The sequence below is a fragment of the Sminthopsis crassicaudata genome, chromosome 4, assembly GCF_048593235.1.
Source record: "Sminthopsis crassicaudata isolate SCR6 chromosome 4, ASM4859323v1, whole genome shotgun sequence".
Lineage (NCBI taxonomy): Eukaryota > Metazoa > Chordata > Mammalia > Dasyuromorphia > Dasyuridae > Sminthopsis > Sminthopsis crassicaudata.
Window position 1 is genome coordinate 104,023,741 of NC_133620.1, and position 137,020 is coordinate 104,160,760.

Here is a 137,020-nt window from a genome sequence, read left to right on the forward strand (position 1 = left end):
ATCAGGCAAGTTCCACCTCCTTCCTTTACTAGCATGGTTCCTTGAACAACAACAGATATGAACTTTCAACTGTGAGATAGAAAGGGAAAAAATGTCATTATTCTCATTTTAGAGATGAGAAAAACTGAACCTGAGGGAAATGAATTGATCTGCCCATGGCCAATGTTGAGTAACCCAGGTCTCCTGGTGTCAAGTCCAGTGTTCTTTCTATTATACTGCACTTCTTGTCAGTCTATCTAAACCTTGGTTTCTTCATCTGTAAAGCAAAAATGCTACTATCAGTACTATCTTACATAGTTACTATAAGGATCAAATGACACAATTTATATTAAATGTTTTATAATTTTAAAACTCTATGGAAATGTGGCATTCTAATTTCATTAATGTATAAAGGACATTGGAATGGGAGTTTAGAGACCTAGACTACCGATTCCATCACCAATTATTTTGAGCAATTCACTTTCTCTTTCTGCTTCTTCTGTCAAATAAAAAAGACTGGATGAAATCTCTAAGGTTCTTTCGATACTCACAAATAGTTCTCTTTTTGTATCCATAGCTCAAGGCCTTACATATGGTAGGTACTTTTTAAATTAAGTCTATCTCTCCAGTCCATCCTCCAAATCAACTACCAAAATGACTTTCCTAAAGCATGATATTACCTATCCAATAAACTCTAGGGGCTCCCTATTACCACTAGGATCAACTATAAAATCCAGTGTTGGCTATTAAAATCTCAGTCTAAGTTCTTTTCTTACATCCTAGTCTTATTATCCTCTGGCTTCCTTGATCTTCCTCAACCAAGATGTTCCATCTCCTAACTGCATTTTAATGGCTGCTCCCCACATCTGAAATTCTCCTTCTTCATCATCTCTGTCTCCTGGCTTTCATCAAGTCTCAGCTTAGGTTCCACATTCTGAAAAAGTCTTTCCCAGTCCACCTTAATGCCAGTGCTTTTCTTCTCTGTTCGTCTCCAATTTGTTCTGTATGTAACTTGTCTATACATCATCATCTTCATGTTCTCTCCCCCATTAGACTGTGGGATTTTTAAAGGCAGAAATCATTTTTACCTTTCTATGTATCCCCATTGCTTTAGCACAGTGCTCAACACTTAATAGATGCTCGTTGACTTCACTTATTGGATTGGATCAGATGTTATTTCAAACCTCACCTCCTTCAGCAAGGTTTCTCAGCATTATCCAACTCCACTTCCATCATTTGTTCACTCTTCACCCCCCTCCAACAACAGCCCATTCTTTAGAGAGTGGTGGACAGAGTGCTGGGCCTAGAATCAATAAACCCCTTATTTAAATTCCATCTCTGACATTTGCTGTGTGACCATGGCATAGTTTCACTCTCTGATGCATCCTTCTGCCCAAGTCTAGTAAAGAGTTCTTTACTCAACAAACAATGCTTGCTAACTAACAGGTATGCATTCTAAGAATAGCTGACTCCAAAACTGGCTCAACCCAGCCCAGATGCCAACCCCACCCTCACATTTACTCATTCCCTTGTTTCTGAGCAAAGCTGAGTCTTCTCAGACAGTGGAAACAGGAAAGCCTCTTCCAGGAGTGGAAGGGAGGGAAGAGCTATGAACACTGCTTCTGATTCCTGTCCTTGACTCCTCCACACAGATGCTTAGAGAGACTGTAGTCTAGCCCCCACCCCTACCTCATTCCTTTTCATCTCTGCTTAGTAAAGCACCTCACAAGACACATTCAGTCAGGTTGCTTTTGATCATTGAAACAGAGATTTTGAATTAGAAAGGACTTTAAAGATTAAATTCAACCTTTTCATGTCATATATAAGGAACTGAGGCTCACAAAGATTGTACAGATAGTAAGCAAAGCCCATATTTGAATTCAGATCTTCTGATACCAAATCCATCTTTTTTTTGGGGGGGAATGAAGCAATGGGGGTTAAGTGACTTGCCCAAGGGCATACAGCTAGAAAGTTTCAAGTAATACAAGAGTAGATTTGAACTTATATCTTCCTGACTCTAGAGTCAGTACTCTATCCACTGTCACCTACCTGTCCCCCCACCATCTTTTTCACTGGAGCTTGTTTCCTACATTGTTCAACTCCTGGATCTACCATTCATTACCTGTATACATAGCTAAATGCATCTTAGTTGAATCAGTTAACATTTCTGGGTCTTAGTTTTCTTATCTGTGAAATGTGAGGTTTAAACCTTACTTTTAAGGTTTCTTCTAATCCTAAATCAGTTATTCTCTCTGTGATCAAGATGTTCAGCCTGATGTGAGATGCTTCACTAAGCAGAGCTGAAGAGGAATGAAGATTGCAGTAGTAGTGCTTTGGTTCTAACTTTGAAACCACCAATAGTTCAGAAGTATTCGAGACCTGAAGTGGAATATAATAGCAATAGCAACTCACAGTTCTATAGTTCTTTAAGGTTTGCAAAGACCTTTTTTCAAAACTCTATGAGGTGGGGAACAAAAGTATAGTATCCCCACTGAGCTGCTCTTCTAAATTTCACTTGTAGATTGGGTCCACCACTGATACCTCAGGTACAATGATGGATCCTTCCTGTGGGAAGGCACCTTTAACATTATAATTCATGAGCCCCCATCAGTGTGTTTCCCATTAACAATCAGCCAATAAATGCAAATAGATACTAGCTAAGAAATTTATGGTAATTTTTTTTTTTTTTTACTATAAGCTGAGTACATTCTCCCACAATTCAGAACAGTGTGTTCAGACTTAAAACATTATAGTAGTAAGACATATATAGAGCATACACTTGTGATAAGATAAATCAGAATTCCTAGTACTACAAGGAGTTTCCTGTGTCCTCAAGAGTCCCCTTGTAGGTTCCTACAGTCTCTTCACAGCCTTATTCTAAATTTCCCACAACATGAAACTGCTTGCAACTCTCGATGTCCCCATGTATGTCTGGATTGTGAGTCTTTGCTCTCAACTGTATGCAGTGACTCCCAATGGTCTAATAGCGCTGAGAGCTGATATATGAGAGTAGGAAATAGCTCTTCATTCTTACTTGGTAAATGTTCAAGGGTCTCTTTCACCATTTCTTTCAACTCTCAAACACTGAATCTTGTCTAGGTCCAATCATTTAAAGCCCCCAAGGTGTGGCTAAATGCTTAGTCAATCATGTTATTCTTGACCTAATCAGAGAAGGTTGTTTTGTTTTGTTTTGTTTTTTAACTTCATGAAGGGATCTGGGGAGAAATGTATCTTCTTTACATTTTAAAATATATCATATGTGACTACATCCTGTGTACATCAATTGAGAGAAACTCCCCACTTTACACAAATATTATTATTGTTCCCATTTTGCCATTAAAGAAAAAGATGCTAGGGTGAAGTGACTTTTTCAGATAAGAAGTTTCAGAGTTGAATATTAGTTCAAATGAGTCCAGTGGAGAATTCAAGTATAATATACTTTCTACCGTACAATTTTGTTACCAATTTAAGCAATTCAAATCTTTTGAAAAAAATTCAACAAATGTTTCCTAATCACTTACTATATATTGCTTTGTGGATTGAGAGTAAATTAGAATAGTTTCTTATAGTTCCTTCACTGAGGCAGAGTATTTAATAAAAGGCCTTCAAATTCAGGGCCTTCAACTGGTTCCTCAAAAAATTCTCTTTCCTTGGATCTGAGCTCCTTTTCTAGTTCCCCAGATGTTTAAAAACCTCCTTCTCTTTATTCTGGTAGAATATCTTCTTTTCCTAACCTCATCATTCATTTAGTTTAATTTAATTATGCACTAGAGTAGCCCAGAACTAAAATGAAAGATATACTTCCCATCCTCCAGGAGTCTCTCCTCTAGTTGGGGAGCAAATTATATATTTGCATGGAAAATTTAAATAATAAATCTAGACAGGCTGAGAGAAGTGATAGGATAAAGGAACAGACTTTAAGTGCTTAAGAAATTCAGAAAAGAAATTTTATTCCACTTAGTTCAAAAGACATTTATTAAATAGGCCAGGTATTCATTTTACATAAGTGGAGGAAAGTACATTTTTGCTCTCAAAAAGTTTCTAATATACTGGACAGAACAGGACTCATATAAATAAGGATGATCTAAGACATTTTGGCAAGAGTAAAAGATATGCATAAAAGATATTATTAGCAATCTGACATAGTCCAATTATGACTATTGCGTGTACCTCCATTAAGCTTTGGACCATTAGCATTTTAGATGTTTTAATAATTATGATATTCCATGAGCTGCAATCAATGAACTTTGTTGGAACAACACTGATATTTTTTAATGGAATTTTGTAATAGGGAGCAATTCTAAATTTCTGATACTGCCAAACATTTCTTCAAGATGCAATTTAGTCCACTCCCTTCTTCCTATTCAGTTGTAGGTACATCTTATTGTCTATTTTTGAGACTTGTCCAGGGTAAAGATACTAAAGGACTAACTCAATGAATTTCCCATTGTTGAAGGAGAAAAACTCTTCTTCTTACTAATCCTCCCATTTTTAGAAATAGTAAGAAGGCATTTCAGAAGTTTTCTTGAATGAAGCCACTGGTCTAATATGAAAGAGAACTTTTATCAGTCTTTCTCTATAAATTCCAAAACAATGTCCTCTCTCTCTCTCTCTCTCTCTACTTACTCCAACAAGGACTCCTCCTTGATAACCAAGCAATGGCAAGGAGACCTTAGTTGAATCCTGCTAAGGAAAGCAATCTATTTTCCAAATCCATAAAGGGAATAAGAATAGGGGTTTTTAACCTGGACAGGGTTTCTTAAGGATAAAAGTTCATGCATTTTAAATATATATAGATATAGACAAATAGATCAATAAAATTCATTTCTTTTGCAATCCCATGCATTAAAAAAGTTATTCTGGAAAAGGGTCCATCAGACTGCCAAAGGATACATAACATAAAAAGATTAAGGACCCTTGGAGTTCCAAGGAGGATTTTGATTACAGTATAGCAGTATTACCTGGCAACAAAGGAACTGAATGGCAGTAGGAAACTTACTTTCCAAGGGTATGCCTGAAATTTAAGTGACTATTGTCTGGATTGATGAAGTAAAATGGCAACTTCTCTCTTACCCTGAGTGATATAACTATGTTTTATTATGTTGTCACATTTTCTTTATTCAAGATTCCTATAAATCTTGTGTTAGAGAAATGTTTCAGGATAAGATGTGATACTGTAAACTTGGGCATTTCTCTTTCTAAGTTAGAAATGCTTGGATTTAAAACAATGATAAATGAATAAAAATTATTTCTGGAAAGCTTGTGCTTTCATTGTTGACTACAGTTTTACCATTTTTTCCTTTGGCATTGTCTAACTTCATATCCCAGTCTGACCAATGGGTATTCTTAATTCAATTGATATTTCCCACATAGATTTTTAGGCCAATCTCGTTTGAAAGAGTCTGGATCTCATCATAGAGGGACTGATAATTTTTAGGACTTAATAAAATCATATGTTCATATATTTAGAATTGGAAGGGATATCAGAGGTCATTTCATCCATCCCCTCATTTTACAGATCAGAAAATCAAAACTGAGGGGTTAAATTATTTGTCCAAGTCCACACAGCTGAGGAGTGACACACCCAAAATTCAAACCCTAGTTCCACTACTCCACTACTCCAAATTCAGCAGCCTTTCCACGTATAGGACTCTGTCTTCAGAGGATCATTCTGTCTATAGGAAATGCCTACTTTTTTCTTTAGTAAGCAGAGCATATAGTCTAAAAGGATTAATATTAGCAAGATATAAACCAAAGAGTTCTTTAATATAGACATAATTAATATTGATATATCAGTGATTAGAGTGAAACACTCCCCAAGGAACTGGGTGTTTCTCTTGGCAGGGTCCAGTGAAATATGTACTCTCTTCCTTTTTAAGAAATATGTATGAAGCATGAGTCCTGAAGTCAGGAGGACCTGAGTTCAAATCTGATCTCAGACAGTTAATACTTCCTAGCTGTGTGACCCTGGGAAAGTCACTTAATCCCAATTGCAAGAAAGGAAGGATGAAAGGAATAAAGAAAAAGTTCAATCTTCCTCTCTTTTGAACATATCATATAGGATTCAAAGAGCCTTTTCTTTGGACTTCCAATAAGCAGAGAGGAGAAAAGAAGGGAATTTCTCTTCCCTGCCCCCTCTTCCCAGCCGCAACAGCAAGAAGAACAGGTGCTTGTCTAGCTAGGTGATACTGAGACTGGAACCTGGCTAATTCTTCTGGAATGTTTCCTTCATTGAATCCAGCTCACTGAACAGTGAACTCGAGAAATGGAAATTTCCAACAATGGCAATAAACTCACAAGTATGAGAAGGTCAGGAGTTCTTGGATCAGTACTCATTGCCAAAATGGAAGTGTTATCTGTGAATATACCACCTCTCAAAGGAGAAAATTCTTGCTAGGTGACTGCTACAGATGAAAGCCATTTCCTGACTAACTAGGAGACCTGAAACTTAATAGTTTCTTAAGCAGGTCAAAGAAAGTTCTGGGAGCTCAAAGTTATTTTTACTTCCTTGTAAAAGCATAATAATTATCATGGGTTATTGTTTTATGTTTTAATTATTTGTTACACACTTATGAGTCTTTTCTAGTGTAAGCATTTCTTTTGTCATGGAGGATATGGTTGTTCTTTACCTAATATCTACTTTTTACATTGAGTAGCATTTCCTAAGCTTTGTTCAAAAAATTTTCCCAGGATCCACCTGTAGCCAAAGGAATACCTTCTCCCATAAGGGACTCTTGCAGGTGTTATGAATAACAAAGCACCAAGAGATTCATTATTTGGTCAAAATCAGAGATCTGCCTAGACCACAAAGAGTTATGTGTGTGTGTATGCATATTTGTATATACATGTATATGTATATGTGTATATATGTATATGTTGTTTTTAAATGTATAAACAATAATGCAAGGATCCTTGTTTGAGGTGTTCACAAAAATAACAATGAACCAACTACTTGATTATCTGCCAAAAAAGAAGAAAAGATTAGGAATTAACAGTAAAGCATCAATTGGTTCATTATTTGATCAAGATCAAAGGAATTTTGCCTAGATCTCTAAATGTTTTATAAAAAAAAAAAAAAATGGAGCCAGCAAACTTTTTAAATATTTGGAGACAAAGCATTCAGAATTAGAAAATAATCTAAAGCATTTTAAAATAAGAATACATTGAAATAAAAACCAAAAAAGTTTTTAAAGTATTTATTAGTTGAAAAATGTAAGGCTTAAAGGGACCCACATGCAAAAATGTTTATGGTAGTTCTTTTTGTAGTGACAAGTAAGTAGAAACTGAGTGGATGCCCATCAATTGGAGAATGGCTGAATAAATTGTGGTATATGAATGTTATGGAATATTATTGTTCTGTAAGAAATGATCAGCAGGATGATTTCATAGAGGCCTGAAGAGACTTACATGAACTGATGCTGATGTGGTTAGTGGTAGTGAAGAGAGTTGAGGTGTAAGAATCCCCTTCTGGTCGGCTCAGGTTCAACATGAAAGAATTCAAAACTCAAAATATTAGTGGCAAAAAAGGAAGTTTTATTGTTGGCATTGCAGAGGTCAGCTTAGCTTCCAAGTGACAAGATCCTGGCAGAGAAATAAAGGTCCTATCACAGAAATCCTGGCAGAGATATAAAAAGGTGTTATCACTAAGAAGAGAATGTTTTCACAGAGGGCAAGAGTCCTGGCAGGCTATGCCAAGGAGAAAGAAGTTCCTTGACAAGGCATAATCCTGCTTCAGGCCTCTGCAAATTATGAGTTTAAAACTTAGTTTTTTATAAGAGATCAATTGAATGAAATTCCTTCAAAGTTGTCACTGCCCCCAGGCCTAGATTTCCAGTTGAATGAGACAACTTAAGTTCCAGGTACTTACTAGGGGTGGTCCTGGACTAATTTCCAGCTCAATAGAAGGTGCAGTTAGTCACCACCAAGATAACAGAATGAAGCTACTTTATCTTGATTCCCTGAGGCCGGCCTCTCCCAGAGGAGAGTTTCTCAAGAGTTCACTTCATGGCTTCCCTCCAGAGTCAGAAAACAGTTTCAGGGTTCCCCCCATCAATGCTAAGTGAAATGAAAAGAATCAGGAGATCATTGTACACAACAACAACAATATTATACGATGATCAATTTCCAACAATGAGATGATTGATACCAGTTCCAATGGACTTGTGATGAAGAAAGCCATCTACACCCAGAGAGAGGACTGTGGGAACTGAGTGTGATTCACAACAAAACACTCTCAATCTTTTTATTGTTGTTTGCTTGCATTTTGTTTTCTTACTCATTTTCTTTCCTTTTTGATCTGATTTTTCTTGTGCAGCAATTGTATAAATATGTTAACATATATTGGTTTTAACATATATATTTTTAACATGTATAACATATATTAGATTGCCTGCTATCTAGGGGAGGGAGTGGGGGAAAAGAGGGGAAAATTTGGAGCACAAGGCTATGCAAGAGTCAATGTTGAAAAATTATTATATGCATATATTTTGAAAATAAAAAACTTTAATAAAAAAAGAAAAAATATAAGGCTTAGAATTTAATCTCTTTTCAAAGTTTACAAAAATACAATCAAGACAAAAAAATTGATTGGCATATGACCTTTTTCTGCTTGCATTCTAAGTATGTAATATTCAGGTTGTGAGAATTGATTATCTTTACTTTCTACAATTTTATGTAATTTTGTTTTCATAATGCTTATGTTTCTTTAAACATAAGTTCTCCTGGAAGAATAAAAGGTCAAGAGCCTCAGGGAGAAAAGTAGCAAGGAAAAAGGTTGATCAGTACCAATCTCAAACTGTACTACAAAGTAATAATTATCAAAATGAAATGATTTTGATCTGGGTTGTGCTCTCTTTAAGAAACTAATCCTTTCGGATGGATTTATTCCTTTCTGATTCCCAGCCCCTCCTAGCTGATGCATTATCAATTCAAGAAGCTAGGACCTTTGATTCACAAATTTTGTTCAAAAGCACCCTTCTGAATTCCAATAGGAGATCTGGGCTCCCACAACCCCCACCCAGATCTGAGTCAACTTGGGACACCACCCACAGACCCCTTTGGCTAAATCTCTCATTATAAAACAGCCAAGCTGGAGTTCTCTCTTTGCAGAGGTTCCTAACATGGCAGCCTGAAGCCTAGCATGCCAAGGATCTCTGTCCATTGGAATCCTATTTCCGGTGCCCTTTTATCTCTACCTTCACCTTTTACTAACTAGACTTTAGCTTTATTTCCAAAACCCAAAATAAACCTCCTTTATTAATCTAGGTTTTTGGGCCTGTAAATTCCTTTCCAGGGGGACTCTGTGCTGTCACTGGACTGCATTTAACTATGTATCCTTGCACCGAACCAAAAGGGGTTCCCCCCTATCTAACTCTCATCAATTTGAAGCACTAGGGACCCAAAGTGTCTGTTCTACAAAAGACAAACATGAAAGTCATTGCTCTCAAAAAACTTACATCGAATTTGGGGAAGACAATGTGTACACATACAAGTACATATAGTATAGTAGTTCCAGCTAGGTGGTACTGGTCTCTGGTCCTATAATCAGGAAGACCTGAATTCAAATCCAACTTCAGTCACTTCCTAGTTATATGACCTTGCACAAGTGGCTTAATCTCTGCCTCCACAAAATGAGGGGCTTGAACTCAATGTCTTCTGAAGTCCATTTCAACTCTAAATCAAGGATCTGGTGATTAGAGACATGCACTGGAGAGAATCAGCTACACTTCTCTTGTTCAATAGATAGTCTCTTTGGGTTACTTTAAAGATTGCCTTCTATGATTCCTTAGGCCTCTGTTAAGTAGATTCATCATATTTCTCTCTAGTGTTCAGCAGACTTAGCTTATATTCTGCAGCTCTCTCAGCCTATTATGTTCCTTGTTCTTCAATAATTCTCAACAGGTGGTGTCTCAACAGGGGGAACTTTCCCAGAGCTCCTTTGTCTTCATTGGGATCCCAGAATCCAGATCCAATGTTGTACTAACCAAAAGATTCCTATCCAGATTCCAGTTTCCTCTACACATGATTCTGTCACCTTCTAACCACATTAAAATGTTCCCAACTATCAAAAAGATCTCACTTTATCTTCAGTTTCCCTAGGGCTCCTAAATTCCCTTCTCTCCTCAAAACTCCCATTTTCCTGTGATCTCTCCAAATATAATTCTGAACAGCTTCCCATTATACGTGTGTGTTTATATGCATACATTTCGCCTAAATGTGATTTATATCAGTATTAGGAATTCCTAGTATAGAAATTCTGTCTACCAGTGCCTATTAGTAACAATTCCTCTCTTGTTTCTAGTCCTAGAGAGGTGTCTGGGTCACTGCAAACTATCAATAACCAGGAAATCCTGGTGTAGAGGTGGTACTTGACCTGAATCTCAAAGGGAATGAAGATGTTTATTAGTTATGAGGAGTGAGTATATTCCAGGCATGATACATAGCCTATTCAAAGGGACAGTGATAGGAAATGAAATGCTATGTGTGAAGAACAGCAAGAAGACCAATTTGGAAAAATAATAGCAGGCATAAAGGATAGACATCTGTAATAAGGCTTGAAAGGGTAGTTGGAGAGAGATTTCAGAGAGCTTTAAAATCCAAACAGAGGAGTTTGTATTTGATCCAGAAGAGGCTATCAGGTTTGGCAATTAAAAGATTATGTGTGAGTATGTGTGTGTATAATTATAAATTACATTTAATGTAATTTAACAACTTAAATATTTTACTTATCAGTCTCAGCTTATATCATACCATTGCATGTGAAGCATTTTGCAAAACTTAAATTACTAGAAAATATTAGTTATTATAATCATCATCATCAATTATTTGAGAAGGCTCTGTTAATGCCTGAAATTTCTAACTAATCCTGAGAAGCTCCAAACCTTATGAGGCATGAGTAGCACAGAAAGCTAAAGAGAAAGCAAATGGTGAAAAGGAAAGGATTGGGAGGGGGGGATTTGGGGGCATAGAAAAGGCAATTAAAATACCTTGACCCAGGCTTCAAAGCACTCAGTTGGCACATCCAGCCTCAGTTATTTCATAACTGTGTGACTTTAGGAAAATCACTTGACTTCAATTTATCTTAATTTCCTCATCTGTAAAATGAGAATAATAAAAGCAGGTACTTAGAAGGATTGTTGTGAGGATAAAATGAAATATTTATAAAGTACTTAGTATAATACCTAGCACAGAGTTTCTAGCCTTGTCTAGAAAAAAAAAATTTCATCATAATTCAGTGGACAAAGAGAAGGTTTGGGACTCCAGCCCAAAGGGTCCTGACTTTTCCTAAATTTTTCTTCTCCTCAGCCTCTAAACTAAGGTAAAGTTGGGAGAGTAGGCAAAAGAGGGTCCAAGAGTCTATGAAAGCTCCAAGTAGACTCTGTCTGCCTCCATATAGTGTCCTATACTGAGCAGTGATTTCTTTCTGATTGTCTGAAAACCTTGGTCCATCTTACAGGTTAATTAACACTCAAACAAATACTCAAAAAAAACCACCCTCAAACAAAAATTGTACCATGGGACTGCTAACCCCAATCCCACTCCTTTACCCTCAAATCACTGATACTCCAAGGTGCTTAAAGTGCTTAGCATATAACTCCCACATTCCTTTCTCTTCTATGTCATACACCTGTTAAACCTGTCATTCTTTTGACAGGGCTTTATTTATAAAGATCAGAATTAAGGCATCATAAAATTATAGCATCTTAGAATTGGAAGAGATTGAAGGCCAAGTAGGTAATGCTATTTCTGAACAGGATTCCCCCTATACATAAAATCCTATACATAAAGCTAGAAGCGATTTTTGAAATCATAAAATTCAATCTTCTCATTTTACAGATGAGAAAACTGAGGTGAAGAGAGGTGACATGTTTAAGTTCATACAGCTAGTAGACACTTTGAACAGGAAGCAAACAGGTCTTCCTGTTAGAATTTTAACCACTCTGCCATGCTGCCGCTAACAAGAGATCAAGTAGCTCTTAGTGGTAGAGGATCTACTGCCAGTAGAAGTAGCCCATTTTACTTTTAATTGTTTGGAAATTTGTCCTTGAACTGAATTTAAATCTTCCTCTTTGCAGCTTCATTTGCCTTGTGACAGCAAGCAAAATAAGGGTATTTCCTTCTTCCACATGACAACCCTTCAAATATTGGGGAGCTATCATAGCTTCCCCAGGCTAAACATTTCCAGTTCATTTGATTGATCCTCATTCTCTTTGGTATCTGACTGGTTGTAGGACACAAACCTAGAACTTCTATGCTGATCATTCCCTGATGGCTAACTCTTTCCCTTCCTCCAATCCTAAAACTTCTCATTCATGGTTTTTGACTTCTGCTCCTGCTATACTATCTCCAAATCCTGGCAAGAGCCAGAAAACAGAAAAGGGTAATAACAAATTGTCACATATCCCAGGACATTAAGTAGCTAACAGCCTAAGATGCAGGGGTGGGGGAAGGGCTTCCCTCTCCATCCTCCTTTTTTCCTTCCCTCCCAAAAACAATGCTCAGAGTGACTGTCAGCCCAGGAATGTGGGCCGGGCTGGCTCTCTCAGAGCTGGGTCAAGTTAGAAATATTGCTAGGCTCTGAGCTAACAAGTTCAAACCAGTTTGGGGTTTAAACAACCACACAAGAAGGGTGGCGATTAAGGTTTTCCTTTTTCTCAACTCCACCCAAACCCAGATATACCAATTTCGTGAGAATGGAATGTGGTGGGCCCCTAATGTGACTCCAGGAAATAATAATCCCATCTTCAGGCTCCTAGGATAACCTTTCTAGTAATCATACTCTGGGCCTAATCTGTAGAATGTTCAGGTCATAGTATAGTAGGGAAAGCATGGAATTTAGAATAAAAAAATCTAGATTCAAATCTGACACAATATCTGTGACTTTCAGCATTTAAATTATTTAATTACTCTGAGCCTCAACTTCCTTATCTGTAAAATGAGGGAGTTTTATTAGATGATCCCCTTAAATACAGCTCCACAGTACTGATAGAGTACTCAACTTGGAATCAGGAAGATTTGAATTCCAATCTAAGCTGGGTGACCCTGGGCAAGTCACTTAAGCTCTAATGACCTTAGTTCCTCTTCTGTAAAATGGGGACACATTGGCGAAGGACATGGTAAACCACTTCATTCTAGAATCTTTGCCAAGAAAACCTGAGGACATAATCCACAGGTTCATGAACTAAACAACAAAAAGCTTATGTTTCTGAGAATCTTAATCACTTCCGATTCTGTGCTATACATAATGATATCTCTAATTCAGCTTCATTCAGAATTGATTATATTTAATAGTATAGTAGAAAGCAGTCAATTTGAAGTCAGAAGACTGGAACTAGAAATCCAGCTGTGTCAAATATTGCTTGTGTGACTGTTAGCAAATTACTGTCCCTTACTGTGCTTTCTACTCTTTTGTCTGCCCGAAAGAAGGGATTGAATTAGAAGACCCTATGACACTGCATTCAGTTCCACCTATATTTCCTGAATACTCAATGTGTTCCCAATATTGTGCTTGATGTTGGATACTACAGAAGCCACAAAGAGTAAGACATTGTTCCTATCCTCTAGTTAAAGATACAAACATATGAAATAACTATCTGACATGAAAAGTTTATAAGTATAAGCAAATGTTGAGGTGAACAAGATAATAAAGTGAAATGGGAATTCAAAGAAATGAGAGGCAAGAATAGCACTCAAGGACTTGCTCTGAGCTTTAAAGGAGGAGTAAGATTTGAATTAGAAGAAGAGGAAAGAGGAAGGCATCTCTCTAGGGAGGAACAGCATAAACAAAGATAGGAGGCAAAAATGAGCAATGGGGTGGAGAGTAAAAAGGCTGAAGAGCCCCAACTGGAGGAGGATACAGTGATGTCTGATGGTGAAGTGATGTAATTATAGTGTTGAACTTGGGGTCAAGAAAATGAGTTCAAATCCTGTCTCAGACTAGCTTGTTGATATTATAACAGTTGCTCATTAAAGGTCAATGGCAGCATGGGATAATGTCTTAACTTGCTCATGAATTAGATTACAGAGCTATTAAAAGTTATCAGCCTCACTCTATTTTCCAGAGCCATCAAAGTCCAATGACAATTCTTGAATGCTGTGTGGATGACCTTGGTAAGCTCTACCCACTGAGTAGCTATGTGACTGAGCAATTCTGTCTCAGTGCCCTTATCTATAAAATGTGGATGATAATTATAGCATCTCCCTTATGAAGTTGTTGAGAAGATCGAATGAGAAGAGAGAGAGAGGGAGAGATACATACATACATACTTAGATACATAGATCTATAGTACTCTGCAAATCTTAAAACACTATATAAATATTAACTATCATTGTTGATGTAGTTCAAGTTATGGGGCACCTTGATCTTGATATATGTGATAGAGAACTATAGGAAGTTTTTAAAAGGGGAAGAATGGTGAAAGTGATCTTTCTATGGCAGTGATGTGATTGATAGATCAATTGGAAAAAAAAAAAGATACTAGAAACTTTGATGCCATTTACCAGATTATTGTAGTCTGGGCATAAGGGGGTAAATGCTTGGATTATAGTGATAAAAATAATAGTATTTACAAAATGTTTAAAACTTGAAAAGCATTTTACAAATATTATCTGACTTGGTTTCACAACTTCACAGAAGTAGATGCTATTATTATCATCTCATTTTACAAACAAGAACACAGGCAAGCTGAGGTTAAGTTGCTCAGGGTCACACAATAGGATTTAGATTCAAGCCTTCTTGACTAGAAGCAGCACTTTATCCACTGGACCACCTAACTATCTTGAAAGAAGTGAGAGGGGAGAGGAAAGGACAATTAAAAAGAAAATTCCACAGTGCCTTACGCCCAATGTAGACTATAAGAAGACCAAAAAAAAAAAAAAAAAAAAAAGGCAAGCAAATAATTGGAACCAGCAAAGACTTGGGTTCACACTAATGATTATTCATAGGTGAAGTGAGAAGGAAAACCTAGCTACCAGGTGAAGAATACTGGGCTAAGAGATTTGAAAATATGTGAAAAGCAGCATGGGGACAAACAGAAATCTAAATTGGGCAAAGAGATCAGGCTTCCTCCCTAATAAAAGGTAGGAGAGAGATAGATAATTTTTCGGCCCCTCCCAACTCTAGATCCTATATAAACCTAAGAAGCCTATATAAACCTAAGAGCCAAAGAATTATATCATCTATTCAATTTACCAACATCTACTACTACCTTGATCTAAAGTCCACTCTACCCAAGAGGTCCACATTATCTTTAGTTGTAAGTTGCAGAAGCTTAGGGGTGTGTTCCTGTATTCATAGAAAGCAAGCAAAAGTGTCAGGGATGAGGCAGAATTAAATTTAATTATCAACAGAAAGTCGCTAGCTTTAAGGAAGGGGCTTTTTAGTAAGGCAGTCATTTGCTATAAATTTTATATCGGATTACTTGCTTCTAGGAAAGGGGGTGGGGGAAAGGGAAGGAAAAAAAATTTGGAACACAAGGTTTTGCAAAGAAATATTAAAAATTATCTATGCATATGTCTTAAAATAAACAGCTTTAATTAAAATGAAATAAAAACAAAATAAGAAAAAAATGTTAAAAGATGCTACTTAGAATCCAGAGAAGCCAAGAAAATGGGCTGAAGAAAAGGATAAAATATAAGTGGCAAAAACTAATACAAAAGAACTAGAGAGAATAGATAGGAAATAGTAGCAGAGAGAGGAATACAGAAACAGGAGAAGAGAGAGACAATTACAGAGACATAGAGAAGAACATGTATGAAGAATAGAAGTCTCGGGAGCATAGAGAAAAGGATACATATTTCCTTTTATAAATAATAAAAACAAAGCATAGGGACCACTGGTTCAAACTTTATTGAAATGCAGCATAGGATAATCATACAGAAAATCTCCCTCATATTTAATAGCTCTGTAACTCTGGGATAAGTCATTTAGTCTCTTTTAGCCTCAGTTTTCCCATCTGCAAAAGAGAAATAATAGCTCCTACTTAGTAGAATTGTTGAGGACCAAAGAGATAATGTACATATGAGATTAATGATATATGCAATAGAAAAAAAAATATTTAAAGTAAGAGAGTCTGGGAATCAATAAGACCTGAATTTAAGTCCTGCTGGCTAAATGACTCTGGGCATGTCCCATGACCTTCAATTGTCCATTTTTTCATCTGTGAAATGAGATGATAATAATAGCATCTACTTTTATCAGATTAAATCTTGGCTCTGCCAATTGTGTGTGACTTTGGGCAAGATGTTCTACCTTTCTAGGTCTCTTATCAAATTTTTTTTTCTTTTTCTTTTTCTGAGGCTGGGGTTAAGTGACTTGCCCAGGGTCACTCAGCTAGGAAGTGTCAAGTGTTTGAGACCAGATTTGAACTTCTGAATTCAGGGCTGGTACTCTATCCACTGCGCCACCTAGCTGCCCCTCCTATCAAATATTAAATGAGAGTGTTGGACTAGATGACCTCAAAAGTCCCTTCCATCTCTAGATCCACAATCCTATGTCAGCTACTATCATTATTATTCCAAGTCTGTCCTGATGCTCCTGGGGAAAATCCTGTGATATCATCCACATTCATTCTAATAATACTTCTAACATGATACTATTCAATATCTACGATCTCTGCCTCTGTTCCATATTAGTTGTCCACTGTCATGCCCCCATCTTTGACTTCATCATTCCTTGAAGCTGCTCTACTTCCAATGTTTAAAAACATGAAATTCCCTTCCCCTGACAACTTTCATGTCATACTCCTCTCCTACTCTCTCATTTCTATTGACTGGTCAAGACTTCCCATTCCATTATTGTTCTTTAAGAAACAATCAGCAGGATGATTTCAGAGAAGCCTGGAGAGACTTACAGGAACTGATGCAAAGTGAAATGAACAGAACTAGGAGATCACTGTACACAGCAACAGCAAGATTATATGATGATCAATTCTCAAGTTGACCATTTGATATTTCTTTCTTCTTGACACATTCTCTTCCCTGCAGGAGCTATGTGATGTAGTTATAAGAACACTAGACATAGTATCAGGAAGAATGGGATTCAAATCTCACTTCTAATACTAACTAACTATGTGATCCTGGGTAAGTCACTTTAACTCTCCAAGCATTATCTCCATCACCTGCAAAATAATCATTATGCTTGCCTCTCAGGATTATTGTGAGAATCAAATGAGGTGATGTTTATAAAGTGCTTTGCCAGACTTTAAGCATTATATACATATCTTCTATGACATGACTGGAATGAGGCTCAATATTTGTTTTTTACTTATCTCTCCTACTTAAAAACCTCAAAAGAAGGAAATATATACTGAATTACAGTAATCAGAGTTGAATTTATGAGATAAGAAGAAAGACTGTACATGGAAGGAAAAAAAAAAAAAGTTCACCTTATGATCCTTACCTCAACATATCTAAACAGGATATAGACTATGTAAGTGACTTTAAGGCTTGTGTCTCAAGGTTCAATTGTGAAATTATACAAACAAGATAACTATAATTTAATACTAAATATTAAAATGTCCATATCCTTTGACCAAAGATTTCCCTACTAGACAGATATTCCCAAAGATATTACTGACTTTTTAATGTCCCATAGACCCCAAAATATTTAAAATATCACTTTTAGTGATGTCAAAAAAAAAAGTAGAAACAAAATCAATATGCATCAAGTAGAGAGTGGCTAAGCAAACTATGCTACATGAAGGTAATGGAACAATCCTAAGTTGTAAGAAAGGATGAATATGATGAATGCAGAGAAACATGGAAAAACTTAGTGAACTGGTACAAAGTGAAGTAATCACAGCCAATAAAACAATATACAATGACAAAATACAATGTAAAATAATATACAATATACAATGTAAGTGGAAAGAATAACAAGCACAAAACACAAAAAATTAATGCTGCAAAATTATGAAGACTTGGTTTGCTTGCAAAGATGAGATATGAAAAGATATCTTCTCTCCCATTCCCACTGGAATGGAAGGTCTACAGATGTGAAATATTGATTTTTTTCTATGTATTAATTATATTTGTTGATTTTTTTCTCTCTTCCCCTTTTTTCATTAAAAAAAATTACTTGCTGTAGAAAATGGCTACTTGAGAGAGGGAGAAATATAGAGGGAAATTCAAATGACAAAAAACACAAGATATCCACAAAAGTTATTGCAAAAAGTTTTGCTATGAATATAAACATGGAAGTTTAAGAGTTTTGGTCCATGTCCTTTTTTGAGTAAATGTCCAGCTATAGAATCTTGAATCAAAGAGTATGGACATTTTAACATTGTATTGGCATAATTCCAAATTTAAGAGAATATCAAAGAATCAGGAAAAAGGAAAGAGGAAGAGCTAAGGTTAATATTCTGAAGACTAAGTCCCATTTTTTTTCCTATATATGAGTGGTCATCTTTTTTTTTTTTTTTTTTCAAAGATAGATAATACAGTAGGAAGTCATTCGGGTAGGAAGGGGGGAGCAAAAAAATAAAAAATTCACTAGTGATGGCTTCCTACCCAATCCAGAGGTAAGCAGAGAAGGAATAGTTTCCCTATAAGAATAGAAGGCTATGGAAAATATGTAAAAATAATAGAAAGACTATATTAGGACTGGCAGCTCTTACCCTAAAAGGAAGGAGTGAAAGGGTGTAATTAAAGAACATCCCCTTTGGGGGAAAGTTGTATATTTGTTTTCATCCCCACTTGATATTTTGATCCCAAATCTTGTGAAACTAGGAAAACTCATCCTTTGGGGATTTGGAGTACCTTAAATAATTCAGGATCATTGTCAGAATTACAGATAAAACCTTAAAGATCAGTTTATTCAATCCCCCTTACAATTTCAGATATAATTGAGGCACAGGGATAGAGCTTGCCTTCTTCTCTTCTTCTCTGGGTGGCTGAGCCACATTAAAGTGACCTGGCACTGTCACTGTTCTAAAATAAGGCCTCCCAGGGCCCTTTCCTCCATTTGTGAGGAGAAAACAAATTCTTCTTCCCCACCTCTCCACACATGAAGGGGAGTGAGGTAATAAAAAAAGACTGATGATGATTAAAATCCTCTTTTAAAGTTGGATTTCTAACCCATAGTCTTGGCTATCTATAATATTCTAATTCTAGAAAAATTTCTAGAAAATACTTGCTTCCTGTTTCCCTACTCCCTACAATTCAGAGTCTCTGTTTGTCAAGATCAAAATCCCTTATCTCTACCATCTCTTCTTGAACTTTCATCCTCATTCAAATTAACCTTAATCCTCCCTTGTCTTATTCTTTTATGCCTTCCCCTTCCACTCTGTCTCTGCATCTCTGCTCAATTAGTAATACATTCCCTTTCCTCTCAAGTCTCTTCCTACAACATTTTTTCTCTCTCAGTCAGCAAGCAAAATTGACTTCCTGTAATGCTCCCCATTCCTTGCAGGGCTAGCCAGCTATTCTTTCCCTTAAGGCCAAAGCGAGGGACTAGCCTGTTCCTTGCTCCTCAGCATCACTCCTGGACCATCCCTCCACCACCATCACTCAACAGTCTCTCCTTTCAAGTTCACTTCATTTATATCACTGCCAAGATCTTTGTGGTTGTATCTACCAACCTCCATCATCTATGTTCTTTCTTTCTCAAGGAGTGCAATATTCTTTCTATACCCAACCTATCTATCCTCACACTTGAGGACTTCTCCTTGATGCCCCTTTGAAGATTCTGGCCTCCATCACAATTTCTTCAGTGACCATGGCTTCCATCTTCACACCACCTCAGCTACCCATAAGGGTGGTCACAACTGATGATGCACCATTACTCTAACTCCATTCCCATGATCTTGTATTCTCAGTTCTCCTTTCTGACCAGTCTTCTTTGTCCTTCTACCACTCCCCACTTATAAACCTGTTCTTTATCCTGACAAGAATTACTCATCACTAGTTCTTCCATTACTTCCTATTCTCCATATCCCTCATTCATCCCCATTCTCATCTTTCTTCTGGACCCAACAATTAATCAGTTCAACAAGGTCTTATTCTTCACCCTTGAATCCCTTGTTTCCTATCCTTCTGTCATTCATGCCTTGTCAATATTCAACGGAGGGTTATTTCTCCAACCCCAACATCACCCCTCTCTTCACCTATCCTCAATTACTAAATGCCATTAGAATGAAATCATAAAACCATGGCAACTAGGCCCACTACAAATACAGACTATGTAATCTCAACTTCATCTTCATTTATTGATAACAATCTATTTCTTCTTCCCTGATTGGTTATCACTCCCACAAAGCTATTCAAAACAATCTCTCTTATCAAGCCTGCAAAGACACCTTTAACATTCTCTCAGTAGATAAATACAATTATTTTACTGAGAAAATAAAGACCATTCTTTATAGAAAAAATACAAATCGAAAATATTTCTCTTGAACCTCAGGTTATTATTTTACATCTTTCCTCCTTTTTAATAATAAACTGTCCGAAGATGTCACCGTTTCAACTTCCTCATTTCTCATTCATTCTTTAATCCCTTGAAATTTGGTTTCTCAAGTCACCATTCCACCATTCCATTCTCAAGTCAAAAAATTATTAGTGATCTCTTAAATACAAATTCTGTGGTTTTTTTCAGTCCTTACTCTGCTTAATCTTTTTGAATTTTACAAAACAGAAAGAAGAAAGAGTAGAAAAAGAAAAGAAAAAGAAAAAAATTGTATGTACATAGCAGAACATGAGAGGATTCAAAATATGAAACTATTTCCATTTCAAGAAAGTGTATGCAATAAGTACTATATATTGTATTAAGAACTGTCCATCTATAATCATACACATATAAACACACATGCACATATGTTCATATTTATTTTAGGTTGCTCCTACAAGGATTTGTGTTGGGTATTCTTCTCTATTTTTTCCTTTGCTTATTAACTGCCCCCTATGGATTATCATATACAATTTATTATCAACTTCATATAATTATAACTAGTCTTAATTTCTCTCTTGATTTCTATCCATTTCCATATCTCCATCTAGATGATTCCATCACCATCATCTCAAATCCAACCAAGCTAAAACTAAATTCATTAATTTCCTATATCCTTTCTTCCATTCTTCCCTATCTCTGTTTAGGGAATCATAATCTATCTATTCAGTTACTCAGTTTCACAATATTAGAATCCTCTTTGACTCTTCCCTATCTCCATATTTTATCAGTTCCCAAAGCCTATCAATTATTAAAGCTCCTACAACTATCCCCTTTTCTTCATTATGGTTTAAGTTCTAATGTTCATTTGCTGGATCATTGTAATAATGAATGAATAAAACACTTATTAAACCAATAGATCTCTCAATGAGTTCACATTTTAATAGGGCCAACAATGTATATGGAACATTTCTGGTACAAATCAGATGGAAAAGCACACAATTCTTAGAGTACAACAGCAGCGGAGCAAATGTTAATGCCTCTTCTTTAATATTATTATTTAATATCATTGTCCTCAAGTTTCAGGGTCATAGGCTGGTCCTATCAGGGTTTGAAGATGATGGCCAAGATGATGGCAATTGGTGGAAATGTCTAGCCCTTTCTCTGTAGGAGTTACTTCCCAAGGTGCCGGCTGTAAAGGCTAGATTGAAAGCAAAAGTAAAAGTCTCAGAATGGAGAGGGAGAAGTATAGCTACTCCCAGAATTCCTGTGCCTAAGTATCTGTTGGTGGCAATTGATCAGCAATTGCTGCTAGTCGTGATGAGAAAGGGGTGCTCCCTCTCCCACAATGATTTTTTTTCATTTATTGATGTTTGTAAGAGCTAAGTTAGAAGCAGATCTGGTGGTCTGGAGGGCAACTGCTCTTGGATTCAGGGTCCTGGACTGTCCTTATCAGTGTCCAAAGGAAAGTCTTGGTTGATGTGGGGGTAGTGACTTTCCTGGCACATGCTGCTTCCTGTTTCTCCCTTCAACTAGCCTTCTAAAGCCAAACTCTCTCTACTCCAATGTATTCTTCTCACAGCTGAGTAAGCTTCCTAAAATATAGGAATCTTACTAAGAAGCGATTTTGACTATGTGATTCTCATGCTTAAAAGTCAACAGTGGTTTTCCTTTGTAGCCTCAAGACTTGTACAAATCAGGTACTTATAAATACCCATTTTCGGTAACATCCACCTACAGCTAGTCAATGGCAGAGTACAATCAAACTCTGACTAAATTCATTCTTTTTCTACTATACAAGATCAGCTTCTGGTGTTTGCCAAGAGCCAAGAGACACATGGAAAGAAAGAAACAGAGGGAAATGCTATCTGATGAGCTTTGAGGTGAATTTGTAATCCTTCTTTGCCCATTAATGCACGGAGAGTCTGAAGTCTGCACTAATTCTTCTGTTGGCTGAAAGTCCAGCAACTTTCCCTCCATCTTATCACTTTGTCTCAGGGGCACCTCCTGCCTCAAGGTCAGTCTACTGAGTCAGATATACAGCTAATGAAAATAAAACTGCAGCAATCAGAGTGTGAAACAAGTATTTATCAGAGGCAGATTAAAAGGCTCAATAATCAGGCCAGGACTTTTTCCTCTACTTAGCAGCCACATGATCCTGAAAGAATAAATGAGAAAGAAGGATCTAGTCTCCTAGGCCCTCCCAGGTTTTCCTGTTTTCTTTTTTGCCGAAAGGAATCTGGGGATGAAGAGCCTGCCAAAATTTAATCCTATCAAAGAAGTTTTTGTTTCCCACACTAAACATTAGTCCATTGTTATTGTTCTTCTGGGAATATCAAGCTTGAGAAAGCTAGGATAAAGTATTAGACTGGGAATCAAGAAGATCTGAGTTCAAATCCTATCTCAGATGCTTACTAGCTAAGTGATCCTAGCTAAGTGAATCACTTAACTGTTGTTTGCTTCAGACTCCTCATCTGTCAAATGTGGATAATAATAAAACCTACCTTTGTTGCAAGAGTTAAATGTGACAAAATGTGAAGTGTTTTGCAAACCTTACAGCACTATATAAATGCTATTATTCTTATTGAGTACTATATTAGTCTCCAAAATTTTACTTTCCTGAACAAGAACTCAGTTGTTGACCACCTGGGAATCATTGAGCTATAAATCTGGTTACTTTTTTATTACTTAATTAAATTTTTGGCTTACATTTTAAGTTCTAAAGTGACTCTCTCCCTCCCTTCCCACCTCTACTAGAGAAAGCCATAATTTTATATATGTATGTGTGTGTATATATATATATATATATATGCACATGTGCATATGCACATATATGTACATATATGTATACAGAGACATATATTTGCATGTATATTATGCATGCTTCTGTTTATTAGTTGTTTCTCTGGAGATACATAGCATCTTCCTTCAGAGGTCCTTTATAGTTGATTTGAATATTTATAATATTAAGAATAGCTTAATCATTCACAATTATTCTTCAAACAATATTGTTCTTATTCATTTCACTCATTATTTCATGTAAGTCTTTCCTTGTTTGTTTTTAAATCAGCCTAGATAGCTTTTTTTTTCATTTTTAAATTGTTTCTTGTAAACAACATGTTGTTGTATCCTGTTTTTAATTTATTCTGCTATCCATTTCTGTTTTCTGGGTGAGTTCATTCCATTTACATTCAAAGTCATAGTTAGTATTTGTGTATTCTCCTCCTTCCTATTCTTCCTCACTGTTTATCCTTCTCTCCTCTTTTTACTCTTCTCTCTCCTCAGAGGTCTAATTTACTTCTGAGCACCATCTTCTTAATCCATAATACCTCTGAGTCTCCTTTATCCTATCTCCTCAGCCTTATATTTCTCTGTAAGTCAAAAAGACTTTTATGCCTTTCCACATGTACATATCATTCTTTCTTTAACCCAGTTCAGTTCTGATGAGAATAAGGTTCTAGCACTACCAACTCTTCTCTGTAAAAAGTTCTTCCATTCATACCTTATTTGTATGAGATAGCTGCTCCATTTCACTTTCCCCTACCCAATTTTATTCGTTAGGATCATCCCATCATATTCAACTCAATCCCAAGTTTTCTATTTTTGTATGCTATTTCAAGATATTTTAGTAATGATAATATTCCTAAGAGTTATAGATAACGTTTTCCCATATAACAAGTAAATAGTTTGACTTTGCTAAATCCTCTATAATTGATCTTTCATGTTTACCTTTTTATCTTTCTCTTGATTCTTATAGGCCAAATTTTCCTTTCTTTTTGAAAAATACATAATCATGCTGCACCAGAAAAAAAATCAGATTAAAAAGAAAACAAAAAGGGAACAAACAACAACAAAAAAGGTGAAAAAACTATGTAGTGATCCACATTCAGTCCTGACAGTCCTCTCTCTGGATGCACATGGCTTTCTCCATCACAAGTCTATTGGAACTGGCCTGAATCACCTCATTGTTGAAAAGAGCTCCACCATCAGAATTAATTGTCATATAATATTCTTGTTGCTTTGTGTTCCATTTTTCTTAACATCAGTTAACTTTTTCTTAACAACATCATGAATTTTTCATTCAGTCTGGAGTTGTTTTCAAGAATATCTTTAAGTCCTTTAATTCCTTAAATATTTTTTTTAGAGTTACTGTCAGTTTTGCTAGGTAAGTTCTTCTTGGTTACAAAACTAGCTCCTTTGTTCTTCATGATATCGTGTTCCATATCCTTGTGTTAGTCTGACTGAAGATCCACAATATTTAAATTATTTCTAGTTGCTTATAATATTTTCTCTTTGACTTTGGATCTTTGAAATTTGTTCCTTTAAGTTTATCTTGGGATCACTTTCAGGTTGTGACTAGTAGATTTTTTTTTCAATTTCTATTTTACCGTCTAGTTCTAAAATTTCAAGGCAATTTTCCTTAATAACTTCTTAAGTTATAGTTGCCAGATTTTTAAAAAAATCATAACTTTCAGATAGTCCAACAAGTCTTACATTATTTCTATTTAATCTGTTTTCTAGGTCAGTTATTTTTGTATTATTTTACATTTTCTTCTATGTTTTCCTTTTTTGAGTTTGTTTTAGTATTTCTTAATGTCTTATGAAGTCATTAGTTTCCCCTTGTCCAATCTAATTTTGTAAAACAGTTTTCTTTCATAAGTTTTTTCATTTCTTTTTTTAATTGAGTGGCTTTTTTTCATAATTTTCTTGCATTCATTTCCCCCGAATTTTTCCTCAATCTCGTTTTGATTTCTCAAGTTCTTCTAAAGCGCTTCCAAAAATCTCTGGGGAGTTATGACCATTTTACTTTTTTCAAAATTTTAAAAGTAGCTAGTTTTGGCTCTTGAGTTTGGACCCTGATTATTAACACTACAGTAGCTGTCTATGCTTGGGTTCTTTCTCTTTTTCTTACTCATTTTTAAATGCCTTATTTCTTGGCTGGTAGCTTTATATGAGTTGAGTTCTAATTTCAAGCTGTAGGGATCTCAGATTTTAGAAGAGTTTTTGTGCTATTGTTTTTTAAGATCTGAGAGCTGAGCTCTTGGTTCTTCTAATATTCTACAATCCTAACCCGCTGCTCCTCTGGCTCACTTCTTAGTCTATGAGTGATTTCAGATATTCCTCTCTGCCCCTGCGCTGATACCAGAATCCTCAGCAACACTCTCTACAAATGCTTTTACTCTTTGAGGTCCCTTGTGCCTGTAAGCTTAAGCTGATTCCTCTGCCCAGAAACACCAAGGACTATGCTCTCCTATAAGTGACCACAGCCATAGAACCCCTAATCCTCTGTGACCACAATCACAAGTATGTACTCACTCTTCCTCACCCATAGTCACAATCTAGGACTGTGACTAGTCAACATACCAGATCAGCTGTCTGATCCCTACACTATGCATAGGGTTGAAGTTCTTGAAATTGAGGTTGCTGCCTACACAGCTGCCTGACAGGACTTGTTGTTTATTGATTTGGAAGTATTTGAACTTCAGTCAAGCCAGACTACGAACCCTGGAGATCAGTCTTTCCCAATATCTTCCGAAGTTGTCTTAGGCTGGACAATTGCTTTACCCCAACTTTTAATTATTTCTGCCCATCCAAAGTTCACTTTGAGACATTCATTATTTTAAATTATTTTTGGAGAAATTTGGGAGAGTCAGATAATTTCCTGCTTTGTTTTGCCATCTTCCCAGAATCTTCTAGTCTGATTGTTTTTTTGCAAGTAGATTTTCATTTGGAAAGTCCTGGGATCTAGTCAGTTAAGCAACAAATCTGTGGCCATTGGTTAGAGAGAGGGTGTTTTGTCCTAAGAATAGGAATTTCTGTAGGCAGGTACTTTCTTATTAGGAAATATAGAAATGAAGGCTTGGAATACAGCTTTCCAGCTTCCTTCCACAATCTAGCTCAAAAACCATCTCTTCCAGGCACTCTCATGAGCAATACCACCCAATACCAACCATTCAAGGCTGCCTTAGCAGTAGCCAGATAGTGAGACCCCAGGTATTCCAGGAGTACCGATAGTCAAGACACCTAGGTTTGAGTCCAGGCTCTGGCATTGCTTAGTTCTATGATTTTGGCTAAGTTACTTCTTGGATTCACTTTCTTCTTCCTGTGAAATAAGTAATTTTTCAGGCCAAGTCAACAAGCATTTATTAACCAGCCTACTATGTAATAAACACTGGCATATAAAAAAGGTGAAATGGTTCCTTCCTCTAAGGAACTCCCATTTTAATGGGGGAAACAAAATGAAATCAGCTCCATAAAAAAATGTAATTTCAGAGAGAAGGCACTAACTAAAAAGGGACTGAGTGTGTGGGATACTAGCGACCACAAAAACAATAAAAAAACTCTAGAGGTAAGCAAAAACAAAAAGGGAAACTCCTAAGGGACAAGGTGTTGTCAGTAAAGAAGTACAAAGCACAAACTGCAAAACACAAGATTAAATAGGCCAGAAGCACCCCCTCCCAATACTTTAAACATGGAAGTCTATCCCAGAAACAAAACAATATTAGTAAATAATAAATTTTTAATTTAAATTTCTCTAGAGAACTTCTATACAAGTTACCTAAATTCCCCAAATCAACATAACCTTTAAAAGTACTTAAATCCTAATCTCTTAATTAGTGATAGGAAACAAGAGGGAAAACTTCATCCAAGGCAATGGAACACCTGCAGCTTTTTAGCTGTAGCTCGACTTGTTATTGCAAAGTTTCAAGTCACAATTAGGCCATAGTTCATTCCCATGAGAAGTCTTCACTAGATTATCCCATACATGAAAAAAGACTTTCTAAATAAGGAAGGATTTTATGTGAAACTTCAAAAAAGTCAGGTTGGCCTGAATGAGCTCTAAAGTACTTTTAGCCTAACCAATAAATGGTCCTAATTGTGTGTTCAATTCCTTGGTTTTGTGGTATGTATTTTTGTTCCTTTATTCTATTACCTTCACTGGACCAGGGACCATTTGAGGGCAGGATTCTGTTTGTCATCAAAGTCATCTCCTTTTTCCTTTGGTTCTCTGGGACCTCCACCCTTTGTACACAGTTTAATCAATGTTTATTATCTGTTGACTGTAGATCTTGGGTTGCTAAGGTTGTTGCTGAAATTGTTATTAGAAGTGTCACTGAAGCAGGCAATGACAGGAAAAGGGAAAGAAGGAGCAGCAGGAGGAGTACTAGGAGGAAGAAGAGAAAAAGGAGGAAAAAGACAATAAAGAACAGAGGGAGGGGAGAAGGAGGAGGAAAAATAAAAGAAGAAAGGGGAGAAGGAAGAGACAGAGGAGGAGAAAAAAGAGGAGGAGGAAAGGAAAAAGGAAGAACAAACTCTACCAACCAAAAGCAAGGAGATGATACTCTCTCATAAGCTTATCCTGCCAAGCTGCAGATCCCCATAAAGAGCTGGTCTGCCTAGTCATTTGGGAAATAACCCGATCTCTTCTAAGGGAACCAGGAGGGATCATAGAATTTCATATTTAGAAAGAGAGCCAGCCCTTCCTTTAATACTTCTAGTAATGGATAGATACAGTTATTAAGAAATTCCTTTCTTTTACCCAGATTTGCTTCTTTGCAGCACACTTTCCTCATTATCCCTAGGTCTGCTCATCAGTGTTAAGCAAAGCAAATTCCACATGATGGCTTTTTAAACACTTGAATACAGCTGGGGTATTTCTGAATCTTCTCTTTTGCAAGTTGAGTATCTGCAGTTCCTTCCTAGAGGCAATGTCCTTATCAGTGTCCTTCTAGGATTGACCATAATACTCCAAGTATATTCTGCCTCTAATGTTGGATCCTGCGTTTTTAACACAGCCCACAGAAACATTAGCTTTCTTTCTCTGGTTGCCACATTGCATAGTTGCTGAAACTCTCAGGTTTTTTGAGACAAATTACTACCTCACCACACCCCTCCAGTTTTGTGTTTGTAGAGTTACTTATTTTAATGCAAATATAAAGCTTTATATTCATCTCTATTAAATTCATTTTTATGAGAGTCAGGTCAATCTAAACCCATAAAAATTCTTAGTTTATAATCTATTGTGCTAGCTATTCCTGTCTGTTTTGTGCCATCTTTGCAAGTGATAAAATCTCCTCTATGCCTTAATGGAAACCATTTTTTAAAAATGGTAAACAGTAGAGAGCCATGATCAGCTTAGATTCAAGAGGCAGTCCACTAGCCCAGGTTCCTTCCATGTTGACACTTCTGAGACTATAACTGCATTATACCTTACATCTTTCCATCCTCCTCTCAAGAAAAGCAAGAGACATTTTGTCAAAGGCATAGCTAAAATTGAGGTAAAAATTATCTCTCTGGAATTAATTTATCTACCAGTTTAGTAACTTGTTGAAAAATGAAAGGAGGTTAGTCTTGCATGAGCCACTCTTGATAAAGAGACATTAGTGCTTTGTAACTACTGCTTCCTTTTCTAGATGCTCATTAACCAAAGACGGGGTAGAGGGGGGTAGGGGATCATAGGGTCATAAGATTTAAAATTGAAAGGCTCTTGAGAAATGATCAAGTACAAAGAAGTCCTCATCACTAGCCACTTGTTCACAGTAATAAACAAGCTTTTGACCCAATACCACGTGGTCAAATGCAAGTGAACAAGGAACAAAGAAACTAGGGCCAAGTAGCCATTACCTTTGGATAATGATTCCCCTAACTACAGTGTTATTGATACACTGTTGAAATATCTGCCCTGTGAAAGAGATGGCCTTTGCAAAGGTAGGTGGAGGATGAAGTGTTCCATTCTGAGTAGATGCCTTTAGGTGCTACCTAAACATGTTTCCTTCTAGCCTGCTATAGCACCAACATCCTTCTATTCAGGACTGGAATTCCTATTGCTCATCCTGACCCTAACACTCCATTTCCATTGGCTCATTAGGAAGATAGATGCTAGAGAGATGGATGGATGGATAGATAAGTACATAGATGACATAATTATTAAGCATTTAAGATGTTTCATGCATTGTGCTAAGCACTAGGGATACAAATACAACACAGTCCCTAGCTTCATGAAGCTTACATTCTAAAATTGGAAGACAACATATAAAGGGGAGGTGGATGGGAAGAAGTGGAGGAAAGGGGGGGAAAGAGAGAATCTGTTCATGGACAGGGTATGGAGGAAGGCTGTTGTTAAAGCCTATACCCTTGCAAGTCATAAGAAAACCTCGCCAAGAAATGAGAGACCCAGTGTTGGTTGGAGTTCACATTATAGATATGGAAAAATAGATGGAGAGGGTGGTCTGATTAGAAAAGACATGATATCGAACAGACTGAAAAAGTCCAGAATATTCTCAGGACGTGGTAAGAACAATATCTTAGCCCTATCCCCATGCAGGTTAGCTTAGTTTTTTCTTAAGAGGCATAGAAACATTCCTCAATACTTGGCTGGCTCTGGGGATTAAGGGTTCAGATTGTTGATGTCACTTTCTCATTACCCAAGTACAAACGCATTTAGGAGGACATGGGAAAAGATGGTCTCAGAGGTTTGGCTGGTGGATCATGATAAGTAATCCAGCTAAGGGAGGGTCCCTCAGCTGATTCAATTTGAGGTATCCTTAATACCTGTCTTTGCTAGACATCCTTCATTTGTTATGGATGAGTAAATCTTTTTGAACCATCCAGTGACCTACAAATATGTTATTTCATCTCCATAGCAAACCTAAACTACAGAGGATTGGTTTGATTCAGACTCAGCCCGGGCACAAGTTCATCTATGATTAAAACAATGGAAATAATTTATCTAGAAAGGATATGGGAAGAGCATTTCTGTTGTCCCTCTTGTTGAAGACTAGCACATTTTCTTCTGTGTCTAAAAGGCAGGGTAGAATTTGACATTTGCCTTTAACTCTTGCTGTTGTGTTGTTTTTTGTTTGGTTTTTTTTTTCTGGAAATCTTAAGAAGAGATGGAGGTTCTAGGTTCTAGGCAAATTTCACTTCTATTCTCCCATTACCTTCTAGTCAGCCACTTCAGTGGGATCTATCCTGCACTCATTCTCCCACACTCCTTCCCAGGTGTACAGCCAGACTATGACATCACCCTTCCCCCACTGCTCCTGGTTAAAGGAGCCAGGAGCTTTTCTGATCACCTTGTTCACTGGGATACAAGATCAAAGACTTCTGGAGTTGAAAGAGACCTTGAAAAGATATCTTGTCGACATCTTGGCCTCAGGGTTGGATGGTTCTTGGGCCCACCCCATGTACACAGGATAAGGCATTATTAGTGATTCAGAGCTATTTGTCAATAAGACCAAGGTCACAGTTCATGCTGGGTCAGGCTTGAGGGAGACTGACATATTAGTCAGACAGTACACACCTAGAAGCAATAGAGCTAAGGAAAATATGAAGCAGTGAGACTGAACCAAATGAAAATGGGGCTAATTCTTTGATTTTTCCAACTTTCGTTGGAAAGAAAAGATTTCCCTTATTCCCAGTTTTCCTGGAAATTCCTTTAAGAGAAATAACCCCCCTTTCATTCCACCCCTACTCTATCTGTTTAGGATTAGTGAAGGGCAGCTATGTGTAGTGATGGAGACATATGGCATTATTCTTTTTTCTGTTCAAATAAATCTCAGAATATCTATAAAAAGTTGTATTCTCTGAGTGCAACCCCTCCTTCCTTTCCTGAGATGTGGAAGGCAGAAGTTGGACTTTTGTCCTTGCCACTGAGCCTCCAGAGGAATGTAAGAGTACAACACTCTCTTTGTCTTTGAGGAAGAGACATTTATGGGACAGACTGTCTCCCAGAGTGAGAGATTCCAAGAATTTCAAAGCCATATGGTTTAGAAGAAAAAAGCACTTAGCTTGGAATCACATGACCGAGTGGAATCTTACTACTTATTTATCTATATGATCTTGCATAAGTTACTTGTCTGAACTCAGTTTCCTCATCTATACAATGAGGGAATAAAACTGAATGATCTCTATGGTTCTTTCCAATCCAAAATCCTAGAATTCTATGGCCTCTCAGAGTAGGATCACTGCACTCAAAATATCTTAGAAGCCATCGAGAGCACCCCCTTCATTTTCCATGTGAGGAAACTGAGGTTTATAAAAGTCAAATGATATGCATAAGGTAACACACTAATTAAATTTACAGACCACAGGGCAGGAATGAGCCATTAAGGGCCTGGCTAGCAAATCCTTTCATAGGAGTGAGCACTGGCCTCCACTCAACTCTGCACCTATGCTAAAGGTAGAAAAAGCACCCTATGCTAAGACTTGGGAGGGAAACTATACCTCTCAGTTCCAAGAAGCACTTAACCAGTCATTCATTCCTATCCAGCCCACATGACTTCCACCTATAAACACAACAGAAGGAGTATGGTGTAGCTGCCTACTCCTAGCTGATACTTGGGGATCCAGTTTATATCCAAGATGCCTGATTAATAAAGACAATTATTAAACTGTCATGGAAATAATCATAGATTAATAAACTGATTAGGCATGTGATGGGAAAAATAAAATCTTGTGTGGGCTGACTGCTATACAAAAGCGACAGGACCAGCTAATAAAATACACACACAGAGTTATTCCAGTAAAACCCAAATCCACTGGGTCTGAGTATTGTTGCTGAAATGAGCCTTCTGTTTATAGAAGTTCTTGTGGAACTGAGTTCATCCAGATGGTCGGGGAGAAAGGCACATCTATTAAAAAATATAGTCACACATACACTTGCATAAAACAGAAGCAGAAGGAAAAAGGACTCCCTGAGCACATCAGAGACAGTAATTTCAAATCCAACCACACCCGAGAGGTAAAAGTGCAGTAGGATCTTAGCTAGAGATGCGGCAGAAATGTTAAAGAACTTGTGCTTAGGAACAGGGCTCAGACTGATTAAGCTAAAATATACTCACACTCCACCCAATAGGAGAACCAACAGTTTGATTTTTCTCCATCTTCATACTATGAACATTTCTGAAATCCAATTATACTAGTCCCAGGACCAGATCCCATACAGGCTTGAGGGATCAGGGTCTAGACCAGCACTGTGATTTAATGAATTTATGATCCTACAGCCTATCAAATAAGACAGAAAGTTACTAATTCTAAGGACTGCTTTCCTTCTTATTGAGAAGATCTGGATACTCCATCAGGTCAAGGTTGTGAATAAGATGGTCACATTTCAAGTGAGGAACCTAAATGGTTCATGCTTAGCTTTCTCCAACCAAGTCCATGGCAAAATGTTATTTATAAGCAGCTTTTCCTTTATCCACTTAATTTTCCCTTTTCCTCCTCCCTAAAAATCTCAAAGATGGATTATTTGTGCCTGACCTTTGGTAGGAGCCTTCCAAGCTCCTCTGATGAAGCTATGGACCGATTAGTCACAGTTGGACACACTAAACACTGACCTACACAACGTGATGTCATTTAGGTCCTCTTCAAGACAGACAATTTATCTGGAATATTCAAGGAATGTAATGTTTTTCTTAATGGCATTACCATGTTTTCCACACATGGATGAACAATCTCCCAAGACCAATCCATGTAACAATAATGTACATGACACTACGAATTATACTAAATGAAATTTAATCTTTGCTTTTTCGAAGTGGTCTTCTTGATCTTCCAGTGCCGTGACTGTCTCAGGATAATAAAATAATAACAGCTTGTATTTATATAGTACTTAACACATAACAAAGCACTCTTATTTACATAGGTCAGCTTGCTCATACCTCACAACAACCCTGTGAGGTAGGTAGTACAAATATTTTAATCCCAGGTTTATAGAGAAGGAAAATAAGCCTCAGAGGTTAAAAGGACTTACTCAAGATCACACATTTAAGTAGTTTCTATGATCCCCAGCTAGTAGAGGCAACATTGTATAGCAGAAGGGTCCTCTTTGAGAACAAAGGACAACAACCAACCACCCAAGTAGAAGGCACATAGCTAAGAGGTCTGATCACATGTCTGCCACAGTGCCATCTTGGTTAGATTATTTCCCCTCTTCAGGGCTCAGCTATTCTTACATGTCTTGGCTCTAAAGTCCTTTGTATGCCCTGTATTTTCATCCTCATCCCCATATTCCTGATAAGTGTCCCAGAAAGCCTTTGATGGGGGTGTGAGTACCCTGACAAATTCAAAAGGTTCCTCTGGCGAGACAGGTGGGACTACACTGCTGTCTCTGTTTCCCAAAGGTGCTGGCACAAGCCCTCTAGGGGCTGGGGGATGGGGATGATTGTAAATGCTCCCAAGAGAGCAATTGATGGCTCTAAAGAAAACCTGGACCAAAAAAGTATTTAATACCAGAGCAAGAGGGATGCTACTGGCAGGCCTGGGACAGCCCGGTTTCCCCAAGTGCAGTGTGACATCCTCTTGGTACATGAAGTAGTTGAGATATCAGAGAACTTGACTATCCTTGGTCATGAACTCTTCCAAAAGAGGGGGCAGTGTGTAAGCAGAAGAGGGAGAAGAGCAGGATGGTAAGAAGCATCTCAGGGAAGTAAGTGACTTGCCCATGGTAGGGAAAAAGCATGATCAGAGAGTGACTTCATGGCAATAAACCATATTCTGGGGAGGTGACAGTGGGAAAGGTGGTGAGAGATGGATGTCTGGCCTCTCGGCTTGTCCCCGTGCCTCCCCATATATGCTTGGACTTATCTTAGGGTCTCAGGTAAAGGGAGAAAATGTATAATACTCCTCACCACTAAGCCCTATTTTAGGAATGGAGTCAAGCTTTTGTAACTCAGTGCCCAGATCCTAGTAAAACCACATTTATCTACTCTGTTTGCAAGCTCTTTTAAAAATACTTTAAAAGGAAATTAATTTCAAAGCTATTTTCATGAACATAATCTCATTTTAGAGACAGTATGGTAGGGAGCTGCCTCAGACAGGAACAGTTGACACATACTGCCTGAGTGACCCTGGAAAATGAACCACTCTGCTCCTAAGTTGCAGAGAAGGTAGAATGTGCTGATCTGCATTAGTCCTGGGAGTTTCCTCTAAATCCTCTAAATAAAATCATTGACCCAGTCCCTTTCTTAACATCTTATTTGATCTTCTTACCAACCTTGATCACCTTTCTATATTTTTCCTCCCCATCCAGCTGGGCATTAACAAGTGAAAAACATACTTCTTCAATATCAGAATCCTGAGAAATTATTACATCTATTGTAATATAAATATCTCCAATGATATATACAGATATATATATATATATATATATATATATATATATATATATATATATATATATATATATATATATATATATATATATATATATATATATATATATATATATATATAAAATGTATCCTAAAAGTCTTAATGCAGTTTCAAACTTTAACAAGCTTAAAACTTAATAAATTTAAATAAAAGATTAAAAGTTAATAAATTCATACTAGCACTAAGACTTTTGGGACACTGTATTAACAGTACCGTCTCAGATTGTTGTAGCGCATGTGCACACATGCAACCCTCTAGAAAGATGAGAGCATCCAAACAAAGACTTCTTTCACACTGGGGTCACTGCAGAACCAGGAGTCCTTGGAGAGTATCTGTCGCTCCAAACCCAACAGCCAGGGCTACTCCTTTAGTAAGCCCAGTTTCTTTAAGGCTTCCCTTCTGTGCTCATCGGGAATGCCTTTGGGGGTGATCTTAACACTGACACAGGGGGGCCGGGGCAGTTTGTCTCGGCTCTGTACCGGATAGGAGAAGCGTGGGGAGTTCCGTTCTTGCTCCAAGTCTGCCAGCTTGCCTACTTGGATGTTAGCAAAGTCTTTCCCACCACCCAGCGAGGCTGGCCGAGGTCTGGAGTTGCGTAGGACATTCGGGGACAGCCTGTCCAGTAAGGGGACCTTGCCCAGAGAGGCACTGGTTGGGGGTGGATTGTCCTTTTCAGCCAAGAGGTAACTGCTCAGTCCCACCCCTGAGCGCTCCAAGGTGTTAGACTTGAAGTTCATCTGCCGAAGGCCAGGGACCAAGCCCTCCTTGAGTGCTAGTCTGGAGTCCGGTCTCGATTGAGTTGGGGGGCTGCTGCTGACTTTTGTGGGCTGGGGGATGGGGATGGGTGTGGATGAAGAACCTGTTGCCTTAGCTGAAGAAGGGGCAGAAGAGACAACTTGGGACGGACCTGGAGCCAGGACTCGACCAGTTGAAACTGGAGCAGGTGCCCAGATTGAAGCAGAAGCAGGAGCAGAAGCAGGGCCTGGAACTGAACCCCGGGCAGGAGCAGGAGCTCGGACCACAGTAGGAGCGGGAACTGGTGCAGGGGCAGGAGCAGGGGCAGGCATGGAAGCATGAGCTGGGGATTGCTTCGCCTTGCGAACGCTGCTAGACTTGGCCAAATGAAGGTTAGGTTCATCCCCATGGTCTTGGGGCAGCCCCAGCTTCTCCAGTGCCTCTCGCCTGGCTCGTCTCTGTTCCTGAAGCGCAGAGGATACAGAAGCCACAGACTCAGTAGTGAAGTCTCTGGGGGCAGCGGGAGAACGATGAGAGAAGCGGTTTGGAGTGTCACTATGGAAGTTACTCCGGCTGGTCTTCAGTTTAATGTTGGGGGGAAGTTTCCTGGATTTTGGAGCTGTTGGGGGAGCAACTTTAGTACTCTTATCATCTCCTACAGGGAGAGGGAAGTCTTCAGATCCCAAGTTTTCTGAGGACAAGGGCCCAGGCTGCCTTGTGTGCCCTTCCAAGGTCTTCTCACTGGTTCCGTGGGACATAGTTTTCAAAAATGCTTCTTTCTCTAGGATGTCAAGTGTTGGATGGGGCCAGGGCAAGTTGTCTTGACCTGGCTTTCTCTTCTCTTTAAGGGACAGGATCCCTCCAGTATCTTGCTCCTGCTGAGTGTCCCGGAAAGCCTCTGGTGGGGGTATGAGCACCTTGTCCAATTCAGAAGGTTCCCCTGGGGAGACAGGTGAGGCTACACTATTGCCTCTGTTTCCCAAAGGTGTTGACACAAGCCCTCTAGGGATATGGCCTTCAGACTGACTAGGACGGCAGGTGGAGCTCTCTCGAAGGCTCTGGTCTCTACTAATGTGGATATTCCGGGGAAGGCTGTGGGAGCCCAACTTAAGCCCCAGATCCTGGGCCTGTCGAAGACGGGTTAGACTGGATTGAATGTCTCTCTTCTGCTCTGATCCCTCCTGAAACAGTCTTTTCTCTAGGGAGCCTGCAGTGGTGAGGGAAGAGAGAGAAAGGATGTAAGAGAAGAGGCAAACAAAAATGAGAATTTTGCTAGAGAGGGAACAAACATTCCCAACAGTCCCTGTATTGAACATTGAACTCCAAATAAATGCCAGATCACTTTTCACTTTCTTGTTTAAAGTGTCAGGTATTTTTCTCTTTGCAGTAATATGATCCAGATTAGAAGATCTTCTTAAAAAAAAAAAAAAAACATAAGCTTTTTTCCAATTAATATATTTTTCTTTCAACTTTGTAACAAATATGTATACTATATCCAATGGGTTAATTTTATGCAGAGGAAGAAAGAAATTCCAGATCAGTCTCTTGGCTATGGGGAAGCTCTCCCATTATGATGAACTGAGGATAAGAGAGAGGGAAGATTCCATCTTGTTACTCTACAGTTTCAGATAATTTATATTCTTCTGGGATAAAGAGGTGTTTTATTCTAGATATCTGAAGAGCTATGCAAAGGCACAGCTTAAAACTCAAGGGACTGACACAGCCTCTCCTCTCCTTACAAACTGGGAATGAACCTAAATCAGTCAAAAAAAGAAGTCTCATGACTGTGGCTACAGTTTTAAGTTCAGCTAATACATACAGCAGCCATATTCCCTTAAACCTTAGTACCTGTCAGAGAAGTAGCTTTGATCCCTCCCAGAAAACTATACTTGTTGCATGTTGTTCTGTACTAGGGACATAAGTATTCTATTGCCCACAAATGCATCAGCTATGCCCCCAAACTTACTCATATTGTCAAAGCATCTCCCACAACAGATGCTATAAAGGTAGAGCATTAATTCTGCTTGCCCCTTCCTTCCCTGCTTCATTTCTCCCATAGCTTCATGTTCTGGGCTCCTGAGATTAGCTTAGCTAGACTGATACCCAGATTTTATCCAAACTGATAGTTTCCCCAGTACCTCCTATTCACCCTTCTTCATTCCTCTCTCTTTCATGGGCTTAGTTTCTTGAAGATTTCCTCATGAGCAGGGCAAATACAAGCCAATGTTTTCCCTCTTCTTGGCCCACCCAGTCCAGCAAGGGAGAAGAACAGGGAGAAAGAGGAAAAGGAGGAGAGAGATATATAGAGAGAGAGAAACAGGGGGGGGGGAGAGAGAGAGAGAGAGAGAGAGAGAGAGAGAGAGAGAGAGAGAGAGAGAGAGAGAGAGAGAGAGAGAGAGAGAGAGAGAGAGAAACAGGGAGGGAGGAAGAGAGAGAGAGAGAAACAGGGAGGGAGGGAGGAAGAAAGAGAGAGAGACAAAAAGAGACAGAGAGAGACAGAGACAGAGAGAGAGAGAGAGAGAGAGACAGAGACAGAGACAGAGACAGAGACAGAGAGAGAGAGAGAGAGAGAGAGAGAGAGAGAGAGAGAGAGACACTGATTTTCTAAAATGGCCTTACAAAGAGTTTGTGGATTGACTTTGGTTCTCTGCCCACCTCCCTCCCCTTCTTTTAACCCTAGTGGCATTCTGTGTGTACCTCTCTGGGATACTCCATTTATTTCATAGACAGGTCTTAACCCCCAATATGCTTCTTGAGGGCATTTATTCCTAGTATGGTACTTCTACATATAACATGTACTTCACAAATATTTTTTGAACTGAGAACCAGACAGAGTTCAAACCATTGAAAATGGTTAGTGAGATGTGTTGACTTTTAAAAGGTACCCCACTTCCTTACCCTGGAGCACAGGTGGTGTCTTTGGGTCCTGGGGTGTGGCTGGTTCTGACTGGTCAGTAGAGAGGCCACTGTCAACCTCCTTGTCTAAGGAGCCAATAGTCTCTTCCAAGAACAGCAAACACTCTTTCTCTTCTGCAGATAGGAAGTCGTAGCTGCCGTCACTCTGCAAACCACCGAGGAATAATTGACAAGGTCAGTTTAGGAAAAGAGGGAGCAATATGACAATTAGCTCTGCAGAAACTGGTGGGGACCAAGCGCCACCCTGCCCTGTTCCCTCTGTGGAAGGAATGCTGAAGAGCCGGAAACAGAACCACAGTAACTCTCTACCAACCTGGACCAACCCGCTCAGGCTGTTCTCTCAACCCTTGGGCACCAGGAAAAGAAGAACCAGAAAAATAATTCCCCATGATACTGTGATCTAACAAACACATAGGTATTGTTATTTCCTACCTCCACATCTTTGCTCATCTCATTACCTATATCTAGAATGCTTATCCTTCCCTACTTCTCATCACTTGTTGGATTTCTATTCCTTTAAAGCCCAATTCATATGTTCCCCTTCTCCTTGAATTTGTCCTGAACTCTCTTCTCCCTCCCTCCCTTCTATACTATACCAATCCCCTTAAACCTCAAATAAAATTGCTTTTCAATTCTACTGCATATATAAAATATTGAATATGAAAGTTATCATTATATGTTACATAAGCCCCTTCTAGACTATAAGCTTCCCCAGTCTGGTGCTCTGCACACAGATGACTAATAATTTTTGTAAAATAAACACAAATGACCTTCAGAATTCTGGGGTTTAGTAGTTAACATGAAAGACTGGAAGTCAGAAGAAAAGGATTTTAATCCTCTTTATTTTATTTCAGGGAAATCTTTTACATTCTATATTTTCTACAGCAATAAATGGAAAGATTTGGGCTTGTATAGTGACTTTCCCATTGTTAAGTACTTTCTCAAGGACTTTTAAAATATTCAAAAGAGAAAATAAGGTTCAAATGGAATAAAAAAAATCTGGGCAAATTGTACACATATGTACATATAGATAAATGCATAATATCCCCTCTTCCCACATACCTAACATTGTGGGGGGGGGGGAGTTAAAAAACAAGATGTAGATTAGAATAGATTTGTAATTTTATTTTCTGGCTTTCATATAAGTAAATATTCATATTTGTTGATGTGTATCTAATTTATAATATATATATTTTAAATACTTTTATTTTATTTTATTCTTACCAAGGACAGTATAAGGACAGAGATAAACTATAGATAACTTTTGATTATCCGTGATGATAAGGATAGGGATGGTGAGTACAATGGTCTATTATAGATTACTTTAAAATTATTTTTGTCTCTGAAATTCATTAACCCAAGGATTTGGAAGCAGCTAGTGAAGCAATGAATAAGAGAGGCAGACCTAGACAATTATTAGCTAGGTAATTCCAGGCAAGGCATTTGGTCTCTTGTTTGCCTCAGTTTCCTCAACTATAAAAATGGGAATAATAATAGCACCTACCTCCTAGGGTTATTGTGAGTATCAAATAAAATATTTGTTTAAAAAAAAAAAAACACTTAGTACAGAGTCTGGCACACAGGCCTGAGGCCCTCTACAAATACTTATTCACAAACATTTCCCCTTCCTCTAGAAAAATGGACCTCCTGAAGTTTGGCTGAGACAATAAGGATGTGTTTCTGAAACACTCACCAACTAATGACAGAGGAAGATAAGAATTCAGATAAGAGCTCAATGGAAGGGGAAGCTGGATAATGTAGCTCAGTATTTTACTTGTGTTTGACTTTCCATGACCCCATTCAGGGTTTTCTTGGCAGAGATACTGGAATGGTTTGCAATTTTCTTCACCAGTTCATTTTTCAGATGAGGAAACTGAGACAAACAGGGTTAAGTCATCTGCCTAGGGTCACACAGCTAGTGTTTGAGACCAGATTGGAACTCAAGTCTTTAAATCCAACTTCAGACACTATTTGTATGATCCTAGGCGGATCACTTAACCTATGTCTGCTTTAGTTTTCTCATTTAGAAAATAAGGGTTCTCAGGGTTTTTGAAATGAAACATTTCTAAAGTACTTTGCAAACTATACAGCACTCTTATTCTCTTCTCCCACTAAATCCTGAAGAGATCTGAAAACTACAGAGCTGGGTGTCCCAGAGGCCAGATTCCAATAATCCTCTCCAGGGTTCTTCACCTATTTACCTGCCTCTCAAATATTAAAGAAAGAAAATGGAAATCCAAAGAATTTGCTAACACTATTGGTTGCTCCTACATCTTTTGATGGGTAGATAGAAAGGTTAGTGTTAGCACTCAGAATGAGCTGCTGGGTTATATAAAAACAATGGGTAGGCCATAACCACTCCAGTCTCCATAACTTCATTCAGCAACCAAGAGCAAGAAGTACAAATAGACAATATTTAAGATTATCTGCTCTGTGTGTGTCTGTCTATCTGGATGTGTGTGTGTGTGTGTGTGTGTGTGTGTGTGTATGCATGTGCTATTTTTTCCCCTAATATATTATACAGACAAAATTGAACTAGAAAGTTAACCTCATTTTTCTTCTCTACAATATGAAGGTATTGAAACAGATGGTCTCTCCAGTCCCTTCTAACATTAAGATTAAATAATTTCTTTCAAACATATTTTAAAATACAAAATATACAAAATAGCAGTGTCCATATAAGGATATAGTCATTAAGTTTACTTTCACTTCCCCCTTTGACCTGCTTGAGCTTTTATTTAGAGGGTTACTGAGAATTTGAACACTGTGGGTAATTTCAGTCATGTCTGATTCTTAATGACCCTATTTGAGGTTTTCTTGGCAAAGATACTGGAGTAATTTTGCCATTTTCTTCTCTAACTCATTTTATAGATTTGTAAATTGAGGCAAATAGGCTTATGTGACTTGTCCAGGGTTCCACAGCTAATAAGTGTTTAGGGCTGGATCTGAACTCAAGTCTTCTTGACTCCAGGCCCAATGCTCTCTATCCACTGAACCACCCAGCTGCCTACTATTTACAGCTAGAGATATTGAAAAGTAATTCTTTTGAAGGACAGAAAATCCTAAGATGGAAGGAAGGTGAAGAGGTCATGTCATCTATGCTTCCAGAACTCCACTATCTCTGGAAAAAGGACAGAGATTCTTGAGGAATGAAATCTGGCAACTTTGCTTGGCCACTCATTTTTCCATTTGGCCAGGTTTTTTCTTTCTTTTCTACCTTTTCTGTTAGGAAGTTCTTCCCAAGGTTTTATCTAAATTCTTCAGACTACAAAGAAACAAAACTTTCACTCTCCGGTGCTCCAGATGCTCTCCTAGAAAGCTTTGCAGTGGTGGTCTTTATTTTGGGGAATTCACCAGGCAGGTGCACCTGCGCTTCTGAAAGCTGAACTCAAGTTTCCACAGAATGGGAGAGCCTCAAGAAAGCAAGCAGAATGATGTTGCAAGAACCCAGAGTTTAGGGCAGAATCTTTAGGAGATCCTAATCTTGTGCAGAAAGTACTTGACTGGAAGTCAGCAAATCTGCCTTCTAACCCCAATTCTAACTCTTTCTAGCTATATGATTTTGGGTAGGTTCCTTAACCTCAATTCTTCATGTATGAAAAGGTTGGTCTAGGCCTAGGTGGTATAATGGATTGAGTGTTGGACTTGAGGTCAGGGAGTCACAACTTTGAATCCTGCCTTAGACAATTACTAGCTGTGTGGCCCTGGACAAATAACTTATCTGCCTCATGTTTGTTAGCTGTAAAATGGGAATAATCATTGTATCTATCTCATGGGGGTATGTGTGCATCATATGAAATAACATAGTTAAAGATTTTGCAAATCTCAAAGGACTATTGCTTCATATAATAATATTTCTGATGACTGTTATTGTTACAATTATATCCCTAAAGTCTGTAAAATTCTGGTGTTTTCTACTAAATGTTTCCTCTCCCACTGCTAAATGAAAGGGAGGAAAACAAAAGCCTCCATCATTTACCCCAATCTATCCCACTTCCCTCTAAAGCTGTCCTGCCCAGTTGTTTGTTTCTGTTTTGCCAGATAAGAGGCGAACTAAAGAATAAAGCATGGTGACGTGACTCATTGCCCAGCAGAGAACACCAAAGGAAAAAGCAGAGGGCAAGGGTGAGGATGACAGGCCAGCAGCAGGAACAGTTCCAGGGCAGCCATGCAGACATGGGGTTGGGGGATCCAAGGCGGGGGGGGGAAGGGGAGGCCGTACGTACAAGTCCCGAGTGAGTGGAGTTGGTGCTCGTCATGCTGTCACAGCTGCCAACGCGGGTCACGGGTTCCGTGCCGGGGCCCCCTGGCCACAGTTCCCTTTCAGGCATCACCCGAAACAAGACACAGCAGGCGGCAAAAGGGGCTCCCAGAGGGGGAGCGAAGGGAAGCGGAGAATGTCCCAGGCCTGGCCTGAAAAGAGAAGAATTACAGCCACTTTGAACGGAGACCTCTGCCCCCGTGCCTTGGCCACGTGGCACGGCTCCTGGAGTCACCAAGCAAAGAGTTAGAAGGGGACCCACAAGAGGAACTTGGAAATTTGCCTCTGAGAAAGGAGGAGGCACTGGTAGAAAGGCAGACCTAGTCAAAACCATACAAGTCAAGAACTGGAAAGATACCTCCGAAGTTACTTAAATTACCCAGGACTCAGATAGGAGTTCCTTGAGGAGCAGGCCTGAGAAGTGATCATCTCACCTCTGCTCCAAGGACATTTCCTCCAAAATAGCCCCTTCACTTCAGGCCAAGTTTTCCCTTATAGATATATGTATATATATATATATATATATATATATATATATATATATATATATATATATATATATATATATATATATATATATATATATATATATATATATATATATATATATATATATATATATATATATATATATATATATATATATATATATATATATATATACATATATATATAAAAGTAAAAATCTGGCTCTCCATAGCTTTTATTTGTTGTGATCTGCCAAGCAGAATATATACTATAGCCCTTCATGTATATGAAGATAGCTATCAATCAGTCTTACTCCACATACTCCTCAAAAATCTTCCTTCTCAGGGCATAAAAAAGAAAAGGTTTTGTTACTTTAATTGCATTTACTGTGATTCATTTCTTCCTATCAGAAAGCTTGACGTAAATTCCTTTTGTTACAAATCAAAAGTCCAAAATAAAAAATACAAGGAACAAAATTTTGATTGAGAATGTAATTCTAAGCCAAAGCAACAGGAATAAGGGAATAGGAAAGAAAAATGCTGCTAAATAAGAGTCTGCTAAGTTTAAAGAATATGTATAAGATAGACCACATCTTTTGCACTGCCCTTGCCTTTGGAGCTTCAGTAGATTTTAAACACAAACTTTTTGCTTGTGTTGCTCCATCCCTTATTTTCACTTTGCCCAACAGACACTAATTGTGTGACTCTGAGTGGTTTTCCTCATCAGTGGAGCAGAAATAATAGCATCTACCTCATAGGGTTGCCATGAGAACTAAAGACATTTAACGTGCATAAAAAACACTTTTCAAACCTCAAAGCACCATATAAATGTGAACTATTATCATCATTATTATTGTATTAGAGCTAATATGGCACCTTTCTTTTCAAAGGAATTCCTTTCACATAGGCAAATAATGAAGGGAACTTTGAGAGGACTGAGCTAAAAACAGAGGTTAAATGATCTCTTCAATGTCATACAGCCACATTGGAGACGGGATTGGGGTAACTCCCAGTTCAGTGCTTTAACTCCTGACTATAATGGACTAAAGGACATAAAATACCATACCTATTAGTTCTCTTTTCCAGCACCCACCGAAATCCTTAGTAAATTTCCCAGCAAAATAGATTCTACTTGAAAGCTCAGGACTTGCAAGAGGGGAGGGTATGTCTGTGAAGTTCAGTTGCCAGTGCCAAAGTCAAGTTTGGGCTAAGCAAAGTGAGTCAGCCTACAAGTCATACAGAGCTGGTAAGCACAAGGCCCTGTCCTGCCTGAGAGGAGGTATTCCAAGAGGTGGGGCAGGGTGGGGTGAAGAGCACTAGGCTAGGCATCTCTTTGGCACACGAGGTTCCTGGACTTGTCAGGGTGGGGGCACAGGGCGGGCAGACCTCAGGTATCAACGAAAAAGTCCAAGGCTAATACTGCACTGAGGAGGAGTTGAAACTGGAATGGAAAGGTGTCAACATGGATCACCACCTGGAGAATTCGTCAAGCTGGCAGCCATGTGGTTTAGGGAAATAGGAACATGAAAGGAGCAGCAGGAGGAGATGGCATTCAGCAGCAAAGCTGGCCACACCTTTGAGACACAAAAGTTAAACATGAAGCTAAAAAGCCCCCTACCCTTTCCCAAAAATCAAGTCAGCCTCCCCCACGGAAAGGATTTTAAACTCATTGTCAAAGCTGTCAGTGTTCCTTTCTCTCTTCTAATGACCTAGTATGTACTTAGATGTTTATATAATGAATCTCCCTTATCCCTTTACCCATAGGATATAAGCATTTAGAGGAAAAAAGTTGGTTCATTTTGGTTTTTGTATCACTAGCACAGTGCTTTTCATATACATTTGTTGTTGTTCAGGCATTTTTCAGTTGTGTACTCTTTTGACCCCCTTTAGGGTTTTCCTGGTAGAAATGTGAGCAGTTTTCTCATTTGACAAATGAGAAATATGAGCGTTTTTTCACATCTCATTTGACAAATGAGAAAATTGAGTCAAACGGGTTAAGTGACTTGGCCAGGGTCACACAGCTAGTGAGTGTCTGAAGCTGTATTTGAACCCAGGGAAAGAAGTCTTCCTGACCTAGACCCAACACTGTATCCTCTGTGTTCCCTAGCTGCCCTTTCATATATAGGAGTATATACTTAATAAAAGCATGTTGAATTATTTTTAAACAAAAAGCATAATTAAATATGGTGGTATTTGGAGTGGGACTTAAGAGATCATCTATGCAATCCCTTTACTCTATATAGAAACTAATGTGAACTCAAGATGAATGAACTAAGTGTTCTATTCAAGATATCACAGGTAGTGAGGAAATCTGACTCCAAATCTAAGACTTTTCACTATAATGGACTGTCTCTAGAAAAGTACTTATTGTAAGCACTTAGTAAATGCCTGTGGAGAAAATTCCAAGATGTCCACTCTAACATCTCCTCAACTGAACTGTCAGGAGGTTCTTACTAGTTAGAAACCTGGATCCTTCCTGATAGCAAGATTATCTTTCCCTGGGTTCAAATACAGCTTCAGACACTCACTAGCTGTGTGACCCTGGCCAAGTCACTTAACCCGTTTGACTCAATTTTCTCATTTGTCTTAGGTCTTTTGGAATATATTAAATAAAGGTGGTTCAGTGGACAGAGTACCAGGCCTGAAGTCATCAAGAATAACAATAATAACACTTTAAGCTGTTGTCCCTGGGGACAAGTCACTTCATTCAGTTTGCCTCAGTTTTTTCATCTGTCAAAGGAACTGGAGAAGGAAATGAGAACTATTCCAGTGTCTTTGTCAAGAAAACCAGGAAAAATGGAGTCACAAAGAGCCAGACATGACTAAACAAGTGAACAACAACAACACAAATAAATAAATAAAACAGAACAAATGTAGCTCAGTGGATTGAGTAACTAGCTACACTTGGTCTCAAAATCTTTTATAGTGGCAACATAAGCAGTGTAGAGCAGGCTTATGAAGTTAAGAGCAGCAGCATTATTCCATCTTGAGCAAGTCACATTTCTTCATTTTACAGATATGGAAACTGAGGCACAAAGAACTGGCTAGGCTAGATGACCTCCTAATGTCTCTTCCATTGTAACATTTAATAATTGTGTGACTTTGGTTACTTATTAGTATTTGACAGCATTCCTTAAATTAAGATTGAGGATTTCTAGGGAGAAATCTACAACAATATATGAAAGATTAAAAGGTCTTTTCAACTATTCCTCCACTACCCCCATTTTGAGCATGACACAAACCCAGACAGAGGGCCTTCTCTCATCAGATACAAAAAGCACTACACTAAGGTCATTTAATCAATCAATATGCATTTATTAAGTGGTTATTATGTATCAGACATTATGCTAAATATTGGGGTTACAAATAAGAATAAAAAGATAAAAGGTGGAGGGCATCTAAGTGGTTCAGTGGATTGAGCACCAGCCCTAAAGTCAGGGCAAGTCACATAACTCCAATTACTTCAGCAAAAGAAAAAAAAATGTGTATATATATATATATATATATATATATATGTTTATATATATAATTATGAGGGATGGGAAAGGCTTCCTATAGAAGGTACAATTTTAGATGAAACTTGAACAAATCAAGGAAAGCCAGGAAACAATGAATGCAGAAGAAGGGCATGCCCAACATGAGGGACATCCAGTGAAAATGCTGGAGTGGAAGATGCAGTATCTTATATTGAGGACAGGATTCATTGTTTCTATTTTGTCCCCTAAAATTTAATCAGTTGGGGTCAACTCGAAGCTTCCACAGAGGTACCTTTCTCAAAATTGACCTTTTCTCAATATTTCCTTTGTTGGTGCCATACCAGTGATGTCAAAAACCCTCAGACAAAAAAAAAGTCCCCTCTGCTTTTAGAGTCCCAATCCTGGGAAAGATCCATGAATACAACCTGGTCTCAGTTCCTTGCCTCAAGTCAAATTTACATCTATGGAGGGGGAAGGGGGTTCTCAAAAAGCAAACCAGAAGATTACCAAGTAACCACTTTCACTGAGGTCATATTCTTTCCCTTACTCCCAATGTTCCACATCTGCCAAAAGGATGAACTTAAACCTGATTGAACTAAGGTCTTTCTAATCAATCCTCCTCCATTCCTGTGACATTGAGAAGGCTTCCTCTTTCCCCTCTGACCTATCTTGGCTGAGGTGCCATATTTCTGCTGGAAGGATTTATAATCCTGAAACTAGGGGATTGGCTCACAGGAATTCTCGAAACTGGAGGCATTCTTGCTTGATAAGGGGCTCAAGAAACAGTTTAAACACTTCTAATGAAAAAAATCTCAAGTTGAGCAAGCAGGTGGTAGTTTTAATCTCTTAATGTCCTGGTTGACTTAGAGAGGAGCAAGTTTTTGTTTTGTTTTAGTTTGCTTTGCTTTTGTTTTTGATATTTGGAGTGGAGTGTTGGGGTTGGGGTCTGACTGTACCTATGATTTCATATATAGAACACCTGGTGAGGATGAGGAACTTCTTCTACCAAAAAGGCACACATGCTTTCTCTTTAGCTTATGGCTATAGAGAGCTGTCTAGAATATGAAAGGCTGACTTGCCCAGGGTCAAGCTGCCAGCATGTGGCAGCAGCTGATCTTGAACCCAGAAATTCCTGACCCTGAGACTAGCACTCTGTCAACCACTAGGCTGTATTGCTTATAGGGTTAAAAGCTCTATAGAATCTGTAACCATCTCAAAGGAACATTAAATATTAACCACTGTACTTGTACCTGCCAAGGCTTAAGGGAGAGTCAATAAATATTTGGCATGTGGAACACAGATATCTCAAGAAGGGAATGGAGAAATGGCTCCATTCCAGTCCCAGGACTTTAGAGGACAGAAGCTCTTCATCCTTCTCATTCCTTTTCTCATGGCTGCCTTCAAATTCCATTTAAATTCCTGCCTTTTTCAGGAAGCCCTCTTTGCTTCCAGAAAAATACTGATTCATTGACTTTTCTATAATATACTATATAACCATGGTATTAGCTATTCATCAACTTCCTCTTCACCACCACCACAACCTTATCCTCCTAATTTAACTCCAAGAGACAAGACACTCTCCCAGTCATCAAGAACAGCTTTCTAGGTACTCAAATGTCTCTATTATTCTATTTTCTGTTTCCCAGAAATGGGCTCCAGGGAAGGAAATTTTGTATAGCCCAAATAATCAGGGAAAGGGTGAATATATACTTGTGTTTGATTATGCATTTGAGTGTGTAGGTTTGTGTGTTTAAGCAAAGTCATAACCTACATTTAAAATCCATGGGAGAGGAGAAGAAGGGGGAGGAAGAGGATAGGCAGAGAGAGCAGGAGGGATTTCTTGTTAGATAGAGACACCTTTGTCAGACACTACACATTGTTATTGTTTGTGATCAGTCTCCTGCCAAGTATGAAGGGTAATTCAAGGGTGGAACCTTACAGGCAGGTGAATGAGTAGGGGCTACCTGCCCAGGGTGGTGAGAGCGTACAATGGAACTGAAGGGAGTGTCCAAGGCACAATCACCTTAAAAGCCCAAGGTTGTTGTCTCCCCATACCCCCTGATGACAGACACCTAGAGAAGCAAGGGAACTTTTATAACATACATGCTACACAATTGGAGACCTCAGCCTTTAAATCCAGCTTTGTATATTGAAATGTTTTGCACATAACTTCTAGCTAGAAAATTGAGAATAGATGAATAGACAGAAAGACAAATAAAAAAATCAAACCTGGCTGAGCCTGGCTGAGCTTCTACCTCAAATACCACCCTACTGCAGCTGCCAGAGTAATACTTTGTCCCCTCCCCTCCCAAAGAGCTTCAGGGTCCTAGGGATCCAGTAAGTTTCTATCTTATCATTATCTTAGACTGCTGAGCCAAAGCACTGAACCTGAACAAGTCTAGATTTGCATTTATGGGAAGGGGTGACAGTCATTACATTTTTTTTTTCCCCCCAGAGTTCCTTCTCAGGCTAGTACATTCTACTACTACCAGAGTGCTAGTACACTCTACTACCACTCCCAAATCAATGTATACCCTCACTACAAACTCACATGCCACTTACAGTACCCAAAGAGCTTCAGATCTGAACCACACCCACTTACATGCACACACTCATCTCTCCGGCACCTCTTGTTAAAATAAACATGACCCCAGAAAGTGAGAAAGAAGGAGTAGAACCCCGAGTTAAATATCTTTCACGGTTTACCCTAGAGGGGATACTTCTGTCTGTGAGAAGAATAAAGATTCTTTTTCATGATCACTGTCTTATTTTAACTGCTCATAAAATGAAGTTTCAATACCTGCTCATTGCAACTTTTACAAAAAGTTTGCTTGTTTCACCTAAGCCCTGACACAGAAACAATCAGAAGGTATACGGCCTGCCCCAGATCCCCAAAACAAGTCTTAGTGTTTAGGAATAAGCATCCTACCCCAATTCCAGGCCCCAAATTCAGAAAAATAAGGCAGAGAACCTTTGACTTCCCATTCTGAGTCTGTCTAGTAAAAAGAGACACGAGGAATTTAGAAGCCCAGACTTCCCACACCTATAAAGCCTCTTCTAGCAACTGAGTAAACAAGAATTCATTAGTGATAAACTCACCTTTACTGGGTGGAAGGGCTAAAGAGTAGAAAAGAATAGAATAGCCCTTTTATCCCAAAGGGCAAAGATGGAGACAGAGAATAATTTCCCTGCCTCCTACAGTTTCCTTCTCCTTTTTGACCTCTTCCTGACTTACCTGGACAGGTAAATACTTCATCTGTCCTGCCTTACTCCACCCCGCCTCTGACTTTTAGCCAATCCCAATCTCTCCTTCCAAGTTCTCATTCCAGCTGTTTCCCTGGGGAGGGCAAGAGAAGGATGAAGGCAGGGCGGGCTTTCACAGGATTGACCAATCATCTCATTACCAAACCCTTTTCAAAACCAATTAGGGAACTCTTGGAAGAAGAAAGGCTAGAAGGAGGAGCACCATTAGACTGATAATTGTAGCACTAAACTGAGTGCAAGGGAAATTGCCTTTATTTAAAAGGGAGCTTGATTGTTGATAAGTTATCTGTTATTTACTCATCTTCCCATCTGTAATGGAGAAAAGGTGAAAAGAGGTAATTTGGGCAACCTCTTCTTCCACACTAAAGACTACAATTTCATCTGGTACTGTGGGCATTGCAGTAGTACGAATTTTCCCTACTAGGCATTTTCCCCTGCATCTCCAACCTCTTCCCTCTCACCTCCCTTTCCCCAATCCACACTTAGCTCAGAGATGCCTTAATTTTTTCCTCCCCCAGGATCTCAGCATTCTAATTTATTGTCAAGGTTTATCCCCTTGTTTTCATCTCAAGATCCCTAGACATCACTTTCCATATTCACTCCCTTTACTCCAGTTTGCAATAATGAGGCAACCTTTCTCACCAAGGCCAACTTTCCCCCTCCTCTAGTTTTCTTGTCTTTATCCCCTATTTTCAAACTTTCCCTATTTTCCTCTTCCCTGCTGACCACAAACAAACCCAAGTCCCACCTCACTATTCTAAAAAACAAAAAAACAACCTTTATTAAACCCTATCAAGTTATCTTTCTGTATTTCCCTTCCCAGAAAAACCTATGTGAACTCACTTTCTAAACCTTTGTAATCTGGCTTCTGACATTAACATTCATCTGAAACAAATGTGTCCAATGTCACTTATTTGTCATATTGTTACTCAACTGCCAAATTGATGGTCTCTTCTTAGTTCACTAAACACTCCTTTCTCTTCCCTGAGGGTTGATTACTATTATTATTATTATTTTCTTGTTCTTATACCTATCTGACTACCCCTCATTCTACTTTGTTGGCTATTACACATTTCATGCCCCTCTATATGTGCAATGTTCCCCCAAGATCTTGTATATAGCCTTCTCTTTCCATTCTCTCTGGTGAGAGGATTTATCAGTTTTCATGAATTTAATGATTACAACTGGGCAGATGACTCCCAAATCTATAACTTTAGCACAAGTCTCTTTTTTATTAAAGCTTTTTATTTTCAAAACATGCACGAATAATTTTTTCAATATTGACCCTTACAAAACCTTGTCTTTCACATTTTCCCCTCCTTCCCCCCGCCCCCTTTTCTAGATGGCAAGTAATCCATTATATGTTAAACATGTTAAAATATGTGTTAAATCCAATATATGTATACATATTCATACATAATCTTGCTGTGCAAGAAAAATCTGACCAAAAAGGAAAAAATGAAAAGAAAGAAAACAAAATGCAACAAACAACAACAAAAAGAATGAAAATGCTACATTGTGTTCCATATTCAGTTCCCACAGTCCTCTCTCTGGATGTGGATGGCTCTTTTCATCACAAGATCATTGGAACTGGCCTCAATCATCTTATTGTTGGAAAGAGTCACATCCACCAGAATTGATCATCATATAATCTTGTTGTTGCTGTGTATAACAATCTCCTGGTCCTGCTCATTTCACTCAGCATCAGTTCATGTAAGTCTTTCCAGGCCTCTCTAAAATCATCCTGTTTAGCACTAGTCTCTACCCTGAACTCCATTTCCATAAAACCAACTGAATGTCCCATAACTGTGTCAAACTCCTCATGTTTAGAACAGAACTTGTTATTATGCCCTCCAATTCTGCTACTCTTCTGCATTTTTTTATTTATGTTAAGGGGACCAGCATCCCCAATTTACAATCTCACTGTTATCCTCACCTCTTCATTCTCACCTCACTTGGCCAGTTACTTCCACACCTCCTCTGGCATCTGTTACCTTCTCAGATCCCCCATCACTTCTTGTCTCAACTATTGCAGTGGCCTTCTGATTCTCCAGCACCGTCTCCCACTCCAATACAGCATCCTCCACACAGCTGCCAGTATATATTTTTCTTAAGTATAGATCTGACCACAGTCTCTCCTACTTAATAAACTCTAGGTCCTTCCTCTTGCCTCATGATCAAATAAATATAAGCTTCTCTTTCTGACCTTTAAAGGTTTTGTGTGTGTTTGTGTATGTGTGTGTGTTGTGTAACAAAATACAAAATCTCTCCTCACTTCTATAGCACAGAATACTTTTTCAATATGCATCTCAAAGAAGTGTTCTACATACACCTCATCTTGATCTACCTCAATTGCTAGTGCTTTTCCTCCCCAAACAACCTCATAATGCACACACACACACACACACACACACACACACACACACACACACACACACACACACACATATATACTGTTTCCTCCTATAAAATTTAGACTCCTTGGGGCAGATTCATTTTGGCTTCATATCCTTATCACTTAACACAGTGCCTAGCACATAGTACAGAAAGTGCTTAATATGTGCTTATTGATAGACTTTGCCCAAAGTTGAGACCTTGAATTAGACTCTTTGTTTAGTTAAGAGTCATCCCTATCCCCATTCCTTCCCCTAAAGTGAATGAAAGCTAACTCCTCCTCCTCCAAGAGATTCAAAGGATCATAGCATTAGAGCTACAAGAGATCAAGAAGTTATCTAATCAACCTGTAATTTTGCAGGTTAGTAAACTAAGACCCATAGAGGTTCAAAGTGACTTGTCCAAGATTATACTTCTAATGACAGAAGTAAGATTTGAACACAGGTCCTCTGATTACAGAATACCTGCTCTAATAGATTGAAAATATTCATGAGAAGGTGTCTATGGCTTTGAATTACCTTATTTATCTGCATAGGTCTCTAGACATGGATGGGTCTAAGGGGAGAGAGCAGTTCGAGCACCTTATTATTTGGATCCCTTTTAGGCATCTATGGTTTGTAGCAATGAATAGAATGGATAAAAGCAAAGTGGGCTGGCAACCAGTTTAGCAACTCACTTGTCTCCTATTGTGGATTAATTCTTGGCATCAGAATAAACCAGTCTAGGGGAGCCAGAAAACTTACCCATCCAGCTCTGGGACTTGAAGTCTACTGTTCCCAGGAATGTGGGAGCCATAAAATGTTCCTTTAAGTTTGTAAGTCACACTTGCCAGATTATCCAAAGGCTGATTCAACCTGGCTGTAGGTTAGTAGATTTAGAGTTGGGAAGGACCTTAGAGGTCATTTAACCAAGCAACTTCTGTAAACAAGAAAATTGAGGTTTTTATAAAAGAAGAAACTTTTGGAAAAATGAAACGATTTGGCCAAGAATTGCACATGCCATAAGTGATAAAGCTGAGTTCCTGATTCCAAATCCAAAACTTTTTCTACTCTAACACTGTCTTTTGCTTCTTTTCCTCCTATTTTTTGTTTGCTTTGTACCATTTACTCCTTGTTTCTTCCTAAAAGTACTCCTTTGCTGTTTCATCATGGCATGCAGGAGACCTTTGTATCTTGAAAAGCTTGTCTATGAACCATGAGCTCTGGCTTTGTTGATGGCTCATTGGATCCATGGATGATGGACCTGTTATCTAACTATTAGTGAAGCATACCCATACCTCACTAGTACTAGTCAGAGAATCTCATTCATTAACAGGTTAGTCTCAGGGTGACAAAATTTTCAATCCCAGAAACTTTTAATACAATCTACATGGAGGGGTTTCAGGCTTTCTTAGTGGAGAGAATATACATATTAATCAAATCATTGATCATTAAGGGGAAATATGGTGTGTAGAGGTGGTAAACTTGAAGCCAGAGGATCTCATACAACCTATAAAACTCCTAAGTATGGCACAAATCAAATCAAAATACAATTTGAAAATTTTTAACAAAACAAATAAAAATATAACATGGGTAATGTGAATTTATGGTTTTCTTATTCAATATGTGAGAGGCAGTGATATTTGAATTTGAAGTATAGTGGATTAGGTGCTACATTTGGAATTAAGAAACTTGGGTTTAAATACTATCTAAGATATTATGTGTGTGACCATGGAAAAATTACTCAGTTTCTCAGATTTTTAATTTCCATGCATATAAAATAGGAAGAAAAATACTTTTCCAGAGTTTTTGTAAGGAAAGTGCTTTGCAGATCTTAAAGGGCTATATAAATGTGAGTTATCAGTGGAGAACATGTCAAAGTATCCCCTGGATGTTGGGAAGTCAGGGAACTCAAACCAATATATTTTAGGGATTGTGGATGAATTGAAACCAGTGGAATCCAGAAACAACTACTAGATTTTATTATAGCCACAAGAGTTATATTTATCCCATATCCAGTCCTTGACAGATGGAAGTTTTATCTCCTTTCTATGTGGTGAAGGGTCAGTGATGTGGCCAAAGGAATTAGGATGAATGAGTAAAGAGGAGGAGTACTCATGGGGTGATGTATGTACGTGCTTTCAAAAGTATCTGGACAATAAAAATGACTGAGCACTTGAGATATTCTTCCTGATGAGGATTCCTAAGACATAGTAACTATGATGTCATAATACCAACGAAACAGGAAGGGCATTTCCAACCCAGACATTGATTGAAACTCTTTAATGGCTATAACATCCTCAGAACTGAAGTGGATCTAGCTCTTCATTGGTTTGTGTGTGTGTGTATGTGTGTAATAAGCAACCCTTGCTGAATAACAAATTGAGTTAAACATTAACTGAAGTGATAGGTCTAGTTCCTATGTATTAAGAAGTGAGGTAATCTCAAAGGGTAGATGAGGCCATTCATTCCATAAAATCTGCTAACATTAAAAATAATATTATGGCTCCATCTAGTGACCTAGATTTTCCATTCTTCCCCCCCCCCCCATTTTGTCAACTAGATTGACTTGCTAATTTTTTGTAACATATAGAAGTATGAAATATGCTCCATTATAATATTATCTATTAAAAATGAGAACTATGATGACAGTGTTGCAAAAGCCCATCTATTTAACATCAATATTCTTTCAGCAACCTTATATGATAATGAATGATAATAAAGCAAAACCTCAGAAGAATGAAAAATAGAGATATATAGAGCAATGGGGAAATCCAGGTGGTGTAGTGTGGATGGCATCAAGCCTGGAGTCAGGAAGACCTGAGTTCAAATTCAGCCTCAGACATAGCTGTATCACCCTGGACAAGTCACTTAATCTCTGTCTGTCTTGATCCCCTAAAGAAGGAAATGGCAAACTACTATCTTTGCACACAAAATTCCAAATAGGGTCATGGAGTGTCAGACACAACTGAACAACATTTACAACAAAGAACAATGCAAAAAGGAAAGTTGACATAAGTAGGCTGCTAAATATTTTAACATTACTATTTATGTGAAAAGTGTTGTTGATATACACACAAACTACTTCAGAAAATATAATCTATATTTGAAGACTGTCATCCTATTCTTCTTGGAACACTTAGAAAGCTGGTTATATCTCTCTCTTGTCTTTTTTCATTGCTATGACCCCGTTCTACCTTTTGGTGATTTAAATTAGTTGACACAAATGACAATTTTAGCTTCTCTTAGAGATACTTTATCTCCCAATTCAGGGCTTTTTACTGGTTAAGCCTATGACTGGAACTCTCTTCCTTCCCATCTCTCTCCTAACTTTACTGGATTTCTTGAAGTATCAGTTAAATATCCTTTCTACATGAAGGTTGTTAGTCCTTCATAATGCCTTCCCTTTGAGATTACTTCCAATTTATTTGCTATAGCTTTTTTTGTACATAGCTTGTTTTGTATCTAATTTGCATGTTGTCTTCTCTACTATACTGAGTTCCTTGAGAAAAGGGATTGGTTTTTGGTTTTGCCTTTCATTCTATCTCTGACACAGCACAGTGACTGGCATATATGGTAACTGATTAATTAATATTGGCTTGACAATTTGGCTTGAAGCTAATGATCAGAAGTTCCTCCCTCTCTTCCATAAGGACATCAAATTATTAAACTCTTATGATACCTAATGTCTGAACCAAAATGCCATATATATGGTCCCTCCATTACTCACACTCAATTAACATCCCATATATCTCTCTAGTTTTTCAGAGGATCCAACTATTTCCTAAATGACTTAAGAAACACTAAGAAAGATTGTTAGCACTACTGTCTATCTACCCAGGTTACTTATACCTTCGGAAGCTAATACTTAATGTGCAACAAGAAAATGGTATTTACACACATATATTGTATCTAGGTTATATTGTAACACATGTAAAATGTATGGGATTACCTGTCATTGGGGGGAGGGAGTGGAGGGAGGGAGGGGATAATTTGGAAAAATGAATACAAAATAAAAAAAAAAGAAAGAAACACTAAGAAAGGAAACATTTATGGCTTTAGCCAGGAAAGATGTAAAAGTTGTCTTTCTTTATAAGTATTCTTTGTTTTATAAATATAGAAGCATTCCAATAATCCAGCTAACAGTTTTGAGAGTCTCAAATTACTTTGATGCTTCCAACTTTATAGGCAATATATTTTCTTTTTAAAAAAATATACCTTCTTCATTGTTTAAATTTAGACTCCATTATTTTACTTGATAAGAGTGCTATAATATCTTTGGAATGGAAGGCTACAGTGACATATAAGCAGTAAAGTGAATAATCAATTTAAAAATTGGTCGAGGCTATACTCACACATTTGGGTCATTAAGCATATTTGAACCCTGATTGGAACCTCTTCCCTTGCCTACAGTAATAAGCAATTATGGCATAATAGAAACAGCACTGAAAATTTAGGGCCAGTTTCCTTGTTTGTTTGATCAAGGTATTGGACATTCTAATCTTTATAGTTCCTCCTAGTTCTAAATCTAGGACAGTAATATTTTTATGTGCCTTATAATGCCAATGTAATTGAGCTATTTTAATATAAAATATAGGTGAGGCACATAGTTGGCTAGCAACAATAGAAACACGTCTAACTAGTCAGAAAATTTGTAAATTGTACCTATTCAATTTCAAATAGTAAAATCATATTGGGAAAGAAGTTAGAGAACTAGTTTCTCTTCTCACTAAAGAAATCGGTTCTAGAATATTCATAAAAGGTTGTAATTGAGCCTGTGTTTGAGTCCTTACAGTTATCTATAATTGTATATAACTCTTTATCTCACAGGAAGATTGTCTATTTCATTGGTGGTAATTTTATTTATTAGAAGGTTCTTTGTTTAGCTGAAATTAGCCTCCTTGTAACTTCCAGAATAAGTCTATTACCACGCAACAGTTCTTTATGGATATATTACTTTCAATATGGGAGGAGAGATGTTAGTTTTGGAAATGACATATATATGTATATATACATTCATATATATATATACAAATTTAAATGTGTATATGTGTTTGTGTATGTTTGCATCTCTAGACCTGAGTTCAAATCTTTTTGCTCTTTATAACCTATGTGACCTCACTTAATGATTCTTAGAGTCTCAGTTTCCATATCTTTAAAATATAAGTGCTAGACCAGCTGACTTCTTATGGTCTTATCTAAAACATTATCTCTGATTCTGTGACTATTTTATTAAATTGCTTGCTCAGCAAAGAGCTTCTGAAGTCATTTCCCTACTGGCCCCCCCCAAAAAATGTTAAGGATAATCACTTCATAGTTTACCCCCACCAAAACTGGACAAAAAGTTCTTATTAATAATTGAATCATTTTTAGTTGCTAATAATATGCAAGAACTCTGTGCTGAAATGCTTTGACCACTTATTAGGGAATGACTTTTGGCTTGCTATATTTCTGCTAGTTGTCAAAACATCTCGAGTCTAAATCTTTATTTGAGAAATATATTTTTTTCTCAGTTGGCCACTTCCCTTTTTTATCCTACATCTATTAATTTTGTTTGTGCAAATGCCATGCAATTTCATGTAATCAAAACTATTTATTATGGTTTTTGTAATCGTCTCAACGGTTGTTTGGTTAAAAAAAATGTATCTCCTCTACCCCACATCCATCAAATTGGTAAAGTTGACCAAAAGGAAAAATAACAAATGTTGGAAAAACTGAAAGAAAACAGGTATGAATGCATTGTGGGTGGAGTTATGACTTGGTCTAAGCAATTCTAGAAAGCTATGTCATATTGTGATAAAAAACTAGAAATCAAGGGGTTCCTATTATGCTTGGTAGATGAATGTAATTAAATACTGTTGAATAGGAGAAACAACAAAAGGGATAGTTTCAGAGAAACCTGGGAGAGTTGTATGAATTTATGTAGTATGAATTCACCAAGAGAATGTTTTTGCTGTTATAATAATAATAAAATTATTAAAACAAACATCTTTGGAAGACAAATACTCTGATAAATGCAATGATCAATTATGATTCCAGAGGACCTGTGATGAAGGATGCTACCTATCTCCTGACAGAGATGGATTCAAGATTTAGAATGAAATACACACTTTTGGACATAATATGAAAATTTGCTTTGCTGGACTATACATATTGATTACAAAGATGTTGTCCTTGTGTTTTGTTCTGTTTTGTTCTCCCCCTCCCCCAAGGGAAAATGAAAAGAAGGAAAAAAAATAATGTTTAGCTAAAAAATGTAATTGAAAAAAATTTAAATGATTTCCTACTTGTCTGATAAAAGTATACAATCTGTCTCCTATTTTATATGATATTTAATATTTGGTTATGTATTCATTTTGGATTTATTATGAAATATGATATAAAGTGTTGGTCTAAGCTTAATCTCTTCCAGACTATTTTACAGTTTTCCCAGAAATTCTCATCAAATAAGGAGTACCTTCCTAAATAATTTATCTTTTCATCCTTCTTGAACATTGGTTATTGAATTTCACAATTTCTCATTCTCCTTTATCTGAGTCTCTTCCATTATTTATCAAGTAAATGATTGGTACTTTGTAATATGGTTTGTGATTTGGAAATGCTGTTTTTCAGTTCATTGCTACTTTTAAAAATAATTCTTTTCATATTCTAGATCTTTTGCTTTTCAAAATTTAGTTTATGATTTTATTGAGTTCTATAAAGTATCCTTGTGGTAGTTTAATAAGCTTCACGTAAAACTGTAACAGTACTACTTGTAACTGTAACAAACTACCTTTGATAGTAGTCATTTTAATTATATTGGCACCGCCCTAACTAACATGGGTATTGAATATTCCTGTAAGGGTTTAAGTGGGTCTTTGTTTCTTTAGGGACAGCTAAGTGGTTCAGTGAATAAAGGGCCAGGTCTGGAGTCAGGAAAACTCATCTTCCTGAATTCAAATCTGGCCTTAGACACCTACTAACTGTGAGACCTTGTGGAAGTCATTTAACCATTTGCCTGGGCTCCTCATTTGTAAATTGAGCTGGAGAAGGCAATGGGAAACCACTATCTTTGTCAAGAAAACCCCAAATAGGCCATGAAGAGTCAGATACAACTAAACAATAAATTGTTTCTTTAAGGATTGTTTTGTAATTTATACAAGTATGACTTGTATTGCCACATATTTTGTGCATTTTGTAGTTATCTTGATTGGGATTTCCTTTTGGATTTTGTTGTGTTATAGAAATGTTGATTTTGTGGGTTTATTTTGTGGTCTGCAACTTCGCTGTAGCTATTTTCTAAAGTTTTTTTTGCTGATTCCCTAGGACTTTCTAAATAAATCATCATGCCATCATGAAATAAGGATAGTTTTATTTCCTCTTTGACTACTTTTATACTTTTAACATCCTTCTTTTGTATTATTGCTATAAATGAACATTTCTAGAATTAAATAAAATATTAGCAGAGAGTGGGTATTCTCATTTATTCCTGTGATTATTGGGAAACTTGTAGTGTATCCCCATAGGGTGCTTATTTTTGACTTTAGATACCTTTTGTGGTGTTAAAAAGTACACCTTTACATTTTGTGATTGCTGTGTTTTGTCAAAGGTTATTTTTTTCATGTATTGAGATGATCATGGATTTGAATATTTTTGTTACTGTTGATTTCATTACGTTTAACAATCATCTTTGAGTAAATTCTATTAGTCATAAGGAACGATTTGTTGAATAAATTGATGTAGTTCATTTGATTAAAAAAAAAACCTTCAGAAATTCTTGGTGCTTCTTTCACTCAAATCATCAGTTAACTTGGTATGATAAAAACAAAATAAACAAAACCACACAAACCTACAGGTCTCAATGGATGTTTATGAAAAGCCCCCAAACCTTTCTTTAGGTTCGGAAAGTGTCTATTCATCTTTTGTTTTCTTAAGGAACACATTTATTATCTCTTCTCTCATTGGACTGGATAAAGCAATTATGGGTGGTAAAAGGGCCAAAAGGGACTCCTACTATCATTTAGCCTAGCACCTTCATTTTATAAATGCAAAAGATAACGTTTAGGAAAGTGATGTTACTTATCTAAGTCCTCATGGGTTAGTAACAGAAAGGTTATATCCTGGAAAAAGGAGAAGAAATATAGACAGTTGGAAAAAGCTGCTATTTGCTATGAAGTAGATACAGAAATCTCAGGTTTCAAAGAGCCTCAGAGGCCATAGAATCCCCTCTATGACATGGCCAATAAGGGGTTATCCAGTCTTTCTCAGAAGAAACAAAGTAAAAGGGAACCACTAGCTTCTGAGGCAAACTTTTCATTCAATGTTTAGATAACCCTAATTGTTAAGAAAATTTTCCTTTTATCATGCCAAAACCTGTTTCTCATCAATGCCTACTAGTTACTATTAATTCTGCTGTCACCTGGTAAAACAAATTTAATCCCTTCAATAGACATTTTAATGCTTAAAGATACATAAAATGTTATGCTCAATTCTTCTGCAGGTTCCATATTTTTTTAAAAACCAAAATCTTCTCCAGTGCCCTCATCATCATGATCACAGTCCTCTGAATCCCTGGTTTTACAAATGTGACCCCCAAATCAGAAATATGGTACTCTAGGCAGTCTGATCAAGAGAGGTACATCAAGACCATTAAATTCTTGGTTTTGGATGCCAATGCTCTTATATAACATAACCTAAAATCACATTAACTTTTTTCATTCATTGCTAACTTCATTCTGAGCTGTGGCATTCTTGATATTCACTATACTTATTGTGCCATATCTTTGCAAGCATACTGTTGACTGTCCTTGCTTATATTATTTATACATGTCTTTTCTTTTTAATAATATTTTATTTTTTCTCAATTACATGTCAAGACAATTTTTAAGCATTCATTTTTACAATACTTTGAGTTCCAAATTTTTCTCTATTCCCTTTCCTCTTCTGATAATGGTTAGCAATTTGATAGAGGATATAAACATATGTCTTTTCAAAATAAAAGTTGGGGGAGTAATTTTTGCATCCAGAGTATACATGTAAATCTACTGGGCAGTTACTACTCAACAAAATTGCTTCCCTTTATATCTTCAGAATTGCACTCTTGAGAGCTTCTCATTCCTCTTGGGCTAGATTCACCCAAAGAATTTTAGTGGAATCTTTCCTGTATTAGGCTATGGACTCTGAAGCATAATATACCAAAACATGGAGTGCATTTCAGAATATCTATAGGTTTTCCTCTCTTTCATTAACATAAATTCCAAAAACTGAATGTTCAGTTTTTTTTAAGGTTCCCATCTTTTTGTCTATATTGCTTTGGAAATCACAGGTCTATGCCCTATTCTCTATCCCTATGACAACTTTATAATTATTGAGGTAGGAAGAGATGGATTAATCAATCTATCTGTAAATGAGAACATTAAGGTGGGCCAATTCCTGATTAAGTCTAATGTTCAGAACCAGTATAAAATTAGTTGACTATCTTCCCATGTAACAACCAAATGTTTTCATCTTCAGACTGATTCACGTCCCTGTGCTTTCATGACATTTTAGACCTATAAGTTTCTTAAAGAAACAAGAAATCAGTAGTCCCCATCCCTCCATGATCACTTTCAGATGACAAAATATTAAGAGTGACCAAAGTGTCAAATGCCCTCTAGTTTTAAATAAAAGAGAAAGAAGTCAGGAAAACAGTTACTCAAAATTCCACCAGATAAATACATTTTGGTAGAATACATACAATTCATAGGTAAAAGCTATGGTATATTGACTTTTGATTAAAAGAAAACCAAATAAACAAACAAACAAAAAAACCCCAAAACCAAACAGAAAACCAGATTGTTGGTTTAGGTGAAGCAGCTGTATGGTAACAAAAAAAAAAAAAAAAAAAAAAAAAAAAATTAATAAAACACTTTTTAAATTGACAAACACTCCAATTCAGATTGTTTAATTTATTCTTTCATAACAAGTCACTACATACATACATACATACAGCTTTCAGTTATTAAAATCATACAAGTTGATAAATAAAATCAAAGCATTTTGGCAACATCAAAATTACATAAAGGTTATATGATGATACAAGACATTTTCCTGGTAGCAGCATATTAAAGATCTTTGTGGTGAAAACAACCTGAATTAGCCAAGTCAAAACAAGAGACAAAATTATCGATCTTCCAAAGGAAAATAATTTTAATCTAAGAAAATTCAAGCATACAAAATTGACTCCTGGTTTAAATTTTTCTACTACTCTTTTAGGTCATGTTCTAAAGTAGTGGCATGTAGCAATCTTTCCTAGCCAATTCCATCCATTTTGTTTCTTAAGCCTCCACTTCTACCAGCTCTAATCTGAAAGCTATATGACAGGAAATGTACATATTTGACTATTTATTTTTGGTAAATACTGTTTCCTAAGTATATTTCCTAACAAGAGTCAAGGCTGAATTAAATTACTAGAAAAATTACCCTTCTCCTTCCTTCAAAGTCACCATTATACTTTAGCTAAATATATGGAATTTCCTATAAGATACTATATGGCACAGAAGTAAATTAGAAAAATAATAAGATTTGGGCTACTTTTATGGAGCTCATGAGCTACAAAATAAAATGCATATGCTGTACCCATTATAAAGTTTCATATAATATTAAAAGAAATACTATATCCTAAGATTTCCTTAAATTTAACTTGGTATTGGAAGCTATAGCCTATTATTCCTATCACTCAACTGTATGTCTTTACCTTTCCTTAACCCATATATGGTATGATTTTGCCTTTTGAAAAAGGGAAGAAACATAAAAAGCCATCATGATAAATACTCAGATGTAATTTTATGCTTTAACTGAAAATTTTTCCACATATGAATCTTTTTCTTTCTTTTTTCTTTTTAAACTAGAAACCAACCACTGACAGAATTGAGTAGTACCACCCAAAAGTTATTGCTCTCCTGATGGCCTGAAATACTAGCATTATTTGATAAGTATTAGGAATTCATTTATCCCAGACCAGATTTTCTTTTGTTTTGATAGCACTCATCTTTGTCTTTCTCCAATGACTCCTTCTAAAAAAATTGCTAGAATAAGCTAAGCTTTAAATTTACATTAAGATCTTAATTAGCACCCACACAAATAACAATCAATGCAATATTTTAAAAATTAAATGCTGATGATATGGTAAACAAAAACAGTGAGACCTTGTTTATTAAGAGGAGGGGAAAATCTTTTTAACAAATGTGTTGTTTAACCTACTAAAATTTGTGTGTAAGGGATAAAGAGCAATCCTCTAAGCTAGGAGGACTCCAGTTTAATTCTTTCCTGACATACTGATTATGTGACCTTGGACAAGTTATTAAACTTAAGCTCCTAGAATGCTTTAGAACCATAAATTAGAGATTCATTGATAAAGAAAAGCAATTCCTTACATTGATGAAATCAAAGTCCTAGACAAAAATAAATACATAAATAAACTCCAACAACTAAAAAGTCCTAAATCCTGCTTCACAATCAAGAGATCTGCAAGCTTTGTAAACTGGATGCTTAAAAATTATTGCCAAAGTACTATTTGCAGCAATTAGATAATTCAGCATCTCATTCTCTATCTTTAACTTCAAGTCCCAAATTTCATAGCTTATTCAAATTAATATTTGCTTCTCTTTTATTATTAGGTATTAAAAGACACAACATCTAATAAATAAAATGAAACTTTCAAGTTCATTAATACCCGAATCCCTCCCTCCCGTATCCCCTCACACAAAAGACCTTATTACTTAGATTTAAAAAAAGAATAAAGATTTTAATAACCCATTCTCTTTAGAACAGATGCCTCAGCTGTCTGCACTGCAAGAATAAATTTGAATACTGTACTGTAAAAAGATACATGAACAATCACATTATAGTAGTGTATTAAGAAACATTTTGAATGCTAGGGCACAGCATGCTCCTAATTGCTACTGAAATGGAATGTTAACACAATAATAGAATGTTGAATTACTGAAATACAATAGGTACAATTGGTAGGATAAAAGAGCTAATTATCAGTAGCTCAACACATACATTTATTGGTTTTAGTAAGGATCTTGGAGGGTGCTATATATAACATGTAAACTTTGTTTAACAAGTCTTAAAGTGCTGCAAATAATTACCAGGTGTAATTCTCAATATATGAAAACTGCTCATGAAGGCCACATGATTAGTTATAAAAAATTTCTCATCTCACTTCAACTTGTATCTTTCCTCATTATGATTAATTAGAAGGATTTAAAAAAAAGTTTAGTGCAGCCATGCAGTAAATTTAAGGAAAACTTTGAAATAAACATGCTAGCCAGGTGAACTTGTCAAATCTCATATTCCAGGCTCTACAAAACATGAAGGACAGTTATTATGTATAGTGAGGTATACATAAACATATTGAAGGCATACAAAGTGAGACAGCTGGGTTACATGGAAAGAACAATGAATTTGGAATCAAGATTTTGGAGTTTGAATCAAGTCTTTACTACTTGCTACATGTGTGACCTTTATAAGGTTAAAAAGCCTTTTAATTCTTATCTGTAAAATGAGGGAGTTGGACTAAGTGATATCTAAGATTGCCTTTGAACATTAAATGCTCTGATCTCTATGATCCTTTGAGAGAAAGTAATGTCACTTGCTCCCTAGAAAAAGGGCAGGTGACTGCCTGTTGCAAGGTTTTGGGCCCCCAGTGGGCTCCTATCACAGAGATATACAGCCATACTGATTTTCACCAAAGCCATTAAGCTGAAATCAGTGAAAAGAAAATTCTAAATCAAGGCAACATGAATTAAAATTTCAATACTATCCTTCCAATAACTCTAATTTTTCACTGAGGAAGAAATCATTTCTCCAGGAATCAAGTAGTATCCTAACAGGGGTTAATACTAATTATCATCTTCAAATAATATTAGACAATAATTTTGACAAAATTGTGATAATGAAAGAGTAACATCAAGGCAGAACTGTAGCTAATCACTGGAGTCAAAAGCAAAGTAAATGAGGATAGTTATTCCCTCCAAGCTTCTAATGCTAAAGGCCTTCTAATTCAATCTGGAAATTGAGTGAATGGGGCAATGCTGTTGAGTTCAAGTGCAAACATAACAGAACAAAATTTCTTCTAAATTCCTTTAAAGTAGCTAAATCAAAAGATTTTCAAGGTTTTCCAACACTCAAGTTTATTCAGACTAAGAGGTCAATTTAGTCAAGTATCAGAATACTCACAAAATTTAAAATTTAAAATACTATACAAGCTTGATTTTAGAGCAAAAATTTAGGGACTTAAAATTTATATTATTAGAAGTGGTATGAAGTAGAAATAGTACTTCATCATGAATTTTCTAGATATGCGATGCCACTCAAGTCACAACAGTGTTAATTTTGGCAAATGATTAACAATGAAAACCCTAACAATTCTGAGTATCAGTCCCCAATTTATATGATTGGATAGCCTAAACAGGAGATTTAAAAGTTCAAAATATGAAAGCAAAGTTCCCTGAATAAATATTTGACACTTGGTATGAAAAAAGTAATAACATGTAAACAAAACCACTTGAATTTAATTTCTGTGCAATATCAGCAAGAAATTCTTTTGCTTTCCATTTTGTTAATATAATCTATTGTCCATATAATACAGAATCAAAATTCAGAGTGACTGGAATTTATACTAAGGCAGAGCATCAACCTGTCTCAGGCTAAATTTAAAAGGTCTTGAGGCAAATGCATTAGGCCTGACATCTGATCTCATCAGAGAGCAAATAGTACGGTTTCTGACAAAACTGATGCACAATTGTATAAGAAACCTCAATTTGAAGAATGAATGTTGATGATATAATTCTAAATTCCTTGGTTACAACAACATTTATTACTCTAATCAGGTTTCTTAGACAACTAAAATGAAATTGAGAAATAATCATCAACACAAGTAGGAAGACAAACAGGTGTAAGTTTCACACCATTTTCACTTACAAACACTATAATTCACCAGTGCTGTTTTTGTTTTTAAGGCTCAGTAAAACAAAAAAAAAAAAAAAACACTTTTAAGACTTACTACTCTTAAGAGCAACTTATACCTTGAAAAGAGTTATGCAAACAAAAGGTACTCAATTATTAAGAGAATTCAAGCACACTTTGTTAATTATTCCTCAAATAAAGTTTAACTTTTCCTAAATTTCCCACTAAAATGTAAGCACTATTGGAACAGGAGTGCCTAACACAGTATTTTGCACATATTAGATGCTTAAATGTTTGTTAAATTGTTCACAATGTCAACTTTAAACCTTCACCCTAAGAACTTAAAAAGTATTTCTCTAATCCATAAGATTAACCCAAAAAATGTGCTTAAAATATTAGTTAAAATATTCAATTAGTTTGTCAGACCCTCAACTACACCCAAATAGATCAAGATTATTACGACAAGAACTTCAAAAACATTAAACCTCAGGAGGTTTTGTTATATTCGTTTTAACATCCCTGATCATAAGTAGAATTATGAAAGAGGTAGTAAACAACTTTACCTAGGAGATCTTATATGGAAGTGCTGTTTCTGAGAGGGTGCCTATCTGATTTAGTCCAACAAGCAAAAGGGTACACAACTAATGTGGAGAACAAGGAAAACTCTAAGATAGCCCAGTAAGACAAGAATTTGGTAATATTTTTATGTTTCAGAGAGAAGAGTACTTTTTTTCCCTCCAAAACAACCTAATCACCATCACTCTAAGTACCTTAAGATTGTTCAAAGGGCAAAATGAGAAATAAGATGGAAATTTTAAAATTCTTGTCTGCAGAAATTAGACCTGGCTTAAGGACATCATTTTTTAGTGGTGATAAGGCTAGCAATAATTCAACATTTGTAGGCCTATATGTTTAATATGAAAACAAAAACTACTTAAGTGAGGAATAATCATCACAATAAGAATTCAAACTTTACCAGGTCACTACAGCTTAAAAAAAATTCAAAAGATATAGTATGAATAAAAAGCAGAATTTAAACACACACACACAAGATAAAAAACAAACCAAACATCTTTTGCAAAAGTTTGAGTACTCAAATTTCAAAGAAATTCAATTAAAAGAATGTTGGTTTTTTTTTTTTTAAGCTATGCTTAATTTAAAAATCTTATCCAATAAATTATTAGCTAATAAAAATTAAGTTAAAACAAGAATACTGGTCTTTTAAAGCTTCGGTCAGCTCCTTCACCATAGTTCTGAATTTAGGCACCTTATCCTCTACATTCTACTTTTATATACTATAAATCTTAAACAGGGCACTATTAAATGCAGTATTTGCGATAACACTCATAGGAAGTAGTTACCATCCCTGTAGAAACTGCTTGTGTAAAGTATTTATACCTTGTACCTGCATGCAAGTATTTGCATGAAAAATCTAACTTTCAGCATAAAATCAGGTTGACCACCCTGCACATCATTTAAGGAATTGTTCCATAACTGGAGTCATAATTTAGAAATGAGTTTTATGTTTTCAAAACTCCGTGTTATTCAAAGGTCTAAGCTGCTCTAGACACTGTTATGTGTATATGCAGTGGTGTCACATGAAGCCTTCCACATTACCCCTAAATGTGCCAGGTGTATTCTTCCATCAGTTAATGCTGCTCAGTGCTAGCTTGTATAAATAACTCTCTTCAGGCTAGTGTCAGGGCACCACTTACTGTCACACCTGGCAGGAAGAGAGCATGTATCACCACTGTAGACACAGATCTGTAAACTTGCACACTAATTTTAATCTTAACAAGGAATTCTAGTGTCTTCATTGTCTTAAGTAAAAAGGGTGTTTCAAGCATTATGTCCTTTTGTCTTTTAGGTTCACAGAGAGCTTATTGGAAAACCCAGAACCTTCTGGATGACTGAGGTAGTAGACAATGCCTCCTCCTGCATAGATCACACCTCTCCAAAGTTGGTATGGCCAGTCTCCTTGGCATGTTCCCTTGCTTCTGCTTGTCCAGTTAACCCCTTTTGGCACACCATGCATCTCAGGGTGAATCGGTTTACATCAGTAAACTGCCTCTTTTTTCTAGCTTCATCTGCCAATTCCAATGCTTGTGCAAGAACAATGTCATCATTGGAGGAAAAGATGGTCAAAGGAGGGCTGTCTGGGTCAGGGAAGTTTCGCTGAAGTGGATCATAGTGGATGCCATCATAAATTAGTAGTACCCTTTTGGGGTAACCAGCATCTTCCCCAAAGCGGTCAATTCTGACTGTCTGAGTGTCCACTACACAAATTTCGCATTGATAAAACTTTGACAAAATGGATATTTCAATAGCCCCTCCCCAAGTGTCATCCCTTCTAATCCAGTCACAGTACTCTTGATTTGTTTTTCCCAATAATGCCTCACAGTAGAATTCTGGATCACTTGCTACTATTTCTGCTATAAGATTTCGCATCTCAGGGGCACAAGCTGGATCTAAAACTCCCCCTTCTACTACATAGTACACACTGGTGAAAAGGCAGGAGTTATCTGCTGGGACCACAGTTCTGGTAAGCACAGGCAAAACTTCCCTGAATGAAGTATGAGCACCATGTTTTGTAACTGCAGAAGATGAAGTCTTATGCTTGGTTTTGTCCTCTTCAATGATCAGGGTATCACCTGTTAAAAATAAAGCACATCCAGAACTACAGAGGAATGTTTAGATGAAATATGGCTGACTAGCCAGTCTGTAAATTACAAATAGGAATTAAAGCATGTTCCTGATAAAACAGTTATGTAAAAAGCAGCTAACAAGCATTCATTCCTTTCTGTAGCTTCTTTAACTTTGTTTTGTTTTAATTTATATTGTCTCCCAACTTAACCAGGGGAATCTGATTGCAACTCTACACCATTCATGGCTTAAATACTCTTATCTAAAAGCAAAAAGTTTCTGACAGGATCTACAATTTCATTAGTGGGTGAGGCAACTAGGTGGCAAAGTTGATAAAGCATCTGGCTTAGAGTCAAGAAAACCAGAATTCAAATTCAGCCTCAGACTACTTCTAGTCTGTGACTAGTCACAGTGACTCCATTTTGCCTCAGTTTCTTCATCTGTAAAACGGGGATAACAATAGCACTCTAATTTCCACAGTTTTTGTGAAGTTCAAATGATTTAATAATTGTACGTACAGCTCCTGACACAATATTATATAAATATTAGTTATCATTTTGTATTACCTCAGTGGATGCAGATTAACAACTCCTCTGAAATTCAAGAGTTATTCTACAGGAGTTGCTGCAACCAAAAATTTTGCCAGCCTGAATTCAACTTAGATATAAATATGCCTTTCCAAATTGAGTGGTCCTCACAACTACAAGTCAGTTAGTCTATTCTGGGGGCAACATTCAAAACCTTTCCAGCCTGCTAAAACCTGTCAGAAACTGTATTTCGATAACAGACTTTTTAAGAATCTTTGATGAGGTAGCAGAGTAGGAAGCCTCTAAGGTCCCTTCTAAGTCAGAATCTGTTATTCTACAACTTACTTAAAATTAAATTAAATTTAATATTAAAAAAACAGGAAAGCAAAAAAAAAAAAAAGTATATATTCTTAATGTAGGCCACTAGGGGGTGCGTAGAAAAGCAAGATATGGACCACTCTGTTTATATTTATAGAGTTTTTGACAGCCCAGCGATAAGGTGCTAATTAGAGAAGTTGCTCTTCAAGTTTCAGTTGTCAACAGAAATAATTGCTCCCAGTTAGAGCGGAAGAAGGCTATTTAATAGAGGGTTAAAAGGCTTTTATATTTAAACTTAGAATAACCTAGCGCTCTTAAGTTTGGATTTAGAAAATGACTTAAAATTTGGACTTTTTTTGGCAGAGGGAAGCACTCGCTCTCTCAACCAGCCCTCTCCTCCCCCTGCCCATCTTCCCGTTTCTGGGGTGGGAGTCACAAACTGGCCAGGAGAGGGAGAACTTGGGGACCCTGTCCACGAAATGCTCCATTGAAGAACAAGGGAGCAGCAAGAAGCTGATCCAGCCCGCACAATTCTGGGGAGGAAAGAATGAATGGGTGCGCTCCCGCGGCCGCCAACGTTCAGTGGGCAGCTCGGAGGGGATGGGCAGTTCTGCTCGGCGTCCGTGGAACACCTGGTCGAGCCCTCAGCTTCCTTACCTGTCAAATGGGCCACATGCATCCCGCAGGCCGCACTAGAGACAGCCGCGGGTCCTGGGGAGCATCCCCGGTTCTCTCTCGAGCTCGGGGCCTGGGACAGCCCAGGTGTCCCCGCGCCCCGGCCCGCCAGGACGCCGAGCCCCATCCTCCCCACTCCCTCCTCCCCTATGGGGAACCCCAGCGGCCCACAGCCCGGCCCCTTACCCGACTGGATGGGAAGGTCCCCCAGCACGGTCTCCCCGTTGCTGAGGTCCAGGCACTCGGGAGGAAAGCCGACGAGGATCCGCTGCCCGCCGGGGGCGATCCCGGTAAGGGCGGCTATTTGACCCTCGAGCTCCCGCACGCGGGACCGGCTCGAGAGGCCCTGCAGGATGTGGGTGCCATTCTTGGCCTTGCAGCGGAGCCGCCACATCGCGCCTACCCGCCCGCCGGACACCTCCCGGGGCCTGCCTGGGACACCGCCGGAGGGAGGGAGACGCCGCCGCCGGGGCAACCGGCCGGCGGATGGAAACTAAAATGGTCGCCCCCTGGCCGGGATAAACATCGCGAGAAGTCGCCACGCCCCCTTTCCCCGCCCTCCACAGGGGCATGTCCTCGCGAGACTTCCGCCGGCCTGGTCAGAACTCTCTAGGACGGTCTTAAAGGGGCAACACCCTTTTTTCTCCCACGCTCTTGCTTCTAAACCCTCCAGCATGCTAGGATGCTCCACTTGTTGGATGTCAGCGTGGCTCACGAAGACATCCGGTCTGTCAGCCTGCAGCAAAGATTAGGATCTCCTAGGTGGGGCGGCCGGAGGACACCTCACTTAATGGATTGGAATGGCCCTTCGCATTTACTAAGAGGTTAGAAATGGACCATAACCACACCGGACACTGACCGAGCAGGAACGAAAAGAATCTGAAGGCAGAGAACAAAGGGAGGGCTGAACGACCGAGGATCCCTAATTAGAGACTGTTGTGTATCCCAAATACTGACTCATCCCCTCTAAGTGGACCAAAGGATTCCCTAAATTCAAAGAAGAGTAAACAACACGAGGTAACTTGTCACATCCAAAGGGAACCCGTGGGAAGTCAGCTTCAGTCCCGGAAGCCCAGGTGCAACTTGCAAAGAACAAAAGCATACATTTCAGTATATTGTATATTGTAATATACAATTACACACATGATAACATAATAGAATATATATGTGTATATCATAATAAGGTATCTCTGATATCTGTTTATGTATATGTATGCTAGACATTGCCTACCTGTTTGAGTATTTCCTTGGACCATGAAATATATCAAGTAATAATTTATTATAACATCACATTATAGAAAAAACATTGTCGTATTACAATAATATAATATTTATAGTCTGTTACAATGTGTATATGTTATATAATAATTTATGTAATTTGAAATCCGGCCTGTCCCATTTCACAGGTGAGAAACTGTGGTTATAGAAATAAAATCACTTGTCTATAACCATACAGTTACTAAGTATCAGAGGCAAAATTTAAAATCTAATCTCCCAGACTTTCAGTTCAATGTGATTAATTACATACTTGGCATTTTAATCAAACAACAAGCATTTTTAAAGTTCCTACTATATATAGAAAGCTCTGGATTAGGTGCTAGAAACATAAAACCAAGAGGGAGACAGTTCTGTTGAGCGGAGACATATTCATAAGGAATGTTCATAAGGAAATACTGTGTCATTACAGAATAAATACATAGTAACTGGGTGGGTGACAATAGCATTGGAGTAACAAGGAAGGGCATGTGAGATATAGTAATTGAGGAAACTAATTACAAGAGGGTGAGAGAGTGGAGAATGTGTTTCAAGAATTGGGCAGAGTGCAAAGGCAGAGTAACAAAAGATCTGTGAGCAACAGCAGGCATTTAACAAATAGTAAATCGCAGAGCCAGGATTCTCAGTAAGGTTGCCTAATGCTTCCACTGCTGCTTTCAGTGCTTCCTGTAGTTACTACATATACTAGTAGGTATTTTCATTCAAAAAGTTAAAACAAAAAAAACAAAAAAAACATGTACTAGATGCAAGAACCAGACACCAAAGATATGAAAAATGTGAAATTATAGCCCTCCTCGGTAGGGGGAGGGCAAACAGGGCAAAACAAATAAATATGTTACAAAAGGAAATGTGAGGGAAGGAAAAACCCAGACCTAATGCTTTAAGAACTCCCTTTAGTTGAAGTCCACAGTTCTTCCCGTGGACCTATAGGGGATCCACAGCAGCAAAACTCTGAATTAAAGGTGAGTCTATCATGAATACTATTTGATTCTGGGTGTATCCGTATATTATAGTGACTATGTCTACAAAATATATGACATTTACAATACTAGCAATAAGCTGTTTTCTTAAGGCTCACAAACATATCCTGGAGAGAAAGCCTCTCCACTTCCTAGCATTATGGATAACACTTTTACATTCTCCTCAGTTTTTGAGATCTTGATCCTATCTGGTTAAAACACTTTATCCAGTTTCCAGATACCAATTGAAAGCTAAGGATTCAGAGTTCTTATTGTTCAAAATTACAATTGGTTTATCGCTAGTCTTTTGTGCAAGCTTGCCCCTGGCAAAAGTCAGTGGAGAAGGTAGAAGATAGAAAGTCAAACAAGAAAATTGGATATTTTAGGGGACACATGGGATCTTTGATTCTGGGATGCTAGGGGAACCGGCCATAAACTCTCTTAAATGCGAGACTCCAGCACAAGAAGGAAACATTTCAAGGACATCTTAGTAAAATGAAGACCCATCCTATGCTTATGTGATCTCGTCTTCCCCAAACCGCAATTTAACATGTAGATACTTTTTTTTGATTGAGTTCCACTGGGACAAGGAATAAAAGAGTTAATATCAGACCACACCCTCAGAGGACATCTGTTTAATTTATTTCATTAAGTAGTGGGCTGGTTTAGTGTTCTCGCGAGGTTTAAAAAAAAGAACCATTGCCTTTTTCTTTAGCTCCAGCCCCGGGGTTGCCCGGCAACGGGGTAACCAATCCTCCGCCCTGCTAGGTAACCTGAGGGCATATGATCCGTCCTCTTCGCATCCCCTCCTCCTGTCTAGCGTTGGCGTCATCATTTCCAGCTAAAGCCCAGCCCCCTGAGACTCTGCGGACTCAGATTGGCCAACTGTAGGTTCCAGGTGAAGGCGCGCGCAAGGGGTGGGGTCACGAAGTGGGCGTGACTAAGCAGGCAGTTGATTTGAATGTGATTTGCATGCCCAGCCCCTGCCCGCGGTTCAGTTGGGTTCCCGAGGTACTAGCTGGTCCTAGAGTGGTATCACAAGGTGAGGAGTTGCTGCGCAGCGCCTAGGATGGATGGGCCTGGAATCAGGCGGAATAAGAGGAGGTTTATGCATTAGGGTAAAAACCTGGAGGATAATAAATCTGATAGCCCTGGTCCCGGTGCGTTGCAGGTTGCGAGGAATATTTAGATGCCGGCAACCCTGGAAGTCCGTGAGGGTGTAAAAAGGGAGGGGAGCCTTGAAGGCCGTGCCGGGACTGTGAAAGCGTCTTAAAGACTGGCTGTCTAGTTGCGGGGGTGGGGGGAAGCAGGTAGGGAGGAGTCTGCAGTCAGCAGGAATCAACACCCCGTTTCTGGTGAAGGATCAACCTTTGTCTTGCTGTGTGGTATTGGGTGGTGGTAGTGACCAATTATCTGTGGGCCTCAGTTTACACTCAGAATCTAGAAATTATTCCTTGCCCAAGGAGTATTGGTGGTGTGAAAGGCTTGGGTTGAACGTAATGTTAGGGACGCAGGGGGACTAGTAGCGTGTTGAAGCTGTCTGGGCTTCCTGTTACCCTCTCTTTTCCTCTTACGGACCGGCTTCCTGCTCACAGAGACTTTCCCACTTCCAGTTTTATCAAGACCATTCAGTGAGGCTATATTTGATGCTTTGGATTTCTTACTTGTTAGTTGCCGAGCTCTTGTTTTTCCTTTTTGAGTAAGATTGGGGGGAGGAAAGGGGGCGCCGAGGAGGGCGGAGAGGGGGTGTGTCTTACTCCTTCCCTTTCTTTATCTAGCTCCTTTCTTTTCTCCTCAGAAGTTCCCCAGGGCTTCGAGTCACTGAACTGCCATGTCTGGGAATCCGGTGTCAACCCCAGAACAGAACAGTCATGAAAACAAGACTACTACTAATCTTAGGCAGTCAGAGAAGAAGTGCTGTGAGTATTGAGGAATAATGGCATTCTGGTCGACAATCCTTTCTCCTCGAAATGCCCTGTAAGGCAGGTAGTTTATTAACCTTTTCAAAAATAAATAAATAAATAATAAGAATAAGAATCAGAAAGCTTAAGAATCATAGTCATAGTAAATATCAGAGCTGGGGTTTGGCTAGATCCCAAAATTCAAGTCCAGTTATCTTTCCATGAGTGATCCCCACTTGGGGAGGAAAATGTGCTTATAATGAATAGTTAGTGTTATTCTTACTCTAATCCTACAAGTTTATTCAATTGCAATTTCACCCTTTGTTATATCTTTCATGTACATATTTCACCATTTTTCACTCTTATAGCCTCTACCTTAGGGCTCTTATTAGCCCTCTTTTTGGGCTATTACTATAGCCTTAACGGCTCTCAAGTTTTTCATTCCAACTGATCTTTAGCTCCTAAAATCTAAATCTTCTAATCTGAAATCTAATATCTTCTAAAGGATAAATGTGTTTATGTCCCCCTACTAAGTAAACTCCAGGGAATCTCGTGTTAAATCCATGATAATATTAAATCCTCCGGCATTAAATTAAATCTTTACAACCTGGCCCCTTCCTACTTTTCCCATTTTTTTTCTGTACTTTAGTTACTTGTACATATGCTATGAGCTAGCCAATTCTGACCAATTTGCTATTTTTTAAACACACCATCTCCTAGTTAGTCATCTCTCTTGCCTAATACCTTCCGTTTGTCCATTGTCTTTTAATTCCTGGTTTCATCAAGAATTAGCTCAAATCCTAGCTTCTTCAAGAAGCCTTTTCAGTCCTTTCTTCTTTCCATCTGGTAATACTATCCCCTGAAAGTATCTTCTGTCTAGTCTGCATATATTTTGAATATACCTATCAAATGTCTTCTCTATTAGAATTTGAGCTTGATTTCAAGGATCAATTTTGCCTTTCTTTCATATCTAACATAGCACAATGCTTTGGTTCATAATAAGTACTTAACTTGTCTGACTTAAAGTCTTCTATACCTCCTAGTTTTCATAGATGAATTTTCTGGTTATGAAACAAAGAGGCTGTTTATCTCTGGGGTCCTTCTGCAATGGTAGGTCATAGGTTCATAGGATCAACCACCTCTGAGATTTAGTGGCTACATAAATATGGGCACATGACTTATTACCTTTGAGTCAGTTTCCTCATCTGCAAAATGGGATAATACCTGTAGTATTTACCTCACAGTGTTGTGAGGCTTAAATGAGATAACATGTGTAAAGTCTTTGCAAACTTTTAAGGTGTTATGTAAATGTCAATGATACTTATTATCCTTATTTTCCATTATCCTTAGGAGAGGCCAATGAGCTATAGTGGGTAGACTGGGATCAAATCTTGCCCTTGACTTAAACCAGCTGTGTGAACCTGGGCAAGTCATTAAACTTCAATGGAAGTTACAAAATCCTGTTCTGAATCATTCATTCCAATCAGCATATATTTATTAAATACCTATTATGTGCCAGGCCCATGTTTCCACATGGGGAATTCTACACATAAGAGAAATCACAGCTCTTCCAAAAAAGGGGGGGGAGAGTGGGATTTAAGGTTGGAAGAACCAATTTTTTTTGTGGTTGAGTCACTTCAGTCATATCTTCATGATCCCATGGGGTTTTCTTGGCAAAGATATTGAAGTGTTTTGCCGTGTCCTTCTCCAGCTTATTTTACAGATGAGGAAACTGAGACAAATCAGGTTAAGTGAGTTGCTCAGAGTCACATAGCTACATAAATATAAGAAGCCAGAATTAAATTCTGTCTTTCTGACTGTGGACCCAGCAATATATCCACTCTATTACTAGCTACCCTGAACAGACCCTTAGAGATCATCTCATAATGCCTTCACTTTACAGATGAAAAAACTGACATTGGGAGGCATCTGTTGACAGGTCTCATATTCACAAAGTAGGCCATAATCTTCTGAGTATCTTTCAATCCTTCCCCTCTTCTTCTGGTATGGAGTTAAGGGGAAGGAATACTTATCACTATTTCCCGCTTAGCAAGTTAATTATCTGAAGTATTTTATCTGAGCAAATAACAATATGTTCCCATTAAAGAGGATGAGCCAGAAAGGGTGAGGAAATTTATTAGGCTAAAATTTGGTACAATCCCTCCCTTCTTTTCCCCCTTACTGGAAACATTGTAACAAGGAAGTACCTTACTCTATTTGCATCCTTTGTTCCAAACCCACATCTTTATGGGATCACCCTTGATTTTAGCCAGTCTCAGGGATCCTCCAGTGAGTAGGACACTGGATTTGGACCTGGATTCAAGTTTTACTAGCTGTGTGATCATGGACAAGTCACTCTAGCTCTTAGTGCTTCCGTGCCCTTATTTCTAAAATGAACAGGTTGAACTTGACCTTAAAGGCCATGATCCTATGAAGGTGCTTCCTTGTTTCACCTGTCTGTAGGCTTAACTCTTGTTAATTGCATATTTACTGACTGCTGGCTTTCAGAGGAGCCAGTGAATCAAGCACTTTGAAGTCTGAGAAGTTGGAAATGCAGATGGTGGATGGAAAGTATGGGAAAGCAACATAGCAGAATTTCTGTTTCTTCTTTCTATCCCCTTCCCTCCCTGTCTGCTTTCATTAATTGGCCTCAAAATTTTTATAGCTGATCCCCAAAGGCTGTCTTCACACAGTGTGTTTCTCAGCACTGTCCATCATGCCAATGTTTGACTGAAACCCTATTCCCCCTGGAACTCAGATAAAGTCTGATAACTCTTACCTGTGAATTACTCCACCTCTCACTACCCAGAAGTATGCCAGCTCATTCCTTTCTCACTCCACTAGTTATTAATAGCAGATAAAAGCAGGAGCTAGACATGGGGGAGGGAGGGATGTTTGATGTTCAAAACTGTTTCTGGAGCCTCGACCTTGACATCATGCCTTTGATAAAGGTCTCGTGATTAATGATGATAATATCACTTCCCTGAGCTCTCATGAAGCTCTTTAGAGTTGTATAGCAACAAAAGCAGCTGAGGTTGGCTCATCTCTTCAGGGCCACTCACTCCTCTTTGCCAGGACATCAAGCTGGGCATGTGGCATAAAATGCACCTATAGAAATTATGCTATCCTACTTCTGTGGGTACCTTTCTAAAAGGTTTTATGTGGGAAATGAATTTTTGTAAATTTATTGCAAATATTCTAGAACTTACTATTTAAAGGAATGCTATAGGATTTCAGTTTGCCAAATGATTTGTTTCCCTTGGCAATCACCTTTTGATATTTGACATTTCTGTTTGCTGACCTATAGCTGTATGTGGAAGGCAATCAATAAACATTTATCTATTAGTTAAGCACTGTGCCAAGACAAAAAAAAGAAAGTTTTTGCCCTTTAACAGGACTTTATTTTATATAAAGGAAGACAATATATACAAATAAGTTGAATTTGGGAGTGAGGGCCTGGTATCTGGGGGGATACAGAAAAGTGCATCATGGAAAGAACATTCTAAGTGACTTTAGGTTGCTGCTGATTTCCTTCTTTGGGCTTCAGTTTCTTTATCTGTCAAATGGGGACATTGGACCAGATAATTTCTTGGATCAGTTTAAAGAATCAAGTAGGTGAAGTCTGATTAATGTATATTGGCTTTCTAGAAGTTGAAGTATGCACTCATACTCCTAAGAAAACTGAATTTTTGTTGGGATTTTCTGATCCTGGTACCATGAGGACCTTTTAGCTTTCCCAAGAAAAGTCTTCTTTTTTCCTTCCTTCCTTCCTTCCTTCCTTCCTTCCTTCCTTCCTTCCTTCCTTCCTTCCTTCCTTCCTTCCTTCCTTCCTTCCTTCCTTCCTTCCTTCCTTCCTTCCTTCCTTCCTTCCTTCCTTCCTTCCTTCCTTCCTTCCTTCCTTCCTTCTTCTCTCTTATTCTTTCTATTTTTCTCCTTTCTTTCCTTTTTTTTTTTCTCTTCTCCAAGTAGTATCCTCTTTATGCTAATCTTCCTGCTCAAATCTTTCCCTTTCCCTGCCCTTCTTTCTCTATTACAGTTGCCTGGAAAATTTGATTTTGTGTCCTTGAGAAACTTCCCTCAGATTTTTCAGTTCTAAAAAGAAGAGAAAGACCTGTCCTTCCTTATTCCTGGCCTTGCTCCTCTCCCTTGACCTTTCCCCTCCCTCTTCCTAACTTTTTTTTAATCTCCCCCTTCCCATGAAAGTACCTGCTGCTGGACTGTCCTAAAGTACAGTGAACTGTCTTGTGTCAACTGCCTCATATTTGAGTTCCCATCCCCCAGGGTTGAAATCGGAGTCAACCATTGTCTTAAGGCGAAAATTAAGCTGAGAGAGCATTTGCAGGCTCTTTTTCTTTTCCTTGCTACTTCTCTGCATGTTGTAAAAGGGTCCCATGACTCTTTCTTGTTCACACCCTCAGCCAGTTTATTAATAGCTCATCTATTATCCCCTTGCTACCTAATTACCCCTGTGTAGGTCAATTCGGACTCTGGAAAGGTGACAGGGAGAAGAGGGGTGAGAAGGCCTAAGGGCAGCAAGATGAATCCTCAGAACTCAGAACTGTATCCTCAGAACTCAGAACTGTATCCTCAGAACTCTTTCTCATATTGGGGAGCTCAGAAGAGGGGTTCCCTAAGTTTTTTCCTAGAACCCCTTACATAGCTCAGTTTGGCCCAAACAAGAACAAGGTGCAATTATTATTTGGGCTCTTGCTTAGGGAAAGGGTCTTCAGGTTATTGGTGGGAGTTCTGATTAGAGGTTGGGTACTTTAGTGACTAGTGACAAGACTTGGATTCTAGTCAGAACTCTCTCCCTGACAGAATAGCTCTGGGACTCAGTTTTCCCATTTATAAAACAGAAGTTGCTCTACTCCTATTTCTCATTAGGGAAGTTATGAAACAATGTTTAGGTTGAGAAATCTGCTTCAACAGCCTCTTTGATGGGGGTAAGAAGGAAAGAGGGAGAATTTTTCTGCAGTTTTTAGACGTTTTAGTTAAGAATTAGATTGGATGAAGAGGGAACTGGAATCATTTGATGTGATGCCTGCAGGCCCTTGGAATTTAATGTGTTAGAGATAGGACAAAGTGTTCTAAGTTGTAGCTGTGACTGTCTGAATGGATGAGGAAGGAAACATAGTTTGTTTCTGCAGTCTGTCAGTCCTGAGTGACAAATTTTAGGTGGGAGCAAGTGCTGTTTTCATCGGCCATTAGCAAGCTCAGTTTGGTTCGGTAAACACTGAGCAGCTGTGTTCCCCAGAGTTTCAGAGCAACCCCCAAGCTCTGTTGATTCAAGACCCTGGAGAGGGGAACAGGACCTTTGGGGGAAGTGCCTAATGGGCTATGAAGTGTGGCTGAAGTTGGTCTAGGACAAAGAAGTATCCTGGGTAATGAGCTGAGCAGTGGAGAACTGGAGAATATTCACAGCCCCTTAGCTGGAGAAAGTGAAGACTCAGGGGTTTAGCCACTTAAATCTGAGAATAGCCATCTGTTTGGGACCATTGAGCAGGGAACCAGCCATGCTCTGCTGAGAATAGAAAATTGGTTACCATAGCCAGGAGATCCCAAATAGGAGTTAGACAAAAGAAGTTAGGAATTGGGGAAAAAATAAGAGATAGGAAATAAAATCATTTTTCCTTCATCATGCATTTATCCTTGAGGGGCATCATTCCCTTATCACTATGTGAGAGCAGGCAGTGATTTCTCTAGTTGGGAAATAGAGGTAGCAAGTTGTAGTAGGCACAGTGCTGAGCTTCGAAGAGGGGAAGACTTGGTTTTAAATTCTACTCCTGACATTTACTGGCTTTGTGACTGTCATTTAACTTGATTTGACTCAACAAACTCCTTGGGACCTGACTTACCAGCAGCTTCCATGCCTTTCACTTATGCAAGATATCTATCTGTTCAGACTTCATCTGCTTCTCTCTTTTCCAAAATACTTTTCTCATTTTTTCAACAAAAAGGAAAAAATGTTGTCAATCCAGTGTCAGCAATTGTACTATATCAGTTTTCCAAATCTTCAGGATGGAAGGATTTTAGAGCTGGCAGTCACCCTAGAGATCACAGAATATAAAAACTGCTAATTTTACAAATGAAAGTATTCATTACATAATAAAGATACAAATGAAGAAGTCCAGGTTGGGAAGCAATTTGCCTAAGGCCACATACCTAGTAAATAGTAGGGTCTGATTTTGAGTCCAGGTCCTAATTCTACGCTTTTTCTATTCTTGTTACATATTATTTACAGATTTGCTATCTAGTGTAGGAAAAAAAAAGGTTTTTAGAGGGAAAAATCATTCTTCCTGTTTGATTATTTAAAACAGTATCTAATTTAATATCCTTCCCTTTAAAAAATAAAATATTTATGTTTTAGTTCTCCAGGCTCACTTCAAACATAGATTAGAAAAATAATAAACATTTGTAGGAGAAGCACAGTTGTAGGTAGGAAGGCAGCACTTCAGTTCCTGGGAGAGGAATCTTCCTAAGAATGAGACCAAAGGTCTTTTCCTTACTAACCACCCCTTCCTAATTCCACTTCTTCCTTAGCTTTTGCCCTCCTTACTAGCCAGAGTATCTACACTAAGGCAATTTATAAAATCAGCCCTTGGAAGAGGATTCTAGCTTTGGTTTTTGGTCCAGCACAGACTATCAGAAGATGCTTTAGGAGACTGGGGCCACTTCTAGTGAAAGCAGCAAAAAAGATTGTCTTTTGTTTAAATATCGGAGGAACAGAGGTTCCTGCCTGCTTCTGTTTTTGATTTCCCTCAAGATCCTAGGCGCACAATGCTCTTTACTCCTCTGGGCCTTCTTTTGCTATCATTTTGATAGGAGGAGAAATTGCTGTTATCCACTACCCTACCCTCTTCCGCATAATTATGATTACTTTGTATTTATTCTGTTTATATTTTGCTTTTCTTATTTTTGTACATGATTTCTCTTTGTAGTAGAATAAGCCTCTTGAAAACAGACTTTTTGTTTCTGTATTCCTAAGGCAAAAAGGTTTTTTTTGTTTGTTTGTTTGTTTGTTTTGATACTCTGATGAAGTTTATCCTTAGGATATTTTTTTTCCTTTTAAAAATTATATTTTTCCAATTACATGTAAAAACAATTTTAAACATTTTTTAAATTTGGAATCCCAAATTTCTCTCTCTTTTTCCTTTTCTCCTCCATTGAGAAGGCAAGCAATTTGATATAGGTTTTACATTATAGTAGTACAAAACACATATTTATATTAGTATGTTGTAAAAAGAAAACAAACCAAAAACCCACAAAGAAAAATAAAGATAATTTTTAAAAATATGCTTTGATCTGTATTAGATTCCATTAATTCTTTCTCTGGAGGTGGATAACATTTTTTATCCTAAGTCCTTTGGAATTGTCTTGGAACTTTGGATTGCTAAGAATAGTTAAATCATTCACAATTGAACAACATTACAATATTGCTGTTACTGTGTACATATTGTCTTGGACTCTGCATCAGTTTATGAAAGTCTTTCCAGGTTTTTCTGAAAGCATCCTGTTCATCAATTTTTTTTAAACAGCACAATAGCATTCCATCATAATCATATACCATAATTTGTCTAACTATTCATTCCCCAATTATTGGACTTCCTGTCAATTTTCAATTCTTTGCCATCACAAAAAGAGCTTCTAAAATAGTTTTATACATATAATTCCTTTTTCTCTTTTCCAACTCTTTGGGATACAGATCTAGTAATGGTATTGCTGGAACAAAGGATATGAATAATTTTATAACCCTTTGGGCACAGTTCCAAATTATTCACCAAAATGTTTAGATCAGTTCATAATTATGCTAATAATGCTTTAGTGTCCCAATTTTCCCACATCATCTTCAACATTCATCATTTTTCTTTTCTTTCATACCATCCAATCTGATAGATATGAGGTGGTACCTCAGAGTTGTTTTCATTTTCATTTCTCTAATGAATAGGAATTTAGAGTATTTTTCATATGACTACACATAATTTGATTTATTCTGAAAACTGTTCATATTCTTTGATCATTTATCAATTGGGCAATGGCTTAAATTTTTATAAATTTGATTTAGTTCTCTATATATTTGAAAAATTAAGCCTTTGTCATAAAAACATGCTGTAAATTTCTTTTCACAGTTAAGATTACTAAATATTTTTCTCCATCTTATTTTCTCCTTCTCTTTTTATCCTTTTACCTTGCCCTTCTCAAAAGTTTTTGCTTCCCCTGACTTTAGTCCCTTAATCCCCTCCCTTCTATTGGCATCTTTTTTTTTCTTATTCTCTTCCACTCCTTCTTCCCTGTCAGTCAAGATAGATTTCTATATCTGATTGATACCCTCTTTGAGCTAATTCCTATGAGAATAAGGTTCAAACACTGTCCTGCCACCTCATTACCATTTTCTCCTCCACAGTAAAAGTTCTTTTGTACCTCTTTTATGTGAGATAATTTACCCCATTCTACTTTTCCCTAACTCTTTCCCTCAGTACATCCCTCCTTGTAACCCCTTAATTTTATTTTTTAGGTATCATTCCATCACAGTCAATGTATACTTGTGCTCTGTAATTGCTCTAATGATGACAAAGTTCTTAGGAGTTACAAGTATCATCTTCCCATATATTAATGGAAACAGTTACTTTATTGAATCCCTCATGATTTCTCTTTTCTGCTGACCTTTTTATGTTTCTCTCAAGTTTTACATTTGAAAATCAAATTTTCTCATTAAGTTCCGATCTTTTCATCAGGAAGACTTGAAAATCTTCTTTTTCATTATATATGCATTTCTTCTCCTGAAAGATTATACTCACTTTTGCTGTGTAGGTGATTCTTGGTAGTAATCCTAAATCTCTTGCCAGGCAGAATATCATATTCCAAGTCTTCCATGCCTTTAGTGCAGAAGCTCCTAAATCTTGTATTTCTCTGTCTGTGATGCCACAATATTTAAATTGTTTCTTTCTAGCTGCTATCAATATTTTCTTCTTGATCTGGAAGCACTGTAATTTGGTTTATATAATCTTCCTGTGAGTTTTCATTTTGGTATCTCTTTCAGGAGGCAATCAGTGGATTCTTTTAGTTTTTATCAACTTCTGGTTCTACAATATCAGAGTAGGTTTCCTGGTTAATTTCTTGAGATATGATGTCTAGGCTCTCTCGTTTTTTGTTTTTTTTTTCATCATGGCTTTCAAAAAGTCAGATGATTCTAAAAGTATCTTTCATGGATCTCTTTTTCAGGTCAGGTGTTTTTCCAATGAGATATTTCACATGATCTCTCTCTTTTTTTCATACTTTTGATTTTGTTTTAGTAATTCTTAATGTCTCAACGGAGTCACTAGCTTCCAGTTACCCAATACTAATTTTTAAGAAACTATTTTCTTCAGTGAGATTTTGTATCTCATTTTCCATGTGGCCAATTTTGCTTTTTAAGGAGTTCTTCCCTTAAATAGAGTTGTATGCTTCTTAATACCATTTAGCCTATTCTATTTCCTTAAACTATTTTCTTCAGGTTTTTTTTTGTCTCACTAAGATTTTGACTCTTTTTTCATGATTTTCTTGAATCTCTCCCATTTCTTTTCCCATTTTTTCCTCTACCTCTTATTTTATTTTTAAAAAATTCCTTTTGAACTCTTCCAGGAATTCTTTTGGGGCCTGAGACAAATTTATATTTTTTCATTGAGGCTTTGGATGTAGCTGTTTTGATTTCATTGTCTTCTTTTGAGTTTGTGTTTTGATCTTCCCTGTAACTATAATAAAATTCTAAGGTCAGGTTCTTTTTTGTTGTTGTTTGTTTATTTTTTAACCTATTTCTTGACTTTTAACTTCTTTTTAAGTTTGGGCTCTGCTCCTAGGGTTAAGGGGACATTATTCCAAGCTTCAGATTTTTTGTGTTACTGTTTTCAAAGCTAGTTCTGGGAGTCTATGAGTTTTCAGCTCTTCCACACTTGTCTGATTTGAGGAGAGATGTTATCACTGTTCTCTTGGCCTGTGCTCTGGTTTCTGAACAACCATAAATACTCTTTTTCACCCTGAAACTAATGTCCAGTACAGTAATGCTCTCCTTTTACCCTGATACTGCAATACAGAATTGTAGCTGGTCAATGCAACAGAGACCTACACTCGGTGCCAGCAAAGGGTCTCTGACAGTTGTCTGATCCCTTTACTATTTGTGGGTTGAGAGTTCTGGAAGCTACTACCAATTCAATCACCAGAAAGGCCTGCCCTGGACTAAGCTTTAATCTTACTCAAGTGAGACAGATTTTTCTTACTAACTTAAGTTGTTTTGTGATGGAAAATTATCCTTTTGTCAGTTCTGGCACTCCAGAATTGGTTTTGAGATGTCATCCTAAAAGTTGTTTGCAGTAGAATTTAGAGGAACTCAGGTAAATCTCTGGGCCTTTATTTCATCATTTTGGCTCCTGCCTCCAAGATGTTTTTAAATTCATAAAATAAAACAGGATTACAAAGAAACCAACCACATTGAATATAGTTATCACTTATCACTGATTGTTTTTAAGTTCGTGGAACTTCTTGAAATTTATCCCCAGGTTAAAAACCTCTATCTCTGCAGTTAGTAAAGTATCTGATAATTAACCAATATTTCTTGACAAAAAAGTCTTAAGATGATGACAAAATAAGTCTACAAATCCTTTGAAAATCAGGAGGGATTATTGTTGTGACTAATAAAAATTGTGAGTACTTCCATAGTGTCCTGTTTTGCCTTCATTTTCACCACTAAATCAGACCCAATTGATGCCCCAGTGCCTTTTCTTACCTTCATCTCTGTCATGTGTCATCCTCAATACTAAACAGAAAATAGACACTTTACCACAACCTAGATCCCTTGGGGGCTCAGAGCTATTAACTTCAGAGGCCAATTTATAGGCTTGAGAGCTAGAAGGGACCTTATAGACCAATCTCTTATTTCACAGCTTCAACAAAACATTTTGAGTTCAGCATTTATTAAGCATCTACTGCATAAGTTCTGTGCAAAGCATTAATAATACAAAGAGAAAACCAAAGTAGTTTAAAATTATACAGATGAGAAAACTGAAACACAAGGCCAAATGATTTAAGCAGAATCATTCATACCAAGAATTAATAACAGCAACAAGAACTAACATGTATATCGCTCTTACTATGTACTAAGCACTGTGTTAAACTCTTTACAATTATCATACCACTGCATCCTCACAACTACCTGGAAAGGAGAAGCTATTTTTTTTATCCCCATTTGATGAGTGAGAAAACTGAGGCAAACAGATATTTAAGTAACTTGCCCAGGGTCACACAGTTAGGAAGTGTTTGGGGCTGGATTGGAGCTCAGGTTTTCCTGACTCCTTACAGGATACTTGACCTACTTTGTCTTCTTGCCCAAACAGAACCAGGATTAGGGCATCAAACCTAGCATTCTTGTTATTTTACTATATTGCCTTCTTTAGGTTCTCTGTGGTAGCTTGGGCTGATTTTCTGTGATCCTTAATTCATGGGCAGTCTTGTCTTTATTTATCATGAGAGGGTAGGAGCATTGAGGAAAATAGTTAATGATTTTTCAGTACTAGGATTCCCTTTCCCTCTTCTTACAGCATGGGCCTCCTATATGACGAACTCCCCAACACTTATTGTAATGATTGGCCTGCCAGCCAGGGGCAAGACCTATGTATCCAAGAAACTCACCCGATACCTCAACTGGATTGGGGTACCCACCAAAGGTAGGTGCAGCTTAGTCTGTAGGGATAGTACCCTAGGAAGGAAGACGAATAGGGAGAAATGGGGCTTTTGGGCACTCTTGATCCTTTGATTAGGGGATTTAGCAGTATCTTGGGCTTGGGAATTCAGCTTCCATGTACCCCAATTTCTATAGCAGGCAATACCAGTATTCCATAAGTTTGGCATCTTGTTATCCTTCCCTGTTCCACAGCAAATTTAAAACTATTTTCTGAACAAATTGAAGGATGGGATAATGGTAAAGGGGGAAAAACATCTCTGTTCCCAGACTTGGAACAGACTCTAGGAGGACAGAATTGGAGGCTAAAGTTAGGGCAGTGTTTCTAGTCCTGATCTTAAAATTTGGGTAGATTAGCCTCATATAATGAATGACTGATTTCTAACCCATTTCTAATCTTGTTGACATTAGAGGTACTGTGATATTTAAGGGCTAAAGGGTAGAAGTTTTTCCCACAGTTTTTAATCTCGGGGTATATCGACGTGAAGCAGTCAAATCATATAAATCCTACGACTTCTTCCGGCATGACAATGAAGAGGCCATGAAGATTCGAAAGTAAGTCTCCTCTATGAGATATGGCTATAGGCATGGCTTACCCACAAAGGATTGAGCCACAGAGAGAAATGAGCAGGGCAGATCTTAGGGATTTCCAAAGGAAATGCTAGACACCCAGAGACTTTGAGGATAAAGAAGTAAAGCTAACGAAGCCTCTGACATTAAAGTCTAACCATTCCTGCCTTCTTGATAGCTGGCCCCAAAGAGAGGTCTTAGACTCTGATCAGAAGGGGAGGGTTCAGAAGATCTCAGGGTGGGAGGGGAAGCTATGAATATGAATCAGAACATATAGGAAAGGTGAGAGGAACAGAATGAGCAAAGTTGTACGTCTCCCTGATCCAAATTTGCCATTTTCCTATTGTCAGGACAACTGACTCACCCATTCTCTCCATTTGCAGACAGTGTGCCTTGGTAGCTCTAGAAGATGTTAAGGCGTATTTCACTTATGAATGTGGTCAGATTGCGGTAAGTTTTGCCTATCATCTTCCACCCTCTTACCAACCTAGTTCATCTCCCTTCTCCCTTCACTCCATCTCAAGTTTCCACTGAGGTAACAGGTAGACCCTTTCCCTATTATGCCTTTTCTCCTCCAATCTACACCATGTGCTTTCTTTCCCAGGTATTTGATGCTACCAATACTACCCGGGAGAGAAGGGACCTGATCTTGAACTTTGCCAAGGAGAATGCCTTTAAGGTTGGGTTTGGCTCCTGATGCCAGGGTGGTGGGGCTGGAGGTGATCATGAATGGAATTAAATGTTTAGGATTTTTCCCTTGGGTCTGGTCCCCAATCCTTGAGTGCTTTTGTTTCAGATCCTTTCTCAGACTCATGGCCTGTGTGCCTGAGACCCTGGGAATCTGGAGAGAGACAAAGAGACAGACAGAGACAGAGAGACAAATGCAGAGGTAAACAGACACACACAGAGACAGAGATTAAGAGACAGAGAAAGATAAACAGAGATACAGAGGGAAAGACTCCAGAGAGAGAGAGAGATACTCTGTCTCCAGAGACAGAGACAAAGAGATACAGAACAAGGAGACAGAGAGACAGTGACAGACAGATTCATAGAGAGACAGAAACAGAGAAACAGAGACAGACATACATACACATAAGAGACAGAGACAACCGAAACAAAGGTAGATATACACAGAGACAGAGAGACAAAGAAAGATAAACAGAGACCACACACACACACACACAAACACACACACCATTGTTGAAGGCCATTCTCTTCAATGGACACAGTGTCCCTTTCACACTGCTTAACCACTGCTCTACCTTCGTAGGTCTTCTTCGTGGAATCTGTCTGTGACGATCCTGATGTGATTGCAGCCAACATTCTGGTGGGTAACAAGCACCCCATTCCTTTGGCCACATTGAATCCTTTAGGGGTCAAAGAGCCTTTCTGGTTAATAATGAGAAGAAACCAAGACTTAATACTGCAAGTAATCGCTGCTCTCTAGTTTCCAGTTTTGAGGAATGTCATTGTGTTATTTCTTACTAATTTCCCCTGGGAATCAAGGACAAGTCTGGGTAGAAAAAAGGGGAAACATAGAAGAGGAAACTGGCATGCAGAGCTGGAAAGAGACAGAGCCTGAGGGCCAAAGCATCTCATCTTCGCTGTCTGAAATCCTGGCCCACAGATATGAGTCATGTCTAGAGGCTCAGATTCTGGCATTTCTGGCAAGGAGCTAATTTAGGGATGCCACCTGCCAGGTAATTATTATATCCCAATCTATAGGTTCACGTATATGATAAACTTGATTCCCAGTGGAGTAAAGAGACGCCTGTTATTGGGACATACAGGAAGCAGAGCATAGTGGATAGAGAACTCAAGGAAGACCATGGCTCAAATCCCATCTCAGACACTTAGGGGCTATGTTACTCTAAAAGTTTCTTCCCCTCTGTGAGCTTTAGTTTTACTTATCTGTAAAGTGGAGATGAGAGTAGCATTTATTTTACAAGGTGGTTGGGAGGGTCCTATAGAATCTTATCTATCAGATGCTTTGTTTTGGACTTTTAAAAGTGCCACATAGATATGACACCATTGTCATCATCGTCATGATTAATTATGTAATTATTAATAATAATAATCATTATTCTTACTATTAGTAGAGCAAGAGAAGATTGATTTGATTCCCTGAAGTTCCACTGCCCCCTTTTTCCCCCACCATACTTTTCCAAAAAAAGGCAAAAATTGCTGAGGCCCAGGAAGTTAAACTCCTGCCAGTCCCCAAGTTAGTGGTGATCATGTGATTCTCCCTAGTTAATGCTCTCATCCCTGTTAACAGATAGGTTGAGAGTAGGGGCATTATTGGGCTTAAAGCAAGATTGGCTTAGATTTACTAGCAGAGGCAAGTAAAGGGAAGAGAGGATAGGAGAGGGGGAATATCAGGAGAAAGCTTAGGTGTGACTGGGATCCCACTAGTCTTGTTCTTCTAGGAAGTGAAAGTCTCAAGCCCAGACTACCCAGAAAGGAACAGGGAGAATGTGATGGAGGACTTCTTGAAGAGAATTGAGTGCTACAAAGTCACCTATCGGCCCCTTGACCCTGACCACTATGACAAGTGAGTTTTGAGTCCTTGTTCACACAGTAATTTTTTGGGGGGTGGGATGGGGATTGTGGAAGGAGGTGCATAGGATCACACATTTCTCAAAGTCTTTTAGCAAAGCTGCAACTCCTATGGTTCTGAGATTCTATAATTTTTTACCTATAGTATACATATCATTTGAGAGGGCAAAGAGATATTGAGCCTCAGTGGCTTATATGAAGGGTAAATAATGAAGATTTTTCTGATAGTTTCCATTCCATTCCAAAAGTTAGCTTTTGTTTGGAAGAGAATGAGGAAGTGGGGGGAAGGAACAGAGAGAAGGGAAAGGTGATAAACATTTATTACTATGTGGCAGGTATTGTGTTAAGTGTTTCACAAATATAATTTAATTCTTACAACAACTTTGTAAACAACTCTGTAAGGGAGTAAGATTAATTTTATCCCCATTTCACAACTGAGGGAATTGAGACAGATTGAGGTTAAGTGACTTGCCCGAGATTAAACAGCTAATAAGTGTCTGAAGCTGAATTTGAACTCAGTTTTCCTTACTCCAGGCCCAGCATTCTGCACTCTGGAACCTTCTAGGGCCTTTCTTTGATAGTATAGTGTAACGTGCTCTCCTGGCAGTTACAATTACTAGTCTGTCCTAGACCCACCAGAGCACCTTTGACCACTGTCCTTTGCAGTGTGAGCTCTACCCGGCTCGCCTCCTCTGAGGCCTTCTAAGGTCTCTGGCCACAATCTCTTGAATCTATAGCTTAATAACCGGTAGCGCACTCAAGAACAGCCACGTGTAATCTTAAAAGCCTTTATTATACCTACTCCCATAATGCCCTAACTGATGCCCTGACTTGTTGGTTCCCGAGTGAACACCTGGTCAGAAGACCCATGTGTTCACTACCAAAATCCTTACCTCTTTCGGCTACCCATCTTGGCTTGGCCACCCAGGCTAGGAGCCAGGGTGAACAGCACGAGGTTAAAGAGGGCGGTTGCTGCCTGCAGTGGGCTTACATAGGGCCTGTGAGGTCACACACACAGCCAATCAGCGAGAGAGTCACCCATTACGAAGCTATCTCAATATGGCCAGGATCCCGCCCAAGGGCAGTCCTAATATCCACAGAAATTATTTCCGGGCCTCAATCTCCCGATGCACTGTGTCCGCCCATTTAAGGGGCCCTTACAATTCCCTTTCTCTTGTTTTGCGGGAACCGCACATCTCACCAAGCTAAACTTTTAGCACCAGCTATAGTTCACTTGATCCATGAGATGACAGTGTTATGCCCAAGGAGGTACAAAGCAGCAGATCAGTAAACAGAAGTATGACAATAAGAACCAGGCTCAACAGTGGCCCAAATGTTCAACCCATTCATCAAAGTCATACTCGAGATAATAAGCCAAAGAGGTTGGATGCCAATGAGGTAGGATGTCAACACTGAGGTGGGAAGTCAACAAGGTAAAACATCACAATTCTAGTTAACAAATATCAGTAGGTAGGTTGTCACAATTCTAGTTACATTTATCACAGTTCTAGACCAATTCTAGTTTCTTACAATTTTCTGTTGCACTTTTCACACTCCTAGAACAATTCTAGTTTATCACAATTCTCAAGTGCACTTTTCACACTCCTAGAACAATTCTAGCTTATCACAATTCTCTATTGCACTTTTCACAATCCTAGAGCAATTCTAGTTTCTCACAATTCTCTATTACACTTTTCACAATTCTAGAGCAATTCTAGCTTATCACAATTCTCTATTGCACTTTTCACAATTCTAGAACAATTCTAGTTTCACAGGTGCACATAAGCAGTCATGTCCAGTAACATTGTCTCAATAACAATGGCAGGTGGGTGTGTTGGTTTTTCACCCACTAATTTAAAAGCATAGTCCTTCAATAGAAAGCATAGGGCAAAGCCTCTTCCCAGGCCACCATATGGCAAGTGGCCACAGGAGAAGCAAGCAGGCCCATTGTCCATTTACAGTCTTTATATTGCGTATCACCCAAAACAGTCCATTTCAGCTGCAACACTGGAACTGTCTGGTGTCTCTGGTCACGGTCAGGAGGGGCATCGCTGCCATCAGCGTCTGAAGGGCTGCGGACATCTGGCTGGTCTCTCTGGACTGTTGTCTGGTCCTTCTCTTGGATCCCCAGGTTACAAATGTCTCTGGTGGGGATGAACTCTGCTGCTGGATCTGCACCTAGGAAGGAATGTCCCCGGGGCCCAACTTGGGCCTTTCCAAATGCCATCCAGGCCTTTCCACATCACAGTGGAAACAAAGTTGTTGTCAAAAAGATTAACAAGTCAGACAAAAGTCAGTCTGTCACTTAGCTGCACTTTCTGTGTATGCCCGAAGTGCATTGCTAAGGTAAAATGCAAAGAATTTAAAAATGTAAAACCAAAATAATTTAAAAGTGTAAAACCGAAATAGATTAAAAATATAAAACCAAAATAACTTTAAAATGTAAAATCAAAATACTTTGAAGATGTAAAATCAAAAATGTTTAAAAATGTAAAATCAAAATTTAAAAATTGTAAGCAATCACATATCCCAAAATTCCTTTCTCTTGTTTAGAAGAGAAGATCTTGGGGATAGTCTGTGCAGTAATGACTTTATGAAAAAAGAACACTCGGCTATATCCCTGAATTCTTTTGCCTAAAATTCAAAGTTTGAGTTTCTGATACCGAATTGTACTCCAGGAGTGTGAATCAATAAATCTGATATTTTCCTCCTGGGTCAAAGATCACACACTGTCTATTTATTCTAGTGATTAAAACAGCAATTTTCCAACCCATTCTAAACATAAACACTGTTTTATAAGTACCCGTAGGGGGTTGGGAAATCAAGCTCACCTGTGGAAGTGGAAAATCCACGAGGTAAGAAAAGAGGAGTTTCAACTCTCCAAAGACGATCCTAGCAGTTTTACAAGTATAAAACTCCACTCTCTCTAACTGCAAGGCCTTATCCCTGTAAGGTTTCTTAGAAATTAACTGAACTGTATTTTTAAAACTTTTCTGATTATACTCAATACCCCACAATTCCTTTTTGCCTTGGGGCATAAAGCCTACTCCTGTCTTTTGAAATGAAGACACAGGAGTTTTGAATGGATTAATGGGCAGTGCTGATGGTATTATCGCCCTTCCTTTTCCTCCTCCCCCTTCTCCCTTGGCCCAAGAAGGTGAGGCAGAGGGAAGAATTGGAAAATCCCCCAAAGGCTGATTCCAAATCAAACCTGAGCTTTGCACATAAAAAGAACTAAACTTCTTCTCAATGAAAGAGTAATCAATAAATTCCTTAAAACAACAATGCACAAGGTAAACCAACAAAACGCTAAGAAGAATTTCTACAACTGAAGTCCATGTGATTCGTTTATTTCCTTCCTTAGTTTCAGCCACTGGTTTGAACTCTTCCTGTTCTATCTGTAGTAACCTAGCTTTTTCTTCTTTCTCTATCTCCATCTGTAGTTTAACCTGCAATTCCAGCAACTCTTGCTGTGGCATTTTATACTCTCTACTGTCATACAAACACATTAGCTCTAGGTTGCTCCCTCTCCTAGCTCTATTTACTGGGTGTGGGGATAGCCTTTGTGGAGCTTGATTACAAGCTTCCTGCTGTTCTTCAGTGGTGATCTTTGTTAAAAGATCTTCCATCTGGCTCTTTAACCTCTTTATATAATAAGCATTATGTTCAGCTGTGTCCTTGAGCCCGATCCCAGATTTACCTGGGTCCATATTGCTTCTCTGTCTTCCCTCCTAAGTGGCGTTTCTACCGGATCTTTCAGAATCTTAATTCTGAATATTAAATATTTTCAAAACCTGATAATTCCTTATGTGTCCACGTTGAGCGCCATTTTGTAACGTGCTCTCCTGGCAGTTACAATTACTAGTCTGTCCTAGACCCACCAGAGCACCTTTGACCACTGTCCTTTGCAGTGTGAGCTCTACCCGGCTCGCCTCCTCTGAGGCCTTCTAAGGTCTCTGGCCACAATCTCTTGAATCTATAACTTAGTAACCGGTAGCGCACTCAAGAACAGCCACGTGTAATCTTAAAAGCCTTTATTATACCTACTCACATAATGCCCTAACTGATGCCCTGACTTGTTGGTTCCCGAGTGAACACCTGGTCAGAAGACCCATGTGTTCACTACCAAAATCCTTACCTCTTTCGGCTACCCATCTTGGCTTGGCCACCCAGGCTAGGAGCCAGGGTGAACAGCACGAGGTTAAAGAGGGCAGTTGCTGCCTGCAGTGGGCTTACATAGGGCCTGTGAGGTCACACACACAGCCAATCAGCGAGAGAGTCACCCATTACGAAGCTATCTCAATATGGCCAGGATCCCGCCCAAGGGCAGTCCTAATATCCACAGAAATTATTTCCGGGCCTCAATCTCCCGATGCACTGTGTCCGCCCATTTAAGGGGCCCTTACAGTATAGTTCAAATCTTGATGGACAGTTACCACCTTGGTCAAGGCAACTTAAGTTTTCTGGGCTTCAGTTTCCTCATCAGTATAAGAGAGTTGGACTTTGACTATATGGTCGGTCCTTTTTCACTCTAAATCTAACATGATCCTATGCAGTTCTATGCTGATATTCCTGTGCTTCCAAAACTCAGGTATGCTGGTAAATGTTTAACAACCAGCTCGCAGGGGGAAAACTAAGGGTATCTATAACACACTTTTATATTTAATCTACATTATTAACTTTTTCTCCTTACTTTCCTAAGTCTAGACAATCAACACAAAAATAAATAAAATAAAACCCTAATTTATAGCATTTGTCACTTCTGAGATGTAAATGATCAACAGTGAAAATTTTAACAATCTCATAAGCTGGTATGAGCTAGCTCCAGTATATCCCTGGTCACTACCCTTCCTGACCTTTTAATAATAATAACCAAATTATTTATAATTCTTTAAGGTTTGCAAAGTACTTTATAGACATTTTATTTGATCCTTATAATAACCCTAGGATTTAGATGTTAACATTATTGTCAGATATATAGATGAAGAACTTGAAGCATGTCTCTATACCTCCTGCTTTTCTGGTTCCTTTTGTATGTTGTCTTTCCCCTTTAGATTATAGGCTTCCTGAGGATAGGGAATATATATATATACATACATACAAATATCCAGTATTTGTATCTCCAGCACTTAGCACAGTACCTCCTTGTACATAGAGATACTTAATACATGCTTCTGTACTGATTGACTGACTGACTGAGGCAGACAGAGCTTAAGAGTCAAACAACTAGTAGGTTTTGGGTTAGGACTCTATCCACTTCATTGATTAATTGATCTCTTAAGGGCATGAATATAGCTTCCAGATGTCCCTGCCACTCAGTGTGCCTAAATAAAGTTAGTAAGTTATTTAAATTAGTAAGTAACTTACTTTTTAAGCAATTTTAAGCAAAAGTAACTTAATTTTCCTAAATAAAAGTACGTTTTATTTAATCTTGGGGAAAATATTTTCTTATGGTTAGTAAGTAGTTTACTTTTTAAGTAATTTTAAGTAAAAAATAATAAAAAAATAACTTTCATAAGAAAAGGTAAATTCTATTTAATCTTGGGAAAAATATTTTTTATGGTTTGGTCAGGGGATGAACATACAAAATGGGATGAAGAGAAGCTGTAAGTGATGAGAGAAAGAGCAGATCTTTGAATTCACATTGAGGGTCTACATTATGAGTTTCTCCTCAGTCCTTCTTCCTAAGATCTCACCTCTGGAGGGGTTGTCCTCCCTCTTCTCTCTTCCGTGCCAGGGATTTGTCCTTCATCAAGGTGATCAATGTGGGGCAGCGGTTCTTGGTAAACCGGGTACAGGACTACATTCAAAGCAAGATTGTGTACTACCTCATGAACATCCATATCCAGCCCCGAACTATTTATCTTTGTCGCCATGGAGAGAGCGAGTTCAACCTGTTGGGCAAGATTGGGGGTGACTCTGGTCTCTCATCTCGAGGAAAGCAGGTGAGCATTCAACCAGTGCACCAAGAGGGGTCATGGTCAATGTTGGTATCATTATGTTCCCCCTCTGGCCTCTCCTGCATCCACATTTGCAATCTTAGTGTTGTTTGGAGTTTGCAGAAGAGGAGTGGTGCTAGCCTGTTACCCATAGTCTTATCCTATGTTTAAGGATGCTGGAAGGTTTCTTTTCCTCATCACTTTCAGTCTTGTCTGAAGCCAAGTATCTGTTGCATGTTTACTACCTTCTCAGCACTCTTCCAGGTGCTTTGATTTAAATCCATTCGTCTTTAGAGGGAGCTCAGCTCCTTGCTGAAAGTGATCTCTGCCATTTCCTCTGCCAATCCCACTTAGAGAGATCATTTCTTTTTGTTTCCTCCCAGTTTGCTCAAGCACTGAGGAAGTTCCTGGAAGAGCAGGAGATTGTGGACCTCAAAGTGTGGACCAGCCAGCTAAAAAGAACCATTCAGACTGCAGAGTCTCTGGGTGTAACATACGAACAGTGGAAGATCCTAAATGAGATTGATGCTGTGAGTAGACAGTTGAATGGGCTGGTCTGGCTGCTAAGTGACACAATGGATAGAGTAAGGGGTCTGGAGTCAGAAAGACTCACCTTCTTGTTCAAATGTGGCCCCAGATTATTACTAGCAATGTGACTTAGGAAGGTCATTATACTCTGTTGCCTCAGTTTCCTCATCTTAAAAATGATCTGAAGAAAGAAATGGTAAACCCAAGAAAGCCCCAACTGAGGTCACAAAGAGTTGAACATGACTGAAACAACTGAAGAACACAACGAAAAGGGCTGATCTGTAGCAGGGGAGTACTTCTCTTCCTCCTGTGGAATAAGAGTCCCGTAGAGTTCATTATTTGGACAGCCACTTCCAGAAAAACAGAACAACAAAGTCACAACTTTGAAATAGTAATCTCTGGTAAACCTCCAGTAGACACTTTCTACCTGCCTCCCCTACCACTGCAAAGAGCAGAACATGGATTTTTTTTTTTTTTTTTTAATCTAGTCATTGCGATTCCTGAGCTAAAGCCAGAATAGGGTCTTCTGAAGTTATTTTTTTCAATTTGGGTATCCTTCTGGTCATATAAAAGAAAGTAGAAGAAATCTTGCTTCCATGGTTCTTACTTTTTAAGCTAATTATAGTCAAAGTCTTTTTATGTGTTCAATATTAGATTCCTACCCCTTTGGCATTTCTTTCTTCCCCTCTTCCTCCTTTCCTTTTAAAAACATTTCTTATAAATATCTTCTAACCTCTTCAGTTTTCTCTCATTCCTAGTCTCTTGATCCCCAAAGTTCTTCCTTTAAATTAGGATTTCTCATTACACCCCAGACATTAAGGAGATCCTCCTATAATGATTAGAGAAATAGAAGTGAAATCTGGAAGATAAGCTTGGAATTCAGGTCTGTCTGATTTCAGTCCCTTTCCCTTGGGAGTTCCAGTTATTAGTTTGGTTGTATGGTTGTGTTCAGTCACGTTTGACTCTTTGTGACACTATTTGGGTTTTCTTGGCAAAGATATCGGAGTGGTTTGCCATTTCCTTCTCCAGCTCATTTTACAAATGAGGAAACTGAGGTAAATAGGGTACAATGACATGCCTAAAGTCACATTGCTAGTTAGTGTCTGGGACTTCCTGACTTCAAGTCTGGCACTTTTTATACTATACCCTCAGCTACCTTACTGACATGGTAGTTTTGCATAAACATGAAAGGGAGAGGTTTATTATCTGGTCTTCTGGAACCCTCAACAAGTTTTGGCTTTCTGCAGGGTGTGTGTGAAGAAATGACCTATGAAGAAATTGAGAAGCAATACCCAGAAGAGTTTGCTCTTCGAGATCAAGAGAAATATCTATATCGTTACCCTGGAGGGGAGGTAAGGCTTCATTGAATAATGTACTGCAGGAGTTTACATCTTAGAAGGACCTGTTTATTATTCTTCGGTCTGGGAGACTACTCAAGAGGTCACTTGATTCATGTTCCTGCTTCTAGTTAGACTGCGTCAGATTGTATTTGGGGTGGGAGGGAGGGCTTTTTGTCCTGGTCTTTGGAAAAGGAGACATTTAGATTCTTTTGAATCTCTTATCTCAGCTACAGATCAACATATCTTGGTACAAAAATAAAAGAAGCTTATTCTTACACTTCCCCTACTCCTATCAGGTCATATAGTCATAATAAACTATATAAAGTGGGTTGAGGGTCTTTTCTGCTTGCCCAAGGTAAGTGGTAATTTCCCTGGCAAATTTACTGTCTTTTTAATCTGAATTCCTGGAAACAAGTTGGCATATACTTTCTGGATATTCAACACCAAGAGAATCAAAATATAAGAGAAAATGATAGCTAATAGCTTACATTTTTATAGCACTTAAAAATTGCAATTCCATTTTACAAATATTCTTTCATTTATTCTTCATAGCAGTCCTGGGAGATAGGTGCTGCCTTGTATTATAGATCTGAAGTCACATCTTCTGATTATAAATAACAAGAAAATAATAGTGCATGGTAATAGTAAAAATATTGTATTCTCACAACAGCCCTTAGAAAAAAGTGCTATTTGTCTCATTCACATATGAGCCACTAGGAGGTACAGAAGATAAGGCAGAGACCTGTTGTCAGGAAGACTCATCTTCCTGAGTTCAAATGTGACCTCAGACTCGTACTAGCTGTGTGACCCTGGTCAAGTCACGTAACCCTGTTTGCCTCAGTATCCTCACCTATAAAATGAGTTGGAGAAGGAATGGCTAATTACTCCAGTATATTTGCCAAGAAAACCCAAAGTGGCATCACAAAGTTGGACACAGCTGAAATGATTGAACAATTATAAAACATATGAGGAAACAGACTGAGAGACTCCAAGGCCAGCTTTCCTTTTATTATTTTATCCAGCAATATCTAGGGAGACTCTAGCTTGCTAAAAATCCCAACTACTTCTTGACTGGGACAGAAAAGAAATGAGATTGAGTTCCAGTCCTTTCTCAATGACCTGTGGTTTTTCTCAGCCTGAACCTTGTTCTTGAAAGATCTGAGCATTCCCAAGAGACACGAGACTCAGGGTTGGGGGTAAGGAGAAAATTTAGCTGGCGACATGGAGTCTCTGTGCCTGCTGGAATGAAACCAGCTGGGGAAGGAAGAAGAAAAAGAGAGATCATTTGACTGAAACTCAGCTGCCAATTTGATTCTGGCTTCTTCCTCCAGTCATACCAGGACCTGGTGCAGCGGCTGGAGCCGGTCATCATGGAGTTGGAGCGCCAGGGCAACGTCCTTGTCATCTCCCACCAGGCTGTCATGCGCTGCCTTCTGGCCTACTTCTTGGATAACAGTGCAGGTGCCAGAGAAGGGCAGGCTGAGAGGAGGGGGGAAATGAGGGGAGGGCAAGGGCTCGCCTCTTAATGGTGCCAGAATCCTTTGGCACTTTGTCCCTAGCTTTGAGAGTAGGTATTTCAGGCTGGTAGAGGGATACAGCAGCTATTGAATATGTCCCTTGATATCCCCAACTCTGCTGTTACAAAAATCCTTGTCTGGAATACTTTTTTAGCTTATCAGACTCACCAAGTTAGGGTTGAGTGTGTACTTTGGGGAGACTTGATGCCTTTTCTCTTATTATTCTGATTTTTTACTGTCCTGCATATTAAGGGATATCTTCTCGCCTTTGAATTTGCATGTTTGAGACATGAAACAACACAGAGAGATCCATATTTCTTTAAGAGGGAAAGGGTAGAAGTGGTGGAGGCAGCAGGATGGTTCTTCGTGGGCTGGAAGTAGGTAGAGAAGGGGGTTCCATCTCTTTGCCTCCTTGTCTCTCTAACTTCCAACCTGAAAAGCATCTCCTAGTCCCATAGAAGGCATTCTTTTTTTTTTTTTAACCTTCATACAAATCTCCTTTTCCACAAATCCTGCTTAAATCTTGTGGTCCAGCTTCTTTATCTCCATTCTCCTTTACTCAGCCCACATCTGCCCGTGTTGGCAACTTTTCCATTCCCCACATTGATCACTTTCTAACTTGAGATTCAGGAGAGAATGAAGCCCCTTGATGAGAATTACAGCAAGGGCCTTCTGCTGACACCACAGACAATGGATCATCAGAAAATAAATTAATGAGTTGAAGTCCTCCAATACCCCCCATTTTAATCTGACTCCCCACCCCAGTATTATTCAGTGAATCAATTGATAAACATTTATTATGTCTGTTATGTGGCAGGCACTATGACAGGGCCTAGGGATTCAAAAGGAGGCAAAAACCAGTCCCACTCATTATGTTTTTCCGGTTTCAGATGAGCTACCATATTTGAGGTGCCCACTCCACACCATCTTCAAACTCACACCTGTGGCTTATGGTAATTATGAACTTGGGGGCTAAGTTGGGAGGTTGGAAATTAAAGAGATAGGGAGTTTTCTTAGCAGTTTGCTGAGAGCTCAACAGATATTGCCAGAGAAAAATCCTTAGGATTTCTTTTAAAAAGTCAAGTCAGGGACTCTTGGGCTTATTTCTTACTGTATTAGCCAGCGTCATATGGAAGAGGGCTAGCTGGTCTGGGACTTCTCTCCACACTGGATTTCAGGGAATCTTCTTTTGATAACTTTTCATCTTAGAATTTTCCCATTCTTCCTTCTGTTCTCTATCAGGATGCAAGGTGGAAACAATAAAGCTCAATGTGGAAGCTGTGAATACTCACCGAGACAAGCCTACCGTAAGTATTTCCTAGATGGAATGATTCTCCCAGACTCCTTTCTGCCACCTTTAGATCTCTGAGCCTCGAGTAGTAAGAGAGCTGGGTGTTAAAAGGCATTGATTGAATTGCTCGAAGAAAAGATCACTGTTGTAGGCTAGCATTACGGCTAGTATGTTCTTTTGCAATGGGAAGTGGACACTGGTTTATTATTATTGTTATTATTATTACTGCTTCTCAGTAGTAGTAGTAGTAGTATTGTGACATTTAAAAATAGGACCCTGAAATTCCAGTTAAAAGTGGAAAACATTTTATTAAAGTGAAGTTGGATCCTTTTTCTGGGAAGGTCCCCCCACTTGACAGGCAGGGTGTTCCAGAGGACAATGGGGTAAAAGAGTTGGGAGGCTTCAATTCAGTTCCCAGAACTACCCCTGATAGTCTCTGAGATCCAAGAAAAGTCTGTCCTCTCTCTTCCCTGAGAGAGATTATGAGACTAGAAGAGTTATCATCTATATCTCCATTCCTTCTAGATGTCCAGTGGTAAGAGAAACTGGCTAGATTCTGTTTTGTGGTAAGGTCTCTGGAGGACAGAGACCAGGAATCAGGGAAATGGTTTAACCTTTGTGAATGAGCTCTTGGCTTGGCTTTCATTCCTGTGGTGTCCCTCCATTTCTAATCAGAACAACTTCCCCAAGAATCAAACCCCTGTAAGGATGAGAAGGAACAGCTTTACGCCTCTGTCCAGTTCGGATACAATAAAGCGCCCGAGAAATTACAGTGTTGGGAGCCGGCCTCTCAAGCCCCTCAGCCCTCTCCGTGCCCTGGATGCTCAAGAAGGGGCTGACCAGCCGAAGACCCAAGTCAGCGTTCCCGTGGTGTAACCGTGTGTGTTCTTCCCTGAACCCAGTCCCCTTTCCCCTTTTACTAATCACCTAGGACTTACTTTAACTTCTACATCTTCAACTAATCCTAACCCAGAGCATGAGACTATGTTTATGAACCAGCCAACTTCAATCATTCCCAGATCTGATGCAACACATCACACCATCAAGTTTTTGACCTTGGTCAAATTCTAGTGGGGTCTCTTGGGACAGATATTTGGGCATGAGGATGAAAAAAGATAAAATTCCCATGAGGGAGATGATTTGATGTAGTCAAGATTGGAAGGGACTGATAAGCACTTTCCAAATACCTTTCTTTCTTTCCCCAATCTGTCATCATTAACATGCTTTGTTTGTGAGTGTGTGGAGGACACACATGCTGGGTGAGCTATTTTCCTTCACTTCTTAAGTCCCTTTATTACTTTATGCTAAATGCACTTACCTGCTTTCTTCCCTCTTCTCCCCCTTCCCCTTTAGGACCCTTCATTAGATTGTCCCATTTTTGGCCAGAGTGATGCATGGAACCTGTGTGGTACCTGTGGAAGGAACAGAGAGCAGATTGGGGAGGGAAATTTGGGCTCTGTTTCATGATGTCACAATGGGACTTAACTTGAAGGGGCTGCTCCCATCCTTTCCTCTTTCTACTCAACCTATATGTGTATATGAGATATAACGTCTCCAATCTTGGGGCTCACATTTCCTTTCACAAGAAATGATCCCAAGACCTTTTTCATTGGAGGAAATACTAGGTTTTGTGTATTTGGAATACACCTTTTGAATTCATAAGGGCTGTTATAAGGGCTGTTGATGTGAGAGGGTAGGGAGATGGTCTGTTTCTGCCCAAAACTCTTCTAGGGGAGCACATACTGGGAAAGGTCTCTCTTTCCCACTGGCTCCCAGGCTTATTGCCAACAGCAACAGCTGCCCTGCCAAAGCCAGTGACCTTTCTGGGCCGATTAGAAGGACAGAGCTAGAGTCTGAAACTTTTGGGGATGTTGATGTTCCAGTTCTTTTCAGGCAACAACATCTGACTCCTTCCCCCTGCCTGGAAGTAAATCCTGGGATACACTGACAATAATATTCATCAAATGGAATGGATATTTTAATACACATAATACATTAGGAAAATTCTCCCCTCCTCTCCCATTTCCTTCCTCTCTCCCCTGCAAAGTTACAAAGACCTATTGAAAAACCTGGTGGCTTGCTGTCCCTTCTTGGGATAGGATGTCCTATCCACAAGTTAAAAAATATACCTATCAGGATTCAATGGGATGCCTAGAGGCATTAGGGCTTCCTATGTCCAAGTTGTGTCCTTATCATCTTCTGAGTTTGGGACCTCTTCTTTTAACCAAGGAAGCTACTTCTCTATGTGTTGTTACATCTACTTTCTCAACTGAGAGCTTGCCCTGGTCATATCCTAATTTGGATCCTTTTGTTCTTCTCTTCATAGTTTCTGAGACTATATTTACATAAGGATCCCTAGGGCTTTAACTTCCTCATTTTCAAGATCATTTTCTTTGGGGAAATAGGTGATCTTCATATATTTGGCAAATCCCTTGGTCTGGAACTGTGGCATAAGTGTCACTGCTGTGTGGGGTGGAGTGAGGAGACAGCTTCTACATCTCTCAGAACCCTTCTTGGAAGCTTATCCAAAAACCTCAGCCAGATTTCTTCTGTCCTTTTTTGTAGGAGGTATTTATTTGGGACCAGATTGCTAGAGCAATTTATCAATAGTTAATTCAGTTTTTCTGTGGTGATAATGGGCAATTTCCGGCATTGGTCACATGGAAAGAATAATTGGACAGTGAATGTTTGGGCTAAGCAGCCAATTTAGGAATCCTAGATTCCCTTTGGTTGGATATTATTCAATTACCTAATCAACCATTATCATTTACTAAGTTCTTGCTATTTGCTTGATACTGTGCTAAGCTCTGAGGATTCAAAGAAAGTGAGGGGGGGGGGGTTGTGGAACAGTTCCTGCTTTCAAATAGCTTATATTCTAATGCTGGTCTGAGTGGGTCAAAATTGTAGACTGAATATAGGCTTAGCCAATTATTTCGATTGGATGGAGAGATCCCACTACTGGAAATGTGCAGGGAGGGAGGTTAATAGATTTGGTTTCTATCCCCATTTCAAACCCTTTTGAACTAGAGTAAAACATAGTACCTCTTAGGGCCTATACAGAACCCCATGAGTAAAATGAAGAGAATTATTCCCATTCCATTATAAAGGCTCTACAAACACTGGATTCCTTGGATAAATAGCCGGTGCTTCTAAGTGCCAGAGATGCTAGAAAAGGACAGCAGATGAAGACTGGCAGGCAGCTGAGATCTCAAGCAGGGGCTCCCAAAATTTATGCTCTTTGCTCCTCTTGTCCAGGTAGGTGTGGCAGCCAACTTCTAGACTCAAGCTTATTCATGCCCTTTTGAAACACATTCCATTCCAAGGCCAGAGTTAAGATAAGTTGACATTGCTTGTTTAGCCAGCTAACAGTGAGCACTGAGGACAGAGTCGTGGATGCCAGACACTATGGCAAGCTTAGGGATGTCCTCTTTTTCCTGTCCATCTCCTCAAGGGTATGTTGAACAACTCTAATTAGAAATGATTGTGTTCTCACAAAGTGTGGTAAAACATGTGTATAGCACCAGTGCCAGATATATGTGCTGGGAGGACACTTAGCTGTAGGGCAGATAATTCTCTTGCCTGCCGTGTCTCTATCACTTCCCACTCTACCATATCCCAAACATGTAATACCAATCTTATACTGCGGTTGTTAGAAGTGCTCTGGGGAGAACTGGGTTTTGTCCTATATAGGAGAGAGACATGAGGGATGTGGGTATATATTTGTGACAGCTTAATTCAAATAGGTATGGTTTGGATTTGGTCTATTTGACAGTTTTAGTTTGGAAAAGTATTTAAACTGATGGCCCTTTGGGGGTAAGAGAATGAAGTTATTAGCTGTTGATCAATGTAAGAGATTAAGACTTTTGGTCCTTTTGAAACTTTTTGGTAGGAGAGGCATTGGCAAGACTTGGGCTGTCCCATGTCTTGTCTTTGTTGAGATTAACCTTCTAGAAAGAAATTGAACCAAGGAAGATGAAATCTAAGCCTTGAAGCCAGAGTTGAGCTGGTTTTTTATTCCATTCCTCCGGAGTGCCTTCCTAACACAGGCTCCTCCATAAGAGTTATCTGGGAGTCTTTTTTTTCTTTCTACCTCTTCTTCCATTAACTTCTGTATAGGTTTCTGAATATTCTGGCTCCATTGTTGAAGTATTTAGAAGCATTAATGAGATAAGGGAATTTATAGGATCTTTTCTGGAAAAAAAAATGTTTGCTGTTACTGCCCAAGAGGATTTAGAAAAATTCTCTCGTTTCTCTTTCTCTGCCTCTCTGTCTCAGTTTCTCTCTCTCTCTCTTTTTTTCTCTGTTTCTGTCTGTTTCTCTTTCTCTCCTTCCTTCCTTCCCTCCCTCTTGCTCTTCCCTCCCTTTATCTTTCATCTAGTGTTAAAGAAAAAGGGGATTTTCCTTTTTTCTCCCTTTGGGAATTAAAAGTCCTTCTCTTAACACTTTCTTGTTTTTCCTTTTCCCCAAATTGGAACATAGTTACCAAATATTAGCCTTAAATTCTTACATTCCATTCTTATTGGAAATAGAAAGCACAGTGAACAACTTTTCGGTAAGACTTAAACCATGTAATCTAACCTGTACTCATTAAGCACATGGGTTCAAGGCACTCCAAGTTAGATTCTTGTGTTACAAAATAAAACAAATTGGTTCCTTGCCCTCAAGGAGCTTATATTCCACTGCAGAAGTTTATATTCCACTGCAATATCATTCCCTGAATGTCCTTATTGGGAATGGTAATGAATGTTTCTACCCGCCTTTCCAGATTAGAAATACTTTGCACTTAAACTGTGCTTCCAGAGCTCTGATTTGTTGCCCTTATTTAGACTTTATAAATGCTGACATTTTCAAGAGCCATGTGATCCATATGCTTGGAGATAAGTGTGCCTTGTGGCTTCTCTGAAGGTCTTCCAGTCCCAGGGAAGAGTGCCCAGACAAAAGAGAGGTATCTGGTTATGTTGCATTATGCAGGTCCAAGGGGGCTTTGCCAGAGGCAAGAGAAATATAGCTAGTCAAGTCCTCTATGTGTGTTACCAAGATGGCAGCAAACTCACCAGTTTTTCCAGTGCATCTCTTTACATGATTGGATTTTTAATTATTTGAAACTTTTTTTACAGAACGAAAAAGTGACTGATCCAATTGCTTAAAACCATGACTTGTAAACAGTGTCTGTTCTGGTCTCCTCTCTTCTCCCTGTCCCAGTCCTGGGATAGTTATTTAAACACCAGATGTTTGCATAAGAAGAATGTTACTTAATCTCTCTGAGCAGAGGATTGTTCAGCAAAGGGCCTTTGTTTTTTTAAAGAAAAAAAAAAAAAAAAAAAGATTACATATCTCTGTGCCTAGCTGGCAGTCTTGTCTTATTTGGTAACTTGAACTAGTTGTTATTGTGTCTCATTCATAATGTGGCTTCCATATTGCATGTGCTCTGTTGAATAGAACAGAGAACTGTGCATTTTCTACTGAAGGAGTGGAGGTGGAAAGTTGTATATAATTTAGAATGTGATTTTTCTTAAGATGGCAGCTCAATTCTCATTTTAAAAAGAGAGGATTACATATCAGTTGTATAGTTCTGTGCAAGGGATTTTGACACCGACTTTAAAGGATGCATGGTGTAGGTCTGAAAGTGACCTTGAGAGGCCATCTAATCTAATTCCTTGTCTTTAGGCAGGACCACAGGTCAGCACTGATCTCTGACCCTAATTTGTACTTCAAGGCCTACATCACATAAGGATATCTTCCATTATTTTTAAACTAACTATGGTGAGCCAATTCTCCTGTACAGAATTTCTGTCATGTTGGTGAATATAAATGGCTATGTAGGAGATTTAGCTTTTTCAAGAAAACTTCTTCAAATAGTAGAATCTTACAAAATACTTAATAGGTTTCAGTGATCTATATCCAGTATTTACTGACTTAATGGTTTTATATTTTATCACATTGATCCAGGTAACTGGGCCATACATCCCAGTGCTTTAGGTTTTGCAAGCACCTGTCCTGTTTAAATTCTTTTCAATCTCTAAGGGTTATTTTGCAGAATCCTGCTGTTTAGTATCTGTTTTAGGAAAATTTAGTACTAATGTGTGTTCTGTGGAAAAAGAAAAGATGGGCTGAGGATGTACAGAACAATTGAAGATCTTATCACTATTGAGTGTGGGGAAAAGTAGGATGAATATATGTATAGCAAGTTAAATGGCAGCCCAGTTAGGAATGGTCTGCATTGGGAAGGTTCTAACAGTCTGGCCATAAATTCAAGAATGCCTCAGCATAGCTCTCTTGCAAAGAAGGAACATTACCTCAAACAGCAAGATGTTTGTTCTGATGATTGGCTTTTTAATGTAGCACTTAGGAGGGGTTTAGAGTTGTATTGGAAATGTGTGCATCTTTATTTTGTTCTTTTGTTTGTGGAATAGGTAAATAAATGTTGAGTACTTTGAAACTCTGAAGGCTCCTGTTTTCTTTGTGTTCTGACCTTGTTGCCCTCTGCCAAAACTGAATTATTAGTTTGATTAGGGTCCTTAGTATGTCAGACACAACTCTCCTACACCATCTGCTGGGGAAGATGAGAAGGTCACCATAGAGAGCTCCCAGCTGTCTCAGGGGGTTTCCATGAGCTCAGTGTGGCAAAAATACTTCTGCCCCCCAAAAAGAATCAGCAGTAACAAAAACATTGAGGAACACAGGGTACAAAATCATACCATGAAGCTCAGTAGCCATGTATAATCCTCATTATTTCCAAGTTTGCAGTAATAGATTGACTCATTCTACTCTTTCACAAAAAATAAGGGACAATGGCATCAGACTTCTCTTTTGTCTCTGTGACCTCTTCTGAGGCAGGCAGTACCAGGGGGATGATTACTCTGTGCCAGCTGGTCAGAAGTATGGAAAGAAAGCATTAAGAACCCTCCAGAGGAAGCACATTGGGAGAAGGATCCTCATTACTGGTTCCTGCTATAAGGGATTAGAGTGGGCCAGAGCTCATGACTACTCTGGTATGGTTTCCTCCCTGCTGCCGAGATCAGATTACTTTTACTGAGATACTTACATAATTCATCACAAACTAAGAAAGATGTCTTGATATAAGGCCTGAAGTTTAATAGATTTTAAGAGAAGGAAAAAAAATTAAATACTTTACCTGCTCTTGTTAAAAGGCTATCATTTTGTTGTTTTGAGTTAACCAAATTTCAGGAGAGAGAGAGAGAGAGAGAGAGAGAGAGAGAGAGAGAGAGAGAGAGAGAGAGAGAGAGGAAATATGTATAGTGTGAAGAAAAGGCAATAAGGTGGGTCTCCTTTTCTCCTTCTGTCATGATAGTAATTTGTTTTGTTTTTTGTTTTGTTTTTGTTTTTCTCTCTCTCTTGTTCTCTGGCTCTCCTAGGCAAAAATGGGGCTGGTCATGTGAAGGGACTTTTCCCCCAGAGCCCCTCAAGATGCCCGCCTTTGGATAAGGAGGCCAGGGCCAGACTCTCCAGGAGACAACAGTCAGACCTACTGCTCGCTGCCAAGCTTGGGACCTCATCGATGCAGGGGCTAGAACAGGAAGCTAAGTGGGGGCAGTGGGGCAGCGGGGACCATTCAGAAGAGGCCTGGAAAACAAATGGCAAATATAACCACTTTTTCTCTTCAATGAATAACGTGAAAATCAGCCAGACTGGGAAACTCAGAGCCCCAGTATATCCCAGACTCCTTGATGTGCTGCACCAACTTCTCTGAATGGAAGCTTCATTTTGTTTGTAATTCTCTCTTCAATGGATTTAGCCTGCATGGATTATTCTGGCTTTTATTTAGGCACTCCACACCCCACCTATGGCTGCCTGTGTCTTTATCTGACTGACTGCTTTAATCTGTGGGCACTAAGACAACTTTCTGAATTTAGTTATTACCTGGTAAGGGAACTGACCTCTACAAAGATTAGAGCTTAATCCTGGCCATTTGTCATCATCCCTTTTAGACAGTCAACTTTGAAGCCCAGAATCCATCTTCACTTTTGCAATACATTTCCTCCTTCTTGAGAAACAGAAGGAAGAGATCTGGGGATCGGTCCCTTTGGTGAAATGGCATCACTTCAAAGGAAAATCTTTTGTTTTGAAACTATTTGTCTTGATTTTAGATTTTTTGACCTAGACTCCATGAGAGCAGAATTAACCTAAAAAGCCTTCCAAGATAATAAGTCCATGCTTGCTCCTTATTTCTCCCTTATAGTTATTATTTTTTCCAATATTGTTTTTTCCCCAACCTGATACCGTGTGCCTCTCATAGCTGGAGAAGACCACAATTCCAGGTGAGAGGAAGATTAACATCCTATTTCCTTCCTTTTGGCAATGAAAAAAGTTTTTTTTGTTTTTGTTTTTGTTTTATTTTAGGAAATAACTTTCCCTGAAATTTCTCTGCATCAAACTATCAGGCCCTCAATGACAGGGTCTGTCTTAGAGCCTTATGGTCTCCAAGGAGGCTGTGACTAACTAAGGAAGCCGTCACCAAGGCACCAGGACAGCAGCTTGGCCTGCCAACCCTCCCACACTTGGCCTGTCAAGGAGCCCATCCAGCTCCTTTGTCAGGGCTTCTAAGGGTAAGGGCAGAGCAGATGCACTCAGGGTTTGGGAGCTGGCTCCCTTTGGTTTCCCTTAAAGGCTACGGGACTCTTGCTCTGCATTTGACTATAGAAGAAAAAAGGGGTACAGGTTACCCTGCATGGCAGTCAGAAAACTTGTAAGGCAAACCTGGAAAGTCTTATAAGGATAATGATCTTTTAAATTTTTTGCTCTGTTTATAATTTTAAAAGCAATCACTGAGATAAGCATAATATGGGGATGGAAGTCAGTGGGGAAAAGAGCACATGGAAGAAAGAAAGAAATAAAAAGAGAACTTTTCCCATGTGATCTTGGTATCACATGGGAGAAAGTTCTTATTTACTCAACATGTTTAGAGCTGAGCTGCGGGCAGTTCAGCTTTCAGTGATTAGGGGTTATGCATATATCCTTGCATCCAAGTAGCCCCTCAGTCTTCTCTGGAACAGGTGATATGTTTTAACCAGGCTACGGAAGCCAATACTTGGAAATTTTTCTCTTACTCCCTGCCTTTTTGTATGCATCTGGTGTTGTTTTTATTTTGATTCTTTGCTTTGTTTAATCCTTGCAAGGCATTTGGATTTGCTACCCAGATAACGAAATCCTCTTTATTAGATGTCTTCAAGCAAACCCCTTGTAGTGTGTGTTTTTTACCTTGCTTAGGTATGGTATGGACCAGATGACCTCTGAATAGTCTTTCCAACTTGATATTCTGTGGGGTTCAGTTTTTCCAGCAAAGATTTTTTGTAAAGTGAATTTTCCTTAAGTGAATCCTTTTCCCCCCACCATTGAGTTCCTTTTATATAATCATTTTTCTGAAGAAAAAAATTAACTTCCAAATGTCATAAAATGTTTTAGAATATAACAAATCCTTTAAATTGGGCACTCAGGAGAAAATGACAAATTCCAAACAAGACAATAAAATAGAAAACATTTAATAATACTGTTTCAAAGATTGATGGCTTAAAACTGCCTATTTTATAAACAATGAATTAGTAGACTATACTTATATTTTCAATATAATCAACTGCTTTAAGGACCAGTGCCTAGTATAGCACCTTATGAACACATAGTGAGCAGCTTTAATAAAAAATAATTAGCCTAAATTTGTTAGGACTTCAAAAATACCATTTATATCTGTGTAACCACTCCTCTTGGGCCTAAACTTCCTCATCAGTAAAATGTGGGGATTGGACTAATTGATTGAAGGGCTTTTCCAGCTTTAAATGGATGATCCAATAATCCTAAAGTTCTTCTCAGCTTCAAATTGATCTGTAATCCTAAATTTGCTGCACTGATTGCTGAATATTAATCTGCTGCTATTGTGCCTTAGAAGAAGGTGCAAATACCAATGATTACACAGATCCAGACCAAAAAAAATCAGTGGGTCAATTTGAGCTTCAATGTGTGCATTAAACAGTTTCTAGAAGCGTCTAGATGAGTAATAGAAATAAGATCTGTTTATCTTCTTGTTAGAGGAAATTTCTGATTCAGTGAATAAAGTCATAAAGTTGAATATTGTTAAGAAAATTCCTCCTGAGCAAGGGGCATGTATATAAACCCTGGCAAATATTTTTATAAGCATTATCAAGACAGCCACTATTGTAATAATGGAAGAGTTTGTAAAAATTTCACGTTGCTTTCTGGCGTAGTTTTGCATTCAGTCTCCTGATTAAAAAGGAAGAAAAGACTAAATGGGATCATTCTTCCTTCTCATTTTGCAGTGTTCCCTGAGAGCAGAGAATGTTTCCTTTTTTGTCTTTGTAATTCTAATCCCTAGCATGTAAAGGCATTAAAATGTTGAATTTATGGAGTTTGAATGGCTGAGACCTTTAGAGATTGTGACTTGTCCAGGGTCACAGAGCAAATTTTTGATAAAGCTGTACTAAAAGTCTCTAACACATTGTAGGGTGTATGCACTTGCAAAAAGAGAATTTTCCCTGTCAACCCATTTTCCTGATTTTTTTCTTCCTTCCCTCACCCCACTTTCCAGATGGAGCATGAAAGAAACTTGCAACCCTAGCAGCACTTTATAGATTATTAAGAATGAAAGAGAATCTGGCAATATGATTTTCTTTGTCTATGTTTTTGTTTCAGTTCAAGCCATCAGTGAAAAAAAAACAACAAGGTCAGACTTAAGCAGCACCCTGGGATGATTACCTGAAGTAGTAGTAACTCTATTCAGTCTCTAGGAGGAAAATCTTTTCTCCATCAGGTGATTAGAGATCTAAATCAGATGCTGGCCAGGTCTGAAAGAGTCCACCTAATCTACTAAAAAGTAGCATATTCTCCCAGGAGAATCTTGTAGAGTTAGCTTCACCTTCCAGGATGTCCCCTCCTTTGCCACTGCCATTTTAGAATGTTCATGCAATGGAAAGGAAGGAAGCTGGACGTTCCTGAGGCATTACTAACTACAACTTGTTAAATATTATTTTATAAATGTGCATCCCAGAATCACTTATGGCACTGGTTAATTGCTTTTTTCTCCATTTATTTCTGGATGGCTCTAGACTCTTTGAAGCCAGTCTAGAATATAATACGGTGAATGTGATGGAAGAAGGGGAGAGTGGGAATTGTTATTATGCAGTGGTCTCATATCTGGGAGTTGGCGGGACAGGAAGGAAAAACACTTTCAGCCATAGAGTCTTGAGAGTGTCCGGTTGTGGGATGGAGTGGGGATGGAGAAGTGGCATCTATTTTGAGTTACTACTTGCATTATTTTTGAAGAATGGTTTAAATTTTCTTGAGTTTATACTTAAGAAAAGTATATAAGCAAACTCATCTCTTCTTTCTGATTGTACTGCACACAAGCCATTGCAATGATGCTTATTTGCATTAAAGCATTTTTCTGAAATTCTTTACTGTCTTTGTATTTGTGACTATATGGGGGTGAAGTTTGAATTCAATTCTCTTAATTCATTAGACAGGTATTGCACATCTGTTTAGCCCATCCTACCGTGCTAGATAAGAGAAATACACAAAAAAATGAGGAGCTTTACAAATGGTTATATAGTTGACATATACACACATACAAAGTTAAATACTGTAACAATATAAAAGCTTTACAGGACACTATATATATTCAAGTGCCACTGGGGCTGTTACCTTCACTGCCTGTTTCTCCACTAATTTTTGTTAGATGCTCATTTTTTTTTTTCAAGGTACTCTTTTTTTTTTTTTTCTCCTAAAAGACTGTGATCAAATATCTCTGTTAAAAGTCAATGCTGCTTTTGACTCAGTATCTTTTCAGTAATGGACCAAAGGATAAGTTTGAATAATCAGATTATTTTGCTTAGAAGTATTAAAGTCTTGCAAGTACATGAAATTTCAGGAAAAAATCTACGTCAATGTAGTTGTATCAAAATAACCTCTGCAAATTGAAAACAAAATTTTTAAAAATACTTTATTTTTTCCCAATTACATGGAAAAACAATTTTTTATATTCATTTTTTAAAAAGTTTAGAGTTCCAAATTCTATCCTTAAGCTATATGATATAGGCTATATATGTGTAATCATATAAAACATTTCTATATTTTGTACAAAAAGACTTGAGAAGCAATGAAGGAAGAGAGCAAGAAAAAGGGGGAGAAAGAAAGGGGCAAAGAGAAGGGGGGGAGGAGAATGCCCCAGTCTATATTTAGATACAATCAGTCCCTTCTTTGGAAGTAGATAGCATTTTTCATGACTCCCTTGGGATTATCTTAGATCTATTAGCTGAGAATAGCTAAATCATTCACAGGAGAATATAATTTTTTAACATCAGCATTCCTGTAAGTAGAATGAAATTGAATTATTGTAGCTTAGGCATTAGGGAACCAAAAAGATTCTTTAGGAAGTGAAATGGTTGTAATTGGAAATTGAATGGATGCCCATTAGATAAGGAATAGCTGAATAAGTTATTTCATATGAAGGAAATGCAATATTATCATTATATAAGAAATCATATAAGCAGGATGATTTCAGAAAAACCTGGAAAGACCTACATGAACTGATGCTGAATGAAGTGAGCAGAACTAGGAGAACAGTGTACACAAGAGCAAAATTATGTAATGATCAAATGTAATGGACTTGGCTCTTCTCAACAATGCAATAATTCAAGGAAATTCCAATAGACTTAGGATAGAAAATGACAATCATATCCAGAGAGAGATCTGTGAAGACTGAATGTGAATCAAAACTTAGTATTTTCACCTCTTTTGTTTGTTTTTTCTTGTGTTTTTTTCCCTTTTGGTTTGATTTTTCTTAGAAAACAGACAAATATGGAAATATGTTTAAAAGGATTGCACATATTTAACCTATATCAGATTATTTGCCATCTTACAGAAAAATGAGGAAGGGAGAAAAATTTGAAACACAAAGTTTTACAGAAATGAATGTTGATAATTATTTTTACATGTATTTGGAAAAATAGAATATTATTGGGTAAGAAAGGAGGTAATATGGTGAGATTTGAGTTCTAGGGAAATTATTTTCATAACTGTGTGAAGTAGTAGCTCTCAAAATGGCGGCATTGTTTTCATTCTTCTTTCATGTCCTATTAGTCATGATGCTATTTGGGGTTTTCCTGGAAAAGATATTAGAGTGATTTGTCATTTCCTTCTCCAGCTCATTTTACAGATGAGGAAACTGAGACAAACATGTTAAATGACTTGCCCAGGATCACACAGCTAATAAGTATCTGATGCCAAATTTGAACTCAGGTTTTCCATTTTATGCCCTATGGTGTCACCTAGCTGCCCTCTTCTCTTTTCCAACTATATATCAATTTTAATTTCTAATGTGGTAAATATATGACTCTATATAAGTAGAAACTCCATGGTGTTCTCAATAATTTTTAAGACGGTAAGGGAGCTTAAGATCAAAAAGTTTGAGAATGGTTGGTATGGAGGATGGATAAAGGGAAGTAGATGAAGAAAAATGAAATTAGAAAACTATTGCAATAGTCCAGACAACATGTGATTTGGGCCTGAACTAGAATGGTGACTGTGAATGGAGAAATGAGGATGGATGGGAGAGTGTTAATCGACATAAATATTTATTAAGTATCCACATGTATAAAAGACTATTCCAAGCACAGGAATACCAGTAGAAAAATAAGGTTATCCCTACCCTCAAAGAGCTCACATTCTAATAGAACACAATGTCATATTTATGAGGCTTCAGTTGTAAGCAAGAAGGCAAGACCCAATGATTTTAGAATATCACAGCAAAACAGATGGTAAGACCTCTCCTTTAATGCCATTTCCATTAATAAAACCATTGTTTCCTTTTTTGGTTGCCATTTTGGATATAGTAGGTGCTTATTTTTTATGTTCTGAACTTAAAAAACAACAAACAAAATTTTAGTAAAGCATAAAAGAGGAACAGTTCATGAAAATGAAGCTCTTATATACATTTTGCTTTTCAGGTATATAGATTTAACTTTTAAAAACTTTTAAAATTTTTTCTTGAAGTGTTTACATATATATATATATATATATATATATATATATATATATATATACATATATATGTGATCTATATTTTCTTTCACAACATGACTAATATGGAAATGTTTTGGATGACTACACCAGTGTCATCTATATCAATTTTCTTGCCTCTCAGTGAGGGCAAGTAGGGAAGAAAGAATGGAGAAAATTTGGAATTCAGAGTTTTAAAACAAATGTTAAAAATTGTTTTTACATGTAACTAAGGAAAAATTTAAAAAACTAAATATTTTAAATGTTTCTTTTCATTCTTTTTTTTTTTCCTTTTCAAAAAAAAAAAACTGTCCCTAGTTCTCCTATTTCTCCTACCTCTCCCCGTTGGGGAAAAAAAGAAAAATATAGCCTTTATAACAAATAGGAACAATCAAACAAAACAAATTCTCATATAGGTTGTGTCCAAAAATATATATCTCATTTAGCATCTTTATTCCATTTTCTCTGTGTCAAAAGGTAGGTAGCATGCTTCATCCTTAGTTCTCAGCAATTATGGCTGGTCGTTGCAGTGATCAGAGTTATCAGGTCTTTCAAAGTTGTTTTTCTTTATAATTCTGTTTATGTTATATAAATTATTATATTTCTGCTCCCTTCACTACATTAATCATGCAGGTCTCCCAAGTTTCCCTGAAACCATCCTCTTTATCATTTTTATAGCATAAGCATATTCTATTATAGTAATATGCCATAATTTATATAACCATCTCCCAGGAAATGGAAACCAATGGGGTGGGAAGTGACAAGGGTGATAATTAATTGGATATGGGGAGGGGGGGGGAATGACTCCAACTTTGCAAACCTGGGTGATTAGAAGAAAGGTTGTGCCTTCAAGAGAAATGGAGTTTTGAGGAGGAATGGATTTGGGAAGAAGATAATGAACTTTGTTTTGGATGTATCGAGTTGCCTATCAGATGCAGAAAGATGCCTATCGGATACAGATATCCAGTTGGAAATGTTCAGCACATAATTGGTAATATAGGACTGAATCTCAGAAAAGACCTTAGGACTGGAACTATAAAATTTGGGAAGCATTTGTCTAGAGACAATAAGAGAATTCATAGGAGCTATCAAGATCAAGAGGAAGATGTATATCAGGAGTCTTTAAATCTTTTTTTTTTAATCATAGATTCATTTTTCAGTCTGATGAAGCTTATGGATCCCTCTTCAGAATGTTGTTAAATGTACAAAATAAAATATATAAGACTACAAAGAAAATCAATTATATTGAAATAAAAATTTTTTTCAAAGAAGTGTGTCAACCCAGGGTTAAGAGTTTTGTTATAGAAGTAGAGAAGAAGAGACAAGATAGAAGTTTGGGAAACATCTGGTTAAAGGGAAGATGATCCAACAAAAAAAGGCTGAAATACAGTGATCAACAAGCAGAAAGAAATGTCCAAAAAGACACCCATTTATATGATCCTCTCCACCTTTACCACCAAACCATATCTTCTCCAAACTTTCCCCATTTTTCATTGATGGAAACATGATCTTTTTTTAGTTACCTAGTTTCATAAACTTGAAATCATTGAGTTTTTCTCTCTTTAAATTCTTATATCCAATGAATTTCCAAGTTTTGCTGGTTCTGCTTCTACAACTTTAGGATCCTTCCCATTTCCTCCACTCAGTGAGCCCATATTCCTGTTCAGGCACTCATCACTTCTGTCTTAGATTGTCACAATAGCTTCCTAACTGGCCGCCTTCAATTTTTTCTCTTTTCTCTCAAAATTCTTCATTAGGGACTACATTTTAAAATTTCAATTTTTAATGCTGTATTGAAGAAACAAGACAAGGAAAGCAATCTTTCTATATACAGAGAATAACAGAAAAACTATAATATATGAAAATAAACATGTTATTCAGCTTATTTTTAAAAACCAAACCAAATATCTGAAGTCTTCATGTAATTTTAATTTTATGTTCTCTTCTGTATATTTTTAAATTGTTTCAAAGATTTCCTTTTGTCTTATCTTCCTTCTTAAAATTAACCTTATTGCTAGCTCCTGTCTCTCTTCAAAGTAAAAGAAAGACATAATTATTGTAACAAAAAGCAGTCAAAACAAATCTCTATGTTTTCAATGTTTTGAAATATATGTTTCATTCTGCATCTTGAGTCTATCAGTCCTGTCAGATAGAAACTCCTCTTCAGTTCTCTGGATTCTTTTTTTGGAGACAGATTTCTTGGGGCATTCAAAATTGATTTTATTTACAATGTTATTGTTAGTGGTTCTGCTCACTTCACCCTGCATGATTTCATACAAATCATCACAGGATGATTTGAAACCATCTCTTTTGTTATTTCTTGTAATGCATTAATATTCTATTTCACTAATATACAATAATTTATTTGGCCATTCCCTAACTGTTGGATATCTTTTTAGCTTCCAGTTCTTTGTTACAATAAAAAGAACTATTTTAAAAATTAACACATGGTTCTCTATTTTCTCAGTTTTTAAATTTTCTAGTTTTATTTATTCAATAGGAATTTTGTTTTCAACTTTGTTAATAACTTCTTTGAATTTTAGACTTTGTACTTTGATATTTAGTTGATGTTTTTTAATTTGTTTTCTGACTTAAAAAAAAAAAAAAAAGTTCTACACCCAAATTCCATGATTTGTTCTTTATCTTTTGATGAAGAAATTGTTTAGAAAATTTATTTTCTATTCCGGATTTTTTGATAAATCTTAAAAATCTTGTCATTGTCTCATCATTTTCTTTCTTTGGTGAAATTCTTTATTGTTTCTATAATGAGTTCTTTAAACCATTAATTCTATATGATTAATTTTCAACCTTTTTCAGAGACTCTTCATAAAATATAACTCATTGCATTGTGGTTGGAACAAATATGTTTAATACTTCTAATTTTCTTAAGGAGAGAAGTCATAGTTGCCAAATTGATAATTACCAAAGTTCAGATCTAAGTCACACCCATACTCAAAATTCTTTGTAAAAAAATTTTCTTTTATATTATGAACTTAACAGGCATCAATAAACATGAACATATTCATATGCAAAGAAAAACAGATGATTGTATATGAAACTGAACTTTTATTCTATCTGGTTTTGAAAAACGTGTAAGAAATTTAAAATAATAGTACTAGGGATATCCATATTTCTGTCCTATTTTTAACTTTATTCTGTTCTCCTGTACAATTAAAATGTTTTCTTTTCTTTTTTTGGCATCACTACCAAACTTATCCACTATCACCATCTATCACCTCCTTCCTACTTCTTCCCTTCCCATCAAAAAAAAAATTCTTTTGAAGCAAATAAGTACAGTTAAGCAAAAAAAAAAAAATCCATTTATTTACTGTTCCAAAAAAACCCCAACAAGTTGGAAACAAACAAAAACCAAAATAAACCCATGTCATGTTGTGTACTTCTAATATTTAGTATCACCTTCTTAGAGGTAGTAGACATAATTCATCATCAGTGTTTTGGGGTAATGATTGGTCATCGAATGGAATATATTTCTAAATTCTTTCAAAATTATTTTCATTTGCATTATTTTAGTCAGTATGTAAATTGTTCTTTTGGTTCTGCTCACTTCGCTCTGCATCAGTGCATATAAGTCTTACCAGTTTTATCTGAAACTACCTCTTTTGTCATATATATATGTATATATATATATCCTCTGTATGTTTTAAATATCAGATCTTTGTAAAAAGAAATTTCCTGCAAAGATTTTATTCCAGTAAGTTTGATTTCTGATTCTAACTGCATTGATTTTGCTTGTGTAGTAGTTTTTCAAATTTATGTAATAAAATTATCAATTTCATCTTTTACAATTATCTCTATTTTTGTTAGGTCAAAAATGTTTCCCCATCCATGGGTGTTAAATGTGTCTCTTATTCTCTTCCACTCTAGTTTATTTATAGTTTGACTTCTTATATCTATGTGTATCTATTTTAAGCTATATGTGTATCTATTTTAAGATATGTGGCATGAGATGTTACTCTAAAACTAATTTCTGCTTGATTGCTTTCCAGTTTTCCCAGGATTGTCAAACAATGAATTTTTATGTTATATTCTTATGGCCTTTGGGTTCATTGTACACTATGCTCATTTGCTTCTAGATCTTGTTTACCTAATCTATTCCACTGATAAACTTTTTTCTTTTAATGTAGTACCAAGTAGTTTGAATAATTCCAGCTTTATAGAATAGCTTGATATTTGGTAGTGGTAAATCCTTTCCTTGCCACTTTTTTATGTTATTTCCCCTGAAATATTTGACCTCCTGTTATGCCAGATATCTTTAACCTTCTGGTCCTCACTTACATTTCTAGAATATTTCGTATTTCTTCCCTTTATACATTCTGTGTTCCAGTTAAACTGGCTTCCTATTGATATACAACATTCCAAGGATTACTTTCTTGTGTTATACCAGTAATGTCTTATGTCTAGAATGTACTTGCTCTTTACCTTTGCCTTAAAATCCTTAGATTTTCTCTGAGCAGATGCCTTCTGCTTTCATGAGGGCTTTTTTAATTCTCCAAGTTATTGATACTCTCTCCTTTATAAAATTATTTTGAATTACTTTGTATTTATTTATTTTTGTACATTATCTCACCATTCCCCAGACTGTAAATTCTTTGAAGACAGTAACTTATTCAGTCTTTGTCTATATGTCTCCATCTTCTAGCACAGCCTTGAACATAATAAACAATGAATAAATAAATATTTATTGATGTGAACTTTAAAAATTTTATTCCACTTCCCTTTCCTTGCAAAACTCATAACATTCCTAATCTTTGCCAGAACTGAGAGCTTTATCTAAAACACTAAAGCTTTCTGTTCCTGAGGCTACAGCAAAAATTCCATTCCTATCCAGAACTTTCACATGTTTTCAATTCTATCCTAGAGTTGCTCACTCCATTCACCTCTCAATGAGGTTTTGTTGTCTATAACTGGACTATAGTTCTGCTGAAGAATCCATCTGAGCTCAGTCTTGGAAAATCAGGACAATGGTTCGTTGTAGGATTTTGGAACTCTCATTCTTTTTAAACTTCCCTGTTTCCTCTTTGGGGAATGAAACCAGTAAGAATCAACAGGATACAGAGCCTTGACCCTTTGCTGAGAGGTTGCAGATTCCCACTAAACTTGGGTCATTCATCTTGCTAAAGGATATTTTTCTCTCCAGTAGATGGGGCAAGAATACAACCTTTCCAGAAAGCTTTAGTACTTACGGTTTTAAGATGTGAACTCCCCAATAACTGGGAAAAATCCAGGAAGCAATATATACAAGGAAACACCCAGGAAAGAGGCAGAGATAGCATACATTTTGCCCCTCTAGTCTTCCTCTTTTTGCCCTTTCATGTCAACTTCAGCTTCTTTTTAGACCCAACCTTTCATCAGGCAGAGTGGAGCACAGTTGTTGGCAAATATTGACAGAGGTCAATAGCATGGCCCAAAGACTAGATCTGTGAAATGAGGCTAAGCCTGAAGTACAAAGGTGATGGTCAACCATTGCTTCAGTATTCCCAGAAATCAGGTATTTCCAGAAACTAGATTATTTCCCCAGTGGACTTGGCTGCTTTTCTATTTCTTCATATTTATGCAAAAGCTACCTTTTGCTTCTGATCTTGTTTCCTGCATTTGCTCATTTTTCTTCTTAGCAGGATGCTTTCTTGGCACAAGTGATTTTTAGAGTTCCCTTCTAGTAGACCCAAAGGAAACAGAGATCTGATCTGGTCATATATAGTAATAGAACATCTGCTTCTATTGAAAGCAGGTGCCTTGGCTGGGATCCCAATTCTGAACCGACCAGATGAAGTCTTGGCTCATGCTCTGCATTTTGGCTTCATGGCTGCTTCCTGTCTCAGCAGGTAAGTTTATTTCTTTTCAAGCTCTGTTGATGGGAAACCTTAGATCAGACTTGTATATAAAAGGACTTGCCCAAGCTTTTTTGCTTTGCCACATCACAGCACTTAGAACTTCTGTGCTACATAGGAATTTAGTAAATATTAAGTAGCTCTGTCTCAAGAAGCAATTCCAGATCATTTATCTTTCTTCTCTGAGATGGGGTAGGGGAAGAAAAAAGGAATGAAATTGAAATGCTGCTTCCATGATCCTGGATGGCCAGCTGATTTTAGCCAGGCTGGGAGGACTTTTAAACTGAATTCCTCAAAAACACTGATGCTCTTTTAATGGTCATGAAAACAGCAGATTACCCTAGATTTAGAGAACCACTATAGAAGGGAGGGCTAGGGGGTAGGTGTGACATAGATTGAATAGATGCAGACATAAATCAGAATCTAAAATCTCAGTCCAGGGGAAGTCAGGCTATAGTGCAGTGTAAAACCCCAAGGGCATTCCTCCTTCCTGGATCAGGAGAAAAGGAATCTTGAGTGATGTCTTTCCCCCTTCTCTCTCATAGATCATTGTTTCAATCCTCCTTCAGTCAACTATAGCATTCTTGTAGCAACAGCTACAGAAGACAGGTTTCTGGTGACTTACAGCTGTATCAGGGGCTACCACCTGGTAGGAAAAAGAGAACTTTTCTGCAATAAAACATCCTTGGAATGGGACTCCCCAGTACCTACTTGTCTCTGTGAGTTTGCTTCTCCTGCTTTCATACTTGAACTTAGTCAGAAAAGCTAACAGAAAACTAGTCTAGCTAGAAGAGACTATAAGAATTTATATATTACTGCTTTTAGACAAACTGTACCCAAATTGAATAAGAAAATATTATGTTTATATTTATTGTATCTGGATCTCTATTTTAAAAGATTTCTAGAGATGAAAATTCAGTAAATGGACATATAGGAGAGAGTCAATAGCTATTCAGTGATTCAAATTAAGTAGACCTTTTAATAATAAAGCCTTCATTACCTTGAACTAAATATGTTTTTCTAATTTAAGGCCATATCCTTTCTGAGAGGAGTTCATTGTAGAGATAATAAACAACTACCCTTGCCTTTTCCCCCTCTATCAGCCAACTATTTAATTAAACACATACTATGTGCTGAGAATTGTTTTGGACCATAAGGATACAAAGCCAAAAATTTTTTATCTGCATTCTTAAGGAGAATATATTTTACTGGATAAGGAGAAGGGAGGACAAAGACAGGTAAAGTCATACAAAATATATACTAGCTGAATAGTCATTTTAGTGTGGAAAGACTATTTGGCTGAGAGATCAAGAATGAAAACATGTAGGAGAGCCCTTAAATTGAGTTTTGAAATGAACTAAGGACTCTAAAATTGGGAATGAGAAGGGAGTGCATTCCAAGTCTAAGGGAGGATCTGTCCTCCCTTATGGTTATGGAGAAAAAATATGCAATGTTGTGTATAAGAAACATCAAGGTGGGCTTGTTTGGCTGAAATGAAAGAAAGTTGTAATTAGCTTTACAGATCCTCACAGATTTCTGGAAACAGACTCACCACATCTCTATATGGGTTGATAGAGAGTAGGCAGAACATATTTCACATATAAAGATAGCCCTTCTTGGTAAGTCTTCTTTTCCCCATGTATTTGATTCCAAGAGCCATGGAGAGCCACTGGACCTTTCCAAACTGGATGTGACACAGTCAGACAACTTTAAGAATATGTCTTTGGTAACTATAGGAGGATTGATTGGGGGCAGGAGACTTGAGGAAGGAGGACAAATTAGGATACGATTGCAATAGTCTAGATAAAGAGCTTGATGAAGGTGGGTGCTCATATGAGTGAAAAGAAAGAAACAGATGTTAGAGATGCAATAGAGATAGTTAGCAAAACTTGGCAGCTGTTTGGATATCCAGAGGGACAGGCAGTGAGAGTGAAGATTTATTAATGTCTCCAAGATTTCAAATCTGGGTAATTGAAATGATGGAGAGCCTAAACTAGAGTAAACTAATCTAAATGAAACCAACTTTATAAGAATATAAGATGATAGATTTTATACTGGGAAAAGTCCAGCTTTAGAAATCTCTTTAACCTTTCTTCCCTGAAACCTGGCTTAGACTTTGTAGTCTTTTTTGTTGTTGTTGTTGTTTTTTTTGTTTTTGTTTTTGTTTTTGTTTTTGCTCTTACTGGCTCTCTCAACAGTTTTTCCTCTATCTAGGAGAATACACAAGGATCGTGATTTCTTCAACTTGGAGAATTCTTTTCACCAATGCAGATTCAATGTAGATAGTATTCTTCCGTGATTTGGGAAGTATATATTAGGAGGATGCCTAAAGTTAAATAACATTAAGTGCCTTGTTTGTTCCCATAGCTATTAAGTGTCAAAGACAGATCTTTCTGACTCTAAGTTCTAATACTTCATAATGATACACTCCAAGACAATTTTCTTGAACCATTTCTTGTATTATTGTGTCAAGATGTTTGGGGTATTTTTTGGGGTCATAGCTTTTAGGTAGTCTAATTTTTCTTATATTTTCTCTTCTCAATCTATTCTCCAGAATTGATTTTTCTTTCTTATAAGTTGTTTTACATTCTGTTCTATTTTTTCATTCTTTATATTGTTTGTTATTTCTTAGTCTCTTGTAGCTTTTTTGGCTTCCCCTTGCCCAATTCTAATTTCCAAAGAATTATTTTTGTCTTTAAGACTCTGTATCTTGGGGTGGCTAGGTGGCACAGTGGCTAGAGCACCAGTCCTGCAATCAGAAAGATCTGAATTCAAATGTGACCTCAGACATTTAACACTTCCTAGCTGTGTGACCCTGGGCAAATCATTTAATCCCAATTGCCTCAGGAAAAAAAAAAGACTTTATATCTTCCTTTTTCTAGTTGGTTAACTTTTTTTCATAACTTTTTGTTTTTCTTGGATTTTTTTTTTTAGTTTTTCCTCAGTATCTCTCATTTAATTTTTAAATTCTCTTTTGAATTCTTCTATAAATTCTCTCTGGGCAGGGAACCATTTAATGTTAGTCTTTGGGGCAGAAGAAGCTTTTTTTTAACCTCAGTGTCCTCCTCTAAAGATGAACTCCAGTCTTCCCTATTCCCATAGTGAGTTTCTATGGTTGACTTCTTTCTTTTTTTGCTGGTCATTTTTTTTTCAATGAGAAATATTGATGTAAGCACTTCTGATCATGGGGTAGAGAATGGTATCTCTGGCTTCACTTCAGCTCTCTTTTCTGACCTAGAACCCCAAACTGAGAGCTCCCCTTTCCTATGAATACCAGCAGCCAACAGCATCCCTACCCCACTGCTTCTGCACTACCATGTGCTGGTTCCTTCTTGCTCAGGATGGCATCTTAGCTCCACAAGTGGACCTGGCATTCCTAATCAGCAGAGGCTCACTGAGTCTTCCCATATTCAGACCCCTGACTACTCAGGCTGCCCAGGAGGTGAAAGTTCCTGTGGTTCCTGCTGAGATTCCAGTTGAACCCAGCTAGCCCCACAGGTCCCTAGTTGGTGTTACTGTGGAGCTCACCTGGAGGTGTTTACACTTTACACTAATCTCCAGCCTAGGGTCTTTCTTCTGATCTTCTTGGGTTGTACTAGGAGGACTCCTGCTCTGCCCCAAGTCTTCTTGATTTTTCACCAGTCTGTGTTCATCCTGAGGCATAAGTTTGTTTTGTTTTTGGGGGGAAGTCTGGAGAGCTTGAAATTTACTGACCTACATTTTTATCTTCCCAGAATTCTCTCCCACCATAGTGATCCTGTGCCTATGCAGATAACAAAAAATATCAGAATAACAGAATTATGAGGGCAAAAAACTCCTTAAACATGAAGTCACAAGCCCTGGATTTATGTTCTAACTATGATATGTTATTAATATAGTGTCTGGCAAATAAAGTAGGTACTGTATATAATGTTAACTATTGTTATTTTTTCATCTGTATAGTGGGGACATATTTACACTAGATACTTCACAAGGTTGTTGTGAAGAGAACTTTTTTAGCTTTATAAACTGCTATATTAATGTTGTTGTATTATCATTAAAAATATAATCAGTCAACAAGACAGTAAAAGTATTTAAGTGCAGACATAGCAAGATACCAATTCTATTTCAGTCAATGTTAGAATATTGGAAAATACTTTGTTTGATTTCTTTTAATTATAACTATAATTACTGGTTTATATTCATAGTGTAGTCCATTAAAACTAACAGGTTCTCTTCTTCCTTATTTTTGCTGAGCTAGACTTTCCTTCTTTCTACTTCTCTGCTGCTTGCTTTTAGATCCTAAGCATACTCTTGCTCTTTTTCATACTGAACTTGAATAGTTATTCCCTATTGCTTTTCATCTTGCTTCCAAAGAAAATATATGCCTTCTCCTAAGAAACAAGATGAGCATGACCTTACTCTCTCTTCCCTTTCTTTGGTAAAACAATTTCAGAGCCCCCTGACTATTTTCTCCTTTAGTGGGTCATTGTCCTAACCCTGTGTTGGTTAATGGTCAGCTGAATTCCTCAAAATTGGAACCTGTTTCTGAGAAGGAAGTAGTCTCCTTTAAATGTGACATTGACTATATTCTGAAGGGCAGTAATTGGAGTCAGTGCCAGCAGAACCACAGCTGGACACCTCCCCTTCCAGTCTGCATAACAGGTAAGTTCAAGGGAGACATACATGGCTATGGGGTAGGAACATCTCTTGATAACTTGCCATGGTACTTTCTTTTACCTTATATCTAGGAGGATAAACAATAGTTTTCTAAGGAGGTAAGCAGGCATTCAGTCCCAGAATAATCAGAGAATGACAGAAAGTTTCAAAACAGGGTCTCTTGGCTGAGTTTCTATCCCTACTATTCTTAGGTAATTTTCTGCTGCCCCAAAATAGGGGTCAAGACAAGGGTCCTTCAAAAACTGAACCTCTTGGATTGACAACTTGTTTTTTTTTTTTTCCTTGTATTATCACTTTCTCATATGAGCAATAAATTTACTATGTACAATAGATACCCAGGAAGTTGTAGCAACAAACTATTTTTACTATAGTTTGAGAGAATCTTCACCTATAAGTCTACAATTTCAAGTCTATGCAGTCCAATTAACTTCTACCAGGTCCATCTCTTTCAAATTTTCAATTCTCCACTCTTTCTTTGTTAAACAACAGAATATGACTCTAACATAAACACTTGAGGTCTTTTTCATGCTAATTCAACCCATACCAAGGTGGAGTTCTGCTCAGCTCTATAGATCCATAAACAAACAGGAAAACTGATTCCAAATTTTTAAAAACATACTATATGTTTGGTTTTTATATAATCTTCACTTCTAAATATATACCTTCATCTCATCTACTCAGAGAGCCATCTTATGTTTAAAAAGAAAAGAAAATGAGAGGAGGGGGGAATCAGTTCAGGAAAATTAATATTTCCAGTTAAGTCTGGCAATGTATGCAATGTTATGCATTCATTGTCTCTCATGACTATAAAGAAATGAAAAAAGGGAGGCAGATTTGTTTATTCATTTTTTTCTTTGGGACTGATTTTGATTTTTATAATTATATATTATTTAACTTGTTTCCATTTACATGATTGTATACATTCTGTATATTGTTTTCCTGGTTCTTCTTTCTTTACATCTCAGCATCTGTTTGTGCGTTTTTCTGTTTTAATAGTTGTCTATGGAATGACCAAAATTAAAACGGTAGAAGAGATAGGTTCCATATTCCTTTAAGTAGACTTGCTGGATGTGTTACAACTGGGATTCTTTCATGTATGGATTGGACTGGATGGCCCTGATGTATCTTCTAAAAATCAAATTCTGTGAATCTGCAATTCTATACACTTGAGAATCACAATCTTCTTAGCCAATCTACCCCTCAATCAATGGTGAAGCACTAAAAAAATCACAAGTTTTGAAACTCTGGAAATAGCCTTAGATGCCATCTATTTCTCCCTCTCCCTGCACTCATCATTTTCACTTTTACAATTGAGGAAACTGAGGTTCAAGCTTTCTCAAAATCACATAGTTAATAAGTGACAATCCCAGAACTGAAGGTAACATTCCTGATTACCAGTCTGTTATTTTCCTCTTATTTTAGGGTTCTTGCCACAACTTTCTCTTTTAAAGGATTATATCTATATCTACATCTACATATATACATGTGTATGTTCAATGAATGTTTGGTAAATGAATAAGTTAATGAGTGAACAACTAATAACTGCCTCTGCAATAAGTTTCTGCTTTCCTTCATAGAAAGCTCCAAACATGGATATAGCACACAATTCACAGTTTTTGGGAAGGAGTTTTAATGCATGAAAAATTGAGAACATATTTTGCTCCGATGTAAAGATTTAAGAAAGGGAAGTGTCATGAGGCTGGGTAACTCCAGTGCCTAGAACTGTTCTTCCCTTCCCCAATGATATTTTATTTTTCCAAACACATGTAAAAATAATTTTTAATACTCACTTTTATAAAACTATGCTCCAAATTTTTCCCCTTCCTTTCTTATCTTCCCACTCTCCAAGACAGAAAGCAATCTAATATAGGTAAAACAGTGCCAACTTTTCAAACATATTTCCATATTTGTCATGCTATACAAGAAAAATCAAATCAAAAGGAAAAAAAAACATCATGAGAAAGAAAAAAAATAAGCAAACAAACAAAAAGGTGAAAACACCATATTTCTATCCACATTCAGTCTCTATATTTCTTTTTCTGGATGTGAATGGTATTTTCCATTAGAACTGTTTTTTGTAGTTCATTGTAAATGTTCACTCTGGAATCTTTTTTCCCTTTTAAGGACAATGTGAACCTCCCACAAAGCCAGATCATGGCCATTTTAAAACAAGAGACTTCAATTCAGGATCAAATGTTAACTTCCTCTGTGATGAAGGGTAAGTCAGACATTAGGATTCTAGCTCATTATGGCTGATGATAGAAATAATAAACTTTCATTTTCAAACTTAAGAGTTTGTGGTTGGTTGATTGGTTTTAGAGATCCATCTTCATAACAATCTTGTAGAATGTGAAATACCATCATCCCTATTTACAAATGAGGATTCTGAGACACAGAGAGGCTTTTATTTGTGACTTTTACATGGTCAGTAACATGGCCCTTGTGTTAGAAGGACTGGGATCCAGTGTCTCTTAACTCCTATAGCAATTTGCTTTCTCCTCTTCTGTGCTGTTTTTCCCAAGAAACAGGAGTACCAGCCTCCCAAGCAGTATTTATTTATTCCTGCCTGGTCAAGATTCATCCATCTGGGGCTTGTGAAGGGTTCGGTCAAAGAGAAACATAAAGTTCATATATAGACTTAATTTTATCTCTCTGGATTCCTTCTTCTCTGTCTCAACTCACACTGCTCTGTCCTGGCTCTGGAGTTGATCTGGTCCATTGACATCATTATCCACATCTTTCTGTACTTTGTGGAACAGCAAGCTGATTATTTGTTCTGAGTAAGATAATAGAAAAAATCTGGTCCCCTCTAAATTCCACCCAGACAAATTCTTTATTTTATTTAAACTCTATTTTCTGAATAAATTAACAAGTTGAATTTTCTTTTCTTCCCATCTTCCTCCTATGATTGAAAAAGAAAATGAAGATAAAAAATACTTGTAATAAATATACAGTCAAACCAAACTCCTGCACTACATGTTCAAAAACAAGTTTTAATTTGCTCCCTAAATTCATCGTTTCTAAGTCAGGAGGTAATGAACATATTTTATCACTAGTCCTCTGGAATCATGGTTGAGTATGGCATGGATCAGAGTTCTTAAGCCATTTAAAGTTGTTGTTTTTTTTTTTTATCTTTATTATATAAATAATTTCCTTTGTTCTACTCATTTCGCGATGCATCAGTTTATGTGTTTCCTGAAGTTTCTCTGAAACTTTCATAATCTTTTATGCAAAATAGGATTCCATTTATTCACATGATTATTTAGTCATTCCCCATTTGATGGGTATTGTTCCTTTCTTTGGCACTTCAAAAAGAGTTGATATAAATATTTTTGTACATTTAAGTTCTTTCCATTTTCTCTAATATATTTGGGGCAAAGGGCAAATAATTGCATCACTAGATCAATGGTTATGTATCTATAGTGTAATACTTTTGAGGGCATTGTTCCAAATTATTTTCTAGAATGATCAGGCCAATTCATATATTTTCTAAGAATGTATCATCATGCCTATTTCCTATACCCCCTCCAAAATTCATCATTTTCTCTTTTTGTCAACCTTTAATCTGATTGATGTGGTATATATATCTCAGAGTTATTTTCATTTCCATTTCTCTGATTATTAGTGATTTGGAGCATTTAAAATATATCCATTGATAGCTTTGATTTTTGTCCTTAGAGAATTGACTGTTCATATCCTTTAGACATTTTTAAATTGGAAAATGACACTTATTCATTTGAATGAGTTCCTCATAAATTTTGGAAATAAAACCCCCATCAATGAAACTTGCTGAAAAGATTTTTTGCCAAAGATAAAAACCTGCTTCCTTTTTCATTTTAACTGCATTGTTTTTGTATGTGCAAAAGCTTTAAAATTTTTTAAGTAATTAAAATTGTACATTTGTGAACTGTAATTCTCTGTACCCCATTATTGGGTCATGAATATTTCCCCTATTCTGGATCTAAAATATAATGTCTTTCTTCTCTAATTTATTATATTATCCTTTATGTTTCCAGTTTGATCTTAGAGCATATTACATAATATGGTTCTATGTCTAGTTTTGCCAGACTGATTTCTAATTTTTCTGTAAGTTTTTGTTTAATTGGAAATTTTTACCTCACTAGTTTGGGTCTTTGAACTTCTCAAATATTGGCAACTGGTTCATTTGCTACTCAGTTTTGCCTACCACCTTTTCTCTTTCTTAACCATTTCCAAATCATAAAACTACTTTAAACAGTGTTTTTACTAAGAACTAAGGGAAGACAAAGAAATAATATATAATCAAAGGACACAGACAATTTTAGGGAGAGGTTTATAATTTTCATTGTATTCCTATTTCATATTGGCTGGTATAACTTACCAGTGACCTGAGCACTAGTTCTCTCTTGTCTCGATCATGTCTTCTTCTTCTGAGTGCCTATGTGACCTCATTGGCATCAAATGTACTGGAAAAAATAATGGGCTTAAAACCAAAAGCAACTTGACTCCAAATCCTTCCTCCATCATTTACTAGCCATATGACAATTGGATAAGTCACTTAATCAATCATTCAGCAAATATTTATTAATTACCTGTTATATCAGACAAATATGCAGGTTATTTTAAGGGTTGGAAGGGATTTCAGTGATGTTCATATTCTGTTACCCACACACAAAAACCGCCTCTACTATAACATAGCTGACTGTGGTCATTTAGACTCTGCTTGAAAACCTTCAAGGACGGGTAAACCAACACCTCTCAAAGGTGGTGCAGCTGATGGAGTGCTGAATTCCAAGGCAGGAAGAACTTAGTTCAAATTTGGCCTCAGACATTTACTATGTATGTGACACTGGACAAGACACTTAATTCTGTTTGCCTCAGTTTCCTCATCTGTAACAAGAATTGGAGAAGGAAATGGAAAAGCATCCCATTATTATTGTTAAGAAAACTCTAGTGAACAGATGATATAGGTGGATGCTGGAAAGAATGGTTTCTGTCGCTGTCCTCATTAATATAGAACAAAAGGTTTTGCAATTGTCAATGCTGAAAAATTATCCATGCATATATCTTGTAAATAAAAAGCTATAATAATCAAAAAAAGAAAACCCCAAATGGGGTCCCAAACAGTCAGACACAAATGAAATGGCTGAAAAAGAGCAATGAATTTATCACTGGAGATAAATAATATGAACAAATACAAAGAATAAAATTGTATTTCAATGTGTATATGTACAATATGTGTGTGTGTGTCTTCCTCAGTGGAGGAGACACGTACAGATAAAACTTACATAGCATAAATTTGTGAATAAAAACATCGACCAAGTTGTTAAATAGAAGTTCATTTGGGAAGGCACTGGCAGCTTCAGGGATCAAGAAAGGCTTTTTGCAGAAGGTGGTATCAGAGCTCCATGTTGGAGGAAGAGAAGATCAAGGAGGAGGAGGAAAGGCAATACAGATAGGATGGATAGGCAGGTTAATAAATGGAATATTGTGTGCCATGAATTTAGAGAAGACTGGTTGACTGGACTGCAGAATAGAGGGGAACAATAATGTCTGATAATGCTGGAAAGAAAGTTTGGGGCCAGATTGTGAAAGATTTTCTTTGTTTCTCCTTCATTCCCAAAGACAACCATGACATCAGGGAGGAGATGCCATGACATACAAATGAATTGGATTTAAGTGAGGGAGGACTATGCAAAATCACCATTATCACTTTCTCCTCCAGAACTGTCTGGATCCAATGGCGAGTATAGATCTGGACAACTGAGAAATGACCCTAGATGCAATGGGAGATCTTGGCTTTTTTTAAGCTAATGTCTTTAACAAGTCTCAATTTGATGGAGGCTAAGAATATATATTTTATTTTAGAGACAATAGGAAGCAACTATAGCTGATTGAATAAGAGGTTACATGGTTACATCGGTGGTTAAGAGAAATTGCCTTTTAAAAAAACTTTGTATTGATATTTGGTTATTTAGTATAAAAGATTTATAAACATTGCAATAAATACAATGTTTACAAAACCATTTTGAAAGATATGTGTTAAGGGCCAGAACTTGAAACAAGGTACTAAGTGGAATTGAAGAGACAATGGTTAAATCTAGTTTAGCATTGATTTAATTCTACAACAAATAATGGTTTCCTAATGGTATAATGATTGGTTTATACTCAATGTGGAGCATATAAGCAAGGACTCAGAGCCACAGAGTGTAAAGGGCTAGAACTGAGCAATGCACTTGGATAATGAAGCACGTGAGACTAATTGCCAATTGGACGGTTCCCTATTAACTTGTTTGAAGGTTGACCCTCCCCAGCTGTTCTGTGCTGACTTGATTGGTGGGACAAAGAGAGGGAAGTGACTTGTGTGGGAGGAGTAAGAGAAACTTGGGTGGTGGAACTCACGCTCACTTGATAAAGATCTAGAATAAAGACATTTAGTGGTCCTGACTCCTGCTGATTTCTGGAAAGTTAGAGTTCCAGCAACAGAGGAGAGAGCTAGAGGCAGAAGCAGAGAAGACAAAGGACTGGTGACAGGTGCTTAAGCTCTCAGCACTAAGAGGAGATATTCAATTAGATCTTTGATCTACCTGGTGGCTGGCCTGGCTTCCTGCACTTCCCCTCACTGAGACCAAGGCCAGTCTGAAACGTTCTCTAGAAAGCTGCCCAGCCCCAGGAAGGAGATAATAAAGGATATGGACTTTAACACCTGGCTGTTCTTGTGGTGATTCTCGTGGTGAAGGTTGCTCCCAAAGACCCCCAGGAAAACCAAACCAAGAAGAACATTACAGATATGTCTTGACTGTTTATTTTGGTTTCATATTCTTAATTGCTTTCTCCAGCAATTTATTTATTTCTTTGTGTAATTATAACTATCAAACTCACCAGCAGTGTAGGGCAATATTGCAATAATCTATGAAGGCATAAATTAAAATAGATGGAGGGAAGGGATTAGATATAACATAAGATATTGGGGTAGAGAAAGCAAGATTTGTCAGTTGATTGAACATCAAGGCTGAGAAAGAGTGAAAAATCAACAATGTTTTCACAGAATTGAACCCAAGAGACTAGAAGGATGGGAATAGAGTTTCAGTTTCCATTATCTATAAAATGGGAATAATGACACTCATAGTTCCAGGGGTCCTAATCATGTGTGTGTGTGTGTGTGTGTGTGTGTGTGTGTGTGTGTGTGTGTGTGTGTGTGTGTGTGTGTCTAGATCAATTTTCTTTTCTAAATGTCTTAAATATGCACCAAATATAATGTAGATGAGAAACAGCCATGATTCAAAGTCTAGAGTTCTGGGCCTGAAGTTGGGAAGAGATAGATATAAGTTATATCAAGTTTAAGTTTAAGTTTTCATCTCTAACTCTATGGAAGAATAAAGGGATTCCATATGCACAAGGATATTTATAAGAAACTTTTTTTGGTGGCCAAGAATTGAAAACTAAGGAGTTGCCAATCAATTGATTAATGGATAATCAAGTTATAGTGTATTTTTAAGTTCTTTGCAAACTTTATTGTTGCTGTTGTTATTTTCAAAGGCATTCAATCAAGATGCTCATTGCTTTGAGTGTAATTACATTATCTTCTTTTTTATTATTAAAGCTTTTTATTTTCAAAACATATGCATAGACAATTGTGTTCCAAAATTTTCCCCTTCCTTCCCCCAACCACTTTCATTAGATGGCAAGTAATCCAACATATGTTAAATAGGTACAATTCTTCTATACATATTTCCACAAATATCATGCTGCACAAGAAAAATCAGATCAAAAAGGAAAAAAAATGAGAAAGAAAACAAAATGCAAGTAAACAACAGCAAAAAGAGTGAAAATACTAGGTTGTGATCACATTCAATTCCCACAGTTCTCTCTCTGGGTGCAGATGGCTCTTTTCATCACAAGACCATTGGAACTGGCATCAATCATCTCATTGTTGAAAACAACCACATCCATCAAAATTGATCATTATATAATCTAGTTATTGCCATGTACAGTGATCTTCTGGTTCTATTCATTTCACTTACTTTCTTATGTAAGTTTACTTTCTTTCACTTTACTTTCTTATGTAAGTTTCTCCAGGCCTCTCTGCTGATCGTTTCTATAGAACAATAATATTCCATAACATTCATGTACCATACAAATCATAGGATAATGATATAATGGAATAGTGCTGTGCTGTAAGCAATGATAAAGGGAATGATTTCAGAAAAATGTGAAAAAACCTGGATGAACTGATACAAAGTGAAATATACAAAGCCAGGAGAACAATCTAAATAATAATAGAAATATTGTAAAACTGGGCAAGTTTTGACTCTCAGTTTTTTCAACTGTAAAATTGGGATAATAACACCTACTTCCCAGGGTTGTTTTAAAGATAAGATGAGATAATATTTATAATATTATATATAGTACTTAGTACTTAATATAGTATCTAGCACATAATTGGTATATATATGCTTATTTCCTCCATAAAACAATCTACGCTGTATAGTGTCCAAGCATGTGTGTTGAGTTGCAGAGGGACTTTCTACAGACTTTATACCTCTCAAAGGATACACAGACCTCTACTGTCACTAAGTGTGGCTGTCATTTTATTGTTGGTTCAGATACGAGTTAATTGGGCCCCGTAGCCTACAGTGTATGGAGGGGGAATGGAGTGATGAGCCTCCCATTTGTCAAGAGATCTTAGAAGCCAACAGGGAGGCCCCAGTGGAAACTAAGGAGTCGGTAAGTAATAGCTTTATCTTGATATCTTTCAGCAAAGTGGAGCTTGTAGAAACATGGGCTCAAACATAGAGCAATCCCTACAACCCAAGATTTCTAAGTGGTTCTCTTTAAGAGTGTCCCCAAAACTGCTTTTATGGTGATTAGAACTTGGGATATTATGTTTTTCCCATCTCTAAGTGCAAAACTATGAGAATAAATTTGGAATAAAAATCTAGCTTCCTATGGATACTATGAAGTTGTTCTGAAAGAGCCTAATGCTTCTTGCTTTTGAGTGGTTTCTATCTTTCCTGGCACTTTTGAAGAACTTTCTACTATCCTATTGTACATAGGCAGTACTATCACAAACAACAACTTATAAATAAATGCCCTCTAAGCTTGTAATCTAAGTGACAGTGTGAAAATGCTGATCATAATGATGAGGAGTAAACTGAGGTCTAAACCGAGATGGGTCAGTTCCTTTTCTCTCTCTCCTTCCTTCCCCAAAGTAACCAAGGGCAGGGTCGGCAGCATATGAATTTGCTACTTAATGCTGAATGGAAACAGAGTCTTTATTGATTAGAATGGAAACACCGGAGAGCTGGTGGGCAAAATGGCTGCATGGTACAAGGCCAATTTTGCAAAGAATAGATTTTTGAGGACTCTGTTTTATACAAGAGCACAATCATTCAGATGCAGTGATGTAAGGAGGTTCCAGAGAGTGTTGTAAATAAGATAAGGATTCTCTTGTTATCTTTTGGGGGACAGACAGAAGTCTCTTCCCAAAAAGGAATTTCCTGATGGCATTTGGTCTATCTGAGCAGATTAGAATGGGGGCTGTAAAACCCTAGCCAGCTCAGATAGCCCAAACTAGTTTGACCAGATCTTGTATCAAAGGTCCAATCCCAAAGGAAGTTGGAGATCAAACAAGGAATATTAAGGGGCTACCGCCCCCCCAACAATAAGGTCTTAGCTTTCAAGTTGGAAGAAAATTTAGAGGCCATCTTGTCCAACCCTATTATTTTACACATAACTAAACTAAGGCCCAGAGAAATTCAGTACCTTCCTTAGTTACTTAGGCAATAAGTAGCATCTTCTGATACCAAATTTTACACTTTTCCTACCATACCACTCTTCCATAAAGATATCTAGACTCTGCAGGAACTTAATAAAAGGCATTTTTTTCCCTTTTGGTTAAAAAAAAAAAAAACAACCACAACCTTTTTTAAAAATATCAAAACAATTTCCCATGTAGATGTTCTTATTACCTGTCTGAAAAAAAATCATTCCTCCTCCCTGAGCAAGTCCCTACTCTTTGGATCTCATTTTTCTCATCTAAAATTAAAAAAAATGAATTTGCTGATTTCCAAGGTCTTTTTACAACCCTATTATTACCTAATAACAAGAATCCTTTTGAGATCTCCTGAACTTCCGAGTCTTCTTTTAAGGAGGTTTTCATTTACTAGTGATTGTGGTGTTATTGTCTGGTCATTTTTCAGTCATGTTCAATTCTTCATGACTCCATTTGGTATTTTCTTGGCCAAAATACTGGAGAGGTTTGCTATTTCCTACGCCAGTTCATTTTACAGATGAGGAAACTAAAGCAAATAAAAGTAAGCTAGTACTTTTGAAATAATGAAGATGAGTCTTCCTGACTCCAGGCCCCATACTCTCTCCACTGCTCCATGTAGGTGTCCTAGTGATTACTTGTTCCTTTTGAATTCTATGTGAACCTCAATACCTCCCAGCATTGTAATATTTCTTTCTTTCCCAAGTGTGCATTTCAAGAAAGGAACAACATTTGTGAAACTATACAAACATTGATGAAATGTCAAAAAGAAAGTGGAAAAACACTAGAGGAACTGAAATACTCTCTGGAAATCAAGAAACTTCAGCTAGAAAAAGTAAAAGCTTTCATGAACACAGAAATAAAAAAGAGAAGCTTTTGAATAAACTTTCTTTTTGATTCTGAAATTTACAATTTATCTGACTGTTTTGTTGTTGTGTGCATTTTTTTTTAAAGCACAGAGACTTTCATTCTCCAACTGATAATTGGTCAAAGAACATTAGAAAGAAGCTTTCAAAGAAATCAATGTCATTGTATGAAAAAGTCATCATTAATTAAAGAAATGAAAATAAAAATAATTCCGAAGTACTACCTCAAACCTATCAGATTGGCTAATGTAACAAAAAAAAAAAAAAAAAAGAAAATGACAAATACATGAGGTGATATAGAAAAATTAGCCAACTAAAGCAGATGGCTGAGTTGTGAATGGATCTAACCAAAGGGTTATAAAACTGGGCATACCATTTGATTCAGCAACAGCACCACTGTATCCTAAAGAGATTTTTTTTAAAGAAAGGAAAAGAACCTATATGTATAAAAATATCTGTATTAGCTTTTTTTTTTTTTTTTTCTTTTGTGTGTGTGGTGGCAAATAATTGGAAATTGAAGGGAGGCGCATCAATTGGGGAATGGCTGAAAAATTGTGGGATATAATTTTGCCATAAGAAATAATGATCAAAATGCTTTCAGAAAAAAAAAAAACACTAGAAAGATTTATATCAATTGATGAAAGTGAATTGAGCAAAACCAAAAGAACATTGTATACAATAATGGCAATATTGTAATATCACTTTGAATGATTTAGCTATTCTAAGCAATACAATAATCCAAGACAATTCTTTCTTTCTCTTTCTTTCTTTCTTTCTTCCTTCCTTTCCAGTAAATTTCAATTGCCTGAGGCTGAATTTGAGCTTCTCCTGACTCCAGGACTGCTGCTCTCTAATGCTCCATCTGCCTACTACATTTCAAGACAATTATGAAAGACTGGTGTCAAAATATACTATCCACCTCTAGAAAAAGAATTGATGCAGTCTATGTAAAGATTGAAACATACTTTTTTGATTTTATTTTTGTTGAGGTTTTTTTTTTTTTTTTTTTAATAGGGACAGAGAAGTCTGTGTTTTCTTTCACAATATGATTAATATGGAAATGTGTTTTGTATGACCTTGGCCAAGTCACTTTACCATATTTGTCTCAATTTTCTCATTTCTAAAATAAGCTAGAGAAAGACAAACCATGTCTTTTGTCTGTACATTGATATTAATGTAGTCATTTTGTAGACTTTTCCCTTGACTCTATTTATTTGACTTTGAAACAGTTGATATGAGTCTTCAGGTGCCTTAAAGTTTTGTTTTTTGTTTTTTTGTTTTTTTGTTTGTTTGTTTTTTTGTTGTTGTTGTTGTTGTTGTTGTTGTTGTTGTTGTTGTTGTTGTTGTTGTTGTAATTTAAATCCTGACCCAGCACCAAGTTAGGTATATACAGGGAAAGTAAGTCCATGGGAGTAGTTGTAAAAATCATCTCTTGGGCTCACTTGCTCTCATCTAGAATTTCCTCTGGAATATCCTAAAATATAATTTATATCCAGGTTTCCATTGATGTGTATCAAGGGTTCCCATTTCCTATGCAAGCATTCATGATTATAATGTTTACTGAGCATAAGATAACATTTACTTCATCCAAAAGAAAATTCAGAAAACACACAAAGGACAACAATAATTTATAAAAAGTTAAAATCCAATTCCTTTTCAGTGAGTTCCACTTCTTCCCCTTCCCCTACCCAATGATGTAGTCCTCCAAATACCTATGGTTTGAACTCTATTAGAAATTAAACTGAATTTAGGATTGCTTGAATGATATAGTCCTCTACCTCTGAATCTCATTTTTATCCCAGGATATTAAGATGCTTTGATTTGAACAAGTAAATGGGGAGCACTAGGCTTGAACTTCTGGAAGACCTGAAATCCAGCCTCAGACCCTTACTAGCTGTGTGATTTTTTGGACAAGTCCCTTAAGCTTCTTTGCCTCAGTTTCCTTATCTGTAAAATGAGCTGGGAAAGGAAATGGCAAATCACTCAAGTATCTCTGCCAAGAAAATCCTAAATGCAGTCACAAAGAAGAGTTGGATGTGACTGAAAATGACTGACCAATAAAACAACATCATCAAGATTCTTTATGGTATTAATCTAAAGGCTTGACTCACTTTCACAGGAAAATGAATTTGGAATTGCTAGCAAGGCAAAACTCTTCCCATTAGATTTATATCATCCAGTAGTAGAA

The 137,020-nt window shown here is 37.6% G+C and overlaps 4 protein-coding genes across 13 annotated transcripts; 2 read left to right on the forward strand and 2 right to left on the reverse strand.

Moving 5' to 3' along the window:
• Positions 1 to 32,861: 32,861 nt before the first annotated feature.
• C4H1orf116 (chromosome 4 C1orf116 homolog) lies at positions 32,862 to 70,304 on the reverse strand. 3 transcript variants are annotated; one of them, XM_074309018.1, is made up of 4 exons: positions 70,286 to 70,304; positions 42,391 to 42,577; positions 38,147 to 38,309; positions 32,862 to 36,455 (listed from the first exon to the last, which is right to left on the reverse strand). In XM_074309018.1, the coding sequence occupies exons 2-4, from the start codon at positions 42,493 to 42,495 to the stop codon at positions 34,873 to 34,875; spliced, it is 1,851 nt and encodes a 616-aa protein (XP_074165119.1). In that variant the 5' UTR covers positions 42,496 to 42,577; positions 70,286 to 70,304; the 3' UTR covers positions 32,862 to 34,872. The 3 variants fall into 3 exon arrangements, with proteins under 3 accessions (XP_074165119.1, XP_074165120.1, XP_074165118.1); XM_074309019.1 differs by lacking the exon at positions 70,286 to 70,304 and adding an exon at positions 49,604 to 49,622; XM_074309017.1 differs by lacking the exon at positions 70,286 to 70,304 and adding an exon at positions 49,468 to 49,599.
• Positions 61,922 to 70,612, reverse strand: YOD1 (YOD1 deubiquitinase). The gene is made up of 2 exons (XM_074309027.1): positions 70,286 to 70,612; positions 61,922 to 68,587 (listed from the first exon to the last, which is right to left on the reverse strand). The coding sequence occupies exons 1-2, from the start codon at positions 70,491 to 70,493 to the stop codon at positions 67,881 to 67,883; spliced, it is 915 nt and encodes a 304-aa protein (XP_074165128.1). The 5' UTR covers positions 70,494 to 70,612; the 3' UTR covers positions 61,922 to 67,880.
• Positions 70,613 to 70,718: 106 nt separating this feature from the next.
• Positions 70,719 to 111,101, forward strand: PFKFB2 (6-phosphofructo-2-kinase/fructose-2,6-biphosphatase 2). 6 transcript variants are annotated; one of them, XM_074309023.1, is made up of 16 exons: positions 73,249 to 73,375; positions 74,132 to 74,252; positions 85,802 to 85,927; positions 86,400 to 86,496; positions 86,895 to 86,961; positions 87,116 to 87,190; positions 87,782 to 87,838; positions 88,938 to 89,062; positions 94,805 to 95,012; positions 95,390 to 95,536; positions 96,782 to 96,886; positions 98,206 to 98,335; positions 99,282 to 99,344; positions 99,634 to 99,698; positions 100,358 to 100,560; positions 107,059 to 111,101. In XM_074309023.1, exons 2-15 carry the CDS (start codon positions 74,165 to 74,167, stop codon positions 100,556 to 100,558), a joined length of 1,554 nt encoding a protein of 517 aa, XP_074165124.1. In that variant the 5' UTR covers positions 73,249 to 73,375; positions 74,132 to 74,164; the 3' UTR covers positions 100,559 to 100,560; positions 107,059 to 111,101. The 6 variants fall into 6 exon arrangements, with proteins under 6 accessions (XP_074165125.1, XP_074165124.1, XP_074165127.1 ...); XM_074309026.1 differs by lacking the exon at positions 100,358 to 100,560; XM_074309020.1 differs by lacking the exon at positions 107,059 to 111,101 and having other exon boundaries at positions 73,250 to 73,375; positions 100,358 to 106,116.
• Positions 111,102 to 118,982: 7,881 nt separating this feature from the next.
• On the forward strand, positions 118,983 to 134,871 carry C4BPB (complement component 4 binding protein beta). 3 transcript variants are annotated; one of them, XM_074309029.1, is made up of 7 exons: positions 118,983 to 119,216; positions 119,454 to 119,550; positions 120,102 to 120,275; positions 124,018 to 124,200; positions 126,340 to 126,433; positions 132,801 to 132,921; positions 134,673 to 134,871. In XM_074309029.1, exons 2-7 carry the CDS (start codon positions 119,493 to 119,495, stop codon positions 134,844 to 134,846), a joined length of 804 nt encoding a protein of 267 aa, XP_074165130.1. In that variant the 5' UTR covers positions 118,983 to 119,216; positions 119,454 to 119,492; the 3' UTR covers positions 134,847 to 134,871. The 3 variants fall into 3 exon arrangements, with proteins under 3 accessions (XP_074165130.1, XP_074165131.1, XP_074165129.1); XM_074309030.1 differs by having other exon boundaries at positions 119,457 to 119,550; XM_074309028.1 differs by lacking the exon at positions 118,983 to 119,216 and having other exon boundaries at positions 119,283 to 119,550.
• Positions 134,872 to 137,020: the final 2,149 nt, after the last annotated feature.

Bases quoted from the DNA above. Each gene is read 5' to 3' on its own strand.
- PFKFB2 (XM_074309023.1), top strand. From the start codon at position 74,165: ATGTCTGGGAATCCGGTGTCAACCCCAGAACAGAACAGTCATGAAAAC. The intron at 85,928-86,399 runs GTAGGTGCAGCT...TTTTTCCCACAG, and splicing joins GATTGGGGTACCCACCAAAG to TTTTTAATCTCGGGGTATAT. The intron at 98,336-99,281 runs GTGCCAGAGAAG...TTCCGGTTTCAG, and splicing joins CTTCTTGGATAACAGTGCAG to ATGAGCTACCATATTTGAGG.
- C4H1orf116 (XM_074309018.1), bottom strand. From the start codon at position 42,495: ATGCCTGAAAGGGAACTGTGGCCAGGGGGCCCCGGCACGGAACCCGTG. The intron at 38,310-42,390 runs GTACGTACGGCC...GGTGGTTTGCAG, and splicing joins ACTCCACTCACTCGGGACTT to AGTGACGGCAGCTACGACTT. The intron at 36,456-38,146 runs GTAAGGAAGTGG...TCACCACTGCAG, and splicing joins GACACCACCTGTGCTCCAGG to GCTCCCTAGAGAAAAGACTG.
- YOD1 (XM_074309027.1), bottom strand. From the start codon at position 70,493: ATGTGGCGGCTCCGCTGCAAGGCCAAGAATGGCACCCACATCCTGCAG. The intron at 68,588-70,285 runs GTAAGGGGCCGG...TATTTTTAACAG, and splicing joins GGACCTTCCCATCCAGTCGG to GTGATACCCTGATCATTGAA.
- C4BPB (XM_074309029.1), top strand. From the start codon at position 119,493: ATGAAGTCTTGGCTCATGCTCTGCATTTTGGCTTCATGGCTGCTTCCT. The intron at 119,551-120,101 runs GTAAGTTTATTT...TCTCTCTCATAG, and splicing joins GCTGCTTCCTGTCTCAGCAG to ATCATTGTTTCAATCCTCCT. The intron at 120,276-124,017 runs GTGAGTTTGCTT...TTTCTCCTTTAG, and splicing joins CCCAGTACCTACTTGTCTCT to TGGGTCATTGTCCTAACCCT.